Source organism: Poecile atricapillus, chromosome 1, assembly GCF_030490865.1.
Source record: "Poecile atricapillus isolate bPoeAtr1 chromosome 1, bPoeAtr1.hap1, whole genome shotgun sequence".
Lineage (NCBI taxonomy): Eukaryota > Metazoa > Chordata > Aves > Passeriformes > Paridae > Poecile > Poecile atricapillus.
In genome coordinates this window covers 147803660-147947838 of record NC_081249.1, presented here as the reverse complement: position 1 = coordinate 147947838, position 144179 = coordinate 147803660, and the positions used below count along the sequence as shown (strand labels likewise).

The window sequence follows — 144179 nt, the reverse complement described above, 5'->3', positions numbered from 1 at the left end:
CTCACTCAAAACAAACGAAAGCCCTCCTTGAAGGGGGAAGGAGCTCTTCAGGAACACACAAGGCACACAAGCAACAAAAGCCAATCCCAGGTTTAAGCCATGCTCACCAGAAAGAACTTGTCAGGAACAGAAAGCACTCCATAAGAGACAGAAGAGGTTAAAGGCCACCGAGGTAAGTCACATCAGGTATTTGCTGCCACGGATCTGCTCCCAAGCACTTGCAGGGCTGACCCACTGCCTCGGTGAGGAACGATGGAGGGATGCCTGGGCACACCGTGGGCATGTCAAGGGTCAAGAGAAGGGAAGCATCTGCATTTGCTGGGTTGTCTAAAGCCAGCCCCTCAATTTTTGCAAGTAAAACCAGCTCCACTGTCAGTTTCTTGAAAAAACTTGGGGTTTATTGATTTAAACTGCAAACAGTCATTACAAAAGAGATTCTCTTTTAAATAAACTCACACAAAGAGGAAGAAAAAGCAGTGTAGCAAACAGTAACAGGGGGAAAAAAAATTACATTCATTATTCTCTTTGTGCCAGTCCCATTCACCTTGGCAAGGAAAACTCCAAACTTGGAATACAGAAATGCAAAGACAAACTGTATTTGGAATGTCTTCAGATAGGCACTTTGAGCCCAAGGCTTTTCTCCTTGAAGAATCTATACAATTAGAGGAAGAAAAAGGTCTTCCTTCCACGTTGTCTCGCAACAGAGCTCAGGTATGTACATTCTAAAGCCCAGGTAGGCAAGACCTGGGTGAGGGGAAGAGAAGGAGAAGAGAAAAGGCAAAGATGCACAACAACTCCATTTGCAGTCCAACACAAAAAAAGGGGGAGGGAGTTCTAAAATAAATAATCCAAACACAGTTTTTGCATTTTTTTAAATTAATTTTTCATTTTTTAAAATAAAATAACCAAAAAAAGTGTAAAGTTACAAAAAATGTCATTGTAGTATAATATATTAAACTGTGGGGAAAAAAGGAAAAAAAGACACTTCACAATCTTAAGATTAATATGGAAGATCATAATTTAAACATAAAAGAATATATTCTATGGATTCATCATCCCGATAAATATGAACAAAATTAAAAAGCAAAGGTTTCGGCAATAAATACGTTTTGATAAGTTAAATAAGCTTTTTATATTGTTGTGCAGTGACAAGCAAAATTTGCTCTCCAATTTCTGAAAAGTTATACAAAATTAAAAACCCAGAAAAAAATAATAAAAAGCTTGGCGTGAGTGCTCTAAGATAGGTCTAAAGTACTCTAGAGCAAAACCATTAAAGCTATGTCTACTGGAACTTTGTTTACACGAACTTGTGTGTGTGGAATGACTTCTGTTGGCCCCACCCCTCTATTTCTTTATTTGTTTTAAGATGTCACATGTATACATGGGGAACTTTTAGCACCAAAATCAAGTCTCTCGTAGTCCATCTGTTTTTTGCTTTTCTTTTGTTTTCTTCCTCCCAGTCGAAGTCCCACTCATGTTACAATCTTTGTCCGTTCTCAGCTTTTCTTCCCACAGACCTGAGCGGATCCAGGCAAGATTTAGTCTTTAAGGGGAGGGGAGAAAGATAACTGGATGTTAACGCTTGCCCACATGCCTGCAGCCTAGCAGAAACTGGCCAGATGGGAAGGGACTGGGAGAGGGCGATGCAGTACGTGGCCAGTGGAGGGAGCCGGATTCGGACATTTCCTGCACATCTGGAAGTGCACAGAGCTGCTGGTGCCCTCTGCAGCTGGAGAGGTAATACAGTCACAGTGAAAAGTGTTAAAAGGCACTAATTTTGTAAACGTTATTGCTTCTCATCGTAATTTTGGCACTTAAGGTTTAAGCCAGTGGGTATCAGGCAGGCAGGTGGACATGTTAACATCCAGCTCAGACTACTGGGGACAAGGTGGGGGGAGTTCAGCTTAACATTGTAATAGAGGTGGGGAGGGGCAAGAAGAAACCCCAGATTAGTCGTCGGAGATGGAGAGTCTGCTGAAGATGGGAAGACGTCTTGAGGTGTCCAGGATAGGCGAATCTGAGCCGCTGTGGCTGCTGCTGGAGCTGCTCAGATAGCCCTCCTGGTCAGAGAGGGAGTCCTGAGGACTGGGTGGCGAGTCAAACATGTTGGGGGACTCGGACATGGGCCTGAACAAGAAGGTGGTGGGGGAGCTCCCGCTGGGCACCTGCACCCCCATGCTGGGGGCAAAGAGACTGACCAGCTCCTGGCTGGAGAAGGTGAAAGGGTTGCTGGCGCAGTCAGGCAAGGTGGGGGAGCCCAGCAGGTCGTCGGCACTCAGCATGGGCGGCGGTGTGATGGAAGTGGGGCTGTCCAGCAGCCCGCTGGCAGCAGTGCTGGGGAAGCCGGCGAAGCTGAAGCTGTGCTGCAGGCGGGGTCTGTCGGTGACGGCGGGCTCCCGGCTCCCCGCCACGGCGCGGCGCTCCTCCGCGTTGTGGATGAAGTGGCAGCGCGGCCCATAGGGGCAGAAGCCGATGGTGTGGAAAGTGCGGCACAGCTCCGTCTTGTACTTGGGGTGGCGGGTGAGGCTCCGCAGCTCGTGGATGCCGTGGGCGAACTGGCACTTGTCACCGTACTTGCAGGCGCCGTTCTCCTCGAAGGGGCGGCACAGCTCCGTCTTGTAGCGGCTGGAGTTGACCTGTCCCCCGGGCTGCTTTTGCTGCAGTAGGCGCTCGCCACCCTCGGAGAAGGAGCGGTCCCGGAAGCGGCTTTCCCGGGGGCCCAGCATGGGAGCCGGCTCCCCTTTCAGGCTGCTGAGGAGCTGGTTCTGGTGAAACTTGGAGTTGGGCAGGGTGACAGAGTGCCTCCTAGGGAAACCCCCGCCAGCCGGGGTGCCCACCGCCTTCCTGTCCAGCAGGCACCCGCTGACACCCGAGGGGCTGTAATTCAACATCTTGTTGCTCTGCGGGGACAAAGCAAGGGCCGGTCACGTCACTGCTACTGCCACCACCTCCTCCGACATCCCCGCGCAGCCCCGAGAGCGCGGCGCTCCCCCGCCTCTCACTGCCGCGGCCCGCGGAGCGGATCGGCCTGCCCCGACAGCCCCCCCCCAGCTCCGTCCCTCCGTAGCCACATCTGCCGCAGCCCCCCTCCGCCGCCCCCGGCGCGGGCCCCCTGCCGCGCCCCTCCCCGTCCTTGGAGCGGAGCGGTCCCGGAGCGAGCCGAGCGCCCGGCGCGGGGGGGCGCCCGAAAACCCCGCGCGGCGGGAGCGCTTCCCGGGGAGCGGCCCCGGGGCCGGCGGCGCGCGGGAAGGGCAGCGCGCGGCGCGGCGCCCGCCCAACCGCTCCCGCAGCGCGACCGGCGAGGGGCGGCCGAGCCCCGCGGGGACCGAGCCCGCCCGTCCGCCCGCTCTTCCCCCCGCCCGGCCCCGCGGCAGCGCCGCCGCCCGCCGCGCCGCGCCCGGGCGTGTTGTAGCGCGGCGGCCCCGGGGGCACGGGAAGGATCCGGCCCCCCCGCTCGGCGCCGCGGCTGAGCCCGCCGGGAGCGCGGGCGGCTCCCCCACCCTTCATCCTCCGGAGCGGCTGAGGCGGGAAACGCGGGCGGGAGAGACCCCGGCGTCCCGAAACGGGGTGGCCGAGCTCGGTCCCCGCCCTGCGCCCTACGGCCCCAGCACCCAACTTGCTCACGACCAGAAAACGAAGCGGGGGAGGGGGAAGTACCCGAACACGAACCCTAAGGAAACCGAAAAGCCCCGAAGTTGGCGGCGGAACCCCCGCCGGCGCCCTTACCTTGCATAAAACTTCGCTCAAGTCGAAGATGGTGGGCGACACCAGGGCTGTGGACATCTTCGGCGAGCGAGGGGGGAAGCGAGTGGGGCAGCGGCACTCGGACACGAGGAGTCACGGCGTGGGTAAGGCACAGCCTCCAGCGCCCCTGCTCGCAGCCTCCCCCCGCCGCCGATGCCGCCACTAGCCCGCCCGGCCGCCGCGCCCGCTCGCCGCTTCCAGGGGGCTCGGGGAAAGCTCAACTTATAAAGTTTGTGACTTACCCCGGGAGGAGGAGCCGGCGGCGGGAAAGGGGAGGAGGAGGAGGGCAGGGTGATTGACACCGCGACTGAATCACCCGGGCGGGCAGGCCCAAAAAAACTTTCGGGAGGAAGGAGGTGGGGAGGGACAAGGGGAAAGGGGGGAGGGGGAAAGGAACGCGAAGCGGCCGGCGGGCGGGTGGGAGGCTGTGCCGGGCCCGCCCTGCCCCGCGCCGCGCTGCGCCGGAGGGGCCGGTTGTGCGGCCGCACCGAGTGACTCCGCGCGCCTGTGCGCGCGTGGCCGTTTGCGCTCTCCGCGCGCGCGTGCCCGCTTGTCCGCGTGCGTCCACGTTGTGCGCGTGTGTCCGCGTGCGCGCGCGCGCGCGTTTAACTCGGCACGCGCCCGCGCGTGAACTCCCCTCCGCCGGTGCGCGCGGCCGTCCCGCTGCTCTCCGCGCGGGGGGGCGCGGCGGCCGCGCGCCCAACGGCCGCGCTGGGCGGCGGCTCCGCGGCTCGCGGACTTTTTCCCGCGGAAACCCAGCGGGGTCTGCCCGCTTGGATTTGAACTGATCGCAGCCGTGCTCGGCCGCGGCTGTGCGCCCTGCAGCGCTTTGTGCCGATCGCCCCCGCCGCCCCCCTCCCCTCCCTCGGAGCCTCACTCCTTTCAAACTTTTACTGAAACCTGGCAGGCTCTGCAAGGGGAAATAGCTCACATCCCCAGTAATTTCAGTTGTTAAAATGCGTGTCTGCCCTTTTAAAAGGGTGTTTGATAAATCCTGCCTTTTTTCCCAGTCCCCAGGAGTCAACACTGTAAAACTGAAAATAATAATAATAATAATAATAATAAAAAGGTCTCTAAGCAAGTAATCTGTTCCAGATTTTAGTAAGCAAAGTATGATTCAATGATTCATACTGATACCGCTATGGCTGAGACGAGGGGGGACGATGGTGGCAGTTTCTGTATAAAATTAAAAATTAGCCCAACTGTTGAAGGCTTATGAATACCAGGGCGCCTCAGCGCTCAGTCCCTGCCCAGTTATCCCCCTTAGCCCCAGCAGAGCCGACGCTCTCTCCTGCTGTAACTTCAGCGGGTGTTTCAGCCGAGGCTGAGCAATGGCATCTGGGCCCTCTTCCCCGCGCAGGCGGCCGAGGGGGGCCCTGCCCCGGCACTGCAGGCTGTTCCTCCTACCCTGCACTCCGGCTTGGCTGGGAGAACAGAAACCCCTGCCTTGTTGGGCTGCAGAGCGCTGACCCGAGCGGCCATCGCACCGACAACTTCAAACAAATCATCCACTTCCTCCTCTGTTTGCTTTGGAGTCGCGGCATCTGGACTTTGCGCTGGCGGCTGATCTTTTTCCCCTCCTTTGGTCTTCAAGAACAACCAAAATAACCAACCGAGAGAAATGCCCACAGGCTTGGGCTATTCCAGATTTTTTTTTTTTTATGATCATTATTATTATTATTTACTTAAGGAGAGCAATCAGGTTCCTCGAATTTCCTTCTCTTTATAGTTTCTTTTTTTCTTTCCCCCCTCGCCTTGGCCAGAAGTGAGGAGTAGACAGGGGAGCGAACAGCCTATTATTTTCTGCAGTTGTTTACTCGTTCTGTAGATGGTGCTTGTTCCCAGGGCTCTGAGCCTCTCTATAATTAAACCCATTTTAATTGTTAGTTAGAAACGTCATTTCGGGGACTTTCCAAGAGTTACCGAGAAAGCCAGCCGAGATAACTATTTCACTACCGAGTCGCTCCCCGCCTGATTTTTGCCCGGTTCCTCCTGTCGTCCAGCCACGGCATGGGGCTGATCTGCGAGTGGGACTGCAGCAAGCCCAGGGCCGGCAGCCCCTCTGCCAGCACAGCCCTCTGCCCCTGCTGCTTCTGTGTTATTCACTTGCACCGTGTGCATTTGTTTTGGAAACTTAGGGTTTAAGGCTGCACATTTCCGCGGATCAAGTGGCAAAGGCTGAAGCTGAGAAGGAATTTTTTTCCAGTGATTTAGCTTGGCAAACCCTGACTCCATGGTGGTCCGCCTTGCATTGCCTGCGCACATGCTCAGCTCAGGAATTTAGCTGCTCACCCCACCTCGTGGCTAAAAGTCAGAGCCCTCCGGGCCAGAGTGGGAATTTGTGTGGGCATGAATTCACACCAAGCAGAGGAATGAAAAAATTGGAGGCTTACACCACCCGCCAGAGCCGTGCCAGAACTTTGATAGATGCAAATGAACAAAGATAGGTAAATGAATAAATGAAAGTCAATTATTAAAGAAGATTACTGAAAAAGTGAATGAATGCAATGCCATGCTCACTAGCCTTCTTGTGTGAGTCAGTCCATCCAGGCCCAGCACATTCCAGTTGGGATACTACAGCTGGGCCTTGGAAGCAGGAATCAATGTCCAGAACCTCCCAAGACCTTCTCAAACTTGTCCTCAGCGCAGGAGCTGCTTTTGGAGCCCTCTCCTTCCCTGGTTCAAATGCAAGCAGATGCTAAAGTTGTCACAAAATACAGAGAGATAAGATTCTGCATTAGACCAGTGCACACATTTAGCAGAGGAATTAAGAACTGTTTTCCTGCATGAGAGCTGAAACAGGCCAGAGTGGCCAGACAGTGGGAAAGAAGAAGGGGGCAGTGAATGAAATGATAAAGACAAGGAGGTTTTTAAAGGATTACTTTTTCCAATTACGTGTGTGTATAAAACTGTGGGCTCGTTGGCACATGATGCTGTAGAGGTCAAAAGTATAAACTGGGTCAAAAAAGCAATTTGACAAATTTATGGAGGAAAAGTCCCTGGAGGTTTACTAAAGGCAAAGGCAGACCTCTGCAACATGTTGCTGGACAATGCACAGCGAAAGTATCACTCTCTCATTTGCATTTTCTCCCAAAAGTATTGACTGCTCTTGGAGGTAAGAGGAAAGCCACAACAGACCTTTGGTCTCATCCAGTTTGGCACTGGGATGTTCAAATCAGCACTATCTTGTCCCCAAGCCACTGAGCATGGGTCCACATGCTGGCCTCTGCTAAAGGCTGGAGAACAGTCTCATGGGGTGGCTGCACTCTTTGCCCAGTTTAACTCCCCTCCAGGGTAATAAGAGGTTACTGTGAGCACTGAGTATAAACTGAATCCAAGTGCCAGCTTTGCCACAAATATATTTGATGATGGTGCAGCTCCCGTGGTAAAAGAGCAAGGTTGCTGTCTTAAGACACCTGCACTTCCCCTCACCTGGAGCCATTTGGCAGTAGGAAGCCTGCAGATCTGCTTGCGTCAGAGTTACTGAGCAAGAACTTGAGTATGAAAAAGCCTTAATTGTTGAAAACGAGGTGGGGGCGAGGTGTTTTGGTTTATTCTCCCTCCTACCACTCAAAGTTTCAAGGTAGAAAAGGGAAGTGCATTCGTCACAAGCAACGATTTCCCCTGTGAGTTTCAGATGAGTTGGGCATTTCACTCCCCTGCTCCCATGGGAATCCTCAGGTAAAACAGACATGTCCTGTCTGCAGTAGTGCTCCAATGTACAGAGGCTGGGAACAGAAGAAGGACAAATCTCCTGACTTTATTTTTGCTGGGGGTGTAAAATGAGCCAAGGCTTTCTGCAGTCACTATTCTATACACATCTTTTGGGTCTGATGCTATTTTTGTTGGCTGTGACCCTAGAGGTGTAGGTGTGGAAGTGCCTTTCTGCTGGTCTCTGCAAGCGGGTGTAGATGTTTCCTCTGTTCCAGGCGCCTCCTCAGACTCTGTGGCCTTTCAGGGGGAGTAGGCGGATGTCAGCGTGGCCTTTCCCCACCTGTCTGTAACTTTTTAATACTTCCTTTTATTTTGGCCTTGCGCTTCTTCCATGGAACATCTCTGGGTAGCCACTGGGAGGTGTAAATGGCTTGAGATGGAAACCACAGCTTGTAGGTGCGCCCTCTGCCAGGCTTTTCTGGCACCCGAGGAAGTTGGGTCTCCGCCTGCTCCCAAGCAAAAGGGATATTACCAGCTGCTCAGTGAGAAAACAAATTCAGAGATACAGAAAAGTGTGTTAAGGTGGTGGGAAGCAACGGGAGTGAGATTCCTGGCAGCCCGGGTATGTAAACATTCATAAAATAGAGAGTGTGTGCATGTGTGTACTTTGTGGTGGCAGGAAACCCAAGAAGCTAGCTCCATTATTTTTGCTGGAATTGGTAGCAGCCATACCAGACAAACATTAAAAGCCCTTAATCCTCCCGACTTTACACCCGTGAATGATCTAAAGACCATCCAAGGTGATCTAAATTACAGCACATCTTTACTAATTAGTAATGGGGTTTGGGATCTGATTTAGTTGTTCATAAAATGGGCTTTCTGTTTTTCAGTAGCTCAGATGCTGGGCTACCTCTGGGGGAAGTGAGGGGAAGACAGGAGGTGGAGGTAATGTGTGGCCTCTTCTGAAGTGTCACATGGATGTGACTAGCCTGCCACAAATTTAGCATCGGCGGCACAGACAAGACACTGCAGTGGAACAAACAGAGATGATGTCCTTTTAAGCAGATGCAGGGTAAGGAAATTGGCTGAAGTTAATGGATCTAAGTTATAATTTCCAGTGGAAATACTAATGCAATTAATGTATTTCCACACAACAGGACAGCAAGCCCATGCAAGTGTTTAGCTGTTTGTCATGACTACTCAGGAGGCTGGCCTAGCCACATCCTGGGGTCTGTCCAGCTGCATCCAGACACATGCAGCCTGTGCTGTGGGTGGGAGCAGGGCTGAGACACGCACCAAGTGTGGGAATAGGTTTGAGGGGCTGGAGGAAAAGACCATCACCAGGACCAGCTGCTGCATGGCTGTGGAAAGTGAAGCTGCCCGACAAGGAACATCTGCCTCTCTGCCTGTGACCTTGGTGTGGGGCTGTTACTTTACGTCAGCTCCATGGCAGTGCAGTCCCCAGCTGGGGTCTGCACATCTTGTCTGGACACAGGGACAAGGAGGAAAGCCTGGCAGCCCCCTCACACAGCACCACAGATCTCCCTGCTGCCCATGTACTGCTGGCACCCACCACCTCCTGCAGAGAAATCTGCCTCTTCTCAGGGGTGTGCCTGTTCTCAGCAAAGTTACAAACCCTCTAAGGCAAGGCGCAAGACTCATCTGATCTCCTCCCTGAACACGCTGCAAGTGCATGAAACTAGAGAAGGGATTTCCATCCTGCTAGTGTGGAAATGGGAGCTGAGGAAGTGCCCAGCCTGGCTGCAGCAAGGCAAGGTATGGAGCAAGATGTATTTCTCATCAGTGGTGGAGCAGAGCCACAAAACACCTGTTGGGGAGACTGGTGTTCCACCCTGCTGCAGGTCCCCAGAGCAGCACCCCATCCCCTCTCTGTGGAAAGTCCACATCTGTAGGACAGCCTGTGCAGCCAGGTGCCAGCATCCTCTTTCTTCCAGGTCTCAGCTGGGCACATGGTGGTCCTGGGGTCCCCAGCATCCCTGCAGGGCCCAACCTCAGGGGTAGATTACTGAGTGCAGCTAGGGCACAGCTTCAAATAGGTGTCCTTAACCTGACCTAATCTGCACAGGGCTCTGTGTCTGCCAGGACAGAGGGAAATCAAATATATCTCACCTCAATAAATTGTTGTTCAGGTTAAGGGAAGTGCCAGAAGCTTTAAAGAGGCTGTTGGCAGATTCCAGAAAAAAAGAAGCAAGTGACACTTGCTGTACATCAAAACAGCAATTGCCCTTGTAGCAGTAAGATGGTTAATGCATGTAACAAGTGCTTGTGGACATGGAAAGGCATAGATCTCAAAATCTGGGACAAAATCAGTTTTTTCAAATCCTGCATCCATGATCCTGAGCTGATACACAGCAAGATGATAACGCAGCAGAGTGGTTTCTGTTGGCCTCTGCCTCTTTCCAGCCACAGCAGCCCTGGCTGCTGATTATTTAGCAGACATTAACCAGTGGAATGTTTCCACGATTTTTTTCTGGGGAAAAAAAAAAAAAAAGTGCTGGGATGAAATGCTTTCATCTTTTTATTTTCTTTTTTGAGAAAGTCTAAGACAACTCCAGAGTCGGATCATGACATTTATGTGACATGCAGTACTGGTGTCAGAAGGTGCTGCTTGCTGTGCTGGTGGCCACTTCCCTCCAACAGGCTCAGCTGTAACCCCCTGAAAAATACCATTTTGTCCTTTCACGGTGGAGCTTGTCATAACCTTATTTCCAAACACATGGGTTGCACTCCACACATCTTACAGCTCCATGAGGTATTTGCATTAGGGAGGCAGCTTGCTTTCCCGCCTATCCCGTTCCATCAAAACACACTTTTAGCACCAGGCAGGAAGCCAAGGTCAAATCTCCTTTTTTTTTTTTTTTGTTCCTCCTGCCTGCTCTGAATACATTATAATACAGGCTTCAGCTCCATTATTATATCTTTTCCCACAAGACCGTTGCCTCATTCAGACCTCAGCAGGGAACATGCTTTCATCTCTGCCAGCTGGGCATGGCTGGAGAACCCTATGCCCATAGGAGCTCCAAGGGGGAGGACACGGAGGTGAGGCTTTGCAGATTCCTGTGCACAGAGGATAGAGGCATTTGGTTAGGTCCAAATCTGGTAGGGAAGTTCCACGGAGCCTCTCCCACTGCCTCCTTTGTCAGGCCAGTAATGAAGAATGTCAATGACGATGGGATTCCTCTCATCTGTTTTTAAGTGCCTAAAAGTTAGGTGTCTAAACCTAATTAGCTGGACAGGCTTCCTGCATAGTCAATGGAGATAAATAGGCACCTCTAGTGTATGATTCATTTCACATATCTTGAAGTTTATCTTGAGAAGGGCTGACTCACCTGACAGCCAAGCACCCGCTTCTCCTCTGTGACTGTAAAGGCAGATCGGCAGCTTGCTGAGGATTTGACTGCTACATTTTGGGTGTCCCAAGTTGGGAAGGGTGAGTCTACTCCCAGCTGTGGCAGTGGCTGTGGAAAGCATCATCACTTGGCTGCTCTGGCTTGCCCCCCTCCCACCCTGTTTCCCACAAAAGGTCCATTTCCAACCCTGCCCAGGCAGGGCTGGGTTTTAGTCTGTCCAAATCACATTATCAGCCCATATCACATTATCAGACCAAGTTAAATATTTATAAAGCACCTGGGGGCAGGGTCCACATCTTTCTTCGGTTTGTATATTCCCTCGAGGAGCAAAGCCCCTGTGCTGGTTTGCAGCCTTTGCAGGCTGGTGCAATACAGCACCGTGAATCCCTGTGCCAATCTGCAGGTCTTGACAAAATGCAGCTGGGAATGCAGAAAGACCTCACGGACATTGGGAAATAGGCAGGAGTGAATCATAAGAGTCAGGAGAAGCAACTAATGTGTGGGAAAAAGGCAAATGTGCTACCTCGGCACAAACATACAATAAGGAAGTATGTAATAATAATTATTGTTATTGTAATACGGCCTGGGTGAGCATTTGGGAAAAAGATATCTAATAACTGACAAGCGACGTGGCTCGGTTTGTTTTGATCTGAAATTCAAACAATGGTTGTGTTTATAAGGCAATAATACGCAGGGCACTGGCACCACACCAACTATGCACTCCCCAAGTCGGGTTTATATAGGTCATGCCAAACAAATAATAGTGTTCTTCAATATAATTACTGATTCATTACAGAAAGAGAATGTAATTGAGTCTGTTTGGATTTCAGGGAGGCGTTAGATATGGTAAATTCATACATTTGAACTCAGATTGGGAAAGCTATGTGTGTTCGCCTCGTTCTGCTCATCCAGGAGTCAGTGATAAAATTCCCACTGCAGCCTGCCCCGGCAGCAGAGGCCTTCTCTCAGGCTTCAGCAGTTGCTCATGCTGCTGCTGCCCTTTGCAGACTGTTTCAGCACTTTTGAAGCACTTCACAGGTAAATTGGGAAACTAAACTAATGCTAGAGCAAGACCCAGATCCAAATATCCTGGACATGGCTCTTACCTCAGGCAATTGCACCCACCCCTTGATCCTAGGGGCAGGCTGGCCTCTCCACTTCTGAACCTCCTGGTCCACGGCCCACTTCTGCATAAGTCTCTTGACACACATCATCTCAGTGTTACTGCAGGGGAAAGCAGCAAAAGGCAGAGGATGGGATGGGCTGGCAGTGCCCACCAGCTCCCTGGACAAGGACACCTCAGCTTAACTGGCACATTTGGCCACAGGAGAGCTAAACTGTGTTGTTCTCATCCTGGGATGCCTGCCACCCAGCATGGCAAGCAGGTACTACCAGCACTTACTGTTAAAGGACAAGAGCTGGGCTCCGAAGGTGAGGAAGGACTAGGGCTGCTGCTCCGGTGGCTTTTGAATGGCTTTGCCATTCCCTGCAGTGTGGTGGACTGGCATTTCAGCTGCAGTACTCTGCTTTCTCCAGGGAAACCTGGGCAGTCCTGCAGCAGTCTGAGGTGTTTCCTGCTGGCCTCTACCCTGTATGGACCCTACATAACACACAGGGATGGACGATGGTGCCCAGAGTAGCATCCTCAACACCCGGCACAGCTGCCAATACCAGTGACAGGGCATTGCTCTGTGTGACACTTGGGCTCAAGGAGTTTACCCAGGAGAACACAAGGCATTGTGGCACAGCCTCAAAGTCAGCACCCCTCATGTCCATCTCTGGCTCTGCTGCTGCTCACCACAGTACAAAGGGCAGAACCCCAGTCTCCTTCCTCCCTCCTACCCTGCCTCAGGGAGCAGCTGCCTTTTAAAGGAAGGCCAGACAGGGCATAATATGAGGCTTCCAGAAAAATGGGGACCGTGCCGGTCACACTGGCGGTCCAGCACTCAGCGGAAGGAGCACGGATAGAGCACTAAACCCACTAGTCAGACCTCTCTGAGCTTCTGAAGTTCATCAGGAACAAGTAGGGACCAAAGTAATTTATGCTTTCTAAAGGTCTTTTGATACAGCCCTTTCCAAGAATGAAACAAACTTGGCAGCCATGGTATGAAAAGTCCCATCATGGATTAAAAATTGAGTCATAACTTTCAGAATGGGGGAAAAATCCATTAAAAGTAAAAGGCCAGCATTCCAGTTGGGGAAGAAAAGTTTACTGGGTGGAAGGGGGTGGTGGGACCATGCCTGGCAGAGATGAAAGCAGCTCTCTGAATACTATTACAAAAATCAGTGAAGGGGGAAGAAGGATAAAAAGGCAAAAGCATTTGCTGCCAACAGAGAACCATGCATTATAAATGAAAGCAAGTCTTGGCAGGACTGGGAGGGACTCCAGAAAATTCTAACTAAACTTGGAAACCAAACCACCATGACGGAGAAAGTTCATCGCACACAAATACCAAAGCAAGCTGTTTTAGAAAAAATTGGGCAAGCCTCTGAGTTAGAAGTTGTGTTGTGGGGGTCAGCAGCAGACAGGGGCAATGACTATTCAAACATCACACATAAGAGACCTGCATCGTGGGTCAGCATGAAAAACATGTCATCATATAACATGGGTACCCATCACAGTCCATGCCCACTTGCCTGCTGTGAAGCAGGACCTAAAGAAACATTGTAAGATGGACCATGCTGAGTCAAGATCAAAAGTCCACCGAAGGCAGCATGGAAGAATAGAAACAGGATCAAACGCAGAGCTGGATGGGGGACTTTTTCTGTGAAGGGAGGTTGAGGAGTATATTATTTCATTTGCAACAGGGATGAAGAAGGCTACAAAACAATAGCTCCCTTTAGCAACAACCGGCTGATGCTTTCGGTTTATTTGTGCTCTGCAAGTTGAAAAGAGAGATGTAAAGGTGCTTTTAAAAATAGTTGCAAGGAAGTTTGTGCTTTGCCACTGGGCTGCCTCTCAGTACTGTTCCCGGCTGGATGTGATCTGCTGATAAGCTTGTACCTGGCCTGAACTCAGCCGCCTCTGCGTGCCAGGCCACCCGGAGCAGTGTACTGCTCAGGATAGGTTGCCGACGCCCACTTTTGCAGAGGCTGGATGCAATTGCCTTGTGGGCAACCTGCAGTCCTGGGCAGCAGCTGGTGAAGCCCTGCCTGTGCACTGAAAGCCTGCTCACATCAGTGCCCTGCTGTCAGAGAAGGGGGACTACACTGCGGGGACCCTGGCAGGGCGTGGTGACACCAAGACCCATGGAGTAAGAAATGAAAGGGGGGTCTGTGTGTAAATAATTTACTAGTGTGACCTGAATGCTATCAGGCCCTTGTTTATTTTTATGAAGTTACTAAAGAACCATGCTGATTCTGAAACAAGTTTGGGGGACCAGAGAAGTGACATAGAACAAAGGCATCTGTCCCCGGTATGTGGCAAGGCAGCTGGGCTGGGAGGGGACAGATGCCTTCTGAATTTCCAACTTTTCCTGCATACAGAAACCTTTGTGGAGAAACCAGAGAGAGAGAGAAATGCCACACATTCTACAGATGGCTGCATCAGAAAGGTGGGAGCTTTGCCACATGCTCTGTGGATAACCAGGGAGGGGAAATAATTTTCTGGATGATGTTTGTCACTATTTCAGTCAGGGTCTCTGTGCTGTGCTGGGGCCATGGATCCATAGAGAGGTAGGCTTTTCGCTGAGAAACAAAAGCAAAGCGTGGACTTACTGTCATCAAAGAGGAGTTAATCATGCCCCTGACAAGAGCAGAGACATTGGGCCTGGTGTCTGGGCTATCATGAAGTGCAAGGTAGTGAGCACTGAGGGGATGACATGATGCTCTGCTCCACAGCACAGTTTCCTCAGTGTTGTGAAGCCCAGGCAGCCTTGAAGATCCACAGCAGGATGCTTCCTCCTTACCTCCTTATCTCCTTACCAATCCTTTGCTTTCTGTAAGGGGATAAAAGGTGTTGCAGACACATGAGACATTGATTGCTGGCTACTGAGGCTGAAAAAAGAGAAAGGCTAATCCTCCTACTTTCCTACTTTTTTTTTTTTTCTATAAGTCTCTGTTCCATATATCATGTGGGCATAAGAGAATTTATTTTTTCAGCTAAGAAAAGCATGCTGTTCATGTCAGCTAGCACAGAGGAAAACATGAGCAGTCTGAAGTGTGAGTCAAAGATTAGATTCAAAAGCAAACGTACAGAATTCAACATTACTGGTTTTACTTTTTCTTAGTTATGTTCCTTAGGTGACTGACAGTATTTTGGAACTTGTATGTCAAGCATTTGGGATTAGTTCTCTTGGAAGGGCAAGGATGTGGGCCCTCTAGTGCCACTTGGGAAATGCCAAGATACCAGCCCACAGCTCTGCAGGGGGAGGTGTTACTTGGCGAGTACCAAGAGCTTAATCAGAAACTTGGGAGCATCTCAGATGGTCAAGGAGAAAAACAGATCACTTTTTCTCTTTACGTCTCCTGCATGTGGCTGGTCCAACTGGATAATAGGTCCAACAGTAACCCATAGCAGCAGGAAACTCTTCCCATTCAATGATTGCCTGCTGTCCTGTGTGAAATGAGAGTTCAGCCAGTGCTGCTTTGTTTATCTGTGGATGGACACTTGCTATCTCCAGGCCTGCAGAGTGAGCATTGTTAGACATTGTTAAAATAATTTTTAAGAAGTCTTCTGACTCTAAAGTTCAGTGCCTTTCAGTCTGTGTACACTGATCTGAGAAATCATGCCCACTAATTGTTACAGAAGTCAGCAGCTGGTTGGCCCACCAGTACAATGCCAGGATGCTCGGCAAACTTGTGCCCCTCCTCCCAAGTTCACATGTGTTTGAGACATGCAGCTCAAAGATGACCAGTCTGTTACCTCTGATACTGTCAATGGATAAAAATCATACAGGTTCAAGATGTGGTGGATGTGACTGTGTCTGTTGCAAATGGAGCTGCTCCAAAATGCAAACTAGAATTTCAAAGTGTCTAAATGTCACTAAAATGCTGAAGACCTATTGAGGAACAGGTGTGGGGGTGGTGGATGGTAAAGGCTTTCTTAGTGAAACTATTCGTTAAGAAGAAGTCTGCTGATGAAGGGAGGATCCTACAGTCACCTCCAACAGTATAAACAGAATGAAAAGCAGCAGCAGCAAAAGCCAGTAATGCACCAAAAGATAAGTGTTCAGCCTAAATCAGACCAATAAAATAGCTGGTGAATTAATATGCTAACTAATCCACATCTCCTGAAGCAGTCAAACCCTCACTAGAAAACTCATCCCAGGAAGAAGGTTGTTGCAATGATGATGCTGTGGAGAGGCCTGGATCTCTGTCTCATAGCTGAGTTGTGTATGTGTATGACCAGTTTGCATTTGTAAAGTGCATACATTACACAGAATCATAGAATCATTAAGGTTGGAAAAGATCTCTGAGATTATTGAGTCCAACCTTTGACCAAACACTACCATGACAACTAAGCCACAGCACTAGGTTCCAGATCCAATAATTTCTTGAATGCTTCCAAGGATGGTGACTCCACAACCTCCCTGGGCAGTTCATTCCAATGCTTGACAACCCTTTCAGTGAAGAAATTCTTACTGATGTCCAACCTGAACCTCCTGTGTTGCAGCTTGAGTCTATTTCCTCTTGTCCTGTCACTTGTTGCCTGGGAGAAGAGACCAACCCCCACCTGGCTACAGCCTCCTTCCAGGTGGTTGTAGAGAGTGATAAGGTCTCCCTTGAGCTTCCTTTCCAAGCTCCCTCAGCTGCTCCTCATAGGACTTACTCTCCAGACCCTTCACCAGCTCCACTGCCCCTCTCTGGATCTGCTCCAGCCCCTCAGTGTCTTTCTTGTACTGATGGGCCCAGAACAGAGCACAGGGTTGAGGTGTGGCCTCATCAGTGCCAAGTACAGGGGGACAATCACTGCCCTGGTCCTGCTGGCCACACTGTTCCTGATACAAACCAGGGTGCCATTGGCCTTCTTGGCCACCTGGGCACAGCTGGCTCATATTCAGCCATCTGTTCACCAGCACCCCCTAGTCCTGTTCTGCTGAGCAGCTTTCCAGCCACTCTTCCCCCAGCTCCATGGGGTTGTTGTGGCCCAAGTGCAGGACCCAGCACTTTGCCTTAATGAACCTCATACCACTGGCCTCAGCCAATGATCCGGCCTGTCCAGATCCCTCTGCAGATCCTCTCTTTTGTACCAGAAAAAGTAAACAATAAGTGGTTCTGTGCACATATTAAACTAAGAAGAGTGTGCATATTTGTGTGTGTTTTTTCTGGCTTAAGGAACTGAGTATGTGCATAAGAACAAGTGCTAGTGAACATGTAGCAGGACACCAAATGGCCATCACACATCTGCATGCGAGCACTCGAAACTGTGGTAGAAACAGCGTGTGCTACGACAAGGAGGAAGGGTGGGCAGGGCTATGTGAGTGTTCATTCACTGTGAGAGCTCGCTGAGTGGTTTTAGCAGCTGTGGGGAGTGTGGGTCTGTGCTGACAGCAGGGCAGAGGAGCAGTGCTGTGTGCACAGGCACCCATGCGCATGGGAAGGGAGCAGGACAGGGCGCGTGGCACTGCAGTGCTGGAGGGGAGATGCAGGAAGGCTTTTTCCCAACTGTTTATACAACATGGTTTGACTCAGCAAAGAATTAACATGGTAAAGAAAAATCTAGAAGTGCTCTTGCCAGCTACAAGCAGAGTGATCAGCATACACAGGATGTGGTAAGAGCTAAAGGCGTCCCGTTATTAACTTCACTTTTATTTCAAGGGGATTCACTTCTCTGTTCTGGTTCCCATTTGGGAAGTGAAACCTAAGGTCATGGTACCATCACAAAAGAAATACTGGTCACAGCTCATTTGTTTTTCTGCTTTATTATTATCTCTTAAAAGGTTACTTTGCTTTTCCTTGAATGGAATTTGTTGAAGTTGCTGGTAACTCATGAAGTCCTCGCTCTCTGTTTCTCTCCTGAGGAATTATCTCATTTGCTCTCATTTGAAACTGTTGACTCTGAGGGGAGTGTTTACACCTCACAGTATGGTGCAACCCAGAGCAGAAGGAAAAATGCAGGTTCCTCCTAAGCACATCCAGAGCCTGTGCACTGCTCACAAGGTGCTTTGTAAACATTTATTCATTCTTGTACACACGCTCCCTTCCCTCCCCCATCAGGTGGGGAAATATTATTGTCACCATTTCACAGATGGAAGAAGTGAATGCAGATAGGTCTGGTGACTCACCCGCAAGCGCTGAGGCTGATTTAGAGCTGAGGCGTTAAGCTCCCCGCCACCTAATTTAACCCAGCAGGTCACGTTCCCACCCAGGCCTGACAATATAGGTAGTGCCAGCTCCATCTACCTGCCACCCACTTGTGCTGCGAAGCAGTAACACTCATCTCCACGTCTGCAGAATGAGATCAGATTGCTGTGGCTTACTCCATGCGGTGTTGTCATCAGAGCGTGATATATCATTATGATATCATGATGTTATTAGGCCTGAAACTAACGCAAGGCCACGCACAGAACAGAGGTAGGCAGTTGAAAATCAGCGACAGTGTGCTCCTCCACCACATCACAGGCACACACCCTGTACCAGGGTGTTGGTTGATTCCACCACACTGCAAGGATCTCCATGCAATCTGCGTGCTGGGCAGGGTCTCCCCACCTTCTCTTTTGGGACCTGGGTTAATTTCTGCCCATACAATCCTGGTGCAAATGTCTGAGGGAGGAAAGAGTGTTCTGTGAGGAGATGGAAAGAAAATGTTTGCCTCTCAAGTGGAAATGGCTCTCAAAGCATATGGTCAGGAGATAAAGATCATGGCCCCAGTTCTTTGTGAGGGTAGTTGTTTTTAAGTGCTGAGCACTTACTGGAAACTAAACCTCCTAAAAGTCGTTCACTACAAGCACTGGGAAACAGAGCCTTCAGTGTCTCATCACAGCTGAACATCCAGGGCCACATGTTTCCACTGCTGTTTGCTTTTGCTTTGCTATTTAAAATCCTCACCTATGTTGTTACCCTCTCCCACACAGAATCAAGAACAACAACAATAATAAAAAAAACCCAGCTCCTTATCATCTTCCTTTGCGTTTCACACTGTTTACACAGGGCATGATTTCACTCATGCCCAGCTCACTGCAGACGACTCAGATTAGTCAGTTCCACTTTCTGAGACTGGCTGGTCTGGCTGGCTGGGACTTGGGCTGCTGCACCCAGCTTCACACTACTGAAGGGGAGGTCAGCTTTCCCTGCATGAATTTTAACTTCTGTTTTAAAATAAAACACTTGGTATTTTCATCTTTGGAATATAACCTTTGCAATAGGTCATTTCAGTGCATCTGGTGTTGCTTTTTGCCTTGTCACGTGCAAAACCTGTTTCCATTGCCATGACAAAGTTTGCAGAAAGATCCATCTTGATTTCTGTGGGCTTGGGACCTGTCTTTCAAGGGCTGGTACTGTACCTGTTGAGAGCAATGGCAAAACGTCCACAAATTGCAAGGTGTGAGAGATAAAGGGTCTCAAAATTTCAGAGTGGGAAGGGAATGCATCTGAGTGCCAGGACTGTTCAGAGGTCTCTCTACATGTCTTTCAACCATCATGTGTGGGCTTGAGGTGCACTGGGACTTTGTAAGGAAATGGGTGAGTCTTGAGCATCTAGAAGGCAGATGGGTAGTTCTTCCTCTGGCCCTCCTTTAGGAATGAATTGCCACTCACACTGTGCCACACTGTGTCTGTCACACCTTTCCGGGCTGTTGTCTCTGGTGTTGAGGTTTCTTTTCCTGTCTGAGGGTTAAATGTGAGTTCTCCTCTGAGGACAGAGCAACCAGTGGCAGGAGAGCTTGGCATGTGAAAGAGCCTCAAGTGAGCACTGTTCATCCACTGAAATAGAAGATCCATTGTTGTTGAACTGGCAGAAAGTTAATCTCTTAGTTAAAATATTACTGGGCCCTACTTGCTCTTATCCTTCCACAGTGCAAGGGGCAAGGGGCTCAGTAGGTCAGCTGGATAGTACCTGACAGCAGCTGCAGGGACCCAGTCAAGGCCCAGAATGTGACCTGTGCCTCCTTGGTTAGATCCTTTTCCACAGTTCATGTAGTTCTTTCATAGCTCCTGTTCACGCTTCAGTGTGTTTTGTGCTAAACAGAACAAAGTAAGAACCCTGCAGAGAAGAAAGCCCAGGCCAAAGCTAGGTATGGTCAACATATCAGCTGTCCTGCACTAACAGAGTGCGCAGCGTGCTTGGAAGGGCGGTCTCAGCACTACTGCTGAGAAAGGAAACTCCAGTCCTTAGAACAGTGCAAAACACAGTGCCTAAAATTCAGGGGTCCCCAGTAGGGAAGGCAGCTGTGTCAGCTGTGAGAGACAAATAAAATGACTGGAAGAGGAGTCACAAATTCAGAGCAAACACCCAGGTAATACCCCACCTTCTTCTAAGTGGCGTAAGTCAACACCCAGTGGCACAGGCAATCAGAGCCCTGAGCAGCACGGGGCTTGTTTGCTGCTGGTGTAGCTGCTGTGCCTACCCCAGCCACAGACCCCTGCTCCCAGACCTAACCCACCAAGACAGCAAATTACAGTTTTGCTGGCCAAAAATTTTCTAAATGAGAACAGGGAGCAGTCCTCACTATCTCTTGCAGGTTCCAGCTCAGCAATGTGTGCTACACCCATTCATCTAAATGCAGAATTAGTTCTGAAACTAATGATAAGGCTTTAAATGCCATCACACAGCTAATTTATTTCCCCACTGTCCCAAAGTGCTTCCCAGGTGCTGAAAAGCTTAGCTGCCAAAATCTCCATAGCCTTTGTTGTCAATCTCAGCAAGACAGCTCTGCATTGCACCATCTTTCCTATTCATGTTGGGTTTTAATGTGCCAAGCCTCAGAGCCCCCAGCAGTGGGGGGGGAGGCAGGGGGGGGCTGTTCTTCTCTCCACACAGCTGAGGAGAAGCAACTTCTCCCTGTTCACAGAAGGAGTGAGTGCTGGAGCACCACCATCAGCTATTGTCTCCTGTCTTTCATGTGTGTCTTCCCTGCTCAGAGCAATGTGCAGTACCTTTATGTCAGTGGAGTTGCACAAAAGTGAGCTAGGTGTGATATCACACTACGACACACTGCCTGTGCTGAAGGCACAAGGTCATCCCACCCTTGGGAAGGGGAGGGAGGACACGGGTGTATTTACACACACGAGCACACCTCGGTGGCTTTGTGTAAACACGTGTACCCACGGAGTTTCCATTTGGAGACGTGCTCCATGTGGCACGTATCTGTTCGGGCAGAAAAACATCACTGCCCCAGTTCCTGCTGCAGAATCTTTTTTTGTTTTTTCTCTCTTGGGTTTTGGAGTTACTTCTGGTTTACAAAAATATCACCACAGGGCAGCTTTCCTGATAGGTGGAATAGCTTCCCCTTGAGAAGAAGCTGGTGGAAATCCCCTCTCTTGAGACATTTTTAACTTTGCCAGAAAACGTAGTGGGAGTGACTGCTTCAACTAGTGAGCTGACTGGGATGAGCTAATGGGTTTTTCCATATCTGGTGTCTAGTTCCAGGGATTTCCATGAATTACTGTCAGGACAGAAGAAGGCAACAGATTGCAACTGTGGGATCTGCTGTTTCAGCTCCACTGACACGTCATTCCCCCAGGACACCCAGTGACCTGGTTAATCTAGTTCTTTGCTTCTGACTTCTCGTCAATGATTTATCAACTGGCGTGGATCCCTGTTTGCTTAAGGAGGCGTGTGACGACCTCTAGCAGACCGGCTGCACTGAGCTACAGCCCACATTTGGCACCCAGCTGCTGGTCCCAGCTCGTGACCCTTGGCACAGGGAGCAGGAGGACAGGGCTCTGGCAGAGCCCAATGGCAAGGACTCCTGCAGGGAACTGTGGGTGGTGTTTACAGGGTTTTGTGGAGAGCCCTGGTGACTAAGCCGTCAGCTCCTCAGGGAAGGCGCTTGCAGACCTGCCTCGGCCTGCCCTGACCCCCACGGTGTGTAGGTCCTGGCTGGGAGGCTAGCCGTGTTTGCTGTGTACAGACTGCAGGGTGCAAATCCTGGGAAGCATCAGCTGCTGCACTAGCACCAGCCTTTGAGACCACGTACTCTAGAGAAAAAATAACATGAATGTCTGCCACCTTGTCCATCCTCAGTGATGACACCAGTGTCCGAACCACTTGCAGCTCTGGGGTTCCTTGTCATGCATATGCATAGGTCAATACCCACACACAAAACAGAAGATTGTACAGATCTAAACTCAAGTGCTCAAGCCAGGCAGATGAGGGATGATCCTGCAAGCTTTACATCCTGCCTTTGTAGGTGAGGCTAGAGTGTGGAAAGAGATCAGATAGCACAAGTCAGGCACCCCCCTAAATACTGTCTATGGGCAACTCCCTCCCTGCCTTTCCTCCAGGCCAGTTATTGCTGCTTCCTGCTCTGATTGTTTCAAATCTGGTTATCTTGAGTTATGCCTGTTCTGGCAAATATGGTGCAGCAGAAGGGAGGTCCTGTTCTCATCAATGCTGTATGCATGCCACAGATCACAGAGATTAGCATGGGAGGAACAGCTTAGATGAGCTGCTTGAGGCAGGCATTGGGAGGCTTGCAACAGAGCTGCGTAATGCTTAGAATATAAAACTGCTTAACAAAATCTTCGTTGTGGAAGATACAGGGCCATCCTGAATTTTCAGATGGCTGGAGGCTGTTTCACAGGGGCAGCACCCCGCAGAAGGGGAAGCTGGGGAAGCCTACCCCAGCACCAGGCTGTACAGCCCCGCTCCCAAGAGGCACTGTGTCACACCACCGTAGGGCCACACATCATCAGGGAGGGCTGGCTCAGGCTGCGGTGAGGAACCTGCAGCCACATGTTGGCAAAAGCATGGGGTGTGTTTTCTTCTCACACAAGGGTGGATCAGGAGCAGCTTTCAGCTTCCTGGGACCTGAGAAGTGGGGCTTTTTTGTTATAGCCCAAGAGGATGGAGAGTGAAGCTCCTACTTTTTCCCTATTTTTGGTGGCACGCCACCAGCTTCCTTGTCTTGTGCCTCAACGGAGCCTCTGCGTTCACGCATGACAGGCTCCCAGTCTACACCTTGTAAAGCACCCCTGCATGACAGAAAGACAGACAGCTGGTGGGATGTGTGAGGGCTGTTCCACCTCACCAGGAGCAGTCATAGCTACCCTGTGACTCAAAATACAAAACCACGCCCCCAAAAACATATTCAGTCTAGGCTGAGCTTACATGCCCTACGATAATCGCAGTCAAAGAACAGAGAGACAGGACAGGCAAAGAAAGGAAGGCTAACAAATTATCCCAAATTATATTTCCAACCTTTAAATATGGGTAGAGGTACTGTAGGTATAACCTTCAATGTGAATTTCCAAGTCTTGATAGATATTTATGTGGGCAACTGAGGGTTCAGTCTTAGTTTCAAGCCCAAACTCACTGTTCATACCACTTCTTCCATACACAGACTTACTCTCCAAAGAGCAGAAAAATCCTGATCCATGTGGAAATAATGTCCTTACCAGCAACATCAGTACTCCAGGCTCAAACCTCTTGTCTTTGAAAACTCAAACAAGTTTGCTGAGGACAGCACAGATGTAGAGTGATGCAAGTGCAAAACTGCCCAAAAGCATTCTTCCGTCTGCAGGGCAATGAAATGAGAGCTGAGTTTTCTCATTGAACTCTTTTGTAGCAGTGGCACATTAAAAAGAGCACCCAGTCCTTGGCAGAGCTGGGATTGGAACCTGCTTCCTCCCAAATCCAGTCTTCCAGACCAGGGGAAAGAATGCTTCCAGGTGCCTGGCCTTGTTCTAGTCCTAGCAACAGAAGGCTGCTTTCTGGTCCATTCTCTGTGTATTCCAAAGGGGTCTTATTTTGCACTTTTTGACCACAACCAAACCATTTTATCGAGCTGTTCTGGTTTTGCTGTGCTAAAATCACCCACCTGGCAGAGCAGTTCAGTGCAAGACAGAGAGGTCACATACCTCTCAGTTGGGTCTTACCATAAGAGATCCTATCAGGATGCTCTGGCCAAGGTTATAGCTACCTGCCATGTAGTCAAAGCATCCTCCTTTACCACCACTGTCCTGGGAAGACTAGCTCATAGTTAAGAGGCAGCTGATCCCAGTGTCTTATCCAGGTCCACTGCTGATGAGGCTCACATTAAATCTACTGGCAAGATTTACCAAAACTGCATGCAGAAGGGAACAGTTATGGATGAATAGAACTTAAGGGAATAATAACCTGCTTTTCTTGGACCTGGTCCATTATTCACTAAAGGGATTTCCATGAGCATTAGTAGGATTCAAATCAGACCGTAAATTTCCTGCAAATTTTCTTTTGCTTTATTAAAGCAGAAGAAAACCCCAAACGACCCAGCTAAAAAACTATCTTAAAAGTTGTTTCCCCTTTTTCCTACACACTTATTCTCCTTTACACTTCTTGGCACTGGGCAAAATATATCCATTCTGACGAGTCCATGTTCTGAGAACTTCCCATAACATGAGAAATGCATTCCTGAGCCACCCAGCTTTGTTGGCCCTGCAGGACAACTGTCTTAGCCCTGCTCCACTTCCAGGCCCTTCATTTGTACCAGGCACCGGCACAAAAGAATTACACACCAAGAGGACAATCTTCCTATCTTATTATCACCTTCCCAAACCATCAATTAAAAAATACCACATTTCTGTACCCTGTGGATGTCGTCGGCCTTGTCTGCACACTTTGTTCTTGCAGAGTTTTGACACACATTCCCCATGAATCGTCTGAGAAATAGTGCTGCAGGTATCAAGGCACTTGAAGATGCTGTCATAGAGCTTAATTGGATCTCAAAAGGACATTGCTCCTGCTGCCTTCTGATGTCAGTGCAGGTTGGGCAACTATACCCCAGTCCCCATCTCTAGGTAGTGAACACCTTTCAAGTCTGGATAACAGTCTCACTCACCTCTTAGAATACAGCACATAGCTCTCAGGATGTTGTGAGGATGCAAGAAGTGATGATTATGAGTTTTCAGGAAATACAGAAATGGGGTACTTCCAAGTAAGTTAACTAAGTAACTTTTAATTAGAAAGACAATTTATTAACATTTTCTGCTAACAGACAGCTCTGTAGATTCCCATGATTCCCACTGCCAACGTTTCTAATATGGAAACATTTATGACCCTTCTCCTTCAAAAGGCTGGGTTTTATCTCATCTATAGTAGAGAGACCATGAAATACATCTGTCAGTGTTAGTGACGTTAACTCTCCCTTTTTGTCCCCATACTTCAAAAAGAATAGAAGCATTCAAACCTTAAAATGGAATCACAGAGAGTTGCAGCAGCTGTGAGCCATTAAATGCTTGGCTGTAGTTTTTTATTGAAACAATTAAAGCAATTTACTGTACAGGTAGCTTTGGCAAAGTGGGGTTTAGATTCTTGTTAGGTTCACAGCTGTATATCCCCGAGGTCAAGCACAATGTGCTAAGGACACTCTGGCTCTTCCCCCAGGAGAGCTGCCAGTGTATCAGGCAGAGCACAAAAAAGCGTGCGCAAGTGTAAGGCCTAATGCAGCTGCTATTGCTCTGACTTCCAGAGAGTAAAAAGCCAAAAGAGTTTGTTTGAATACAGTCTTGACTGCCCATACGTTTGGGTCTGAAGTACAGAGTGTGAGGCCTGTGTATATGCCCCATTTTTGAAAGGAAGGCGTTTCTGTGTCTCGGCATGTTGGCAGGAAGCAATAGGGTTGCCATCTAGAGGCCAAAGTGACCTTCCAGCACATTCCCTTGGACAGCAGTGCATTGGCCGTCACCTGCTCTCCTCACTACCCACCTACAAAGGATTCCCCATTTCTAAATAAAATTGCCACACTACAAAGCATTTCTCCATCCACATCTCTCATTCAAGGATTGCATATACTGCTGTAATCAATCCACTTAATATTCTATATAGATAATTGATGTATCTGCCATGGGGATGAAAGACAGTATGACATATGAGATACAAAGCAGACTCTTGCAGAAATACTTGAGAGCTGAGGAACATTAGGTTTATGGGAATGGTGTTAAATGTGTGATATTGAAAGATTATTAGCAGGAAGACTCAAGCATGGGAGAGGGTTTGTGTTGCCTGTTAGGCACATCAAGCCCTATAGCCAGAGTAAGAGTGATTTTCATCTGCCTTCACTATTACCAGGCTTTGGAAGAGTTTACTCTGAAAATGCCCCAGAACTGTATCTGGTTTGTGCTTTTCTCCTATCCCTATAGTGATCTCATTCCTCTCTGACAGTAAGGTGGGGGGCCATATCTACTGTGACCAGGAGCAAGCTCTGGGTGCCCAGTCCTGGACACTGTCCTTCCCAACCTGTTCCTAACCTGAACACTGCAAGTCAAACTCATCTGAACCCCTGGTAACTGGAGCCAGTCTGTAACATGTTTTGGTGCTTACAGCCTGTTCAGAAAAGTCATATCTTAGCTGTTGCTTCTTTACCATAGCTGCTCCTCTGCTGCCTCATCTTCTCTCTCATCTGGCTTAGGAATGGTCTCTCCCCCATGCATTTCACTACATCAGGCGTAGGAGTCATTTAGTACTGACAAATGTTAAAGGGAAACGGGCAGAGAACTCTCATGGCAGCCTACTGCTCTCCAGAGTGCCTCATGCTGGTTTGAGGTGTGTTAAACCCTGCCACCTCCACACACCTTGAGCACAGGAGGAGGTTGGAGTAGGAAGATGAGGGTTGCAGGACAATGATACCCTGGTCTTGCAGCTGGAGAAGTTCAACCAAAGGCCCTCACAAAGCACTTCAGTTTTGTTTGCACACTGCCTGCCCTGCACCCTCCACATTGCAAAATCCCCTGCAGATGTGACTAAGAGTCACGTTCCACAGCCTCAGCATCAGTTTCCACCTCTCACAGCCCTGAAATGGAGACAGGGATGTGTGATTTGCTTTCTCTTCTCCTTACCTAAGACTCTCTAACCATGGATGATTTGTGTCCAAGGGGCTGGAGGGACCTTTCTGTCAATACTGTTGTGTGAGTGGCTAAATAAAAACAGATCTGAACCTCACCAGTGCTGCTTACATAAAGGAAAGAGGAAGCAGCCACTGACTCCAGCAAGCTCTAGCAAAGTTCTGCAAGAAGCTGCTAAAAATAGGGCTACCCCTACATTTCCATCCTGCCTTTGACACAGTCACAGCTTTCACATCCCATTGGCCTCGCCATTTCCTTGTGGCGGGCTTGCCTCATGCGCCTGCGTCACCGACAGCCCTTCCTGCCTGCGGACAGCCTCAGGAGCTTTGAAGTGCAAGCAGCTCCTTCCCACCCTGCTGCAACCAAACACTTCCCCTGCCCTCTTTACATGTACCTCAAAGGAGAAGTGGGGCAAGCCCCAGTGACAATCTGGCCCTAAGAGGATGCTAAAAGCCCCAGAGATACTGAAGACTGGAAAAGCTTTCCACAGTGGAGCATTTTCTCAGTAAATGAAATGGTGGAAAGTGTTTGTTTGAATACCCTGGGTTAATATTCCCAAACCACTACCTTCTAACTGGAGGACTTGGAGCTGAAAATGACCTGAACCTGCTTCTTGGAGTAAAAAGGAAAACAAGTGAACCCAGGGTAGAGAGAACGGGATGTGCAGAGGAGCTCTTCTCCATGATCTGACGCTCAGATAGGAAGAGCAAGAGTGCTGCCAGTTCTGCCAGTGCTGTTCCTGAGAACTGAACTAAGAGTGGATGGCATCACTGTTCAGCTGAGGAGAAAGCAACAAAGTCCAGATGAAATGGAGACTTGAAAATTACCCGTGTTGTTTGCCCATTTACAGATCTTGGGGAAATAATGCCCATGGGAATTTGGGCCAACAGCAAAATCATTAGCATTTCTGTTTTCCCTGCTTTTAAATCCAGCAGGTACTAGAAGGGGCAAAGCAGCACATGCTGGACTCCTGAGAGACAAGTGGGATCAGGGGAATCCAAGGCCAGAGCTCTGCCTTCCTCTCTGCACCACAAGATGATTAAGCATCTAAGACCTTGTTGCCATGTTGCTGGAGCAAGGGTCCAGAAAGTTTGGGAGTTGATTCACTCTTCCATGAGTTTGGAGTCTGGCTGTTCTGGCCTCAAGCTCTCAAGCAGAGGGATCAGGTCTTGAAACTTCACAGACCCTGATTCTACTTCCAAGTGTCAAGGGTGAACCAAGAAATCCAGCTGAGTCCCCTTGAAGTAAAAAGACTTGATAACGAAGAAGACCTGACCTCCTTCTCCAGGGGCAGTGGGTGTTGTCTTGGGGTAGCCCTAACTTTGGAAGTTGACTGGAATATGGGGAGGCTGCCTTAAGGAGTTGACTTGGTAAGGGCCAGAGGTCTCATGTGAAACCAGGAACAGAGCATGCAGGACAGCCTACAGCTCTGTTTGTAGGCATTGGGTGGTAAAACATAGCAGAAAACCATTCTGCCCAAATGTCACACCTAGACAACAAGAAATTTTCTCCAGACCAAGCCAGAAGTTATTTCCTGAAGCCTCTTTGCCGCCGGACTCCTTTGGAGGAGTGGCAATACTCAGTGTATGGCTAACACAGTCTAGAAGCAGGCCATGGCCCCAGTTCTGGGCAGCTCCTGTGGGCACACGTGCAGGGGGAGGAGGAGGAGGATGCAGGTGGGGTTGGCGGCTTCCTCAGTTTTGTTTCTCAGTCTAGTGCAGAAGAGAGGCATATGTTAGCTCTCGCTATTTCTAAGCCTTTGTAATCACCCTCCTCTCAAGGTTAGCCTGTGTAGGTTCCCTGGGTGGCTGCACTTTACTACCTGGATCTTACTTCAACCTCTCTCCCTCCCTCGCTTCCCCTGCCAGAGCTCAGAGAAGCGGGCAGCTCGGGCCCATGGCGAAGCTGTCAGTCTGTGTTGCTCAGATGATGTTGTGGGGATCGGGGTGCGACCCTGGGATCACCACAGGGCTGGAGAAACAGGTCCACAGCCCTTCAGAGCAATTCTCAGGGTGGCCGTCATAACAAAGAGACTTCCAAGGGCTCGAGGAAGTGCCGGGCAGTCAAAATGCTGGGACCCAGATTATCTGCACACACAGACGTGGCTTCCAACAAACAGGTCCTTCAGGAGACCTGCACACAGCTCACCTCCATGGCCGACTCAGTCCCCCCGCGCCGCTCCTCCACCTTTTCCTCCCGCTCCCTGGCAGGTGAACGTGCTGAAAACTGCATGGGGGGCGAGGACAGTGCCTCTGTGTGTGTGTGTGTGTGTGTGTGTGTGTGTGTCTGTGTGTGTGCCTCTGTGTGTGTGTGTGTGTGTGTATGTCTGTGTGTGTGTGTGTTCGTGTGTCTGTGTCTGTGTGTGTGTGTCTTTGTGTGTGTGTGTCTGTGTGTGTCTGTGTGTGTCTGTGTGTGTGTGTCTGTGTGTCTGTGTGTGTCTGTGTCTGTGTGTGCAAGGCAAAGCTCCGGCTGACCAGCGCGATCCTGAGGCGATTCTGAGGCGATTCTGAGGCGATTTTGCGCGCTCCTACCAGAGCGGTTTCCGTGAGGCGGTGCCACAGCGCCACCTGGCGGGCCGGGCGACTGGGGCTCGCTCGGCTCCCGTGCTCCGCCCCACGGGAAGCAGGGATGGCGCTTCCCGCTGGGATCGCCGCGCCGGGCAAACCTCGCTGGCACCTCAACAGCTCGGTCACGGTGAAGAAACGCGTGGGCAGCCCTCGAGCCCAGCCCAAGGCAGCCCTGACTGCTGCGTCACACCACAGCTTCACTGTAAGCGCACGCATTACCCGCTCTCAGCGCACTCCTCTTCAATGTACTGCTGGTGCTGTTGTTCAGGTAGCAGAGACGCTTTGTAGGAGGGTAGGAAAGTGCACAGCACGGGGTTGTGAGGTCTTAGGAGAGTTAAGTAAATTCACTCACAGGTTTTGAGGTGTTTGCGGTGAGATTTGGGGTCCCAAAATATACTGAGTGTCGTCGATTGTCACTGGGAATATAACACAGAGCAATAGTTTTGGTGCTCACACGAGAGTGACAAGCTACTGGACTAAAGGAAATTCAAGACAATGTATACAATAAGCAGATGTGGATTTTAGACCATCCAAGTGGCAGAAATGGGGAAAGATAAACTGAAACAAACAGAGGGCAAATGTGGACAGAAATCCTGCAGCAAGCATTTTGGGAAGACCCGGAAGACCAGTCCACATGATCACTAATGGTTCTTGCACAGTGCTACAAACAGACTGTGACAATTTGAACAAAAAGAACAGGGGAAGTTTTTAAACGTGTAAGAAAAGTTGGGGGTTTTTGCGCACATCACTTTTCAGTTAAGGCAATCACAGGAACTGGCAGTGATGCAGGGAACACTGCAATGGCCGTATGTGTAAGAGACAGCAGTGCTGCTTGCCTATACTTTTTGTTAAACAGACAGTGTGACCCAAAGCTTTACTGGAAAAAAAACATAGAGGAGGGACAAAGCCAAGTGCAACCAATACCAGCACTTCAGACTGAAGCACTAGATGTGGTGTTTATATCCAGCTCTGATAAATTCTATTTTGGCCAGAGGCATGAAAGGGATAGGCTATCTAGAGAGGCCAGATACCGATTGTCTGACCGTCAGTACCAGCAGGAGAGACTGCCCATGGCCTAAGCTGCTCTGGAGAGAGAGCTCTGTCTGGCAGCTGGAATGCTGCTGGCCTGGACCTGTGATAGCCTGAAGCACTTGGAAAATCGCAACCAGAAGTCACCATGGGGCTTACATCCATATTCCCATTCACCGAGTTTGAGGACTAATTCCTTCAGTTGTAGATGTGAATGCAGACTTCATCCAGTTACTTTCTTTTACTCTATATATTTCCCTAACCTCTCCTTGTCACTGCTGTATCAGCATATGCTGCACCACTGCTACTCTGTCCCCTACTAAAATCTGGCTCAAGTTTTAACAACAGTTTAGGGTACCTCTTTTCAAGGCTCTAGACCGAGAGCCTTTTCAGATTTTAACTTCAGCTGTATAGCTGGTATCAGTGGGTGCTCACTTCTTTTCAAAGAGTATCCTGCAGCATCCTACATCTATGAGCCACAAAGTAATATCCATGGGACTCTGATTGAGGGGATATCAGTTGCCTTAGAACATCAGAGAACTGGCTGTTGGGTAAAATAAATCCAGCGTGTGTGTAGGACCCTGCTGAACCTCATCTCAGGGTCCCCAGTGATGTATCACACCTACATACACACATACAGCAATTCCAGGTCTGAACTGAAAAATCTGCTCTGGATCTGATCTTTCCAGATCCACACAGCACAGGAGATTTCTAGAGTGGAAAAGGAGAGAACAGGGGAAGACCACATTCATCCCTGATTACAGGAAAAACCTATCACACTACACACAAAAGTGTCATTCATTACCAGTGAAACTGTCTTATTTTAAGTCCTTTGTTAATCTTGAAAAAAAAAGGTTTTCCATATATTCTTCCCTCCCTCATGGTCTTAGGCACAGCAAATTAATAATAGTGAATGTCCTTTGAACATCTTGAGACTACCCAGACAGAGTTGCCATTAGCTAGTATTTCACTATAGCATATAACTTGGCCTTGTTCCTAACCCCAGCCTGTTAAGCCTTGCATTTACTCCTGGTGCCGAGTCCAAGGCCTGAATGGCTCCCTTCCATTTCTGCTGTATCCCCTCCTTTAAGGTGGCATTGCACCCTCTGCCAGGTGTAACTGTTGGCTAATCAGCGTTATTGTCCTAGTAAATCACCCGGGGTGAAAGGCTAACAACGCTCCAGCAGGTTTGCAGAGAGGAGGTGGAGGGGGCTGGGCTGGGATTGCAGGGCTGGTAAAATGGTAAACGTGCCCTCAGGTACTGGATGCACAAAGTATTTAGTCTGCCAGCAAACAATGGCTATGGAGTGGGAATGAAGGAAACAGACGGGAAATTACATGCTTCCAAGACTTCTGTAAGAAGACTAATTCCACTTAGGAACTGTACAAGAGTTAGCTCTCAGATCAGGGTGCGGCAGGCGGAGCTGGCAGTGGAGAAATTCCACGCGCAGCACTCACCGCCCTCGGCCCTTTGCTGGAGCAGGGGCAGAGCGCTGCGGGTACAGATCCTGGGGCACTTCTTCCTACTGGGAATCACTCGCTCCTTCGCCGAGGTTTTGAAAGAGAAACGTTCTGTCTCCCAACACAACCCACAGGCTTCTCAGCCCGTTCAGCTCCAGGAGCAGTGGCACAAGGACAGCCAATAGATGGAATGAGCTAGAGCCAAACCTGCTCGGCGGTGAGGAATCTGGCCTTCCTGGTGGGAATATTCCTTCCTACTCCTCACCCCTTGGTTTGGCAACGACAGGTGACCACGCACAACGCTCACATTCCTTTTCTCATCAATAAAGCAGAGATGTGATGTGGCCAAGTACAATAAAGTTTATCTTCACAAACCACTGGGATATCCTTGGATGAAAAGCCATGTGTTAAACTGACAAAAATGCAAATAATAATAAAGATGCACCATAAACATCACAGGAAATACACTCTTGGTTTTGGGGGGTGATGCAGCCAGCAGCTGAAATGCAACTAATTGCAGTGATCAACTTCCAGGTGTGCCCCGTGCTGCAAGCAGCTGCATGCTGTAGGATAAGGCTTCCTTCCCCTAGGAGGAAAATGCCCCGTGGTAAGAGAACTGCTAGCATATTGAGATCACATCATGCCAAACATGCAAAGAATGAAAGAATAGTTTGGGTGGGAAGGGACCCTAAAATTCATCTAGTTCCAAACTCCTGCCATGGGCAGGGTCACCAGTAACTTGGCTTATAAAGGGTGTCAGCCTTGAAGCCTTGTATGTACACAAGTTGCATGTGCAATGTAAGAATCTCTAGTACAGTATTTCAAAAGTGAATTTGCCTACAGGAAGATTCCAACACCCGTGGCCATTTGGTTGTTGGTTCCTCTGTTGAACTGTCAAGAGCAGCAGGCATCACACAAACCCGTTGGCAAGGACTTGCAGAAAGAATCCTTTTGCCATTTATTCAAACAGCCACTGCTAGTAAAATCCTATCCTATCGTCCAGTTAATCAGCATCTGGTCACTTACATATCACAGCTGGTTTCTAGTTTACATTTTCTTGCTTCTATACAGGTATACCTACAAATAAATTTCTTCATGATCATGTCAGAAAGATTGTGTGAAGTGAACAATAACAAAACTGCAAAGTAAGCCAGAAAAAGGTTTGATTTTATTAGGAATGGTACATTTAAATACATGTAAGACTTTGGGATTAATTTACATATTTTTTCCAAAAATGTTTCCCTTCTTTGACAATACAGAAGTTTTTAAAAAAAAAAATCTAATTCCAAATTTTAAGAACAACAGTATTTGCAGTGGAAATTTCTATTAATCAAAACAAATGTGCATTACGGAGATTTTGACTACACTTTTCCTGGGAATATTTTTTTTGCTGCTCTCATTACTAAAATAACCTTCCTTTCCATCAAGACTATTGCTAGTCATACACATGTTATTCAGTATCACACTTTTGGGTATGAAAGCTATGTCACTTTTATAAACATCAAAAACATGGACATGCATATTGACATTTCTGTGCAGTTTTATGAAGTCACCTGTCAAATAAGGCCTATACATACAATACCACATACTAGTGAATTACTGTAAAATTATTATAATGGATTCCCAATAATCCTGACATCTGGATGGTATGTCTCATTTTAAAAGAAAATTCCAGCTTTCATTACTGCTTAACATTGTATTAATTCATTATCCAAGTGAGCAATATTCAACTAACCAATGTGTATTCCTGAAAGTCTTTTGCAAATTAAGCATATTGTCAATGTAAAGCTGGAACTTAAAACAGCCTGTTAAGCCAAGCAACGGGGAAAAAGGGGAACTCTAAACTAATTTAATCTGGTCCATTCATTCTCGCACAGAAAAGTAGCCACAGAACCTTAAAGGAATTAAATCTATACTTCCTGTTCTCGGACTTAATACCAAGGACAAAAGCTAACATAGTATTTTGGAAGTCAAAGGCCTTGGAGATGGAGGGGAAAATAGGGGAAAGAGAGGGAGAAAGCAGCGTATTGTCTCATCCCATTACCTCAGCATTATGTGTACATAATATATCTATGATAGAAATGTTTACTAATAGCAGGGAAAAAAATAAAAAAGACTTCCCACTCCAGACTTCACTGAAAGAAGAAAGCTGACAGCCAGCCCCTCCTCACAGAGATGGCCTATTTGATGACAGGCACTTTGGCAATGTAAGAGGAGGTCACCCTTTCATCATGTTAACTCTTCCCCTCCCAGTTCTCATATACAACTTGTCACAAGTCTTCAAGAAACTTGAATCAAATTAATTAATACATCTCTCAGAGCAGGTTAACTACGGCTATGAGCAGAGCTCGACCTAGAACGAGATTTTCTTTTAGAAGAAGAGGGAGAGGGGGAAGAAGCTATCAAGCTGGAGCGGTGGCTTTTGTGGGAGTAACTCTTTTTAGGAGTACGACTGCGAGAACGAGAGCGGGATCGAGAGCGAGATCGGGATCGAGAGCGAGACCTGGACCTGGACCTGGACCGGGACCTTGACCTGGACCGGCTGTCCGACCTGGAAGATCCTGTAGACCTGGACCTGCTGCGAGATCTTGAGTAACTCCTTGATCGGGATCTGCTTCTAGAGAAACGTAATTAGAAGCTGTAGTCTGATCTCTTACCAAATTTAAAACAATCATGTAAAATTCTTTGCTACTTTGTATGCATAGCACATGCATCTGAACATCTGAAAGTGCTATTCACAGCATTCAGTCATTTCACAGTGCTGCTAGATTTCTGCTATGCTCCATCATGACAATATCTTCTTAGGTCAAGGCTGTCAGGAACTGCTGGCCTTGCCATTCTCTGCTAGCATGGTAAAATATAAACTGCCTAACAAAAGATGTCTCTCCCCAGCTCCTGCCAGGAAGAGAGAAACTGATTTTTAGGCAGGGGAGTCTCTATCAAAGAAGAACTCTTTGTCTGCATACACCCTGCCTTGAAATAGCATTTAATTTATCAAGAAAAATACAGAAATGAAACTTTATACCCGTGGTGTTTATCCTCTCTAAAAATGCCATGCAAATTATTAAGAGTTTCTTTCAAGAGGCTAAGAAAGTCTCTAAAGGTGTGGATCATTAGCACAGTTTAAGACCTTAAGAGTTTTAACACCTTCACTAGTAATGCGTTCGTTTTTTCATGGAAAGAAACGGATTTATTTGTAAGAGAGACAATGAAAGAGCTGCAGCCAACATGTTTTTTTAATGACTGAACAGCAGAACTGCTTAGGAATAATGCAAGCAAGCCAACTGATTTTCTTTTATTCTCATGAACAAGTTGGCTCTCACAACTATTAGAGAAATATTTCACAAGACTGTGAAACAGCCTTCCTTTAAATTAAACGTTTTTCATACCAAAATTCATGTTTTTATGAAGTTCTTTCTTTATAATACCACATTTTGTCTTTAAAAAAAAAACTTTACTCTCATTCAAAAGTGTTCTATTTACCCTGCTTCAGCAAGTTATTTCTTATCTTAATCTGTTTACATTGCTAAAAAGTCGTTCTGTGCAGTGACATTTAGCTTGGGGCCAAAAAACTAGATAATCAAACTTTGGCATCAATACTACCCAAATCCCTGCTCTCAGCAGAATTTTATCATGTCAGGTGATATACCTATGCCTTCTGTGGTCTTCAGTCAGTTTAATTCTGCGTCCATTCAGCTCAGTGCCATCCAGTTTTTCCAGTGCACTCTTCATGTCACTGTAAGATGCAAACTCCACAACCCTGTGTACCATGATGAAATAAAGGAAATGTTTCAGAGAAGCAAAAAAAGTAAGGAAATCAAGTCTTTTTAATCCACTGAGTCAGAGCTTTCTGTTTTATCTTCTTAAAGATAGTTTTTAACATGGTTAACAGGAAAATATGACACCAACAGTCCAAGCCATCCATACCTCTCACATCTTCCTAAACAATACCAGAACTGCCTTCTGCAAGGAGACGGAGAAAATGCAGGAATCTACACAAACCTACATTAGCTGAGGAAATATCTTTCAGTCCTCCACTAAACTGCATTCCAAAGCTGTCCATGAAACAAAGTAAGTTTGTACACTCTTCTGCCCTATTTAAGAATTTTAACAGTGAATAGAAAAATCCAGTCTTTGTGGTTTTTTTTTAATTGGAACTCAAAACCAGTGTAAGCTGCATTGGTTTGCAGCAGCCCTAGAGCCGTTTTGCCAGCACACTTTATTCACACTTTCTTCTCTCCTGCTTTTTGTGCAGGACCTTCGTAGTCTGCAGAAGTGAGAAGGGAGTGGGCAGGTTGGTATTCCCCACCAAAGTTGGTTATGTTCATTTCTCATGACTTTGACTGCTGAACCAGTGTAAAGCAGCCACGGACAGGTGTTTTAGCCTCAGGACTCAGATCATAAATGATTACATAAAAGTAAGACAGCAGGACTTAACATTTGAAAGGAATTCTCCCTTCCTTTTCTGCTTTCACACATTGTTGTCATGATAGAGAATAGAGACTGAGTTCAATACTGAACTCCTATTTACCGACAGTTTGTGCTTTGAATTGTTTTGGTTTCTCCACTTCTCTTTAACTGGAGAAATTTCAACAACTAAGCCACACCATAGATTTATATTTCACTTCTTCTGTATTACAAGAAAAATCACGCCCTTAATAGTTTCAGCTATCATATCACACAAAAACACAAAATTAACTTACCCTTCATTCCTGTTGTTTCTGTGTGCATCCACATAGGTGACCTCCCCTGCCTTTCTCATGACATCTTTCAAGTCCTACAGCAAAAGTTAATATTTCAGTTTGAACAGGACACCAATCAGTCAGGTAGCAGAATACTCCCCTAAAACTTTCTCTGCTAAAACTGCTTCATGCTTTTTAATTTCTGTATATAAAAATACACGTATCATTTAGAAAAAAGTTTCTGAAACAGCTTATGTAATAGCAGCTGCATAGAAGGGATCAGTCATTTTACAGCTACAGTGAATAAAACACTGCTCTCAAGATAATCCTACATCCCAAAACCAGCTGTTATGAAAACACAGTGCAATACATAAAATACCAATATGTCTCCTGAAATCAGAACTATTGAAGATGAGAAGTGCAGTAGTACTAAATGCAGATTTTCGTAACTAATGCCCCGGGTTAAATGACATTCCAATAAATGTAGACAAATTCAACCTTCTTGCTCACCTCCCCCAGCTTCAAAGCAAAATTAAAAGCAAAAAGGTGTAATTACAATGTAATGAAAAATTTTACAAAGGAAATTTTTTCTCAAGCTTCATTTGAGTCTCTGTCACGCTACAGTGTCACATCAATAAGACATCCTTGTCTTAAACTTAACAGAGGCTAAACGTGGACAAGTAAAATTACTTGCTTAGCAATAGGAGAAAGCACAAACAAACAGTGCAAAACGTCACTAAAAAGCTAAACATTTGTTTAAGTTAAGGCAGCACTTTTACCCAACAGTATCTGGTATTTTATAATCCCAGACTACTTACCGCAGCACACCACAAGTGGCAGGTGATATAAGAAGGTACCTTAAGCAAAGAGTTGCTTGTCCAATACCTAGCTGGCCAAGAGGAACTCTCTTACATGAGAAAGGCAGTGATGGCTCATAGCAATATGCTTCACGGAGGTACCAGAGGCCCTGAAAGCACTGGACATAGTCTCCAGTCTCCAGAAGTGGCTAAAGAACCCGAGGATGATCTGTGCTAGCCAATCGAGATCAAACCCAGGCAAACCAAGATCTAGACTGCCAAAAAACAGGAGTGTCATAGGAACCAAAAGGAAAATTCAGAACAGGCCAAACCCTAGAATTTCAGCCACTAGAAAACCCCCAAATCTTTGGTTCTTTTTCCTCCACACAAGAAAAATGAAGGTTAACCAAATCAAGGTTGTTAGAAGAGGCTCAAAATGCACTTGGTTAGAAATACACTTAAGGAACAAAAGACTACAAAACAAAAAGCCAAGAAAAAACTTTAGAACATTTGCCACAGAATATAAAAAAGCTTAGTTTCATCTAGTATTTTAATTCAATAGTTTATGTTAAAAACTGGCATATGCAAAGTAGCAGATATTTTCCTTGTTTCACAGGTCTTAATATAAAGAAACCCTATCAGCAAATGAAAATTGGTCCACATTAGTACCATTAAAAACAATACTTTAAATTATGTCAATTTAGAGATGATGGACAAAATTTTGGCTCTGATCAAGTCAATGAGAATTTAACCAGACCAGGGCTGGTAAGTCGAAAGGAAGTTAGAAAATGTTAATCTACATAATTATTGCCCAAATCAGTAGCTTTAGGCTTTAGGATTGAGTCTCCTACAATTTTCCCACACTATATGCTAAATCCTACGAAACATTAACATGAAATACAGTTTGTAATCGCAATGTCAACATGATTAAGATGCCAACATTATTGCTTAAAAGAGAGGAAGTGTGCATGTGTTATAAAAGCTCGATACTCTGTTATTAGGGAAATATTTTAAAGTTACCTGGTATTACCTAAGCAGTGGAACAATCAAATTTTATCTTAAGTTTACTGTTCTGTGTCACCTTAAATAGCACAAGAAAACCCTGCTGTCATTAGCAGCAAAGAGAAACAAGGTGTAGGACAACCATAAAAATGAAGAACATGTATTAATACGTCTTAATGTAACACAGACCTACGTTTCTCAACTGCTTGAAAATTTGATACTGAAAAACTGGTAAAGGTGGTTGGAAAGCTCTGAACATGCAGAAAAATATGTTTGCTAAAAAAAAAAAAAGGAGAATTCTAACAGTTTGTCTACTACTTAGAGATGGGATTATCTATTAACAATATAGTCAACAATCTGAGGAAACTGATCAGAATAGAAATTTTTCTGGCTTTTTCTATGTTTAAATATTCCAACACAAACTCTTCTAAGGGAGATAGATGTTCTCAATGTACGGGAATCTGGACACAACAAAGATTAAATTCTGTGCATAAGTTTAAAAGCAGGTTCCATGAGTGTGCTTCCTAGCAGGGATGAGAAACGAAGAATAATAGCACTACTGTTAATAGATTAGCCATTTTAATGTGTTATAAGTAGCACAGTTAGAAGTTAAAACATTACAGTCAGTACCAAAGCAGTATAACTTCAAAAGTAAATGCAGCTTGCAAATGGTTGTTACCTTCAAATGATGTCTACTTAGGCAGGTATCGAAAAGTCTCTTATGCTAACTTATCATATACTTAAGAGACATTAAAACATTTAATTAGAATACTAGAAGATTCACTGGTATGAAATCTGAATTGGGTGGGCTTCAGATTAAATGTAAGTACACATAAAGCCATTATAAATATTCACAAGTAAAAGAAAGTTACAAAAATGTTAATTTTTTTTTCAAGTTATGCATTTAACACTAAACAGCATTATAGGATTTATTTTCCTTAACACTCCATTACAGCTTACTTCTCCGGTCCCTACTGTCGTTTCCAAGTGTCAATCTCTTCATATATGTAACTGTGTAGCATACCCAGAAGATATTTAGATTAAATCCAGTTGATCATCACATCAACTCAGCTGGTTTTTTTTTTAGTTATTCAATAATGAACAAATCTGTACTGTTACGAACCCTTTGAACCTGTCATGCAGAAGATAAACAAACTGAGTTCAACCGTTTATCTGCATGGATTACACCCAACTCTTATGAAACATAATAGCAGAGCTCCAGGCAAGCCAAGAAGCCTCCTTGTGGGGAAGTAGCTGAGGCTTTGAACATTAAACATGTTCTACTGCATCTTCCAGGACATTGATAAAAGTCTCTTTACTCCAAGAATATAATGGTTAACAAACAAGACTGAACTCCACTATTCACTCACCTTTTGTAAATAGCATCTGTTGCTATGTCCTTAAAAAGTGAACTTTCTATACACTGTATACTACACAGAACACAACTAAAAGAATTGATTATATGGCTATTTTGTTAAAAGCCAGCTAAGTATTAGCAAAAAATTAGCAAGAGGTGAAAAAACAACAAAAAAGAAAGGTGGTAAGAAAACTTCCAATGACTAGTACTGAAAGTTTGGGTTTTTGAAAAAAGTATCTACAGTAAGCATACTCAACACACTAGCTCTCTTAAAATTCCCTCTATTAATGATGCATTACCAGAATTCTTAATCATTAACTGGGTCACAAAAATACTTTGCAAAACATAAGAACAGACTATAAATTTCAATCAAAACAAAGGCATGCATTTCCAGGTGTAACAATACAAAAGAATGACATTGTTGAATGAATGCAATGTTTCAATATTTTAGAAACAATCTAGAATCTTCAAAAGTTTTATCAGTTGGCAAACAGAAGAACAAACTGGTGCCCAACTACAATATCTAGTTACAGAACTATCTGCACAGCTTTGAAACAAAAGACTTCTGTAAGTGCTTGAATGCTAATTTTTAGCAATCCTTGAAGCTTTTCTTATTTTTTTGTTCACATTAAATATTTATGATGGCTTTATTAAGAAATTAGGCTGAAAGCAGTCTACTTACGGAGTAGTAAAATAAGGTATAAGAAAGAGAAGATGCTAACTCACCTGCCAGCTGATACGGGATGAAAGGTTTTCAACAATGATCCTGTGTTCAGTACGAACAGGAGGCCCATACCGGCTAGAGGAATTCAAAGGAAAAAAAAGGAAAAAAGTTCTCCAGCATAAGGAATTTGAAACTTAAGAAATCTGACATTTTCTACAGTTTGCTGAAAGATTTAAGTAAATTCCTTATTGCTGGACTGCAGACTTGCTTCTTCTTTCAAGAGTATATTTAAGACTCCACTAGAAAACTGTCCCAATTTTTTTCAAACATCCAGATCTTTCAAGTATTTAAACAAGAGGACCCAGAGTCACAAAACTAGCAGGATTAGTCTCATTTTTCCATTATTGCAAACCAGTCTCTTCCTGCCTAGCACTGGCAGTCTGACAACATGAAGATGACTATGTCAGATGCCCATGACCTTCAATCAAGCAAACTTGCTACTTTGAAAGTCCACTTTTAGCCTGGACCTTGGACCAATTGTATCACACCAAGGTTACTTCCACTAAAGTGAAAAAAAACCTAATTAGAATGCTTGCATGCTTGCATATGCTAATTAGATGTTCCAGACATTAGCTGGTAACTGTCAGCAATTCTGCCCTTGTAACAAAAGTGAAGGTTTATGTCCCTTGTATCTTGGTCTTTCTTCCAAACTCTATACTCTTCATAGGCCACAGCTATCAATGTTTCTACAGAGTAAATTCCACATGTATTTCCTTCACACAAGTAGATATAAAGTACAAAGACATAATGTGTAGCTGTCTGGCAGAATATAGGCAGATCTGCAGAACTTTCACTGCAAGTTGGACAAGGTTCACCAGTGTCTCCAATCACTGAATGTGAACAACTTCACAAATACTGTGTGTCCTCTAGAGGTATTCTAGGTATGAGCTGTGTCCTGGTTTTCACATTCCGTTGCTGGAGAGACTCTCCTGCTTGGTCAGCAAACTTAGTTGAACTGGTATTTACTAACATGTGCAGAAGTGTTCATCTTGTGCCCTAGCACTGCTCCTTTCCTAGGCTGTGCTGAAATAAGCATTTTGATAACCATACAACTGGAAACGTGAAAACTTGGTTAGACAGTTAAGTACCTTGAATTATTGCTCTACAATAATTCTACTTATCATGTAAGCTCAGTTTGGTGACAAAAGCAACAAAATAAAGCAGCTCTGCATTTTTCTTGATTTAGTGTTAAAATCAGCCAATCCAACTGCAGCAATACTCCTTCACGTCATTTACATGCCAGCAGGAAGCAAGACCAGCGTAGTGCCCTACAGCATGGCAAAGGAGGCATGGCAAAAAACACATTTCATAATAGGTTTGTAAACCTCTCCAAGACACTCAAACTGTTTTAGAATCCCCACTCCCCTCAGCCTGAGAAGGCAAATAACAGCAATGAACCCGCAAGGTTTGAGAACAATAAAACTTCTTTTGTGACACTATACAAGGAAACAGAGCTGGATCCCTAAATCATAAAAATAAAAGTCCAGTTCTTTCATTACTGGAAGAGGAAAAGGACAGAGCCCACACCACCTACCTAGATCCACTCTGCGACTGGTAGTAACTGAACCGTTGTGAGAATCTTCCCCTTCCTCTTCGGGCTCGAGCATGTTCAATTGTGACCCTTATGACAGGAACAAAACAAAACAAGCACATAAAAAATTAAAACAACAAACTTCAAGTATTTGACACTGACTTAAATCTTTCACAATGAGAAGCAAATGTGCACAAACAAGAATTATCTCGCCCTTGCAAGCAATGATTTATAACACAACCACTCACATTTCTTAAGAGTCAGACCAGTGTTTTTTCTCACTTGCTGCCATTGGATTTTCATGAAAATTGTCACAAGTCTGTAATTCAGACTGAAACACTTGAATTTCCTCAACCCAAGTGCAGGAGTAATCACAGAAAGAAAAGAGTACTAAAATAACTCTTATTGTTATAATAATAAAATCAACCCAATGACTTAAAATACAGCTTCCATAATCACAATAGAAATTACTGCAACATACAATGACTACAGTCCACATTGCTGCAAATTGAAGGGCAACAATTCAAATGATAACAGGCTATCATCAGCTTATTTTCTGGTCAATAGACAGGTAAATACTAAATAAGTTCAATTCACTCTTACTAATATTACTAATGACAAGACCCTGAGTTACCTTTGAAAGAGAACTAAGTGCAAGTTGAGAAAATGGTGAGCCCTGCTTCAAGCCCCTCCTCCTCCAATCCCAAACTAATCTCTGCCTTAAACAAGACTGGATCCCAATGAATGCCTTTAAAGTTATGGAAGGTATATCCCACCACAGGAAATGCTGTCAGAGCATAAGATAATGTGCTGCATTTTGATGCAAAGCACTTTTTCTATTTTTAAGGGAAATTATGGTATCACACTTACCTTTCATCACACAGCTCTTTACCATTTAGTTCATAAATTGCATCATCAGCATCCCTGTGGTCTTCAAATTCCTAAAAAGAAAATACGAATAAAAACATATTTTCCCTCACAGTATATGCAAACACTAATAAACATGCTTTCTTTATAAATTTTATGTTTCTACAGCAAGTATCACCAAGAACTTTGAATAAGGAAGCCAATTCCAAGTACATTTATGACTGAAAAGCCAAGATGTTCCTATTCATGGTAATTTCTTCTCCCTACATCCCACTTTTTCTCCTTTTGCCTCCCAAATTGTTTCAGTATAACTATTAGCAAGACCTATACTAAATAAATTAATTAAATTACCTGGTTTGCCACAGAAACATCTAAAATACTTTTGGGGAGAGGTGGGGGAAATTACTTCAAGGCATACAATTTAAAACACAGCTCCACATACTGGAATATTTGTTCACATTAAATATTTACAATGAACAGCTCCACATAACAGCATGAGCTGATCAAACACAGTGTGCTCCCAAAACTCTCCTTAAATTCTTACTGAACCGGCAAAGAAAGAGTAAACCAGAAAAAAAAGCCCTCCTAATTTTTTTCTGAGTGAATTCAGTTCACTAGCTGGACAAAAAGGTGCCAGTGTAAGAAGAGTATGAAACATAAGCCCTTCATCAGCACTGGCCACCTGCGGGTCCAGATCAGCTATAACAAGCATAATTCCATTTACTGTTGCGGTGGAATCTGTCACTTTGCTTTTGGCAGAAATGCTGCTTTAGTCAGCCCAAGTAGCCTCTGCCCACTATCCAGCCCACTGGTTCTTGGCAAAGCTGCTTGTGCAGCTCGGCAGGAAACTAGGTCAAGAAACCTACCCAGATGAAAAACAGCACACTTTGTGCAGGAGGTGGGGTGAAAAAGTGTTATTTTTCAACCAGATCAGCTTCCCAGGTAGGTTCATTATGTGTGGCTGGACAACTGCAGCAACACCATGACAGGCAAGCGGACAAAGGAAAGAAATAAAGCAGAGAGAACAAGCAGCTGGGTAGGGATGCTGGCAGCAACAGTGCAGATGGAGAGAAAAAATTGCAGCTTGCAAGGAATTAACAACAGAGAAGAAGCTTCTCAAGCTGAAGAAAGTGTTTGCATAACTATAAACTGCTTTTTAGAAGCAATACTCACTTAAGCAATCTTCCCCTTCTACACTGAAATTTGTTTCACTGCAAGCGAAACATCACACATCCTTTCATGATGATGCAAAGATTATCTTAACACACTTAATTCAGGTCCAGAATTTAAGAGCATCAATAGCTGGCAACTACTAGTGCAATTACGTCAGCTACTTTCTAACAAACAGAACATCTGCAAGTCTATCTAGCTTTATGGTCTGAAGTTTGAAAACACTATGCCCTGAAATCTAGAAAATTTAAGTAAATATAATTAGTTTCAAAGATTAAGCAATTATTTCAATCAAGCACAACAAAACACGCTTTTAAACACTACAACAATATTAATTTGGTTTTGTAATATGTTTTATAAATACATGCCTTAAATAACAGAAACAGCACATGGCCAGTGAAGTGCCATGAAGGACAATGCCACTCTATGTGTCTATAAATGACATGGATGACAGGGTGAAGAGCAGCCTCACCAATTTTGTGTCCGACACCAAAGTGGGAGGAGAAATAGATATACCAGAATGAAAAAACATCCCACATAAAGACCCTAACAGACTGAAAGATTAAGCAAACAAGAACCACAAGTCTTAACGAAAGATAAAACAAAGTGCTGCATGTGGCACAAGACAATCCTAACCAGCAGAATGTGCCGGGGGCTGAGTGGCTGGAGTGTAGTGTAGCTCTGCTGAAAAGGACATGGAAATCCTTGTGGAGAGTCAGCTAAGCATGAGTCAGCAGCGTGGCCTTGCCGCAATGAACACAAATCGCATCCTGGGCTGCATCGGTAGGAGCACTATCAGCAGACCAAGGGGTGCTATTATTCCACCCTACTTGGCGTTCATTAGGCTACACCTGGCACACTGTGTCTAGCTTTGGTCCCTTCAGCTCATAAAAGACATTGAAAACTTGGACTGAGACTAGCAGAGGGCCACCAAAACTCATCAGAAGGTTTGATAACAAAGAAACATTAAGAAAGCTGTGTTTGTTCAGCAGGAAGAAAAGGCAGCTCCAAGGGAATCCAGTCAGAGTCTTCCAAGATCTAGAACACAGTTACACAAACAATGGAAGTGATTTCTGATATGAGTGTACAATGATGGGATGACAAGTATGGGAGCTAAAGCTGTTCAGCTGCAAAGAAAAAAAAAATTATCCTGAGGACAATTAAATTTTTAAGATAAATTTATGAGACAATTATTCATGCTTAGTGATCTTTGAAAACAAAATGGTTTCAAACTAGGAACTAGAGAGGAACTAGAGAGGAGGGAGGATTGACTGACTTGCTTACGAGAGTTGAACAGAAGTTGTTCCTGAATGAGTCAACAGCCCTGCCCAGGAAGAGAGGAGGAACACTCAAGGAAAGGGGACTGAGAAATAGCAGCAATTGGAAAGAGCACTCCAAATGAACTCAGGCTAGTGTGTAGATTTTAGACTGCTGAGATGGGTATTTATCTACTGGCAGTCAATAAGAAGCAGCTCATAATGCACGGCAACCAGGAGCCACCACGTGTAGGAGTTAAGGAGCAATATTCACATGAAACTAAAGCAGGCAAAGCCTCTCCTTTTGTTCTTTCCCAATAACTTCACTCAAGGGATTGATCCTGGCAGAAAGAGTGGCATGTAAGCATGCCATGGTGTGAGGGCAGTATCAGCCTTTCAAGTCTGAACTGAGCGCTGCACAACAGCTAATTCTCAGTTCTCCTGAGATAATAGTTAAAACACAGGCTGATCCTGACTCAATCTGTGAACCTGTAAAGCTCCAAAATCTGTACATTTAGGAACACAGAGGTCAAGAAAGCAGTGGTATGTAACAGAGATACAATGAACTATTTCATTTAATAGTCTGCCAGACATATATGCCCTATGAATATGTTGAACTTTTGCTGCACAAGATTTCAAAGCTGTGCTGCTTGAATCCATCAACCAGTATCTATTATGCCTGTTGTGTTAGCCAACTACTCTGCTTTTATGTCAGGCCATTATTTAAGACATATGATCAAGCAGACTACAAGGTGTGTGTGAGAGAAGCTTAAGTGATTCTGTATTAAATTTTCTTGCTGGTCAAAACTGCAATATTTTGTACTGCTGTAACAGGGTATTTATACAGTCTTCAGAAATGAGGAGTAAATTTAAAATCCATGGAAGACTATGATAAAACAATGTGTTTAATGTAGCTGGAATATAACCAAGATTTTGAGCAAAACCTAGCCTAAACTGTAATCCAAAATTATGAAAAGCATCCTGAAATGTGTATTAATATTTTCCATTTCCCACTGCAACTCCTATTATTTTAAACATCCTTCCTTCCCTTGAAGTCATCCTAGCAAGGTTAGTACCTGCAAGCAAGAGCAAGGAAAACAAAGCTGTTACTTACCACAAACCCAAATCCATTTTTTAGATGGATTTCTCGTATGCGACCATATCCTTTGAAGAATTTCTCTACATCCCGTTCACGAGCACGTGAGCTCAAGTGTCCAACAAAGACACGGCAGCCACTCATCTTAAGGTTGATGCTAAAAAAGAAAACAGCACCGTTTATCAGATTAACAAACTTAAAATAGGGTGATTAAGATCACTTTTACATCTCAGAAATCTTGATTAAGTAGGATTTGATTTTACTGGGTCCAAGTAGACACGTTAAAAGCATGATTCTCTACAGCCAGAAAAGTGATAACATCTTGTATTGCTGACTTCTAGCAGAACCTACGAAGAACTTCCAGTTTTGTACTTTTAAATCGTGAAACTTAAAATCCCAAATCTGTAACTTCAAAGATTTTACTGGGTTAGGAGCTGCTAGAAAAAAAAAAAACAAAAAAACACAATTCATATGCTAATCATTAAAATAACAACAAACAACATAAAACATTCTTAGAACTTTTGCTTTCACCTAGAAAAATCTCTGCAATAAAATTTTATTATCACACAAAAGATCAATTTTAGTAAAAAAATTATTTCAATTTCCAGTAACCATAAATATAACTTATTTTAACAGTCTATCTGGTTTTGAAGAATAATTTTGGATTATGAAATTTCAACAATGGCAAAAATAAAAAAGGTTATTTGGGGCATTCAAATTTTTAAAGCTATCCACTGATTCAGGATATATAATTTGAGATATTCTGTGTAAACTCCATCTTTTACCTTAAGGTGTCACTTTTCCAATTTATGTAGTCTAAAAATTTTTAAGATCTTGTAACTGAAAAATATTAATTATCTGGCTCACTCAATGAGCTTACTGTCATAATAAAAAAACAAAGAATTCGAGCCCAAAGGAACGGAAATATGATGTGATCTTGCACTACAATACTGGGCTCTAAAGCAGGCAGAATAAACAGACATGTCACATTAGCTGTGAAAATAATTCCAGTCAGCTTGGATACAGTATTTTGGATCAATGTTATTTAACTTCTCTGTTAACTTACACCCATTAGGTTTCTATTGAATACCTTCTTTACTCAGACTTACCATGCCATCAGAGAAGTGCCAAGTTTTGGAAGTCTGGGTACCGGCCTTTTTATGGGCCGAAAGATTAAACTGCGACAGGACTTACTTGGATTGGCCTCAGCCATCCCCGAACCTCGGAAGAGCCTACGCTGCCCTTTGTAGCCATTCTCTCCTTTGTGCTCACACGTGCATTTTGATGCCCACACGGAAATCCAGTTCAGGGGGCTGGTTTAGCTCCCTCGCGGAGTGCCCAGTCTTCCAACACACGGTTTCCCTGGCGCACCCTTACCACACAAACACCGACCAGGCCAGCAGTGGGTATTAAGGGAAAGGCAGGCCCTTGTAGAGGAAGGACAGCCTTACGTAACTGTACGCTTTAAAACACGGCAAAAACAGCCACTTTGGCAACAGCGCTCATTTTGGGAACAACAGAGATTTGAAAGCTTAAAATGACTGCGTAACCGCTGTTCGATATTTTTAGTTCTAGGAAAATAAAGTGGGGAGAAGAATCACAAAAGGAAATTAACACGGTCGGTGGAACTGACCACCACTAAACTGTCAAATACACTCCAAAAAAACGTACGAACAACCCATCCGCGCACTATTTACTCATAATCAGGGAGCACAATGGGTGCAAGATCTGTATTGACAACGACGAGGCGCGGAGCTTCACACGTTGCTCCTAAAACAATGAAATCGAGTTCGACCGCTGACGACTCAGTAGATGCGAAAAAGCCCTCCGGAAGCACGGACCCGCAGCAAGCGGCCATCTGCTCCTCCCTTCTTTCGAGAAGCCGAGAGAATCCGGGACTGCGCCAGGCCTGCGGCCTGCCCAAGGCAGCCGGGCCCTCTTCACGGGCCCGCCGCCATCGCGGCGCCGGCCCACGCAGCGGCGCCGGCCCCTTCGGCTCCCCGAAGCTTTGCGCTCGCCTCCAATCCGCGACGGCTCCTCCCGGCCATCCTGCCGGGATCAACCCTCCCCGCTCGGGGCAGCGATGGATCGCGGCCCCTCCCCTCCTCCCCCCGGCCGCGGCCGCGCCGAGCGCCCGGGCCTGCGGCGCCGCGCGGCGCCAGCGCGGCCTCCGCCCGCGGCTCTCCGGCATCGGCCCGTTCCCGCCCCGCCGCAGGGTACCGCCGCCAAAACCCCACCCGTGGCTCCCCGCGCCCCTCTCGGCCCCCCCGCGGAGGAGGGGCGGTCACGCACCGTCACGGAGCGGCGAGTCCTGCGGGCCGTGAGGGAACCGCTCTGCGGCCGCGGCGACAATGGCTGCCGGCTGCTCCACCGACCGACCGCCGCGCGACCGCCGCGCCTGCGCGCAACCGCCCGCGCCGCCCCGCCCACAGCGCGCCGCGCGGCACGACGGGACATGTAGGCGCGGGGAGCAATGGCGGCGGCCTTAGGGAGCACCGCAGGGACACCGCCCGCCACACCGGGGTGCTCAGAGCGCCGTCCAGCCTGGCCTTGAACACTGCCAGGGTGCGGCATCCACAGCTTCCCTGGGCAGCCTGATCGCCCTGAACCGTCTGTGACTTTTTGAGTGAGACATGGCAAAAAAGATGGGTAACAATTCTGCTTAAATTGGAGGAGAAAAGTCACACGTCCAGAGAATTCAGCTGAAGCGTTGCGCTCGGCAGCTCAGTTCTGCCAACAGAAGTGTGCTGAGGCCAGCTCCTTATTACCATCTTCTCTTCGGAACACAGAATTACACCGCTTTGGATCAAACGCCGCAATATTGTTAAGCGCTGACACCAGGGGGAAACCTTGGCTGGGAAAAAGCGTCTAGAAAAGCTCCAGGCCTCTATGGCAGAAAGCAGTTTTTCCGTGAATAAACAGCACACTACTTTCCTGCTTTATCGGTGTCAGATATACTCACTTTATGAACTTCTTACAGTGGAATTAATGATAATGACCAAGATAGAAATTATCTGTTATGTAGCATACCTTGTTAAGTCTTCACTGTCCCAATGCTTAAAATATAACTACAGTTTGGTTTCCCTGTTTTTCCCCCTTGTCTGACAGCATCATGTCTGGATTTCCTGTTTTAACTTGGGAGTAAATATCTAAATTGCATTTATGATATTGTATGTTAGATTCAGGTGTCATTCAAATTTTTTGCCCTCTCTAGGAGGGAGATAACCTGTGCATTAAATATCCATATAAATAAACAGAATCTTTCAGGTTGGAAGTGATCCTTTGACTGGTCTAATTCCCCAAGGTTGCCCAGGACCATATCCAGCCAGCTTTTTAGTATCTCTCCAGATGGAGGCTCCACAACCTCTCTGGACAACCTACTGTCTGACCATCCTTATAGTAGAAAGAAAAAGTATTTTCTTGTGTTCACATGAAGTGTCATGGGTTTCAGTTGTCAGTGGATGCTGCTTAGAAGAGCCTGGCACCCTCCTCTTATTCCCTCCCATTCAGGTATTGATACACATTCAGCCTTCTCCAGGCTGAACAATCCCAGCTCTCTTGGCCTCTCCTTACATGAGGGTGCTCCAGTCTCACAGTCATCTTTGTGGTGATGTGCTGGATTTGTTTCAGTAAGTCCATGTCCCTTTAGTGGTCATAACACTCCCAGATGTGGCCTCACCATTGCTGTGTAGAGGGGCAGGATCACCTCTCTTGGCCCTCCAGGGACACCCTGGCTAATGCAGCCCAGGATGGTGTTGACTTTTACCACAAGGCAGCTGATGTGAGCTGTTGGTAAGAAAATGGAGAAATGTGACAACAGAACACAGCTAGCTGTGGTTTAAAAAGAAAATACGGGCAGCTGTAGCTGGTGCAAACATGTCTGACAACTCTGAATGCAATGTTTAGTTGTAAGGCTGCTTTACCTCTTTATTTGATGAGACAGTCCAGGACACTCAAAATAGCAATGCTGTGACTTTTTGTTCTTTTTGTTTTGCAATTCTGTGTAGGTGGCAGAGCTGGACTATTACAGGAGCAGCAGTAGAGTCTCTGTGTGAGCTAAGAAGCTCAGAAGCAGAAAAAAGCTCCTTAGGTGGCAGTCCTGGAATGGTATGGATGTAATAGGGATTGGAGTTACTGGCAATAATGAAGATAAGTCATGCTAGAAGCCCAATTAAAGCTTTTTCAGTTTTATCCTGCTTCTCTTCAGCCTCTGGGATCCTGTCAGCAGGGAAGAATGCGGCTGTGCAGCTGGAACGCAGCTCTGGCTGCCTGGTAGTGCCTGAGCCAGGCTGGAATCCTGCTTTCCCTTTCTTGGTTGTGGACACTGCATGGGTGGTAAAAGGCATGAAATCTATCAGTAGGAGAATCTGCAGCATTGCCTCTTGTGTGTGGGTAGTGTTTCTGGAAGCTATCACGTGCAAAATCAATTTTAGTAATAATGCTGTGTTTTAGTTCCCTCATTATTTTGCTTGCACAAAAGGATTGGTCTCTCAGAAGCACATCTGAAAGCCCACTGATAACTATTACTGACTGCACATCTACAAATGTAAACAAACACTTACCTAGAATCAGAATACTTAAAAACCACAATCTGTTTATTGCTGGGATAAATTAACTGCTTTCTCACTTCCCTGAAGAAGAAATTTTATTTTCTCTGTCCCAGAAAGCAGGATGCTGTGGGTCAGCGCCTCAGATTAAATATTATGTCCTGTTCATTAAGGAGAGAAGGTCTTCATTAAAGTGATGGTGATGATGATGATGATGTTTGAATGTGCTTAATAATAAAGGTATAAAATGCTTTCTTAACTCTGCAGATTAAAGTAGTCCTTATTTTTAGGCAAATCTGTACAATGAAAGCCACAGGGTCATACAAAAAAGCCACAACAGCAATTAAGAATCTAGGGGATGGTCTGGGAAAAGGTTTTAACTAGCTGTAGGATGACTGCAGCACTCAGACTGGAAGGTGACAGAGCTGGGCCGGTTCATTGGTCCACCATGAACCTTCCTGACCACCACAAACAAGTCACCTGTAGCTGGAGACAATAACCACTCAGCTGCATTCCCCCCAGCACCTAATAGGTGCCAGCCATCCAGAAAGAATCTGTACAGGAAAGGTCTTGTACAGGACATTTGGAGACCAAAAACACCAGCAAATGAGCGAGGTGCTGCTAGGAAGCACTGGTGAGAGGTCTAGGTCTGAACATCCTGCCCCTGCTCAACATAAATGCACCTGCCTGCAGCTGGGATGCCAGAGCCTTCTTCCATCTGGGATCCAAAGGATGGTCATGTCTCTGAGAAGAGTGCCAACTTCTGTTTGTAACAAAGACTAACTAGGGCTTGTTCTTTTCTTTGGCTGCCAAAAGATATGTTCAGACCAACACCATCATTTTGTAAAATGGCTTATCATTTAAAATACTCATTACTCTGGAAGCTCCGGTCTGCTGTCTTCCTCAGATTGAAGATTCAGGCTCCCACCCACCAGTGTCCTAACCACAGTGTGAGCCTGTGGTGGTGGAGGAGGGAGGCTCCTCTCACTCAGATTCTGTCACTATGGAGCAGACAGCTGAGGGAGAGCGAGTGTAAGGAGAGGCCTAGTGCTTGGGGTGCTGAGAGAGGCATGCTAGGGCCTGTTTCCCATCCTAAGGATCTTTATCCTGTGCCTGTTTAATAGAAAATACCTAAAAAATACCTCTGTCAGGGACAGTAATGCAGCATTCTTTCTGCAAACCCATTGCCTAAATCATGAGCTCATGCTTTCTCTCCTATTGCTTGAGTGTTTAATTATTTCACAGAGAGACAGAGTGAGGGCTGAGGACTCTGGACCCTGGCCCAGAGTATTATTGTTTCCTGCTGGTTAGGGTGTAGGGCTAAAAGATGTGCCTCCTGAGGAAGGATGAAGTGTTGAACCCACATTACTCTCCTAAGGTGAATATATTTTAGGCAATTTAGGCTTTTATGGAGAAAATGGGTGACAAACCCACCGTGAAACTTTGCAAAGGAAGCAGCCCGTCTTGCTGGTTTGTGCTGCTTTTTACACGCGGTGAGATTTGTAGCCCCTGGTGATATGGGCTGTTTGCAAGAGGGGTTCTTGGGCTCTGAAGGAGACTGTCCCATGACACCACCTGTCCAATGGTTTCAGTCTCCCACTCCAGAGATGCCCTGAAGTAGAAACAGAGGTGTGCAGAGAAGATTTAGGTGCAACAGGGAAAACCCTAGTGAGCAATACTTCCAGACTTGAGCACCAGATGGACACTGTTTGGATTGCAATTGTAAATAAAAGCTTCATATTTCTCCTTCTTTTACCTTCTAGTGACATCTAACCCTTTTTCCCCCTGTGCCTTCTTTATCTGCACAGTGGGAGCAACACTAGGTGTTTCCCACAGAAGCAGTGAGATCCTGCTTTTGCACAGTCTGAGGGTCGGGGTCACTGAGGCATGATGATAACTAGAGGACCTCAAAAGTTTGCTTGAATGCTGGCTAGGCCATCGAACTACTGACCAATAGAAAGTGGGTGTAAAGAGACTTGCTGAGAAGAGGTAAGATGGTGATGGGAGGTAGGGCAGTTTCTGCCAACATATTTTCATGCACATATGTCCCAGAAGTCAAAGCAGACAACAAAACAGAGGCCCTATTTTCCTGGCTGTTGCATGGTATTCAAAGATGGGAAGAATCTATTTAGTATCTTATTGGTGAGATCTATAGTAGCTCTGAGCCCTCAGAATATAGAAAATATTACTTTTCTCCTTTCATTTTCAGTGGGTTTAAATTGCTGAGATTTAAATCTATCTGAAATAGTCTTAGAGCATCCCTCCCTGTACAAGATGCAATCATCCATCCTTCCCAATGGCTGACTTCTCTACTGACTGCAGCACTCAGCACATTTTCTCAGTGTCTGCTGGGAAATGTTCTTATAATAAATCATTACCTGTTTGCATCAGGATATGCCCTAGACTTTGCTAATCCGTGTTTACTATGCTAAGACTTTCCCAGCAGCTTAGTGCTAATACAGTGGATTTTAAGGGTTTTCACAGTAGCAACTCTTTCAGTAGCCAGTCACCTCAAGGGTTTAATTAATCCAACAGGATTAAGTTTTTTGTACTTGGCTACCACAGGGGTGGAAAAAGCCTGTCTTACCTCAGCATCTGTAGTGCAAGTAATGTTGTACAAATAATCTTCTTGTTATGGTATGAAAATTATATTTGCATTCCGTTTTCTTAACATTTTAGTTCAAGCTGTTCCTTTCCACAGCCATTACAACCCCCCACCCTCTCCTTTATTTCCCTGATAAAACCAGACAGATTATCTGGATGGAATCTCCATGGATATATGAATACTTCTTTGAAACCAAGTTCATTCAGGGCTGCAGACTAGTTTCCTTTCATTGTCTTCTGAGACTCCTGGCTCTGCTCCTGCACTCTGCTCCAAACCAGATGCTGGCATCATGGGAGACATGCAACAGTCACGAGATAGATTTGAGAGGCTTTGGGAAACGTGGCTGACATTCTGGCAGGCAAGACAAGACCCATGTTGTTTGAGCACTGAAGTGTTTTCTGCCCCTGTACTATCAGACAGTCAGGCTGAATAAGGCAGGTCATTGAGATCTCACCAGCCAAAGGTATCAACAGTCATTAAATTTTGATTTTAGTCAGTCTTGGGTAATTTCTTCAAAAAGTATTATTTCAATTTCCACACCTCAAATAGTGAGTATGGGAGACTGACAGAAATGGTTTACCCCTGAATGGAAGGAATGAGCTTGAAGTGGATTGTCCACCTTTTCTGTTCCTGGCAGGCAAAGGGGCAGTTGCTGAGCTGCAAACAGCTGCTTCCAGAGATGAATTTCATCAAGGCTGATGCCAGGCCTTCGTTAAAGAATGGCATGTTAGCGGCAAAACCATGAGCCTAATACCAAAAGCTGTTTTCACATTTCAGCGTAACTGCAATAGACTGTTATGCCACACAATTGCAAGATAAATCTTGTGCTGCAAATGAGGAAGGTGAATGTCTTGCAGCAGGTCACGCAAGCTCCAGCCAGTTTGTCGGAGGCCGCGCCACCTTAGAAGAAACATGCCAGTGTATTTCAGGCACACCTATTGCCAGTATTTTTAACCCTGTTCAAGTACTGAGAAGCATAGGCCAGAGCTTTCTGTTGCTGTTGACATCTCAGTTTCACCAAAGCAGTGCTGGGCTGCCAACTTTCACAAGGCTGGAGCCCACACATTGCCACAATCTGTGGTGTCAGCAGGGATGAGCCACCTGTTTTCTGTCATAAAACTAGGAATACTCACACCTAGCTGGTGTTTTGTGTAAAACCTGGTCACACATTGCAACACTGCCACAGCTCAGAAAAAGATTTTTATGAAGACTTCTGGAATCTCCAGGCATGGACATGCAGAGTGCTGTCGTCAGAATTATTCAATGTGATTTGGCCTCATTCTCAGAGTGGCAGCCGACCTGGGCCCAAAGTGATGGCCCAAGGGACAGCTATGCTCTTTTCCAGCCCTTTTTCAAAATAATATGGATCTTTTTTCCAGATAGACATTTAATCGCCCAACAGGTATTTCCCTTCTCCCCCACCCCAGTTCTATTGTTTAAGTAAATAAAAACTTATTAAAATATCATTGCATCTTCTGCGAGCAGGTACAACCTACAGATTTTTTAAATCCAATTTTTTGACAGTGCAAGTGTCTTTTTTCAGGTGCAGCAAACCAAGGACAGGGCAGCTACTGTGGAAGAGGAAAGAGGGTTACCAAAGCAAGGACAATGGATATTCAGAGGTAAACTTCAATATAAATTATCTGTTCAGGCCTCTAGTCATCCTCTGCTGTTTCAGCTTTCAAACAGATAACCCATGCTATGTACTTTAAAACATGGCAATGTAAATCAGCATACCATACCTTTGAAGAGTATAGTCCCATTTGCAGCAACGTAGTAGTGACACAGCTGAAAATCAGTTTGCAAGTGAATTAAATACTGCTGTGGCTCCAAGTCCTACATTACTGACAATTCATATCAACCCCTCCAGGCTCCTCAGTATCACAGGTTTCAACACAGGAGGCTTCAGCTCAATTCCAGCCCTCATTAACAACACAATCATAGCTAAGTTACACATACTGTAACTTAACACCTTCGAAGATAAGCTGTGGTGAATGCAGCCTGGCCTAGTCTATGTATAAAGCTAAATGGCATTTATTTGCATGCCCCCTGTAAATTCATTATCCAGCTTACAAGAGCATGCAGATCTTGGTGTACACTGGAAAGAAGTGTGGTAGCAGACATTAGCATGTCCTCTCCAGATACAGTAGGCAGATATTGTCATGTTGGGATACATCACAACATGCTGCTGGTTTTTACTGCGTCCTACTGAAGGTCAGGAATAGACCAGAAAGCTGTGCTGAATCCCAACCCACCGTGTACAATACCTTCCTCAGGACTCAGCTCTGCTCTGGGGAACAGAGGACGATGTTACCAAGGTGCTCTTTGTAAATTTGCCCATGAATCCACCATTCCTGCAGTCATTACTTCAAAATAAAATCTGCCTTTGGGACTAGAGACAGAGGTATGTGCTTATACCTATAAAACACTAACTTGAAACGTGTCATGAAGCAGTAATGTTATTTTGCTCCTAACCATGTGTTTCCTAAAAAAGTTGTGGGAGGGCAGGAAATGCACCTGTAATATGAGATGGCTGGAAGGGATTAGCTGCTTCCCTTTGCCAATTTCTGGACACAGGTGTGTGCGTGTTACTTTATGACTAAATAAAAATACCACAGGAGTTGTCCTGAAGGCTGGTTTCTTTTGTATGTCCAATAGAAAGATGACCCCTGGAGGAATCTGTGATGTCAGAAGATGTAGTAGCAAAATCAGTCAGATGTTCAGTACTGAGCATGGAACAGTAAATGGATTTTTCATGGATGGTTTAAGATAGGGTAGTTGTTTGTACATTTCTAGTAACTAATTCTGTGCTGGTTTTTAAGAAGCAACAAGAATATTGCTTCTAAAGATAGGGGTGTATTGGGGATTTAAAGTGGTCATTCAGCTGTGAAAACTTCAACATTATTCAGCAAGAATGAAAAGGCTGTGGGGCTGAGAATATACCTTTAAATGTAGTGTAATTTCAATTAAAACCATTAATTTTGTGTTCTCCTTATAATGTTTAACTAGATAGGGTTAAATTATTTTACTATACAAATGAATAAAGTCTAGAGTTGTTATCACAAGAAGTTTTTAATATGGTTTGTGACAAGCAATATCAAAGTTATCAACTCTCAAGCTTCATGTTCTGAAACCAGACAACTCTCAGCAACAAAAAAAGTTGTGCACTGATAAACATAGGAGGCGTATTGTATTTTTTAATTAAATATGAAAACATGAGCTGTGTACATTATTTTTCCCTAGAAAACACAGCCATTTCAAAAGTTTATCATAAAATATTTTCATGAAATGAGTGAACCAGCAAACACATGCACTTGTGTGCCTTCCCCCCTCCCAAGATAAACGTGATAAGAGAGACATACGCGAATGTAATAGTTAACAGAACAAGTGGAATTTTGTCATAGTTTGGTTCTTTTTGGAAAGGATGGAATGTAACATTGTGCTTGACTTTCTGTGTCACAACAAAAAATATTTGGTGCAATATTTTAACATTTTCTTTTTAAGTTTCAATCTGATGGAGAAAAATACCTTTTTCTATAATAAAATATGTCTGTTCTTTTTAAAACGTAACTTTTTTGCACAAAATAATTTTGTAAACTGTTATTTCAAGGGCAAGGTAGGCGGTCCCGTGTCAATGTCCTCCCCCCCACTTAAAAATGTGATCTGTTATCTGAAGCAAAACAGGAAAACACAAAAAAGAGCGGAGCAGAGGTTGCTTTGCAAAGAGAAAATAGGGCGTGTTGGACGGGGGAGAGGGGAGGGAGCGTGTGGTGGGACAGAAAAAAGTTAAAGGTCACTTTCGCCGTAGAGCGCTGTGGAGAAGGACATGTAGTCCAGGGCACCAGGTACAGCATCACGGCCATTGTAGGGTGCCATCCTAGCAATGCAATATTCAGCCTGGTCAGGAGGCAGCTCCCGCCGCAATTCATCCACAGTGATGTAGTTCTGCAATGAGGACAAATGATAAGGCAGTTGTTACTTTCTGGAAACTGACTGTCCTCTGAGGGACAACCATGCCCTGTCCCACCAGGGCAGCAGGCAACACTCGGGGACAGGATCCCAACAACTACACCTGTGCTGTGCACCCACACAGGGAGCTCTCTGCACTTACACCCTGGGAGGACATGCACTCCTTCCCTGCTGTTTGGACAAGCACATGGTTTTTACAACAAAGATTGGTTTTGCAAAAGAAACACTGGTGCAGCTAAAGAAAGACCTGGAGGTAAGTCAGGCAAGTTGTTAGTGTTAGGACTGTGCCTTCCTGTTGACAAAGGAGGTTCTGCTTAAAGTAAATGGGAGGAAGCAGAAATTTCATTTGGATGCTGCTGCTCACCAGCAGGAGGTAACAGCTGCTCGTGCTGCTTGGGAGTTGCCATTCCCTCTCTTCAGAGAAAGGCAAGGGGCCACCCCCACTAATTCTTGCTAGTGCACCAATGCAGGCAGCAGACAAGCAAACACTTTGTATTGCTTCCACCATTCCAGCAACAACCCTTCCACTGCAGACATTTTTAATAAGCAAGCAAAACTTATGTAAGGTTGGTTTCTGGAGACTGGCTGTGGTGAGCTGAGCTAGCTTGGCTTCTCCCCATGCAGTAGGTAACAGTAGTTGCCTGTTTGCTAATCATAATCACTATGTTGTCTTCAGCTAACTGACTCACGGCCATTTGCAGTCTGCCTGAGCAATAGCTCAGGTTTCATGCCATCCCTCTCTCTCCTGTGACCTCTTATCATTTCTTTTTGCCTTTCACTTTAATGATGGGGGTATGAGGGATTTTTCTTCATAATGAAATATGAATTCATGATAATAGTCACCAGAGCATGTTAAACGCTGACAAATATATGTAATGTACTGTACAGAGTAAAAACAGTAAGTAATACTGCATCTCAAAGTACCTATTTATTCAGTGGTTAGCTGATCTGAATAACATGGAATTTTCAGGCCTCGAGAGACAATAGGACTGGCTTTGGTCAGGTATATGTTTAAAGGACAGGTATCACGGGTTTCTAGATTATGATTACAAAAAGATTCTTAGTAAAAAATGGAAACCAGTACTGGATTTAAGGGTAAGTCATTACAATCTGAGAAATGGCATCCAACATTTCATGTGAGATAACTAAAATCATTAGCAAATAAAGAGATACATTAATATTACATGTACATATTATTTTTCCAGTTACATAAAAGATTAGTGGGCATTGTTATATAAGAAAAATAAGATTACTTTTTTTATCAGCTGCTTCCCCTGATGATGTGAATTCTAAAGATTAATACTTTTCATATCAACCCGAGTTTTCCTACATTCAACCAATTTCTATGGTTAAAATATGTTTCCCCTGCAGATACAGCATATCTTCAATGAAAATCTATTGATTGTATAAAAACTCATAGTGACATGTAGATCTGAGAAAGATCATCTCAAGTTTACAGCTGTCAGTAATGAACAGTTTTCAAGACTAATCAAAACCCATCTGTTGAACTTGTTAATTTTAAAATAACAAATTGCAACCAAGCTCTTAATTAAAATATTGAAGCAAGAGTGGGCTGCAAAGTTCTGACTGACAGCTGAGCAGGACTTTTGAGTGCCTTAGCAGGCTGCTCATTAACCCACACTTTAACCTTGCACTCCTCCAGCACTACAGAATGTTCCTGTGAAAACACTCTCCCCATTGCAGAGTGCTTCCCTTGACACTTTCTCTCAGAGACAAGAGAAAAAAGAAAGCAGAAGTTAAGCAGATACAGGAAACCAAGATGTGGAGCCTGACCTTATCTCCAGCCAGGATCTTGAAGGAAGCCATAACCTGGTCAGCAGTATCTGTATCTGCCGTTTCCCGGGACATGAAGTCGATGAAGGCCTGGAAGGTCACTACACCCAGACGGTTTGGGTCGACGATGCTCATGATGCGGGCAAACTCTGCCTCTCCCTGGAGAGCAAGAGAGTCGTGTAAGCCTGGGTATTTGGGCAGCAGCACACCCAAAGTGAGGAGAAACCGTTCAGCAGCACACCTCATAGGCTAGAAAACAAAGCCAAATAGAAACCACCTCTGGGTTTTTTTTAATCAGGATGTTCTTTTTTAGCTTGCTGTTGTGTACAAATGCTTCCCACTCATTTGTCCTCTGGAATAAAACACTGCCAGCTGTGCCTGAGGGTAACATCCAGCTCCAGGACAATGTTCCTGCTGGGGAGCAATACCGACTAACTACAGAGGAAGACCCAAATTTCTCTATACATGTGCTAGATGTCTGTAGCAGTATTGGAAGATCTGCATTCCTCAAATCCTTTTACTTTCATTTACTTAAAAGAGAACTTCTACCATTTTCTTCAGCTGACAGAAGAAATGTCTCTGGGATGTTTCATAGTATTGTACTCATCTTTAACAGGCAGGTTTTGCAAAGAAGGACTTGCATATCTGGAGTGGCCCAGGGAAATAATCTCTGTAGGAAAGATCCTACAGAGAAGTTTTGCCACAGAAACCAAAACGTTGTAATGTAGTTTTCTTTTTGCACTTAAGCCAAAGGTCATCTATTCTCATCTCTGGAACTCCTTCCTCCCCAGGTAAGGAGGAGGGAAGAGCAGAGCAGTGTCTTCTGGGAACAGGCTCTCCTAACACATTTAGAACATTATACCTTAGTAATTAAAATACCTAATCAAATGTTACTGTCCTGGCACACTGCACCAAAGACTCAGCATTTATACTGGGCTAATGAGTAAAATGATTAAACATTGCTTTGCCTGATATCAGGAGCAGACACCAAGAGTGCAGATGAATATGCTTGCAGTGCACTATTCTCCTGCCCTTTGAAGAGCATCAGTCTTTGGTGAAGCTCTTCCTATGAGCTGTCATGCCTCTCAAGGTGCCACGTGTTACTGCTCTGAAAATTCAGGTATTCCGGTGAGGGAAAAGCTATGGGGAGAATGACTGGAGCTTCAACTTACATGTGCAGGAAAGGAGATGTGAAGCAAATGGCAGGAATGAGAGGAGCAGCATTCTGAGTGTATTCAGAAGTGAGGTAATGTATACTTCCAAATAATTTCAACTGAAATTCAGGGCTGGGGGAGGTTGTGTGTGCTATGCAGAGAGCAGACACCAATATGAGGAAGCTTATTATTTCTTCCACTACTACTAGTAGCTACATAGTTTGATAAATATGATTTTTATTTGAACCATACAGGAATTAGACAATTATTTCCATTTTTTTTACCTTTGGCTAGAGCCGTGAGACAAGAATTTCACATGTACAACTAAGACTAGATTTAATACTGCTGATAATTCTGGAAAATAAGGCTATATTTACCTTGATTCACTACACATTCTCCCTGCATTTTCGAAGATGCCTACAGAATCACTTTGAATAGGAGTGACAGAGGGCTCTACATTACCATATTGTAACCCATGGAGATAAGGCAGGCTCGGAAATCTTCACAATCCATCATACCAGTCTTCTTCTACAGAGAATGACGCAAAGATGGAAAAAGCCAAGAGAGAAAAGGGAGACCAGTCCAGGGAGAAATGAACCCACAGGAGACATTATAAAGAATGAGTTTCAGTGGGGAGAAGACAGAAGGAGAATTTACAGGACAATGAAAAATAACAGAGGAAAGGTAGTTTGTGAAACCATGAAGAAGCAAAGGTGGTTTTGGACATGGAATAATTTATACACAAGAAACATTGGTGATGAAAAAAAGGGCAAGAAGATATTAAGCAAGACAGATTGAGGAATGGACAAGAGAAACAGTTTTAAGGGACAGAGAAGTAAAGAGAACAGTTTGAAGACATAAAAGGAATTCTCCCAGGACAAAAAATTAAGGAATTAAAAAGGAATAGATGCCAAAGTGCATTTAGAGAGGAAGTAGTATAGAAAAGCGATGTATATATAGTCAAACACAACAACAACAGATGGATTAAGACAAACAAGAAAAGAAAGGGGAAAAACTGTTATTTTTTCACAGTTTAATATCTGTCTGTGTTCACCACTAGCTTTCAGTACCTGTGCATCGTTTCCAATATCGTAACCCAAGCTGATGAGACAGGCTTTGAATTCCTCAGGGCCAAGTGTGCCGGAGTGGTCCTGGTTATGCGGTGTGCCAGGCAGCAGGACATGCAGTGCCAGTGGGGTGACGGTGTGGGGCAGAAGGACGGGACACACAGAGGAGATCAAAGGGAGGTGAAAGGACAACAAACAGGTGCACCATGCAGTGGGTGAGAGAGAACACGAAGAATGACATGCAGATAGAAAGACAGGGAAGAAAAATAAAAAGTGCACAACATTAGATATCACAATGACATTTCAGGATGTGCTAAAAATGCTCTTGGAACAGTTCCTTCTCAGAGAGCTCATGTTGAGAGCATTTGAATGACAAAAACAGCTGATGCTCAGAAGCCTCAAGATCTCAATCTCCCAAGTGAATTACTTGCATCACTGCTTGTTATCCAGTGTCAGAAGCCCTGTGTTTCACTAGTAACCCAGAGTGCAGGTAAGCAGGCAGAGGCAGTGGGAAGCATTGCCTTAATCTTATAGTCAAAAGTTCCACTAAAGGAGTAGGTGAGGGCAGGTATGTTTGACAGCACACCTAAGGAAGCTTAGCTGTCATGGCATCCCAGGAACAGACAAAGAAAACCAGCTGAAGCTCAGGGGAGCAGCATTATGGCTGTATTTATGAGACCTGCACAGGAGGTGGAGCTTCAACTGGCAAAGCTATTTCAAGTGCACAGCTCTGCAAACAGCACGGATGTACAGTGCAGCATAACATGGCTTTGACAGCTGCTCTTCCCTTTGCTCACTGACCGCTCCCCTAGTGTTTGGATGTACCCACCAAATACACAAATACGTAAGATACTACAGGAACTAAGAATCCCCATCCATCCTACAGAATTTTAGCTCAGAACAGCCCCAAAGCACTGAAGATCCCCTGCCTGCTTGCTGCCACCACCTCTGGCCAGATCAAGGAAGCTAGAGACAGGATGATGGGGCCAATTTCAAGTGACTTTCTTCAAGAAAACCCAGTTTTCGAAGTCAATGTTAAGCCTCCATAATCAAATAGTTGAAGGTGGGAAACCCCTGTTTTGTCTGCATTAACATTCAGACTTTTGTGAAAGAAGGGACAAATGACATGAAGGTCAGAATAGAAAATTTACAGGGCTCTATGGGTCCCTCTTCTAGTAAAGAACCCATGGTTTATTTTTCTTAGCTAGAGAAAGGCTGAAATAGCCAGTGTTCAGCAATACAAAAGAATTGCCAATCTCTCAGGGCCGGCTCTCCTCAGATATAGTAGAGATGGTATAGAAGAGTAGAGAGCAGATGGTCCCAATAAGTTTATAAATCAAAATAATAATCTGCTCTCTGGAGAGGAATGGGGCATTCCATTTATGTCTAATTTTTATTAGACATAAAAGTCTAATTGCCTAAAAAAGCCTTCAAGCTTTTCCATACTCTTGCTTTACCAGGAAATTTTGCAGTTTCCTGTGAAGATGTACTTCTCCCAGGCTAATAATCAGTTGGCAGTCTTCACAGAAATGAGTGCTCCACAGGAGAGGCATTTTAAAGAATGAAACACCTTCTGTAATCCTGTTTTATCGCAGTGACCGCTTGTTTGTTATTGCACTGTGCAGTCCACATGGAAGCTCGTAGCTGCAGTCAGCACTGACTTACCCTGTCAAAGTGGTTGAAAGAAGCCCGGAACTCATTCATCTGTTCCTGGCTGATTCCTTTGGCATCACGGGTCAGAATCTGGTTTTCCACTTCATTGATGGTTCTAGCGATTGTTGTTAGTAACTGCTCCCAGCCCACGCGGATATGCTGGCAAAAGAGGTCAGGACATATGGAAATGAAGAAGTTGCTCTTCTGCTTTTGAGGCTCAGGATCAGTTCAGATTCTGTGGATCAGATGTGCTACTTATTGCAAATTAAATTATTCTAGTGTGCAAGGCAGTCCCTGGTGTCTGTTTTCTCAGAAAAGATTCCTTCTAATCTGCAGGTGTTTAAAATCTGAATTGTGACCCAAAAAAAACCCATGCTGAAGAGGCAAATTTCTGATCTTTCTTTCTCTTTCTTAAGAAAAACTTGGTCCTACCACAAAATTCCTTTGCCTGGTCAGAGCAACATACTGGATGCCTTTAACACAAATGAGAAGCAAAACCAGAGCTTCTAGGACTTATTTAAGCAGAAAACTCTCCTTACCAAGAAACTGAATAAAACACAGTGCTTCGAGGACACTGGTGCTCCCCTGCCCCTGCTGTTGCTTAATGGAAAGCTGGCCAGAAACCAAAAAACAAGTTTCAAAGGCTGTGTTCAGCTGGACTAATGCTGACCTCAGACTGCTCCCAAGAAACTTAATGTTATCAACAGAAAGCCATTCTCTGACTCCAAAAAAACTTCTGTTGGACTTTTCTCTTCTGCCAGGTAGTGGCAGCTCAAAATCATCAGCACTTCCCTTTCCAATCCCAGCTAACACAATCAGGTGGCAGGGGAAACAAGACCTGTCAATTTTTCAAGCAACACTGTGGGATCTCATTCAGGTTGTTTCTGCTGCCTGTATTTGGAAGTACATTGGAATGGGTTGGCATGAAGTACAGAAAGGCAAAAATGAAATTCAGTGACATGCTGTTGCATGCTTGGCCATATTATCAAGCTCTCCATTTTCCTGAGAACCACTGAACGTTGCCAGAGCTGTCCTGACAGCTGACACTAACTGGCCACAGCAGATGACGCTGTCTAATTGCTGCTAAAACATTTACCTCCATGGTGTAGTTGGTGTGCTTGTTGTCAAAGATAAGCGCTTCCTGGATCAGCTGGTGGTCTCCTTCCAGCTGGTCAATCTTTGGTTTGTAATTCACAATGCTCTTCTCATACTGCCTCAGGTGGTTTAGCTGGTCCTCCAGGGTCCCATGCATCTCTATTGAAATGCGGCCAATCTCCTGCATTAGCAAAGCCAAAGGAGTTAAGACTCCACTAAAAGGACAAGCCCCAACATGGCTGACATTTATTGCAGCAATTTCACTCTCACACAGGATGATGATTCAAAAAAAAAAAAAAAAAAAATCTCATGGAGCAGTTACTTCACAGGAGCTGAGACACTGTCAGCAAAAAAATTAGCACAGCCCTGAACATCTTCCAAGTGAGGTGAATCACGTAAGATGTGTCTCATACAAGGATACAAAAGAAAAGGAAACTGCCGTCCATAAGCTAGAAATCTACCAAGGCAGATCTTTTTCTGGTATACTGTCTGCCATTAAGTTAGTTCTTCATAGACACATAGTTCTGTAATTGCTGTCTTCTTTCCAGCTCCTGCCATCAGTAATAGCTTTGTATTTTTACGTTTCATTAACTCCAATGACTTTAACACAAATCTTACCTAAAGAGAGATCTCCCTTAAAAATGTCTCCTCTGCAGATGTTTGGTCTATTAATTGTATTTATTTAGTCACATGTATTGAGTTGATACATATGACTAAATATAAACATATTTATGCATATCAACATGACCGTTGCTGTGCAAGCAATTACATAAACTGTCTCTGATCTAGAATTTTTAATTTGTTGTATATAAACACAAAATATCAGTGTTCTCCACCTTAAGTAATGCTTTTCTTGGTACTAGAGTTAGAGGAAGAAAAGTACAAATGCTTCAGTAACCAATATCAATCCTGGTATTCTTCATATTTTCTATGATGCTTCTCTTGCTTGAGAAGACTTGAAGAAAACCTGAAGAAAGAATGGCTGTGACAGTGGTCAAGAGAGACCTCGATTAAGAGTATCAGTGAAGATCACAGAGGAAAACAGTGTTTCAAAATTTGAAAAGTGCTACCTCCATCTTGGTCTGGATCCAGGGTCCAATGACATTGGCCTGTGCCCCAAACTGTTTACGAAGTCGTTCATTTTGCTGCTGGCGAGCATGTTCTTCCATCAGAGCTTGATCCCTTCTGGGAACCAGCTGCCGCACCTACAGCCAAGAGTAACTCAGTGTGCAGTTAAGACACACAAAGGCACATGTACAGGAAATGCAGAAGTTGCCACAAGGGAGGGAAGAGCGGGTGTTTGCACTGAATACAAGCAGTCATATAGTTTAAGTCACAGCAGGCAAGTTCACAGAATGTGAATCCTATCTGCTGTAGGATATACACAAACACATGTCAGGCCATGGAAGACCAGAAGCAGCTTCTATTCATTATTTGGGTTTTTGGTAGCTCATGTTAATTGAGTTGCAGGATTCTGTTGAAATCTCACATTGCTGATTTTGTTTGGTAGCAAGAACCATAAGCAACTGGTATGGACAGTAGCTGCTTTTTTAGGAATACAGCAAGGAAAGGCTACTAGGCTGCAGAGATAGAACATTTGAAGGCTGAATGTGAAAAGGAAAGGATACTGATTCACATGCTATACTTACCTGCAGGTCAGCTGAAGACAAAAAAACTCAAAGCTTTCAAATTTAGCAACTTTAATTTAAAATTAGCATGTAAAAGAGGGTCTCACATGCCTTAGGCATTTATATCAAGGATTGCTTCCACTTTCCAAGTATACAGCAATTGAGCCAAAACCAAATGACAAAACCCCACTAAACTCAGCAGTAAAGCAGGAGAGAGTAACTGCACAGTAAATAATCAATTTCCTGGGCCCACAGTGGTTGAGCAGTGACATTGTCCCCCACTACCCTGCAAGGCTGGAAAGAACTCACATGTTCCCATTTGCCATTGATCTCATGTGGGGTGATCGTAGTGTAAGGATTTGTTCCTGCCATGTTGACATGATATGTCTGGACAATCTTTGAGACTTCATTGTGGATTCCCAGGATGGCTTGTCGCTCCTTGTCGGCATCTGGCAAGGTGGCTTTGAACTGCTCATGAGCTGTGGTCAATCCCTATAGAAGGAAGGCAGCAACAAAGGGGAGGGTAAGAACATTACTTACAAAACAGCCTCTTCATCAAATGTATTCCTGAAGTGACTGCAAAAGCTAACATATTCCCAGGACACAATGCAGCCTACTCTAATACACTTTTCAGGTTCTCTCAGTATCATTAAATGAGATGTTTTAAGTAGTTAAATGATGTGAAGTCTTGTTTTCCCTCTCTTTCCACATCATGTTGACCAGTGACAGAGATCACATACAAAAAAAGGTGGAATAATACAGGCTCAAAATTTAATGGCAACTATTTCTCAAATGCTGCTCAGTGACTGCTTGTCAGCCTCTTTGGAGAAGAAGATCTGACTGATAGAATTACTATTAAAAAAGAAGTCTCACTAGTTTAAATGTGCTATGTTCTCTTCTCCCATAAGGTAGGCACTATTTCTACACCCGAAGTAACTCCAGATGACTACTAAGGGCCAGATTCAATTTGGTCAGAGTCAGTTAGAACCAGGTGAAGGTCTTCCACCAGCCAGCTGAAAACTTGCACAGGCATCACATGCTCCTGCTGCTGGAAAACAGCTCCTTCTCCCTGACCACAACAGGTCCTTCCTGCTCCCCGTCTCACTGCAGTGCCCAGGCCGTGCTCCGAGGACTGATGGCTGGGGCGGCTTTGCTGGTAGTTTGTAGCCAGCTGACAAGCCAGCTGGTCCTGGCTCATCTCCCACTGCTTCTACAGGCCTTTAAGGTACTTGATCCCAGAAACCTAGAAGATCAAGTCTAGGGAAGCGAACGCAGGGAAAGAGGCAGGAAAGCGCATGGGAAACAGAGGTGTGTGCAGGGATAACCAAGGGAACAGTGTGGACAGAAGAACTAATGAAAGTAAACCACGTGATTGACTGCTCTCTCTCACAACACACACTGCTAACTACTTTCTGTAAAATTCCTTCCTTACACGGTGACTCATTGCTTTGCAGCTGCTGTAGTGGCCATAGAGATGTAATACAAGTCTGGGGGCTGGGAAAGACATTGCAAACAGTCACAAGGAGACAATGGAAATGTTTAAGTGCTGTTTAGATTATTTTGCATTATGAAAGATTTAATAAACTTATTTGTTCAGGAGGGAAGGATGGAAGAAACGAGTAGCAGCTCAGTAACTGTCACTACTCTGCCACCACCCTGGCTGCCGTGTTCCCCGTAGGTCTCCATCTGCTGCCTCAATGATGGTCAGACTCCTGTCAGCCATTCTGGCAAAGAGCTGACTTGGATTCTTTCCACAAACCCATAACGTAGGTGAAATAGAAGTCCCACTGCAATCCAGGAAAGAGTAATTCCTGCTCTCTAAGGGCTGCAAATTACCTGTAAATACCTCAACTTGCTTTCCTAACACCCTTTCAGAAGGGGAAAAACTGAGATACTGTCTTTGTTGTCTTAGAGAAGGCAAGACAACTTTGATTTCAAATGGTAATTCAGCACCAAAGTGGACAATTCTGACTTTTCTTGTGCTCACCAAAAACCAGCTATTAGCTCAACTGTCCTCATGGTACATCCTATCACATAGGACCAAACGATGTATTGTTGATGTATGTATGCTTTATACCTATTCAGATTCAGGTTTTTGGAGAAAATCAGGGAAAAACATACTCATTTTTGTTTCTCTTCATAAGGCTCACACAATAGAGCAGAAGCACAAAATATAACCTATAAATTCATACCACTCTGAATTCATACAACTCAGGAGATCCCAAACTTCTCACTGTCCCCTCCTAATTGGTGCAAAAGACAGCTCTGTACCTGGATCTCCTCAATGGTGTGAACGATAAATGTGTCCTGCAGATCCTCCATGGCCCCTTCCATCCAGTTATTGAAAGGGGCAGCTCGTTTGGCATACTCCAGGTACAACTGATCAATTGTTTCTAGTAGTTTCTCTGTCCTCTGTGCATGCACAAAAAGAAAGAAAAAGAAAGAAAATCAGGAGAGATGGTTGGAGAAGAATTATCACATAGATACATGGGTTGTCTGAACTGTCCCTTCCTTTCAGACCTCCTTGGTGCTCCCAGGATGGCATGTCACTAAAAATCTCACTGCTGTTAGAGATTACACACTGGACAGATTTTTTTCCCTGTAAGGGAAATAAAAAGAAATCCAAGGTCCTCTTGATAAAACAAAACAAGGCAGAATTTCAGGCAGAATGAGCTTATAAAATACAAAAAAAGTAAAAATAAATAAATCAATAGCCTGAGTAAACAAATGGTACCATAACTGGGCTGGAAGAAAAACACCCTAAGCATACTGAAATGTAACCCTTGTTTGCAGTCCAGCATGTTCTAGGAGTTCACAAGGGAGCTGATATTGCTTGTGCCCACTGCAGCTTGGACCCCACGAATGCACTACCCAGAAGGTCCAACTTGTAATATATATCTCACCTCCAAGGCTTCTCTACGTTTCTGGGTTAGGGCACCCAGATTATCCCACTGATCACAGATCTTCTGGCACCTGGCATTGACACTGGGTGAGTCATAATAGTCCAGCTCACTATAAAGGATGGGAAAAAAAATGACAAGTAGTCAAATAATGACCCTGTACAGAAATAAGAGAAACCCATTAGAAATCTTGATCAGTCTTGAAGACAGTCTGACAAAGAGATTGTGGTCGCTGCAAATAAAGCAAGTCAGGATGATACCAGGATCTAGTTTAGGAGACAGTGTATGTTATGCTGAATCAAACAGCACAGAACAGGACCACCCAAGGCCTCAACAAATACTGAGGGTGGCTACCTGATGGGAATAACTTGCTAAAGGGGGAAGGGAGCATAGACTTTTGCTCCAACTGGAAATAAGGAGATTATGATCAGAGCAATCTGCTCCTGTATTCTGCTAAGAACATTATGCAGTCTAACAAATTGTGTCTTATACATCAGAATGGAAACTGAAGATTTTATTAGGAACATAAGAAACTGCTTGAGATTGTCCTAAGAATTGCACAGTACAGGTGGCAAGGAATAGCTAAATTACATAACCCAGTAAATTTATTTAGGACAATCCCAGAATAACTGTGTAGGATTCTCTCCTGTATGCCTGAGAAGAAGTGCTTTGCTGACATGTCTATAGGCTGACACTCAAGGAACACAGGCTGGTAAAAGTATGACTGGGGAAAGGAGAGCACAAGGGCACACTAAAGCTTGCAGCCTTGCATTCCTTTGTGCTCAAGGTTCTGCACATGGTCAGAGAGAGAGAAATCTGCAGGCAGGAGACCAGCCAATCTGGAAAGTGTCAGCCTTGAAAGAAAAACCCCAAATAAATCACTGGGAAAAAATCACTGAGTGACCCTGAGCCATCTGATGAGCAATTCTTTAAGCAGTAATGCAAGTTACACTCTTGCCTCCCCCAGCCTAGTTTCTTCATGCCATTGTATTGACCTCCTGGGGTGTGTGGGCACAGCTGTTGGTAGAGTCCTCCAGTAAACTAGCCAGGAAACTGATTTGGGCTAAAAATAACTTCTTTCCTAGATTTTTAATCCAGATCAGTTGCTTGATCTACTTTGCTACACAGCCAGCACTGCAGATGAAAGAACTCCTTCTGAAAGCCTGACTTGTAACACACCTGTGCTGGACCACTACAGCTAGAGAGGGGAGCATGCCATGCCCCCAAACATTCCTGCCATGGGCAGCTGCAGTGGCTTCTTCCACACCCTCTGCATCTCTCTGGCAGTGTGCCTCTGGGGGAGAAAAGAGCTCTGCCATATTTTTTCAGGGCATGGCCTCTGCTGAAATGGAAGATGGCTTTTATAACAATAGCAGAGCCTGCTGTTCTCACACTTTCGAAGAAATAACCTCTCCCACAGCTTAGGCCTCAGTCTTCTCTGTTCTTAGAGCTGCAGCTGCTTTGGCTGACATGTAGTGTGTGCTTGGAAAATGGTACGTCAGGTAATGCTTGCTGACTAGACAGACTCAGTTTTAATCTTACTGACATGGAGGATTGCCTTGAACCCTCCTCCTGTTCCAAGGTCAATCCTCCAGTGGACAAGAGAGCAATTCTGTAAATCTCTGTTGTTAAAGAAGATAATGATCTTGATCCAATAATCTTAATTTTTTAGAGAAAAACAGCTCTTCAACCCAAGAGGACTGATCTTGGCCCAGACATTAACCTCAGACCAGTGTAATACATAAATCTTTTTAAAACAGGAAACAGAGTCAAAACCAAGTAGTTCAGACTGCTTTTTGCCAAGAAACATGCAGGGTTTCAAAACCTCCCTGAGCTGCAGCCACTAGCTCTTTGCCTGCCTGCTATCTCTAGCAATGCTGATGAGTCCCCCATTTTTCCTGATAGGCTGTATTACTCCAGGAAAAGGAGTGGAGGTGAAGGCTTCCAAGCTGGAGGGAAGCAGGGAAAGAGCTGTTCTGCTCTGAGGATGCCCTGCAGTAAGTGCTGAACAGAGTGCACACAGTGCAGGTACTCCTGGGGGAAAGAATGAGGCCACAATGGGCTCAAGCAGCTTTTTCCCTGCTGGAATAAGGAAGGCTTTTTTTTTTTAATAAAAGAGAGCAAACTGAGTCCCTCCTATCATCTCCTCTTTACTTCTGTTCCTGGAAAAATATGACCGTGCTACAACTCTGAAACAGAGCATGTGCCAGCAGCAGGTCAGACTCTTTAGGAAAGGGTTCATGGTAGCATAATGAACTGGAAGAGGATGGAAACTTGGCTTAGGAACATAACCCTGCCTCCTCCTCAACAGCACCCACGGCTCATCCATTTTCTGGTCTGTTTTTCTGGTGTCCGGATACTGGATAGCAGTATCCTAGATACTGTTTGGAAACACTGGGAATTCCCAGCATTTTTGTATGGGGATGGATTTTTTGCTCTGCAGAGGGCAAGGCTCACTATGTGTCCCCGGCCCCGAGGATAGGACGTGCGCTGGGGTGCCGTACTTGAGCTCTTGTGCAATAGCAGCAATCTGTTCCACGCGATCCTGGTGTGCAGCCAGGTCACTCTCAAAGGCCTCGTGTTTCTTCAGCAGGGCCTTTATCTCCGAGAGGGTCGCAGTTTCGTAATCCTTCTGCTGCAGCATTGCTTCCTTACCTGGGGAGGGAGCCAAAGGACAGAAGAATAAAGGACAGGACCCAGGGTGGCCAAAACCAGCTCTCTCCACCCAGGCACCCTCGAGGGCTGTCAAAAGGGCATCGGCCTCACTCCAGCTGCCCTGCCCAAGGCTTGTCCCCGTGCCTGCTGGCTTAAGAGAAGCACAATGCTCACTTTCAAATCACGAAGTGTGAGTTTGCCTTTAACAACACAGAAAGGCACATAATGTAGCTTAAGCCAGCACTGTCACGGTTTATACTGGACTCGTCTCAGTATGTGCAAAATGGGTTATGCTGATCCTGTAAAAGCCAATGGTAACATTTACTGTAGAGGAACTTTTCCTCTGCTCTGTAGCTGCTCTCTTCTAGCCCAAGTTCTTACTTTGCTACAGTTAGGAAACGCCAATGTTGACTGCATAACGCAGAACAGAGATCAAGCTGGTTTCCATACACTGTTTTCTAATAAAATAAGAAATAAATCTAGACTTCTCAAAAGGAAACTCTCATGGAAGGACCCATGCAGAATCCATCTCCTCCTCCCTACATAACAATCAGCGCTGTGTCAGGCAATAGGAAGCATGTAGGCTGGCATTACCATCTGTCCAGGACTCATGAATGGATGCCTTCTGCCGGAATTTCTCTGCCAGGTGATCCAGCCTCTCTAGCCTCCGGATTTCATTCAATAACCACTCCTCGTAGCCCTTCTCAGCCTGCTCTAGGCCACCCCAGGCATTGTTTATATCCTAGAGACAGAAACATGAAAAGGAAAGGCAAGTTGGAGGGAAGATGTTCACCAGCATTAGTCTCAGTGAACTACATGGCTCCAACTGATTGGAGGGAATGAGCATGGGCTTTTCATCTCACAGGGTTCTGTAGACAAGTCAGGGAGACAAAGTGTTAGACTTAAGCAGGACTTGAAGTGCCAGTATATAACTGCAGAAAAAAGTCTCTCTAAACACTTCTAGAGTTTTAAAGTTCCCCTGCATGAAACTTTAATAAAACTCAACTGTTTCTGAATCAGGAAGACCAAAAGCCACCGAGACATCTCCTCATAAAGGCAGGTGACTGGTGAAGAGCCTCAGAGTCTGATTTAGACACAGAGAAGCAAGGATCACTTGATCCTCTCCTATCATGGCCTCCCTGATTTATATTTTGCAGGGTTCTTCCCACAGAGTATCTCACTATGAAGGTGGGCATTCTCTGCCCACCCATGGGCAGAAAGGGAGTCTCATTTTTCAGGCACGTTTGGGGTATATAGAAGCAGTCACCCCCACTCACCGAGACCATTTTCCCTTCGGAGGGCATGAAGGCTGGCCTGTTGCTGAGCCGCAGCTTGGTCTGCAAGGTGTTGAAATTGATCTCGAGTTGGCACTTCTCTTGGACCTTGGGGGGCTTGTGCAGGCGGCGGTAGTCCCGGAAGTCCTCCAGCTTCTGCTGCATGGCTTGCATGGTGTTCTCTGGGGCCCGGTTCTCCAGCCAGGGGATGGTGCGACGAATCCACTCCAGCAGCTGGAAGGAGCAATGACAAGAAGCCTTGAACTGAAAACTGTGCTGAAACTGCAAGTGTTACTCTGATTTCATAAGGGGCCATTTACTTTTATGTTTGCTGTCAGAAAGATTCTGCCACCAGCAGGACTCACAAAGAAAAGTTTGGCAGCTTTTCTGGAAGTGCTTTTTTTTTCTTTAATGAGTAGCACATTCCCTACCACACTAAGTAGTCCTGCTTGTTGCAGCAGTGCCAATCCAACATGCTTAAGGGACAGCTTTTGCACAAGCAGGACCAAAATGATATCCTCAGATTATGTTAAAGCCTTAAGAATTTTGCTGGACTGTTTCATAACTAAAGGATGCTCTAAGTCATATTATCTCCAGAAGAATCTGACAGGAGAAATCAAATTCTTGCCTTCAGTTCAGCCTTACACTTTCCCACTCTAGTTTCCTCAAAGTCACTGCTGCTCTTTGAAAATACCTCCGTAACAAACCAATCTGGAGAACTGGCAAAATGCTAATGCAGTAGGCAGTCTACAGTGTGAGTGGAGTAGTGCCCTAAGCTTTTCAGATCAGGCTGTAACCAGGCTTATGGGTTAGGTTTGTCCTTCTGTTGTCCATCTTCTCCTCCCTACTTATCTACCACAAACATACCCCAGTCCACATTTGGTCTCTTGTAGTTTCCCTGTTGTCAGTCTGTCAGCCTTCTCAGTGAACAAATGCAGCCTCCAGTTTGTATCTGACACAGATGCTCTCCATTATCAGCAAAAGCATATTTCTTTCCTCAAATATCTCTAACTTTTATTCTCTGATCCAACTTCTACAGTATATTAGCATACAAGCTGTATGGAAGATGTGATGAACTTGTATAGTCCTGATGAATGCAAGTTAAACCAACTTGATTTTTCCTTCGATTTTAGCATTTCTGAGTTGTCTCCTAATAAATTGAGAAATTCAAAGCATCTCTGTGGAAGCTTTCTGTTTTAAAGTAGACTGCTCCTGTCTTTAAGGTAACTTCAGTCTTTAATTTGAAGAGGAAAAAATAATTTTCCAGGGAAAATAGCAGTGGGTAATTAGCACTCCCCAAGATTGCTTATCAGCATTAAATGCAATTCTTTTCTGCATACCACCACTCAGAAATCAACACCTACATCACTGGCCAGTTTTTCGTAGTCTTCCATGAGCTGTTCATTTTCTTGGTTGACTGCCAGCACCTTGCAGATACGATTTGCTGCTGTCTCCGCCTGACAAAGAGAAGAAAAATGGAAGAAGGGAAAAATGTGAAAAAAAAACCCCAAACCAAAACCTGCAGCTTAGCTTCCTGCTACATACCTGCAGGTAAAATCTCCTACCCTCAGCTCTAGCAACTCCTAGTCTACACTTTGGTATGTCTGTCCTGACCTCTCTGCTTTCCATGTGACCTTCTCTGATGACTTGTTTTTTCCTTTCTTCAGAGATTCTCAGCCGTACTGATTCTACCCTATATGCTGCGGGACAACCAGTGTTTCTTTCTATGCTTTTTCTGGAGCTGCTTCTGTAAGAGGGCCTTGTTTGCTTCCTACCAGACGAACCCTGTCTACCTCTTCACAAAGATAGGGGGTTTCTGCTGCCACATCCACTCCCCATACCAGCATTCTGAGCTGGAAGAGCAGTAAAAGTCATGTCAAGCTGATGAGACTCTCTATACTTTTACCCCAGGAAAGAACTACCCAGACAGAGTTAACCCAAAGACTGGACTTAATGGAAAATTCCTAATTTTGTTTGGCAGATTAAATGGTAGATACTTCTTTTAATATTAAATTCTGCCCAGCAGAACTGTCTTCCAGTTTTCCCTGTATTTCTGGCACTGACTACAGGGCCATCTCCTTGGTGGAGGCACACACCTACCATGTACTCAGAGTCTCATGATCCAGCTGAGAAGAGGATTTATCTTCCCCCCATTTTTCTGGGTAATCTTTCTGCTTACTCTTCCAAAACAAGTCTCACAATTAAAAAAAAAAATCCTACTGCTACTATTTAGGTTTGGAGCCTCTTTCTTTCTTTCCATTGTGAGACCAAACCTAGTTCTCTGCAGGGAGCTCAACATGTTAGAACATGAATTTAGAAAGTAAGGATCAGAAAAATCCCAGCTATGAACTCAGAAGCAGTCAGTCTGAGTGTATTTAGCACGGGGGACTTACAAGCAGGCTGATCCTTGCACAGAATGTATCTGTGGGTTATCAGCTCCTTTTATCATTACCATGGTGTGTGCCATGCCAGAAAGCCTGAGGATATGCCCCTGTGATGCATCAGGGGATTGCTCATACCCCTCTTACCACAGTACAGCTGTGACCCTGGTGCCTGGGGAAGGTGCTAGGGGTACCCACAGGCACCCTCAGGAGAAGTCCTCCTTACAGAGGCTAAGTGCAAATAAGGAGGAGAGTCTACATAGCAGCTCTACAACAAATCAACTGTGAATGCTGCATCCTGCCTCAAAACTACATTTAGGACTGATGCCAAAATAAGTTTTGCTGAGTTTATAGCTGGTAAGTTTCAACCTTTTTCTATTTTTAAATGACCTTTTATTATCTGTTTATTCAATCTTCAAGGACATTTGAGAAAAAAGCTTCTAATTTTTGCAGCTGATGTGAAGCAGCAAGAATGGCAATAAAGTCATAGGTTGTACAGTGATGTATGGATTGCTAAGGTCCCAGGGGACACAGCAATCTTATTAATTTGTAGAATGAAATGAAGCTGTTAAAACATCTATTCAGTCATCTGCCCTTCACTAAAGCAGACCAGCTATGAGATACACAGATTACCAGCTAATTTAAAACACATCATAGAGACCTGTACAGGAAAAGGAGCAATTTCACTTAAAAAGAAATCTACAGAAAGTGCAAACAATGGTTACATTTAAGAAAGCTTGTACTTTGACCTATTTTTAACTAAAGTTTGTACTCTAATGGAGTGTTTTTTGATATACAGAGAGAACTACAGACATGGGACCAAACAGTATGTCAAAAAGACTTTGCTAGAGCCTTGCCATGATATGCCTAGTGACTGCAGGGAACTGGCAATACCTAATGTTTATCTCAATCACTCCAGGAGAGGTGTTCATTTAACTTTCTTATTTTTACACCCCATGAGCTCACTGCAGCAGCAGCCAGCTGTGCAGGCAGGACCCCATTCCACTGAGGCATATTTACATGTATCTGATGATAGACTTTCTCCAGCTGCCCAAGTTTAAATATCTGTGTGTATATATGCATGTTGAACAACTGTCCAAACAAAAAGACCCTAAGAATGTCAGCAGTTATGACATTATTTGTATTATCCTAATGGCAGAAGTGCAGAGGCTTTCTTTCCCCCACCAGTACTTGCCTCCCAATGGTTCTTGCCTTGGAACTGCTACTGCTCTATGCAATAGCATGCTGTTGCTGCAGCCACAGGAAAAGTTCTGTGGCCACAGTCACCATTAATGTCCCAAGCAATGTGTTACACTGTGCTCTGAGCAAGGTAGGACAAAAGCATGCCAGAGCTTTCAGGCAACCTTCACAAATACTCCCCACACTACTGCTAATGAGCTGATCCATGGTGATGGCAACCTCAAAACTAAAGTGAAACACTTTAGGTAAAAGAAGAGTGGCACACCAAGATGTTTACAAGAGGCCAAGGCAGCTCCCCCTACACTGTCATTAGTTCAGTGGAAAAAGCTATTTTGGCTTCCCACACTGCTAAAGGCAGCGAAGTTCATGCTGAGTCCAAAAAAGCTGAGATACCCACAAGGCACAGGGCAGCACTGAGAAAATGTAGAATCCTGGGATCTGGAAGCTGCATACCTTTATTCTCAGAGAACCTGTGTGAGCATAGGTGCAGCATGGTGCTGACACACTGTACTGCTTGCAGAGTCCTGGAGGGGGGCAAGCCCAGGACATTCTATGTGATACCATGCTGCTGCATCTAGGCACATGCTGTCTGATGGAATCAAAATGAAAAACTGAATGGCAGCAATTTATCTGCCTTTTGTCTTTTCTGTACTTCTCAACCATAACTTGAACTGCTTAGGATAGGAGTAGAGTTTGCAGTCTCTCTAGTTCATGGATCCAAGTCTTTCTGCTGAGGATTATGAAGGAAGGCATTCCCACAGTGCGCTATGCAGGGATGCCTGCCTGCTGCTGTCCTCTGGCCTCAGAGGACCACTCTAAAATACTATACACCAAACACAGTCTCTTAATAAAACAGTAAAACATTAGTTAGAAATTGCCACAAGTTTACAAAATATTAAGCCAACCAGTAGTTGCATGCATTTAGTGTGAAAGTCAGAAGCAGTTAGAAAACAAGCAAACCAACCAAAGCAAGTATACCTACAAATATATATATAAAAAATGGCATAGAGAAAAAGCAGCCATCTACATACACATGTCAGGCTGGGGATCCTGTACCTTCAAAGGCTCAGGATAAGAGAATGAAAGAAGCAGAAAGCGGCTCATGGGACTCTCCTTTCAGGCCTGGTGGCAGTAATGAAAAATCTGGATGAAACATTGAGCAATATCACAGTAAATCACCTAACCCCGCATGAGGCGGCAACACACAAACATGTGGGCAGGGGCTTGTACTCAGCAATCACTTTGCATTTGCCTGTGGGTTTGAATCTGTGTCATTTAGCAGCTAATTTATGACTAGGGCAGCTCCAGAAAGGAGCTGTGCCCCTCCTGCCAGGGCACAGTTGAGTTGCTGACCCATCAGGACTGCTAAAGAATTAATAACATACTAAATCTTCCCTGTAAGCCAGTTGGTCTACATGGGATTGAAACTTCAATAACTGAGAAACTTCATCTCTAGTTTTTGCCCCAGCTACTTGGTTCAGGTCCTGAGGAAAGCAGAAGAATGTTTCAGTTATCCCAGGAGACTGAGCATCCACCTAAATTGCTGATCAGAGCATGGAACCTGCTGAGCAGGTTTCCAAATCATGGAATGGGTGCAGAGAGAAAAGGAAGAGATTGGTGAGTGGCACGGCTGTTTCTGCAGCAGGCTACAACTCTCCTCACATTGTGGTTTGATGTTTCCTCGTTTGGAGTTCCTCAGGTTAAGCAGACTGCATGGAGCAGTCCCTCAGGGGCACCTGGCACACAGCAGGCCTTATCATGAGGCTGGCATGATTTCTGAAACTACAGTAGTCTTCCTGGGCAAGTATCAGCTGGCTGGAGCTTGCAGACTGGTCTTGAGCGTTTTGAACAAAAAAACCACAGGATCCTAGCAGAAAAGTCATGACTACACAAATTATGCCAAATGGGCAAGTCTACTGCACTGCTGTGGGACACATTCCCAGCTCCTTGGAAACAAGACAGTACCACGTAATTTATATGAAACCGGGAAGAGAACAAAAAGCTTGAACTAAAGAGCTGCTCCCTGGAAACTACTGCTTGCATTTGCCCTCTGAAAGCCAGCATCAGCATGGAAACTGAATCAATGCTGGGACGATCAGCACTGCTTTGCACAAAAGAGATGGGAGTCTTCCTGGAGTCAGATTAGCCCTCAAGCTGGGCAACACAAGGACTGTGTCTCAAATAGAAATGGCCTGTCTGGAACATGAAGAACGTAGTCTTGGGTTTTAGATTTTACTGTTCTAAAGCCTCCTATTTCAAATTAGCAGTAATCTTGTGGAAGGGCCGAAGCTCAGGTTATGACATGGGAGAAAAGAATCGATCTTTTTCCCTTATTTAAAAGATTGCTGGGAAATGGCTTGCCCAAAGGCAGTCTGCAAGTATTTAGTTCCAAACAGCCTGATATCAGGCGAAGAGACTTTGGAGTAAATAGAAAGCAGAGGAAGAAGGAAGGCCTGAAACTAAGGAAATGGTCAAGGCAGCCGAAAGATAAATAAAACATATAGGTGGTTTGGGAAACAGAGGAGAATTACAAGGAAGAAACATTGAATGGAAAAGCATGTAAGTTTGGGAAAGCTGAAGGCCTGTTAGAAATGGCTGGAGCACAAATGTGCTATGTAACCAGCTCACGGATGATTCAGCCTAGGAAAAGACCATTGACTTCGTGGAGGCTGAGTGTGGAAGGCAGGATGGCAGCCCAAGTGGGAAAGGCTGTCATTTCCTGGAGTGGGCGGATTTGACTGTGGTACTTTTGGATGTGCACTGCCTGGCCAGGACAATGCCCACTAGTTACTGAAAGGGTACTGCCTCTGTCAGAGCAGACATCTACTCATCTTCCAATGCCAGCTTTACCAAATGCTTTCTCCTCTGCTGTGGTGTGAGACTGGAGGGAAGGAGCAGCTCAACTCTGTCCGAAGGACATTTACATCACTTCTCCAGCAAGATTACAGATGGTATATCCAAATGCATCACTGGATGCATTGGGCTTCCCTACAAGGGGTCTGGCATTCCTCACTGGAGAGGACAGGTGGGCAGGGCAGGGTGAGGGGAGGGGTTGTTAGCAGTAAAGTCTCACCTTCTGCGCCCCTGAGAAGGCGTGGTAGTAACATGAGACATAGGTCATTATGGCCTTCTCATCCGGCCTTAGCGTGCCTATAATATCTGTGCAGAGAAGGAAAAGAGGTTGAAAGGATAAAGTAAGAAGCAGCACATAGGATAAAACAAAACAATCATGGGTGGCGTGAGAGAGGGGGAGAAAACTTCCCATCATGCATTGCAGGACAGGCCAAACAGATTTCCATGCGGAGAGCTGGGAATTCGGATCAGAAGGTGGCTAGCAGTGTTGGCTTGTGGCTCAAAGCGGCACCCCTCCCTACCCCCCAATCCAGGGGGATCCTGAGAGGAGGATCTGGGCTCTGCACCTTCACAGCTGCGGTCTGGGGGCCTGGCCCAAGGATGCAAACAAGCTGTTTGGAGATCTGAACGCCCGTGCTCGAGGCCCTTCCTTCATACGCCAAGGAGCTGGAGATCAGAGCCTTCCCACGCAGTGCACTTCCTACACAGGATCTGTGCTGTGCTCTGCTGCAACGCGCACTGCCTGTTCCTAAGGCACTCAAGTACAGGAGGCTGCTTGGTTTTGGCAAGAGATGTGTACAAGATTTCACCCACAAAACGTTTTCCTTAAGTGACTCCATTACCAATAGGAAAATGGCTAAGCCAGAAGTAGCAAGGACTCAACTGCCTGATATCCAACACAGATGACAAAAGAGGGGAATAAAAGGAAACAAATGAATAAAAACAGGCATCTCTGTCACGATGAGCAATGCTCTGTTTGCAAAACCACCATGGATGTACTTGTTAGACATGCTTTGTAAGCCCCAGGTGAACTGGGACTGAATTTGTGGCAAAGCTTGAGAAGCAGCAGGTTCAGACCTTAAAGCAAGGGTGCTGGAACCTGCAGCATACATAAGGCAAAAGATAAAGCTTTGGCCATTCATTATACCCTTCATAAAACTTCAGTCAGATCTCCTTCTCCATCTTTGGAAAAGGCAAAAAACCCAAAAAGTGAATAGGTATCTGTATTATTTCCCATGGAGGGAGGCTGCAGTTTCCTGCTGCGCAGAGCATCTTTGTGGTAGTCTTTGCTTTAAGACCAAACATCCTAGCTCAGATTTACCAGGATCAAGAGGTACAGGTTCTTGGCCATCAGAACAGCAATTCATAAGGCAAATGGAGAAAGCAGAGCCCCCCACTCCCTTAAATTTGCATGTGTGCCAAGGTGTGGCATACCTAAGTGCCACTGGAAGTACTGCTGACTATAGGGGAATGGAATTCCTGGCTCCCTTGCCCCATGTATTATATCTGGGGCACCACTTTGAACCAACAGCCAACTCTACCAAGAACATAATAATAAAGATGCCCGTAGCTAGAGAGGAGAGAGAGAAAGAAAAAAAAGGTTTGGACATTAGCAACGGCACCAGGTGTGCTCTGTGGAGGGAGCTTGGGATCCTGCGATACCTTCTGGGCTCCTGAGAAGGCGTGGTAGAAGCTAGAAACATAGGTCATGATGGCTTTCTCGTCAGGACGGGCAGTTCCAACAATGTCTGTCAAAAAAAACCTCTCGTTAAAGAGCATAATCAACTGATGGGAGGAAAGCAGAGGAGGGGTAGAACCACAACTGTCCAGGAGGCCTGCTGCGGCGTGTGCGTGTGTCACAGCGATTCCACAGGGCTTCCCAGCAATCCCCAGATGTGTGTGTCTCAGAACCCAGGATCACCCTTCTGGTTCCCCTCCCTCATCATAAAATTTCCTTCAGAGTCTGGCCAGGCTAAGGCAGCCATATGTCAGCATATCTTGTGTCATAGCACTTCCCTGTCCTGAGAACATTACTGTGATTGGTGGATTGAAACAACCCAAACTGGCATCAGGCTGACATGACTTTTACAGACATATTATACTGCAATTCCTCCATGCAGTTCTGTTCTTCTGGAAAGATACTTTCTCCCTTCTTCTCCATGCCTGCCTCCTTCATTTCAACACAATGATGGCTTGAATTTCAAGAGGCCCTTTCATTAGTTTCAGGGGAAACTCAACACCTCCAGTGATCAGAATTAATGGTGTGGAGGAATGCACATTAGCTCGACTCCATGATGGAGGAGACAGATCAGTAAAGAGCAGTGAGAACTCCTGCCAGGGGCCCTCTTCATCACTGCTTCTTTTGCTGAGATCTGAAGCGAGATCTACTTATTTTGGAGGTGTCTGTATCTCCTACAGAATGGCAGGAAACATTTGAATCTACTCTGGAAACCTTACAGGTTTTTTTTTTACCTCAGCATGATGAGTGCAAGGAAAGCAAAACTTATCCCTGGGGATGGGAAATACTACCTAGGAATATGAATATTCTAGTTACTGAAATACAGGGTTTGGCTGTCGCATTCCCACCTTTCCTCTTTGGTCCTCTTACTCCTTTATTTAACAAAAATCTTTAACTGCTTCTCCTGTCCTGCCCAAGTCTGAAATACAGTTTCTACCATTGAAACCAGCTGGCTTTTGGCAAACAGCCAACAACCAGTGAACTATTTCAGGCTGTTGTTTGTATTCTAGAGTTACAGTCTTCAAAATCTGTTGCCACGCTGGTCCTGACAAGGCTGTGAAAAGTAATGCTTGCTGTCCCAGTGGCCTCAGAGATGCAGTCGTAATTGGCAGCAAAAGCATCTCTGAACAACATGGAACTCTGCCTTGGTCTCCAGTCCCAGTCAGTGAAGGATCTTCATGCCAAACACTTCTCAGTAGTCAAGAAAAAGCAGTTTATAATAATATCATGCCCTCAAAAGGAAGAACACCAGCAATGTCAAAAAGACCACAGCAAAAAAACCCTGGAGCAAAAGGAACACAGTCCTACACCATACACTAACTCAGTGACGGGCCTGATAACTGAAGGAGAACACTTCAGTCAGCAGATGACAGGTGTTACTCATCTCTGCCTTGTCTGTCAACCCCAAGCTAAGATCTCCACACTAGACTCAAAAGATTGAAGGACAGCGGAGGAAGAGGGAAGCAGAACATGTGACTCATTATTCCATTTTAAGTTTTTCCCTATACATTTCCTACACAGTCATGCAGGGAACATTCAGAGGTTACTGAAATGTTGTACAAAAGAAGTCCACCTAGAAGAAGTGGAAAATTTCTCGAGAAAAAGCAAGTTAAAAGCTGTTGGACTCTACTCTACCTTCTGCATCCAACATCTTCGGAATATCCAGGTATTTCTCAGCCACATCAAAAGCTGTGTTTAGATTAGTGAGTGGATCATCCTGGGAAAAAAAACAGAGGAAAAGCATCAGCATCAACTTTTAACAAGGTACACAGCATTTCTGTCAGAAAAAAAACTTGGTTTGGTTCAGGTAGCTGTGCTTGCCAGAAAAAAATGTGTGTGAAGCCTCATGTAGCAGGTTGAAATGCTTAACTTCCTTTTGAAAGAAGAGCCTGGGGACTCTTGGTATGATAGTTAACATATAGTCTATGCACTTGCAAAAAAAAAAAGGAATAGTGCATTTTGTCTTGAACTTAGATATAAGTAAAATTAGCTTCACATCATACTGATAGTAAATGATGAGACCACATCTCACATATATATCTCATGTTTATATTAGGTTTGTAACTTCCATTTTGAAGAACAGCAGATCTATGTATCTGTTAGAACATCTAAGCAATACTAAAATAGTAACAACATCTGCAACGGGTGCTGTCCTTAGCTAGTGTACAGTTTGCTGAACACCAGCTGAGTGGGAGGAAGAGAAATGTTTCGACAAATCTCTACAAAATAAATACATATAAAAGTACCCATTTTGCCTTGAGTATGGCTTTTCCTTCTGCACAAGTCTTGTAATTTCCTTAGTTCATTTCTATTCCTCTGTATAAATTTTCTGTAGATTTTAAAGTGCCACATAAGAAAATATGAAATACAAATGTCATTGAAAATGAAAGACTCTCTGAAAATTGTGTCCAGCATTCAAACAGTAATTAGCAACAAGACACTTGCCAACCTGTGTATGATCCTCATAACAGCTTGTTCCTATATTCCTCTGTAACCATGACATTTCATTATTCTGAAGGATCAATCCACTTCACAGGTGACAAATGACATTTACATTATCAGTTTCTACTGTTGAGACATGTGACTTCTACTGGATGAAAGGTTGTGCATAAACCCCTAATGTTTAACCATCTTGTTTTTTGGTGTCTTTTGGGAGGGAGGAAAGATGGGGTGGTACTCTCCATATTGTCATTTGTGCCACTCACACTGAGACACACATAAAAAACCAGGAAATAGGTAGTAAAATTATTTCACCTTCTTTCTAGAGTGGCGTCCATGTTCTGTTTATTTTTTTGAATCATGTGCCTTTGCTTATTGCACCAACTTGGAAGATTAAGCTGTGCCTGAACTCTAATCAACAGGCAGTTTCCTTTGAACCCACCCAGCAGGAAAGATGAAGCTAGGCAGGCTTGAGCAGTCAGGGTACAGGCATGAATAAAACTTCCTTTATGGCACTGGTCATTATGTGGCCCTCAGATTACAGCCTTCATGAACTAGGAAACTGAGCTGCTCTGAAAAGCAGCATTTCCCTAAGAATCAAGCATGTATTAGGCTGGCATCCAATATGAGCAACATATTCCTTTGGATAAATGTCTCTATCAGACAGCAGTACTTCACCTATCAAAGTAAATCACACACAGAGGCCACTAAAACAGTGATCTGTTTTAAACCCACTGGAATAAGTCAATATTAAGCAAGGCAATGTTTCACAGGCATGCTGTGATGAAGCCAGCAGCTGTTGCATACAGTTTGACATAGTGTAAAATCCCTATATTCCTATATAGTACACCTTCAATGGTGACTACATCAGATATATCTACATCTACCTCTTCAGAGTTGAGCAGTGGAGCAGACAGTGGATTTTTACTATTCTCCAGGTACAAGGAACCATCCTATGCCATGGAATTAGAGGAACCACTTCAGTTTCAACCTACTTGTCTTCTGTGTCTGATGTGGAGAAACCTCAAGGAACCCATAGCATAACCAAAAGCCTTATTTAAGGAGGTGAGACTAGTTGGTATATAACCTACTTTGTTCACTGAGTGTAGACACTGCTCTAGCTTCATTTAGGAATTAAAAACCAACAGATTTTCTTTCACTCAAGTGCAGGAGCATCCAGAAATGCCAAGTGGCAGCTCCCTTGCTAGTCTTCCCCTAGCCTATGTACCATTTTCTATTTCTTTAGAAATGTCACCACTGTGTAGCAAATTTCACCCCATGCTGACCATGACCATCATGGTTGTTTAACACCCTGCCAGAGTGTTTAGTATTAACACAAACCCCTTCCTTAGCACAGATCCATCTGAACAAGCTGCATGAAGATCTGCCAGCCTCTCCTGGAGGAAAGGGAGGAGCAAATCTCTCACTGCAGAGAGCTTTCCTATCAGTTTGCAAGTAACAACACCAGAAGCACTATTGCCAAAGGTTAAAAAGAAATTTTTGACTGAAAGCTGGGAGAGGTTTCCTGATGGGAAAACTTACTGGGCTTGGGTAGTCCCAAAGGAAGGGGTGGAAGTTTTAACATGTGGGAAACTGGAGACTCACCTAGATAAAGCCTGCAGATTTTCTACTTCAAATGCAAGAAAGATGTGTGATCACAGTATGTCTTAGGGAATGAAACTAAAGATAGCACTACTAAAAGCAAGCTACCTAAGTCCAAGACCAGCTTGGAGATGAGCAGAGAGCTACATGCGAGCAGGACTCTGTTCCCTCGCCCCCAAGAACAGTAAAACAGCTCATTCCAACAATGATGCTTCTTGGTGCATGAGTTAGGGTTTCCCCAGGGCTTTTCCAAGCCTACAACAGGGTCTTAAGCCCTATGAAAATCCTCCCAATTCCACCACTTTCAGTTCCATCCCACTGTACACCAGCTAATCATTATTTCCAATCACCTACTTCAGCTGACACCCATGAAAAGAGGCAATGTAATAAAGACTGGCCAGGCAGCTGCAAGCCTCGCACTGCAGCACCACGACTGCAGGCACACTTTAGGGACCCAAACACAGCAGATCCAACAAAAGACAAGCCACTTGTCTCCTGATTCTTTCCACAGCAGAAACACACACCCAGAAGAGCACAGACCCAGATGAGGCTGCAGAGGTGTCTTGGTTGTAATTCCATTTACATGCACATAGCAATAGCAGAGGCATGAAAATGAACAGTAACTTGCCAGACTCTGGGTGGGCTAGCCACAAGGAAATCTATAGCTTTACCATGGAGGAGGTATTTTGCTTTGTGGTGGCAGACAGCAAACCTGCCCTAGACAGATGCCAACCTGGCTCATTCTCTGCATTTGCTGACTAATGACTATCATGGCTCTTCATCTTTTGCCACAACCCTAATTCATGCAGGGACTCCATTTCCAAGTCCTTGCAGCACACAAGGTTGCCATGGCAATTATTGCAATGTAACATAAAAAACATCATCTATTAACTAGCAATGAGGAAAGGACATGGAGGGGAAGGAAAATTGAGAGAGAGCAAGCACTTACTGTATCTGTCAGAATTGATGATACTAGGAAAGAGAACCAAAATTCATGTTTTCAGAAATATCTGCATATAACACAGCAGTACACAGACCACAGTTCTATACATATTGTGGTATATGAGGGGGTGTCAGAGCCAGCAGGCAATCACTGTACTTGACAAAAGTATCTTAGATATGGCTCACAGCTACAGTCAAGGGTAAAAGGAGGAAGGGAAACCCCATATTCTGCATACCCTTCAGTTGTAGACCATGACCTAAACCCCAAGACCTTATCTACAGTGCACTGAATAATAGCAGACAGATCTGCACTAAATAGAGACTATCTAACCAAGTAGCTGGGGTGTCAAGGAATCACCAACTCCAAGCTGGACTTGTACCTGTTGTTTTGAGGCCTGGACTATACAAATAACTTTAGCTAGGCAGTGCTCGTATGTGGAAAAGAATTGTGCTTGTTCCACTAATACAGCTAGGCTAGGAAAAATAGCTAGGAATAAACTCAGTACAAAACAGTGCTGACAGAAGAACTTGCTAAATTTTGGAAAGTCATGTGGCTACTCCAGTGGCTACCTTCTGCAAGTATACACTGCCAGTACAGGTCTGTAGCCTAGCCACAGCCTCTGTGAAAGTGCAGAAAACACAAGCTGCAGAAGAATGCTGCCCAAACAAGAAGCATACTGCAGAACTCTGGGCAGCTTGGACTGATTTCACCTCTGTATCCCATAGATTTTTGTGTATGTGTAGACACAGAAACACACACAGCATTGCCAAAGACACACACAACTGAGATGCCACTAATTGCTCCCTAGGGCTGGAAGAAAACTCGAGGTGGATCTCTAATCTACTATCCACTGTAATGGCTGCTTCTCAGCAGCCTCCTCTGTGTTTATACATTCCACAAATGGTTTCAAATATCTAACATAAAAAAGGTTAACTTCCCTTCAGCGCACATCAACTGCCAGAGCTAAAGACTAGGCTCTAAATTCCTCCCAGCTATTTGCTCAAGATTTCAGCTGTTGTAGAGCTCTCTAACATACATTTAATCTCATCTCTTGAGAGTAACTGAGGCAGAACAACAATAAAAATGATACAGAGTGTAAGAAGACTTAAGGAGGATAGAGGGAACCAGATGAAGGATGGGATCAAAAGCAAGCAGAGATCAAAAGATGCTAGTTCCATTTAACCTTACTCCAAGCAGGAAAAATCCCCTCTGATGTACATTGAATTTGGCTAGAACTTTTCACCCTAAAAAACCTGTAGTCAAGATCAACAAAGAACTCATTTTCCTTCATTTTGTTTGTGCTTGGGTTTGGCTTTGGGCTTTGTTGATAACAAAGTGTGCTGTAGCATTTACCTGCCTGGGTTTGTCAGACACACATTGCTTAGCTCTGCTCTTTTCCCAAGATTTGGCATGAAAAATGTTACTCTAATAATTACTTCTCTTCTTGCTGCTGTTTATGTAAACAGGTACAGACTCCCCCTGTTGTTTGCTCATCAGGCACTGACTCCCGACACCAAAACTGATTAGAAAAACTGACTGCTCTGGAAGACAGTAAAGATCTAAAAGGTTACTGAAAAGCAGATCAGGCATTTACAGTTCATTGCCTCTGAGAGGCAGCTAATTTGGTTAGGTCATTTACATTTATCCATTTGCATGGTGATCCAAGAGCCCAGGTCTGTTGGGGATGGACTTCTACGTTTACTTCCCTAGCTAACATCAAGCACTTAAAACACCCAGTCCAGGAGACTCTGAAGGACAAGCTTTGCGTGTTAGTCCCAGCAATGACGGAAAAATTATGCTCTTGGTGACATTTCACTATGCTCTTGGTGACATGGGCACAGATACAGTGAAACTGGATCTCAGCAGACTGCAGGAATGCCAGTAGGATAAGAACCCAGTTTGATCTTCTATTGCACTGCTGGGCCAAGACATCGAGAGGAGCATAAACCACTAAGTGGTTATTGTCATCATCTATTCAGCAATCTTGTCTCCAAACCACACAGGAAGTCAACTTTGGAGCAGCTTAGTACCATGCTACGAGAACAAGCATTTAAGCAAAATGGAGTTTTCTGACAAGTGCTTCTTTGGCACCTGATAGCTACATGCTAGAAGAAGTCCAGAAGAACTGCAGAAGACTCAGTGCTAAGCTGGAAGCACGTGACAAATGTCCAGTGAGAGCACACAAACCCCTCAATGAGCTACTGCATTTTGAACACCAGATAACTGGTTTCTATCCAACTCTCCACAGAAATGTTAAGCCTGATTTGACTCACTAGTCTGTGACATTAACAGAACTATTCTCACATTTGGTGTTACTGAGTTTGCCAGTTTTTGCTCATCAGCTGGGATTGGGGCACGTGTGTCTCATACAAGGCGGTCTGAAAGCAGGGTAAGTCAAGCAGGAAGCTCATTAAGTTCACGCTTCACTAAGAAGCCTGAATGTACTCATTTATCCCTCCTTCCTTCCCTACCAGTCCCACAACTGACAGCTTGTGCTGAATCTCTCCAATTATGTTTAGCAAGCTAATTCTTTTCCCTCTTTACTTCTAAGGTGCCAAGCATCTGGTCTGATAGACAAATGGATTTGTACCTTTCGTAGCTTCCCGTAGTCGATGAGCTCTGGACGGTGTCTATGAATTAAAGCACAGAAACCAAGGCCATCCTTCCAACTACGAGACAAACACAAGAGAGAACAATGAACATTGTTCAGCCACGGAGACACACAGTAGTGAGCATGAGGGAAGGCACCAAGGAAGTGAGACAACTAATTCTGGTTTAGTTTCCAACTAACAGTGCTTTTGTAAGTGCTGGGAATGAGGGATATCTTGTACATGCATGAGACTGCTGTAAAGATTCCTTTCAAGCCCTACAAAAATCTGTTGTGATTAAGACTTGTCCATGGAGTTGGCACCTTGTTTGTGGCAGTTCTCTGTACTGAACTTTTTGTGTACGTCCTGTGCAGCATGCGAGCTCGAGGCTGAAAAAAGGTGTAGATGCAGGCCATAAAGGAGGAAGAAGTACATTCCTTAGGGAAAAGGCAGATGTCTCCAGCTAGCTAAAGTATTGGCAAGCATGGATGGCAGTTAAGCTTTGAAGTGCTTTATATTATATGGATTATACAGGGCTCCAAGACATGCTGGAAAAAACACTATTATGAAGAATCTTCACTGGAACATCTGCCAGTTTGGAAATATGAAAAGAAGAGCAAGAGAACCTCTTATTCCTTCCCAGCTTTCCCATATTACAAAAGTTAGGAGGAAGTCCTTTTTTCATGGCTCCTAAAGTGTTCTGAGTTTTCACAGAGCATAAGCTCTCTTCCTTAGCCTGTGCCACAAATGCTGCTTTTGCAGGACTTAATGCCCTGAAGAACTTTATGAAAGCAGCAATTGTAACCTGAATGAGGAACTGCGATGTAGGTACTTGGATCCTCTTAGAACCTCTGCCTTCAGTTTCCTAGGCATCTCTCTGGACCACACTGTTACTTGTGTAATGTGCACATGCATTGCCTTGGGAGGTCTGTTAGGAATATTGCTGAACATACTGAGAGACATAGGAAAACAACACAGATTGTAAAGCTAAGTTCTTGCCTGTAACTCACCTGATATGGAAGTTCTGGATGTTGACATTTTTGTAAGGGGCTGTCTTCCTCTGACACCATAACAAAAGTCCTTCTTTAGCAGATGTTTCTAGAAAAGAAAGAAGAACACATAAATTAACTAATTTTCTTAGAAAACAGGAGTCTCTGGAGCATATGCTAGAAAACCATCACCAATTCCTCTTCGGTAGAGACTGCACTAAATTGTGCTCTATTTAACTTCACTTGTTAGAGAATTTCTTCTTTCGAAAAGTCTACTACGATAAGTTTTTTGACTATTATGTTCTTAATGAGGCTCAGTAATAAGGAGATAGGTTTTTTTGACTAGAGAGTCTTGTAGGACTCCTAAGTGATAGGTTCATTTTCAGTGCAGTCCTTGAATCAAATTCCAACACTAAAGTTCCTTTCCAGGCTTAGTCATCCTTTTGAGCTACCCTTGAAATCTCTTGTAAGAGAAGTATATGAAAAACTCATCTCAGTAGTCTTGAGCCTGGCCATAAATGTTCACGAGCCATCAGGGCAACTTGGGAAGGGTAGTTCCCTAGGATCTTTCAGTGACTCACTTAAGAGCACATTTTGGGCCATTTAGCTTGCCCAGTTGTCCATCACTGAACAAAGAAAGAATTAAAATTTACCTTCAACTGAGATATCCTGAATGGCAAAACGAAGGATGATGGTCCAGATCATTCCAAGGGTCATTTTAACATTGCCATCCACAATTTCTATGGAGGAAAAAAAAAAAAGGTAAAAAGAGAAGAAATAGAAGACAAAGTTTAAATTGTAAATCCTTGTAAAACAGGAGCATCGGGGAACATTTCCTTTTGCAGTCAGGAGAAATGGAATTCCCACTAAAAACTGTTTTCCCCTGCCTTCCCAGATGCTCTGCTGATAGGTACAGTACAGTACCCAGTAATCAGACTGGTTCTTTTGCAGTACAATCCTGTGAGCAAAACAGACACAGATGATCCCAAAGATCGGGAATAAGCACTAATATACATCAGTATAATTCCCCAGTGGGGACTTCCGAAGTCTCGGGTGTAATTACTGTTACTTAGAAGTCAGATTCACCAAACTGAGAAAAAAAGAAAAGCCTTCCTTCTCTTATCTCATATCTACTCCAAGTCAACTATATAACTGCCCCAGCAGAAATGTACCAGAAGAATCAGTGACAATTCCCAGAGCAGATGAGCTCTGACAGATGGTTTTGTCCTGTGAACAAGATACCACCAAGAAAACCATATACCATAAACCCTTTCATTTCAAACAAGCCTAAATACATCAGACTGTCTGTATAGGACTTTTTTCAGTCATGTAATTGCCAAAAGACACAACGGAGCATTTCTCAAAGTCCATGCATCCTGCTGAAAGAGGAAGCAAGGACTCATGCTGACCAGTCTGTGCAGAACATAACATAAACCATGACTGTGAGCAGACTGTGCTTTACTGCTCATTAGATTCCACAATATAAATCAGCAAGGGTCAACAGACTTGCCTTGGAGGTTTTACAAGGCAACTGCTTGTGTGTGTGAGGTACGATCTGTTTAGGATGGAGGATCAAGGTCCTGGGGAGAGGCACTTGGGGCAATGCTGGCCCAGAAAGAAGCTTCCACCATGTATGGACTAGAGCCAAATAGTCCAAACAGTGAGCAGATGGTCTCAAGTACTGATCCTCAACATCTACAAAAATTCCACAGACAAATATATATATAAATATATATATATAGTTACAGAATTTACAGCCTTCACAATTCTTGATAGTGAAACCAGCAGAGCTGCTTTCTCCTACTCATTTTCTGACAAGTCCCTGTATGGCAGGATCTTTCACAAAAAAAAAAGACAAGTTACAAAAGTATTTTCAGTAAGAAAATGGTTATAATTAACCTGCTGTTTGGACATAGAATAATTCAAGTCCCAAGATGATTGTCAGAATCCATTTTTGTACTACTGTAGACACCTCCATGCCACTTCTTTTATAAAGCTGCCCAGCAGAAACACATCGTATTCTGGGGCAAGTACAATTTGCAGTATAGGCAACTGACAAAAAAGTAACAATATCTGAATTTTTTCCTTTTAAGCTGTTAAGAAATGCTTTTCTTCTTATGAAAAATTTCAAAATGTGAACCACGTTGTATTCAAAACCAACGGACCAGCAGCACACACCCCAAAACCAGATTTTCAGAAATTGTGTCCAAATTCCTGAAAACTTGTGACTTACAAATACATGTCACAACTTCCAGTGTAAATCAGAATTATAAGCTCTACCATCCTTTGACATACATCTGAATTAGTGATTTGCAGATGTGAAAGGCAGAAAACAAGACATGCTACCTTGTTCTACTGCAGTAAAACTCTGTCTCTGCTCCTTTCTAAACTTCAGAGTACACTAAGATCTCTTAGTGGGTCATCTGTTTACCCAGAATTAAACAGCCAGTAACTTTTCAGTTCAGTACAAAAAAAACTAGTTACTTTTGCTGGCATGAAAAAACTGTGTTTTTCTGTTGATGGTTTTCACACAAATTTTTTACAGACATTTTGAGGTCAGAGGGTTTTCTGCTAGGCTGATGCAAGAAAATGTCATGTGTTGGCAAGTGTATTCAGTTCTGTACTTTTTTGCATTCTTTACCCCTCCAATAAAGCACTGCCATCAACTTAAAAAAAATTATTTTTACAAATACCTGAGATGCTGCAGCTAAAATATACAAAAAAGCATATGTATTTTCAGCTTATTTTGTTAACGTGATAGGTACTTGTGGGGATTTTCAAAAGGAAAAAAACCCAGTGCTTGTAAAACCCACAGCAGTTGGCAGGACTCTTCTACGATATATTTAAGACCAGAAACTAAATTGAGCTCCTTAGTTTAATGGGCTTGATTAAAAACTGATGACAGTACTTCAGTGCTGAAAATGTTTCACGAACAGTAGTAAATCCATCAGTGAGCTGAAACAGGTAATTAATATTACTGTTCCATGGATTTTAATCGGAAATAAAGGTCCAGAAAATTACATAAAACCGATAGCGTTAAGTTGCTAACGTCGCATAAGAACTCGGCACTATGTTCTGGTCACGTTCTCAAATTCCAGTTTTATAAAGTCAGCAGGTGGAATTAAGGTTCTTTCCCAGTCCTCTTTACAGCACTACCCATTTAAAAAAGGAAGATGTTCTCCCTGTTCCCACATGAGATTATTCCTTAGTACTGCACCAAAACAAAGCTGCTCTGGAGGAAATCCAGAATATTTCTACCACTTCATCTCTGCGTGTCATTTTACTTTACACAGTAACACCATCTACCAAGCAGATGCTGATCTGTGAGATTAGTGAGTGATCCATCCCAGGATGCACATTTAACAAGCCACACAATCCTGTCCTTTTTTTTTGTTGTTGTTGTTGCTCTTTGAAAAAACAGAGTTGACAAATGGTTATTATTTGTTAGAAGTAGGCAAGAATTTTTCACTTCTAATGCTAAAAATCTTCTCCTGGAAACCTGGTTACAAAGTCAACCAGCCTGATCAAAAGACTCTGTGCTCTTTGGCCCTCACTCACTTGGTTTTCCATCCCAGCATTCCCCACTGCCAACCTCCTTTTCCTTCAGAATTCACGACCCTTCGTGATCTACTGCCAGTCTCTTTCTAGAATAGTAGAATAGGCCAAGAAACAAAAGTGAAAAACATGGTTGCAAAACAGGCTTGCATGAAGCTTTCTGCTTCCTGGTGATGAAGAAAAAGAAACTCCACAGGAATTGTTAAAAAGTTGAATGCAACACTACAAAGCTAGAACAATCTAATGCTTAATTAAACACAATATGCTTGTTCCCTCCTGATACAGGGAAGACTCAGCAATGTGAGAGCAGTTCACGAATTAAAAGGCTTGTAATCAGACAGTATTTTCTAAAAGCCCGACTCTGCTTTCCAAGCGCTCTTTCTAGGCAGGGCCTCTGCAAGCACTGTGTGCACTTCACCACCAGCAGCTGTTGAAGGAACAGCAGCAGCAAGCACATGTTATCAATGCGATTTACATTCAGCTTGAGGGTTGATCAGCTGCTGGCTAAAGCCAGTGAGGCATCTGCATCCACTAGAAGGAAATTTTTTGCACCAGAGAATGAATATGCTTCCACCCAGCTCCTATCATTGTACCAAGTAATAAGTATGCAAAAGCTACACTACTGGTTGGCCACAGAGACATGCCTTCTGAAATGCCACCACCTCTTTTAAATGCATGAACTCATTTTGAGAAATGCAAAAAATATTAAGCTTCTTTTCCTGCCATGGATAGTTAGAAGCAGAATCAACAACACAGAAATTGTTATCCCCTCCTAGATACTTCTGAGCTGCCCAAGAGAGCACAGCCTCTGGTTATTATCCCATGGAGAGAAGAAGTTGCAGGGCATGAACAACTGGCAGGATAGCATCATGATCTGGGAATTGGAGACATAGAACAACAATGGCGATGACATAAAGGCTGCTCTGCATTTTGTATGTCAAACAAAAGCCAAATACAGTAGGACAACTATCCACACCCCTATCTTCAGAAAGCATGTTGCTCCTGGTGGTCCTGTCAGATTAAGGACAGACAGATGGCATTGTTAGTGAGGGTGTAACTCTCAAGTCCTTAAAAGAATGAACAGGACATAGGGACAAAATGCTATGCTTCACTCACTGACATGGGGAGATCCGATTTTTCCCCTCTTTTCATTGTGAAATAAATAAAAGTATGCTTGCACTGCCTGGTGCTTCAGTAGGTGGTTTACTCAGATGGGACTTCTGCAATCATTGACATTTCTAAACTTTATTTTTCCTTTTATTTGTGCAGGTGAGAATACGGGTCAGTTGACCCAAAGTTATCTGTATATTGAAGTAAGCAAGATTTAAGAAAGCAGCAACTTTGTATGCAGATTTAAGGTAAAAATAAACCAGTCTTGGGGTGAAATACTTGACCTATTCAGTCTGTTAAATCCCAGGAGCATTTGACATGAATATGGAATCTATTACAGCAAAAGAAGGCTCCTGAGGTGTCAGATGACAGTGAGATTTAGAAGCAGATGAAAACCATTTGGCTAGAATCTTTCTTGATCTACATTTACACAGATCTCTCTATGCCTCAACGTACTTTGATTCTATGGACTATGGCTAACAAAATGTTTAGATTAAAACAAAACCAAACCCAAAAAAACCCCAGGACACTGATGGGTAATGTGTATGGAGAACTACAGCTGGACTGCAGACCCTTCACACAGGACTTTGCTGCCCAGTGGACACCCAGAGATGGAATAAGGCCCTGAGGTAAGGAATGTGCTCCCACATCCAGTACCACCACACTGCTGCTTCATGGTGGTTTTCTACTCTGGGAGAAAAAGTCCCCTAGAAAACTTTCTACATTAGTCCAACCTGACCAAGGCATCTATAGCTCATTTTCTTGGTGCAGAATTATGACCGACTCACTGGTTTTGACCATCTACTTTCCTGCTGCGCAGTGTCTTTTAAAAGTCTCAGAGCAAGTCCCTAAAATTAATGCTTCAGAAAGGTTTATAATCCCCTTCATGGACAGAATAACCTATTTTTATAGCTGATGTGCAGTTTACTGCCCACCAAGCAGCTCATGGGCTGGGTAGGAGTTCCTGCAGCAGGTTATGGTCCTTGGAGACAGCAGAGTGGCCTGGGCTGGGTCTGTGTGCATGGGCAGGCACTAGAGTGGGCGAGTCAATGCTGTGACCACACTTACATGGCCTGAGCTGGCCTCACAGCACAGGCCCAAGCTCTCTGTATAAAAATCAGAGCTAGCCTTAGACTATACTGCAGCGCCATGCTGCCTTTGGTAGTTTAAAGAAAGCCATATCTATTGTCCATGTAGCTGCTTAGGCACCAGGACAAAGGAAAGCCAGGAAACATTTGGCAGGGGAGTTCAAGATCACTATTCAGATTGATATGGATCATACTTTTGTCAAAAAATGGCACTTCACAGCCTATTTCTGAACAGGGTAACTGCTATGAGTCCACACTGAATAAGTGGGCCCTGGTGATCTTTGGTCACAGATCATTTGACTTGCAAATGACTTCTAAGTCCTGTGAGATGCACTCAAAGCTGACTCAGAACAGGGCTAAAAAAAAGAAATCCCTCAGAAGAAAAGGAAAAGAAATTAGTGCCAGGGAGAACAGAATCAGAAGAAACAAAAAAAGCGGGGGGGAGAATTTAGGAAGAAAGATAGACAGGATTTACACATACTACACATACTCTGGAAAACAGGAGCTATTTTAAGGTAGACCATCCCTGGGTCCAGATCCAGCTTCCACTTTCCTAGTCTGAAGAGGGTCCTATACAAATATGGAATATTGTATCAGACACTGGATGCGTCAGTCTTTTAGTAAGGGCACAAAATGACCTTAGATATGTATTTGTGCTCCATAAACAGCACTCACAGACAACAACAGCCTCAAGTTGCTACTGCTGAAAAAAGCTGAGAAATTTGAAGAAAAGTTTTGCATGCAAAATTCCAATATCATTCAGCCACTGACCTCTTGCATTTTGCTCTTCAATACCAAACACAGTGAAGAGGCATCTGCAATGTCCCTGACACTAGCTGTAAATTATTCCAAAGTCTCCATGAAGTTAAAGCAGTATAAGGTAAAGGTTTTGGTAAGGCAAACAAGCACCTGCAGTGGCTGAGGTAATCTGCCTGATCTGTCTGTCATGGAACAAATGAACCATAGGATGGGTACAGGTGTTGGAGAAGCCCCAAGAGAATGCTTGAAAATTCAGGACTGGTGACAGCATGCCAAGACTGCACTGACCTCATGAGCTGAGAACAGGCAGAGCTCAGCCCAGTAGCCCCAGGACTCTCCCAAAGAAGGAACACTCATCCAGAACTGTATCATGGGCTCATTTCCTGGCTGTGTCATGAGTTTCCCTAGAGAAACCAAGTATTTCCATCTGCAAAGTGGAGATAATAAGCCTCCCTCATTTTCCATGGTCATTGTAAAGACAAATCTAGAAATATCTCAGAAGCAGAGTGTCTCCACAGCAACAGTGACAACCTGAATCCATAGGAAGGACTTACAAACAGATCCAGAACAGAGAAAAACAAGTGTCATGAAAACCTGTAAGCCCTTCTGGGACTTGGGTGTCATATCTGTAAAACACCCACCACCTCTACTAAAACGACAAAAATCCTACACAGCTGCCTGTTTTCTGCATGACCTGCAAGTTCTTGAGAGCATCCCAAATGCTGCCTACACTGGTCTCTACAGTGATACAAGGCTTCCAGCCAGAGCATCCAGCTATGTAGGGTGCACAAACAGAAGCCTGGAAGCCCTGAAAATTGGAGACTCTGGGGTCCTTGTCCTGTACTGGGGGCTGCACTTGGCTTTGACCCATGCAATGTTCTCCAGCAACAGATCCTCTCCAGCAGCTCTGACACAAGCTAAAATACAATTAACGGCTATGCTTCAATTCAGTTTCCTTCATTTGAGAAAAATTTCTCAATTAATTTGTTTCTGCCATTGCTCAAGGTTTTCCTTAACTCATAAGAACCAGGAGAAAACAATCCAATCCAATAATTCCAAATCAGATGGAAATCAGGTTTGGCAGCCTGGTTTGAAGACAGGATTTAAATCCAGGGTAAAGGACCACTATATCCCATTTTTAACTCAATTGTTTTTTCTACAATAACAAGGTAGGGGGCTAGGGAGGTGCAAAAGGAAATGACAGGAAGCTATGAAAGAAAGGCAAGGGCTAAGCACAGCTTGGGCTCAGAAAAATCAGATGGTTCCTTTACCTTCTGCTCCAATGGATACTAGCTTGACTCCTTTGCTGGCAATGAAATCCAAGGCCTTGTTCACATTGGATATTTTGTGCACTCGCATTTTGCCTCTTTCAGGCTTAGCCAGACGTTCACCTATTAAGAGGCAAAAAAAAAAAAAAAAAAAGAAAAAAATTATTAGAAAACAATTCCAAACCTGTTCCTTCCCTGATGCATGTTTCCTGTGGAGTGGCAGTAGACCTCCCTGCAGCCTTTTAGGACAGCCACACTCACAGTTTAAGCACCCCCAGAAAGAATCAGACAGAAAAGTATCTCTTTTATGCATCACTGGTAAGTTGGTAACAGAGAACCTGTCCTTTTCAGAGTAGATCTGCATCAGAGGTGAAAAAAATCTGTTAAAAGCCCACTGAGCTAGGCAGTGGAACCAACCTCCTCTAGCCGCAGATAACAAGCCATGGGAAGAGCACAAACTCTCCTCCCTGACAAAGACAGGTGAGGAGCTCTCCTCCAGCATTTGCAACACCCAACTTACAGAGCAAAGCTCTCCTTGGAACTACTGAGTCAAATATGAGGGTGATCTTGTACTTTGACTTTTCTTTCCCCCAGTTAAGATTCAGACCTTCTACTCTCTAGTCTCTCCACTGAATGGCCCAAACTGCCTGGAGCAGGAAATAAAATGAATTCTTTGGCAAAGTGGCTTTATAACTGTAAGGATTATCACATCAACTCCTTTCCATTAAGTCCAATGTATTTCTAACTCTATACTAGATCTTCTACACAAGTGCTTTTTAAATGTTTATACTGAGGCACAAGGAAGGAAGCAGCCTAGCCCTGAGGTAAGAACAGGTAAACTTCTGATAGAAACCAGTCTTAGGATAACACCCAGCTCCTGACTGCAAAGCTGGTCGATTTGGAAAAGCACTTTCCAACCTCAGTTATTTGAAAGAGGTGCATTAAGTGCAGTCATGCTCTTCTTGATAGGCTGCTTGTAACTACACTCACAGTCTTTTCTAAGACTTTCTACTTTTACTAACATTAACTTCTTTTCTTTTAGTTTTACTAACAATAAACCAAACACTCAAGAGTAAGCAAATTAAAGCTTGGAGAGGTGCTTTTCAAAGAAACCTGAAACAGAAATATAATTAGATGGGATTTCAGGAACCACCTGTATATGACACAACATTAGAAGTGAACATCCACTTCCAGATCACAAGCTTCAGAATACAAAAACAATATAAAGAAAACCCAAGCCGATTTTGTACTTAAAATGTTATAATTAAAAGGAGATCAAATGGGCAAGTCTAGGCAAGTCTCTTGACCTATTCAGTTCCAAAAGTTTCCTGCTATATCTTGAACTGAATTTTTAAGCCAATGTAAGCTGACTCAAACCCTTTATTTGAGGCTTAAGTGTGAGAAAGAAAAGGACTTGGCTTGTTTCCTAACACAGGTGTGAGAAAAAGCTAAAACAGAGAAGAGAATATTATCTCCATAACTATGCCTTCCAAAGGAAAAAAGTCTGAAAATTGCAATCCTTTAAAAATGTTTTAGTGGTTACTGTAAACTGGTGTCATTACCTCCCACACTGAAGGATAAAACCAGATTCATTTTTAAAAGGAAACACTGATGTCTGACAATTTAAGTAAAAATAGGTATTTTATGGTACTACCTCCCTCCTAGGATAAAAAAAAACAACAAACAAACTCTTTTGCTTTAATGGAACCTCAGGTCTGTGTCACAGTACACTGCTTTATTTTTCCACTTGGATAATGTTAGTCATCCTAAAGAAAAGCTGAAGCATTTTTTGTGACAGTTATTTGTGACAATGACATTTTTATGTGTAATTTTACAATAGACTTAAGCAGTCTTATGCAGCCAAATGTCAACAAATGGGTTGAGCCAGCTAAAATCCAGCCATTTCCTTCAGTTCAAAGTGACTGTAAAGTAGGCCTTGCAAGAAGAAAAATAAAGACAAGCGATTAGGTTTCAGCTGGAATAGCAAGCTGATCCAATTCACCTTGTGGCCGCATGTGCAGTGCCAGTGCAGTGGAGAGCATCTGAACTGCTCTCCCTGGGGCTGGGGAGAGCAGGACTCTTCCCCCTGACAGCCATGAGTAATTGATGGTGATTGCAAACCTCTCTCAGATTCAAATCCTTTCTCTGCAAACTTTTTAGCTTTCAAAACCCAATGACTATTTTCTTCAGGCTTGGACTTCATTACAGATTTAGATTTCCAGAAATGGAATGGTTCCATGCTGTACATTATTAATGATGTGGACTGTTAAAAGGAAGCCTGCTAGAAATATCTTCTACTTTGAGCTATTGGCATAATTTGCTTTATTTCTCAGTACTTCTAGCTGACAAAATGAAAGCCTCCATTCTCTGATTCTCATGAAGTAGCCCAAGGCTGTGCTTTAAAAGCTAAACAACACAAGGATGTGTTGGCATACAAGTTGTTCACTGCAAATTTGTCTAGGTAAAATTTCAATTAGTGACTCTGTTTGAAAGGGAAAAAAAACATATTACACCTTTATTTTAAAAGTACTAAATATAAGTTTAGCGTTTTTTAGTCTTATAGTATTATTTTTAAAATGGCTTTGTCAGGAAAAGGAAACACGTGGTGAAAAATGAAAGTGTAGCTTTTGGGAGAGTTTCTAAAGGGGGGCTGCAGTTGTTACTTCCAACCAAAGAGGACCTGCAATGAGGAAGTCCCAGGACAGTCCACGGAACTTCCCCCTCTGTACAGTGGCTGGGGAACCAAGGGGCTCTTGTGGGGCTGAAAGGGGACCTGTCAGCAGCACAGCTCCAGAAGGTACCACGCTGAATAAAACTAAAGCACTCTCCTCTTGCAGATCATCATTGCTTCCCATATCATCATTGCTTCCCATACTTTGGGAAACTGCACTGGGTGGGAAAACTGCTTCCTATTTGCCCCAGCTGCCTGGCAGCAATGTGTTCCCAAGGACACATGTGAAGGTCACCCTCCCTGAAACAGGTTTCCCACAGTCCCAGTGGCAGTCCCTCTTGCACCGTAGGGTCTCCAGTAGCTTCCCTGATTGCAGGCTCCATCCTTCCTGCCATGGCAGCGTGGCAGCAGCCACCCTGCAGCAGGGGCAGAGGCAGACAGTGCTCCCTTGGTCCCACACATCCCAGCCACGTGGAGGAGGCACTCAGCTCCACATGGCTGTCAGCCAAGCTGACCCAGCACCCTCATGGCTGAAAGCTCTTATGGACATCATGCTCTGGGATACAGGAGATCAGCCTGCCACAGAGAAACCCTGCCCATGCCAAATTCCCATCAGCGGCTCTGCAGTCCCCCAAAATACGTGAAAAGTGTGAGCCAAGAGCTGAAAGGAAAGGCCAGAAGCTGGAGGGCTAACAGCCATCCAGAGACTCATCATTTTGGCAGATGATGAGTGGCAATCATGGCAGAAACATACAGGTGAGCCCTTGCCAAACATTAGGAGACTCCTGACCTGCACATACTGCTCCCCATATGGGCTGCTACTTCCCCAGCAATGGGCCTAAGGGGTTGCTAGAGGAGCTGGCAGCTGCTCTGTATGAGCTGTGGGGCTCACAATGGATAAGGGAACTGCAATGACAGAAGTGAAATGAGGAAAAAATATGCTATGCTTCTCCTTTTTTGCCACTGTACTTAGGAGAGCTGCATTCTAGCTTCTGCTGTCTCTAGGGAAAGGATGTTCAGCGTTAAGTGTGTGAAGGACCATGGTCTCTGGGGGGATGCAGTCCCCAGCTGCCCCCCACACCTTTGTCCACTGGTCCTGCAGCAGCAGGCACAGAGCTGCTCTGCACTGGGACAGGTACGTGCCATGCCCACACCACTGCAACTGGAAGCTGCTGGCTTTTTCCTGAACAGAGGATCTGACAGGCCCTGCCAACGGCTACCAAAGGGACAACAGCAGAGGAAGAGTAGAAGATGATGCAAGGAAATTAAACAGTGTGAGATACAAGATCCCCTGCTTTAGCAGCGAGCCTCATCTGCCTTCTCCTATACATCCTTCTCCTCTCTGTCTTCCAGTCCAGCTATTAGAAGCTAAGCCATCAAGGCCCATGTGCCCCAGTGTCCAGGCTGCAGATCTCCCTCTCTGAGGGAACATAAGTACAGGAAATACACAAACAGGACTCTGGTACCTCCTTTCTTACAGGCCCTGCAGAAACAATGTGCACACTGCAAAGTTCTGATAAGTGTTTCGAACTTTGATCCCCCCAAACCACCAGCATGGGCAAGCCCTCTAAGATTTCATTCCGTATTCATAACTTCTTAAAAAATACTGACGATAAACAGACAGAATCTTTGCATAAAATGGAAAAAGGGAAGGTAAGAAAAGGAACATAGCAAATGCAGTCTGAGTGCTATTATCACAGCAATTTTATCGGAAAACATACCAAGGTCAGGAATTCAAGTCACTGAGTTGCTGCAACTGGCTCAAAAGCCATCAAAACAAAGTCTGTCAGCTGGGGGTGAACAACTCCAGTTTGACAAACACAGTCTTGCCCTCTTTCAATCCCTCCTACAACACTTTACTGAAGTATTTATTCCATGAGCACATCAAAAGGGATTACTGCTTATATGAAATAATCCCTGGGAAATATCTGTCTAGTAGAGGGACATTTGTGACACAGAGTAAAAACAAATCTGACCTAACTTGATGAGGTCACAGCTTTCATTTCAGACTGAGTATTTTGGGATTTTGCTTTTCTTTGGGATTTTTTCCCCCCGTGAAGGTTTGGACATTGAGTTCAGATTGAAACTAGAATGGAAAAACTTCAGTCATGGCTGAAACTGAATGACACAGAAGATTTATTGGTTTGACTCTTTCTTCCAGTCATTTCTTCTATCATACTCCCACTGCCATGTGGCTTTGGTATGATTTCCCAGTGTAGCATTCCCACACTTCCCAGAGCTGCTTCATCAGCCCTGCCAAGCAGTTAAGAGCCACTGCCTGGATCTTCACAGGAGGCTGTGCATTCCTGATAGGCAGAGAAAAGCCAAGAAGCCAGAGCAGGAATGCAAAAGGCAGCCTGCACAGGCCATGAGCTTTGGAATACATTCCAAAATGGCCACTGCTGGAGACATGTATTTATTAGGGAAAAATTTGTTCTGAATCAGGAAGCAGCTGTTTTTACATTCCAGCGAAAACTGCAGCATTACAGCCCTTGCAGTCAGTATCCTGCATGGGCAGCACCACACAGAACCTCTCTCACCTGAAATGACTTCCAGAAGTAACATGAGTTTAAGACCATCCCTGAAATCTTCCTCTATGTTCTCAATCTGTGTCCCAGCCTTGCGGAGGTGAGAATTACACCATGCTGTAAATGTCTAAAACACAGGAAAGAAAAATAAAAAGCAGTCAGTAATCTCCCCACAAACCAAACGGTTTCCAACCAAATCAGTGCTGCTAAGTACCATGACAAACACTCATTAGGTTATTAAATCTCCATCCCATGTCCTTGTGGAGCACAAGCATTTGCACCTCTAAGTAACTAAAGAAGTTGCAGGATGTTTCTGTAGCAGAGGGAACCTGACAGAGTCATTCTACAGCTCCAGCCCATCTGATGTTCTGGAGAGGCTTCTCATTTTCTGTTTGGCTTAGAATACCCTGAAAACAATTTTAAAAGCATGCTAAGTGCTCAGATCACTAAGGACATACTAAGGCCCAAAATACAATACAGTCAGTACTATTCAGGCTAAATAAACTCTTTTGAAAGCACCTTCTGATCTCAAGATAGTCAAGATAAAAATATCTCTCATGTGAGAGAAATTAATTTCACCACAACAGATGACAACACTTTTTGTGGTTGCAATCTGTAAGTCCATGCTCTGAACAACGGGCATGTGGGGCACTGACAGGGAAGAGACCATCTCTTCCAAGAGATGTGACAGGAGTTATCTCAAGAGTACCATGTGAACTGGTGTGAAAGAGAAAAGTTTGATGGTGAAAACACAAGAAGCAAATATAAAACATCTCAGACACCTCTGTGTGGCATAGACTTAAATAGGTGAATCAAAGATCTGAATCTCATCTGAACATGCAGATGCTGTTTGACACAAAACTACTATTTTAAGAGTAAATGGTAGCAACCAGGAGGACAAGCTTGTTCAAGTGCTAATGAATGTGTTCCGCAGTGTTTGAATAGCAGACCAAGTAAACCTTTCCTTTGTACAGCCTGATAACCCCTCTATCACTGTCTAAATAGAAAGGTGAGGTTCCTCAAAAATGAATGTATCCAAAAGCTCAGTGCTATACCACAGGGAAATTCTTCCCTCCCCCTCCCAGATGTGGTCCTAGAGCCAATACAACTCACTGACCCAGCAAAGAAAATTGTTTACTTTCTTCAGACTGGTCTTCGCTCAGTAGCCCATGGAGGCAGTTCAGCAGAATCTAACAAGCCTCTACAAAAGAAAACTGGGCACACAAGGGCCAAGCAGGAGGGTGGACTGCACCAGCCATGCCATTTTTAAGCTGCTGGGGAACACAGAATGAAGGATTCATTTAAAACTGAAGCACAGCACTCCAAAATTTAGAAATGCTTCACTACTACATACACGATACATGAGATTTCAAAAGAAAGATTACCCCAATGGCAACAGGATTGTTCTTAGTTGTCTCAAAGCTGGGCTTTCACTGCTAACCTGCTCTCACTTGAGCTCACCAGACCACAAATATGCGGCAGAATCTTCCCTTAGAAAAAGAATTGCTCAACAGCTGCTGAGCTTTCCACTGCTGTGCTCTGGCCTTGTTCTCCACTGGGACTATGGAATGGAGCAGGATAACAACACAGCTGTAAATACTTTTATGGCAATGGCCCTTTGGACGGATGCATGTATTGTGAAAGTCTGGGATCTCTTTTTTCAAAATTGCCCAGTTTCCTTCCATATTTGGAAGCTTGCAAAAAAGAAAAGTGATTAAGCACCTTTTATTGCTTTTTATTGTTAATCCCCTGAGAAAAAAAGAGGTGGTGGGTTTTTTTTAATAAGAGTGGTTTTATTTGGAAAAGGACCCTGTATCCTGAAGTACATCCTTTTGGTGCTATTTTCTTCATTCTACTGCTTGAGTCATATTACAAGAAGAGAGGTTAATTTATCTGGCACTCTTTTGCAGCCAGGCTACTTCACCCTTCCAGAAAGGGCAAATGAGAGCAGAGATGCTTTCAAATGCTACATCATCATCACATATCAAAGTATGAGAGCAAGTTATGTCAGAAAGGTTGTGGATGCTGATGAACCTCCTTCTCATATCTGGAAAGCAGACAAAGCAAAATACCATGAGCTAGTGTCTGGCCCTGGGTGACATGACAAAATTCATGTCGATTTGAGGAGGAACCCTGAGATCTAATTCACAAGCCACAAGGCTGCCCTTTTATTTCTTGTCTGACTTCTCTGAAGTCATTTCAGTTTTGTTCTCCATCGGCCCAAAGCAGATCAGACATCTTTGATTTAAAATCACTGATAATTCCAATAGAGCTCTACAGGGCATCCCTCTGCACAGTTTGAGGGTGGTAGAGGGTCATCAGTTCTACACTTCCAAGAAACACAGATGAAATTACATGCAAACCACAAATCTTCTAAACTTTGATTTATTAGAAAACCTGGCAGGATGACTAGATAAGTGAGAGTATTTTTATTACTGCAAGAGTCACCTAGGGCTTGGTAGGAAACAAAGTCCCAGAGCCAGCACCAACTTCTCAACTAACCATCTCCATCTCATCATGGACTCAGGCTGAAGTGACACAATTCTGCAAAACACTGCCATTAGCCATGAGTGGCAGAATGGACACTTCAGCTTCTCAAGAACACAGACCACGAAGGGTGAATAGATAGAGCGCGCACAGTTTCCATGAGACAATTCCCAGATGTGCAGACATTTTCTCAAGGCATCTTCAGGTCTACATGAGCTCTAACAAGCATAATTCTATAAGCAGTACAATAGTGTATGTGAACAGCAACAGCCAGTATCCCAGCATGGATGCATTAGGCCATTTTACAAGAAAGCAGGATTATGAATGCTTTTAATAACTGCAGTGGGACTCACAAACTGTATTCACCACAGATCAACCCAGAGCAGCATCTATCAAAACAATCATCAGAAAACAGCTTTATGTTGCATTTACTGTACATACTGCAGAGGGGTAAAGTATCTTCTTACTTCAAAGCATTAAACTGGAAAGAGATCTGACAGACAGGAGAAGCCTGGAGAAATGCATCAGAAAAGTAGAGGGAAGCAAGAGAAGGGAGAGCTGAGTCCACTGAGTCTTCCAATCCTGGCAGTCTTATTTAGAGCCATTTTTACTGGCTTGGCTTCATGCATCTGCACAGGATCCTCTCAGTGATTCTAGGAAACCTACTGAAACCTCCCACTCACCCCAGCCACCTTCTGGGCAACACAGCCGCTCCTCCCCACGTCTTAAGTCACAACTACCAGTGACAATTGGCTCAGAGCAGCTGCTAAGCCCTGCTGTGCTGCCTGTCACCAGCAAACAGGTTTTCAAAAGTGGAAAGGGCTGTCAAAAGCAGCCAGCCACCTTTCTGGTGCAGGCCTGGCCCAGGGAACAGCCAGGCAAGGAAAAAAACACCCAAAAAAACACCACATCTGTATTTGTTGTGGTGAGGTGACTTACATCCCAGTTCAGAGGGCAAAAATACACTGCCAGGCGGGAAGCTGTTTGGAAACAGCAGCTGTTCTTCCTTGCTGTCTGCAGGCACAGAAGCCTGGAGATTATTCTCCTGCTTACTTCTAACTCTCTGTCCCAAAGACAAGAAAACAAACAGTCTGTTAATCTTGAGGCTTATGGAACTTTCAGAGCTGGAAAACTACTTACTGTTAAATAATAGCACAGAAACATCGCACCATAAATTTTCTGTGGCAACTGCACAAGAGGTGCAAACAGAGCTGTGTTTCTTGGCCCATGGATCTTTCCATATATTGTACTTGTAATTTTATTTTTGGACAGAACAGATTGCCAGGACACCCCTGCAAGTCTGCCTCTCATTCACTGTCCAGTATGGAAGATGTCTGATGAAGGAGCATATGTGTTTGCATGAATATGGATGCATTTCTTATCACTGCTCTCTGTACCCCCTGCTCCTATCTAGCTATGATTCATAGTATTTTTGGTTTTGCTTATATTTTATTTTTTTTTTTTTTACACCCAGCCTAATCAGCAAGATCCCTTACATCAAGATCAACTCTTACTGTTTGGCTGCTGGGTCTGGCACAAACAATAGCACATTGGTGTTCTACCACAATATAACCTGTCAGATAACAAAAAGAATAACAAATGTTATTAAAAGCAAAGCAAATATGATTAACTGTTCTACTGCCTCAGCATATTTACTGTTGGGGTATCCTCTACAAGCCTACCTGCATACCTATTTTAACTCTTTTTCTTGATACAATATGAAAAGTCCTTGCTTTTTCACTGTATTAACCCTTTCCCACTTATGAGCTACTTAAAGCAACAGCCAGGTGACAGTCCTGCAACCAAAACCCTCATGAGATACTATCTTCAGCTAGGTCCTTCCAGGTATCTCTCAGCCCTGTCAACTTCAAACCTACCCATACCACCTTGTGTATACACACATGCACTCTCTGGTATGCTTTGCACTTCCCCAATATTTGCTTTTGCTCCTGAAAGCCAATAACCTTTCCCCTCCACACTGTTATTTCCAATCCAAGTACCTTTCTGGTACAAAAGTGGCTCAGGCAGAAATCCTGAAACCTAGGGAAGCAGGACAATAAGTCAACACTCTAAAGAATGTTTCTGCCTCAAAAGCAGCAGTACCATGATACCACTCAGCAAATCTAGAGAGCTCATTGCTGAAAGAAAACAGTCATAAGGCACTTCAGCTGCTGAGCAATTTTAGCAGTGTAAATGTCGAAGCTACCACAGCCACATAAATGACAGATATTAAAAAAAAAAATTAAAAATGGTCAGTTTAATCTCTTTGTGGCTGTGACAGTGACATTGCAGCTTTATCTGACCTTTCCAGATGCTCTTTACTTCTCTCCTCGATAAATCACTCTTCCACAGAGCTCTGCTTTCCATGGGTGAACATAAACTTTCTGACACAGCCAAGAGACTGCCATATTTGTGTAACAGCCCTGGAGAAGCTGCAACTGAGCCAGAGCAGTGCTTGATGCCTCTTTTCCAACAGGAGAAAGGTCTGGCTTAAGCAAAAGAATTCTCTGGAGCACTGCCTCTCCAGACGACCACCACCCTGCTTGAAAAGCAGCAGTGTTCACAGCCACCAAGGAACCCTCATTTCTTGTGTTTATGCTGGAGGATGAATTTTAATCAAGTACTTCAACAGAGCTCTGCAGTTCAGATTTGTCCACAAAGGTTTGGCTCCTGTTAAGAAGGGGATGGAGCTGCTAGCACACGAATCTCAGTCTAGTAGCACAGTTTGATGCTTTCTACACATGTGCTCTGCAAAGGGAGGTCTTGAGTGGGCTGAAAGCTATGGGTGCTAGCCCAGGCTTTCTTCTAATATTGTAGGGGAAATGACAGCAGGACTCCCTTTCCAGTCACCAGAAAAGAAAGCAGGATGTTCAAACAATACTTCATACATGGCTGAAAAACAAAATCAATTTACCCGGCTGCAAAGTGCTGCACCTCTCCTAGTCATGTGTTTAGCAGTGCACCTGGGTTCTGACCTGCTGCATTCCCTGCTGGGTGAGAATACAAACCCTCTGTGGCTCCTGCTTACTGCAACGCCATACATTCCTTACACAACTGCTGGGACAAATCAGGTTCATTCTTGCAACAACTTTTGCAGCCGAGCCCATGCTGCAAGGAATTTTATTTAAATAAAATTATCTTAAACAAGGACTGATGCAATCATCTAGTAACAGCTAATGGTTTATTATAGTAGACAGAAAACTGCTGCACACACAGCTTTTTTTAAGCAATAGGATTACTAATAAAGCAGTCCAGCTGCCCCATGATGGGATCCTTTCCACCTCAGTAGTCTGGAAGCTGAACATACTGTATCAATTAAGGAGGATGCTAGCCCAGGGCCACCACAAATATCTCTCTCTTACTACTTGAACAGACAGACTAGGCCATCATTAACTTACTAACTGGAAGGATTTGGCTGGGGAGGCCCTGAAAAATAAAGCTCAACAATCCAGTTCCAGTTTCCCCTCATTCAGCAGTAACTCATTTACCAGCATTACCTCTCAGGGTCTTATGTGATTTTCCCTTTCCTAATACTACTGCTCTGAATCCTCCTTCCACATATTAAAGCACTTGGAAGAAATGCTGGGGTCTCGTGGGTGGCTGCTTAACACCCTCCCCACACTCAACACAGACTCAACTGACAGGCTTGGTTGCAGCTTCTTATTCTACACTATTCTGTGATACAAACTGACAAGGAGGTGCTCATTTAATTGGTCAGAAATTACAAAGTAATCCTAGATTCTGTCAACCCTGGCACAAGAAAGGCTATGGCTGGACACAACAGATCACACCAACAACCCTATTGAAGAAAGCTGGGCATTTAAAAGGCTGTTCATGAGATATAACTGGCCCACTGAGTATTTTCTCTGTCCACGTGCTGCAAGTGACAGAAGCTTTATACACATATATTATTGTTTTTTAACAGTGATGGAGGAAGTGCAGACCTACTATAGCCCTACTTCTGAATACTACATCTCTTGGATTACTTCTTGGTGTACTTGGATATCTGCTAGAATACCCAAAAATACTCAAAAATGGTTGTCCTCTCCCCTCAGGGGACCTCTAGGTACTGCAGATCCTCCACACAAACCTCATCACAAGTACAGGGAGCCACCCCAAGTGTCTTTTATTTGAACCTGAATTAAGAGAAAAGTTACCATTCGTCATACTCCCCAATCTCATCTTCTAACCTGAAATACCTCCACTGCATGTTGCTTTGCATTTGAAGCCACATTACAATTTTGAAAAGAAGAAAGACATTCAATAAACCCTTTTGGTATTTATGTTCCAAGTCCAGTCCCCAGGACAGGGGTAGTTCAAAGAGTTTTATTTGTGTAGACAAGTTACATTATCAGCAGCTGACCTCTAAAAAATTACAGGTATGATGCTCAATGAGATGAAGGCTGCACAATGAAGAGTTTTGGTTTCCAATAGAGTAGGTCTTTTAGAAAGGCTGAAGGAAAATTTATTGGTTATTCAGAAGGAATCATTAAAGACACTTGCAGCACAATTTCACCACCCCCACAACAGTTCAGTACCACTACCATCAGTGCACTAATGTCCTGTTCTGGCTTAACTGCTGAGTTCCAAGCTGAAAGACAAAGTATAGCCCACACTACTTCCTCAAGTGCTGTGTCCTGAAAACAGGAGGTATCATTACACTGTACTGTGCAGTACCAGCACTCGCTCAAAGAACCATCTGGTGGCTGCATAAGGACTATCTGAAGGTGAAAAGACAAATTATGAGTCTACTTGCATTTACCAACCCCAGGGCACAGCCCCTGCAATTTGGAAACACTGAACACAGTCACGACTTTTTAGCCACTTTCCAAAGCCCGTCTCTGCAGCTCAGGATGAGAACAACACTACAGCAGCAAGAGCTCCAGCCCTAAGGGTAACAGCCTAAGCCAGCTTGGATCCCACTGGCAGTGTAAAGTTCTCCACTAAAGTCTCCCTTTGTCCAGAAGATCTAGGATCTGCTGCATAGAGAAAATAAACTCTTCTGACAGCCAATTCATCCTTTTGGACACAGGCAATGAATCAGGAGCACATCACTTGCAAAAAGCACCGAGTAAATTCAGTGCCCGAGTTTTCATTTTTGCTTACTGGAATACACTTCTTGCTCAGTTCTTAATTCTCATATCCTGGAAGACAGGAGTAAAAAATAAAAAACCCAGAGTCTGTTCCACACTGGTTTCCCACTGGTGTAGCATTAACTGCTTTGGAGTCAGAAATGCCCTTTTATTAGCTAACAACAGGCTAAAGGTGAGGGCAGAAATCTCAATCCAGCACACTTCCTGTCCAACACAGAGTAAATATTTGTTCTCCTCTACATTTGTGCCTCTGGAGCCTTTAACTCCACTTCTGCTGAAGAACTGCACCATTTCACAAAGAATCTTTTTCTGGTATTTGAAAGCTACTGACCATTGAATCAATGAGCTGGCTGGTATTTCAGACCAGTAAAGTCTCTATATCCTACAGTTACCAGAGAGCACTAATATCTAGGGAAAAACAAGAAGCCCTCAAACATGCAAAAAACATGAAAAAAACCCCAAAATTATACAAGGCTATCAACTAGCTAGAAGTAAGGTCCTTTAGAGTTTATCATGAAGTTCAGACTAGCAAGACTCTTCATTATACTCCTCTCTCCTATGAAATCAGCTCATAAATGTCAACTTGCTTCCAGCTCTCTAATAACAAAAATGAAACAGAGCTTGTCTCTGCATTTTATATGCTGAATTTCCCACATGCTTTACAGCATTTCAAGATATACTGGAAGAAATCACTTTACCGCACTAGGATGCAACTACTTATAGACTGAAAAGTGGCAACAAACCACTGAAAGCCAGACTGTTCGATTCATGGAAGCTGAACTCCAACTGCTCAGCACAGGATAGGGCCAAGACACCAGGATGAAAGCCTGCACAAGCAGCCTTAGATTCCTGATGGCAGGCCTGCACTTTATACATCACCATCCAGGCTTATTCAGACCCAGTACTGATTTCATCATGAAGGTGAGGTGTCACCCTCCTGGTCCCAGAACAGGCTGGGGGGAAGACAGAGAACACCTGGCACCATAACACTAAGCAGGATATGCAGCTCTGCTCCAGTTCTGGCCTAGAGCATGGGCCAAAGGTACAAGACTTCTTTTAACATGAAGCAGGTCAGGGAAGCACCTTCCCTCTGGTGGATTCACAACAAACACAACTGCTCCAATGAAGATTTGTCTTGCTTCTGCCATGAAGGTGTAGATGTGGGACCTATCAGTTTATACTAAGTCTCAGAGCCAGCAGTGCAGGAGCTGATCTGGCTGAAAGCCCTTCTGCAGTGTAGCTTCAGAGACATCTGGGGCTGTCCAGAGCTTCCTGCAAGGATTCACAGGTGGTGCTTTTTCTGTGGCTCTTCTTTGGCTGTTTACTTTGCTGATGATGGGAAAGGGAAGAAGAGGAAGTTACAGCTTCATTTATCCAGGTTTTTTAAATATAGAGCTATGTAAACAGGTTGACTAATTGAAACAGCTGAATGTACTGCAAAACTAGCGCAAAGCATTGGCAGTTTAGGGACTCTGCAGTCCTGAAACATAAAAAAAAACTTGAAATAATCTGGTTTTCTAAGGGATGATGGAGAATGTTTTGGATAAAATAAACGATAGCTGTATTTCAAGCAAAAAAGGGCCTCCAAAACTGTTTGGCATGAAGCCTTAGGGCTCCCTGTCAAAGAGCAAGGAATCAGAAAGGATAGGCTACATGCACAGATGTACTATGCATTTGGGCTTCACTTCCATCAGCAGTAACACCAACTCTTGAATAAAACATACAGGAAAAAAACTAAGATTTTTGGATACATTTATCTCCTTGGTCATCATCACTGTCCCTGACACACTGTGCTGTCAACATTCAGAGCTCTCACAGTCATTTGCAACTGTGAAATGCATAATTCCCAGCTCCAGAGGAGTCATTCCCAGCTCCAGAAGAGTCGCCTTTTGAACAAGGTCTGCAGTTGTTAAGGTCATTCACTTGAAATAGGATTTTCCAAAATTAAGAAAATTGCTCCTGGGACAAGATGACTGTGAGTCACATGTGCTACCAAAGAAGTAAGGGCCCTGAAGATGCATGGGGATCTTACTGTGCTAGGAGCTACCATACATACATAAGGTGAAAAGCCGCTCTGTGTTCCAAAGCACTTCAATGTCAGACTCGAGATGAGGGTGGAAGCAGGTAGCGTTAGTCAGGGTGCTTGGCAGTGGTCTCAGCACACCCACAGCCTACCTCTTGTCGTTTTCTAGATTAAGATCATAGTAAACTAGAGACTTGATCCACTAAGACTGATCTTATCTGAAAAAAGAACAAACAGTTCTCAACCCCTACAAGCTACACCAATGTGTTTGAACTGCAGCAAGACCACAGGCCTGAATCCCTTCCACTCCCCAATGTCTGAAGCCATCACCTTGTTCTCAACAGCTACATCCTGCTGCCACAGTTCATTCTGCTCTAGTTTGAGCCATGCTGTTGGTGCTGCCAGCCTAATGTCAGGGAAACAAAATAACTGCCAGTCTATAGCAGATCACACCTAAGCAAGTGAGGCAGCACAAACAAGAGCAAGAAAGCAACTGAAAATGCAATGAGCAGACAGCTGGCATCAGGGGCTGATACAAGTGCAGGCTGACATCTCACAGCAGAAAGAATGGGAGAGGTTGAAATAGGGCCTCAAAACAATGATAGGTACCTCATATTTAATAAGGTGAAGAAAGGGATGATATTGAAGAGATATGAACTGAAGGGCGTGTTTAAAAGTAATGGATGACAAAAATTACTGCTGCAGCTGTTAGGGTGAGTGTGATTGGATTGCTTCATGAAGGTCAGGAAAAAAAAAAGAATTGCCATTACTCAGACATAAGATAACTGAAAGTCTGTGTGAGAGCTGCATGGAGATTCATCAGCCATTCTGGAATAAATAAAATGTCAGGTCAGAGCAGGGAATGTCACATTTATTGTTGGATAAAAGGATTTAACTGATCTGGGGGAAGGCAAGATACTGAATGTTTACATAAAGGCACTGTAAAAAAGTCTCACTGCTAACCCATGTGAGCAGTAAATGTCTTCTAAAAGGCAAAACACAGAACCGAGCCTTGGGAACCCTGAAAAGGGACCACCTGAGCACCCCTTCTTCCTCCCATCTCCACCCCCACAACACAAAACAACAGAGAGACTGAGAAGGTGGAACTGCTCCTCCATATAACCCCCCAAGCAGATGTGCTCCTTTCATTCACACAAACAGAGCAGCAGGACTTGTCACCTTTTACTGCTGTTACCTCTGTAAAGCCAGCAGAGACAATTAGGATGGGAGTGAGACCTACACCTTCTCACACATGAAGAGAAGGCAAGTCTTTAGTGTGGCACAAGCTTTCCAGTGTGTCCACTCCATGTCTAATTGAACCTGCAAGCCTTCCACAGTGAACAGACAAGCAGTGTCAGGATGATCAGATCCTCAGTGAATTACTGGGAGTTGACCACAGGAATTTCACCTCCCAGGCTTTAACTCTTAGGGGGCCTCTGCAGGTTCAACACTTTTTTCACTTATAGTTTAAATGAAACCAGTAATAACAACAAAAAATTACATAGATCAGTGTCTCTGTATCCTGTGGTTGTGGGGACAAGTATTTATTAAGGTAATGGCCATATTTAAAATTGAATTGCATCATCACTTCTAATTGGATACTCAAAGTACAAAAGCTACTATGGGTGGTGAGATTATGAAGATGGTCTTTTCTGGAATCTTAAGACATTCTGTGCTTAGGCATGGATATGTCATCTAAGAGTAGAATACAACAGAATTTAAACTCTCTGCAATAGCACTGAATTGCAAGCTATTTCTCAGTGAACACTACAGCCCGAGGAGGGGTCTAATTAGAGAGCATCTTCATGAGCCTTAAGGCATCTGCATGCCACTGCAAGCTTCTAGCACTAACTTACTACCACATGCACTGCAAGTGATGGAATCTCCTATCTTCACGCAGTAAATATAGTCCTGACTGGTACTGAGGTGTGCTTTGAGTGATCTGTGCCAAGTCTGTGGGTACACCTGGACAGCACAGTGAAAAACAGTGTAGAGCATCTAAGCCAAGGTACCAGAAACACTGGTGGCAGTAGAGCACAGCTTTGCAATGGCTATCTGACACAGGCGCTCTAACAGGCATCTAGGGCACAGGCCCCTGCAGAGATTAGGAGCCAGCAAACATGGGAACTCAGGCTCAGTTCAGAAGGGGAATTCATGTCTTCCCAGCATGTTGTGTTCAGACCAGGATGCAGATCTTAACACAAAGTAAGAAAAAAAGGACAGCTGAAGATTAAAAATTATGATAGAGCATAATTACAGCAGGAGTTTTGTTCCACACTGCTGTGGTTCAATGTTTCAGACATCCCAGGAGACCAGCAATTCCATTAAGAGAGATGGAAGCAATGTTGGCTCACCCAACATAACATCTGGCTGAGGATAGCACAGCACTCTCCCGTGTGTCCTTCGATTTGCTGTCTTTGCTCCAAACTCATGCTCCTTGGCCTTGCCCACAGCCACCAAAAATTCAGGCTGGGAATCTAAGTCAATATAGTTAACTTTAAGAGGATGCAATCTTTAAAGGTTTTCTTGATCTCATGAGCAAAACCTCATATTTTTATCTTAATTATATTGTCTTGAGACTGTTTATGTAGTTTTTCAAAGCAAGAAACACTATCTATATGAAGTCAGATGTGGAACTGATACCAAGGATTAAAAGCAAAAGAGAAACATTCCAGTTTGCTGGGTATTTTTGTTTTCCTCTTTCTTTGATCTTTTATTCAACCTCAACCATTAGCAAAAGCAGTTCCAGTTGTTAGTAGCACAGTAGCTCGAAGCTAATATCTATTGGTATTGTTTGCTATTTTAAAAGGTTGTGATATGGGTTTATAGTCTAATATTCCAAAACCTTTATGAAAAGGGTAAAAGGAAGAGAGACTTAAAGACACATGCACCAGGGATCTGCAATACTTTGGGAGGGTGTTGAGCTTGTTAGAATAGCTGCCTGAGGTAAAGCCTGGGAAAGGCAGCAAACTTTGGACTTAACCCAAAGGCTACCGAGGAGAATGTTTCCACTGACTGCTGGGAGTTGGGTTCAGGCCCTGCACTGTAGGGGAGAGTGGCAGAATGACAGAAGAAGTCTGATGACTCTAACCACGTCCAAAGGAGCCGTAAGGAGCTGCTGCATTATTTAAAAGCAGTCACACAGAACACACTTTACCAGATACTATTGGGAAAAATTGATCTCTTTTTAAACCTAGCAGCAAGATTTTCACCATCCTGATGACAGGAAAGCCTAAGGGAACATAGCAGGAAACACACTGCAGAAGGAACTGGGAGGAAAACTGCTAACCAGCCAGTTCAGCCCATCAGGAAATGTTTACTCTTTTTTATTTTTCCATGTTAGAATGCTGGAGGCTTCAAACTATGTTCTCTGAGAGACAGAGAACAAAGGGACATAGGGGACACAAGTCCCAGCATCGATGCCCTGGGCAAACAAACAGACATTGCCATTGACTGGTGAGGACTTGGGGACCAGCCCAGGACTGCCTTCTGTTAAAGTCATGCTCTGCTCCTCAGTCACCCTCTGAAAAGATGTGACAAGCCCATATGTAACCTATATTACTAACACCACTCTACCGTGTCTGGCTTGGGAAACTGGCACACAGGGCAGTCAGGAAAGCACATGAAATATTTGAATGCAGGAGCTGAATCTGTAGCAACTCAAATTTCTGAGGACAGACGGTGATTTAAGCACTAGCCACAGACACATCCAAATTCTCATTTTCTCATTTCTAGGAGATGAGGTCAAAGAGCTCACCACAAGAGAGGATATATGATGTAAACTGGATGCTGAGTGCCAGAACTATGCTGGGTTTTTTTTCTTACTGTGCTCCACACATATCCAAGGCCTTTCCATTTATAGGAAAGGCCATTGGTATAAGAGGTGCATTTTTCATTAGACCAGAGGAGGCATCATTCTGGGTATGAAAATGTTAGCTCAGTTAAGTAATAGGAGAAAAATCTCAAATATTGTCCCACACTAAGAGGAGCCTTCAGATGGACAGAAGACTGAAAGAGAGAAGAAAAATTGTTTATTTATTTTCATCAAGGAAAATGAATATACCTCTGAGTTTATGGTGTATTAGCAATTTCTAATAAAATGCACTAGTCTTTTTTTTTTTTTTTTTTTTTCCTTCCTTCCCTTAAACCAGCTTTAGGCTGGAAAAAAGAGGATTGGAATAACTCTTATTTGCCATGACAAATGTCCCAAGTTACTGTGCATTAACGGAAACATGTTAGAAAAGAGCAAAGATAGAAGAGTAAAATCCCAGCAGAACTCAAGTAATTTTTTACAGGCAACTTTAACATTATTTGTTAGTATTTTCCCTTCCTTACTGTAGCTTCATTTCAACCTTAACCATGCTCCCATATATTTTCTTCTTAAATTGTGAGTGCTCCCAATTGATGGTTGCAAATTCCCCATTTTCAGAAGAGTGAGTTTCAGGATAGCTCTGGCAATTTGGGCTTTGTTCTGCTCTACAGAAAAGGGTCTCTTTACAGCAAGGGTGCATATAATGAAAATATTTTGTGCTGCCAGCCTTGCCATCAATCATGCAGTTCCTCAGTGTAGTGACAGCAGGCTGTCCCTAGGAGGACAGTCACTGGGAAGTGAACACGGCAGCTCACAAGATGGTGGCTTGCTGAAAGAGGAGGGCAAAGAGGTGACAGTAGGGTTTAAATTTCAATTCACCTGTAGGGAGAAGGGTGGTGAATAGTTGAGGTGACCAATTTGAATAGGGTCAGGCAAAGATTAATTATTATTATTTGCCTCTGCTACTGCTTAAAGAGAAGAGGTGATGAAAATTGCACGATGGTAACTGCCACTGACTCATTCTGGAACAGGAGGAGGAAAAAGGGGAGATGGGCTCCAGTTTAGTGCTTTCTTGCATGAGAGAAATTACAAAAAAGACTGAGTGAAGAGTGTTGTGTTACAAGTGTTAATCTCAATCTGGCAGTGGTGGCAACAGGCTTTGGTCCAGCAGCAGCTGGAGAGAATGACCCTATGAAAAATCTTTACTATACATGAACATAAATATAGAATTTTCCATTTCTCTTCCTTCTGCCTGGAAGCATATGGCATCTATTCCCTAAAGTTTCAAATAGCAGACACTGAAATGATCACTAGCTCTGTGGGCAAGGAATTATTTTTCCACCTAAAAGAATTTGTATTTTGGCCTTGAACATAATGAAATCCTGCAATACGAGATATGTTATCAGGTGATATGTAAATCAAATTAATTTTTAACCTCCTTGTCTGACAAACAGAGCACAGGAGCCCCCTGTGAGTCCAGCTGTACATTTACAGCATTCATGACCACAGGTGCAGTCAGTCCTTAGGGAGATATACTACAGGATGTACCAGCTACTGGTGGAGGTGAGCATTAGCACAGGTTGTATCCACATGTCCCTGTAAAGCACTTCCTATACAAAGCTGGGCTATGTTCTGATGAGCAGCTCACGCCACTACTGCTACCAGTTCAGGTTTCCTTTTAGCACTGGGCTCTGCTGAAACTGCTCAGAGACCACAAACCACACTTTAATAAACAAAACACATACACACAAAATAGAAATTCCACCACAACTAAAACAGCCATCCTTCTGCGCCCTCCATCTCCCACAGTGAGCTTCAAACTTGCATTTAGAAAAATCCAAAATGACCAGCTCTGTTCAAAGCATTACAACAGCTGGAACACAGACACATCAGCAGTTTTAGTCTTTGTACATAGCCACTGGTAATATGTCTGCATAAACTCGTTATAAGGGGTTTTATACTTGCTTCCATTTCTAGGCTGAGCAAAATGGGAAGAAGCCACAGTAAGAAGCAATATTAGAGAACCCTAAAAGCTGGAGTGCTGTGCTCAGACACCTTAGCCCCAACAGGGCACCCCTCCGCTCTGCTCAACAGCTGAGATGGGATCAAAGAGGCCAAAGGGAGGACACGGAGATGGCTGCAAGGCATACCCTCAGATCACAGTTCCCCAGAAACAAACAGTTTGAGCACCCCCCTCATTATGCACTGGAGAGCTTCACTGTAAACACACCCTTCCACTGAGGCAGAGAGCAGTAATATAAACCAGATGCTGCAGGGAATTTTTTCCCTCTTCGTCTGCACTAAATTTAAATATTGAGCTCTTCTTTTGCCAATTTATTCTTAAAGGGCCTGTATGCTACTCTTAATCTCTATCCATTTGCTTGAACTTCACAGAGCACTCAGTAACCCTCCACTTCAACCGCCCCGAGAAACACACGTTCTTCATGAAGTCTTGAAGGCTGAGACCTGGCTTTCCAACTACTGGGCCAGGAGCCATCACAGCTTCTTTCACCTGAGAACAAATGGAATCTTGCAGATTAAATCACGGCCCTAGAAAAGCTCCCTCCTCCTTGAGATAAATCGTACTTCAGGTCTTTATCTTCTGAGGAGTGATGTGCCACAATTAACATAGGAGCTTAATTCCCACTTAGCCAAAGTGTTTTGTGCTTGATTGCAAAAGCAGCACCAGACCCAATGAACACAAAGAAAGCCCCACCAAGAAGCTAGTTTAACTACAGTGCCAAGGGCAATCCACCAGCCTCTTTGCCAGGTGACCAAAATGAGTTATCCAACCACAGGCCTCCCAAGCAAAGGAATGGAAATCCATTGCTTGAGAACATACTGTCTCACGGCAAAAGGCAGGAGAGGACAACACCTAAAGAGCAGTGGCCCTCCAGACAATGGGCTCCATCTGCACTGCCATCATGGCACTCCAATGCACCAGCTACCGCAGCACGGCTTCAGTGACTGAACCTGCCACAGGCATGAAGTCAACACCACCTTCCTAAGTGATCATGGCTATTCAGTAAGATGGAATCAAGTTGAAGCATCATGGAAGCTGTAGCCCTGGCTCCTCTTCCCTTTGCTGGGATATCAAAACCCACAGCTGCTTTGGTTATCAGTAGGGCTATTTTTTCCAGGAAACTGCCTTAGCCAGTGACCACCTCCAAACAAAAAAGCTGTCCTTGGCAACTCAAAAAAATCACTAGTAACGAAACAAACAACGTGTGCCGTTCTTGAAAGATGCAAAATAACGCTAGTGCACATTTTCCTACATACTGTTGTACTCAATTCCTGATTGGTTTCAGCTCTCCTTGAAAAGCAATGCCTATCCTCAAAGTCAAATATTAACCTATTTATTCTTTGATAACAAGCAAAGAAGCAGCAATGTTAATGAATTCTGGCTCCCTACACTGCCCCAGTGTGCTGATGTCTAGGTAAGGAACAAACCTATCTGGCTCATCACATCCTGCCACACCTCTAGAAACAAGATGCAGTTTGCACCTTTCCTCTTTGTCAACCAACTTTTGACTTATTTTCCCCATTGACATAATTGACTTTTCACAGGGAAACAGCTCTTCTGGAATATAAACTAGCCAGAGGATGGAAAATAAAAGCATGAAGTGGCCAGTCTTCATTGTGGAGAGGACTAAGTAAGAGGTTACACAAAATCTCATACAAGCACAAATATCACCTGATGTAATTACCAATGATGGAGAAAAAGATGATGATCAGTAAGGTGTAAACATATTTTGGTTTATAAAGCCTAGCTGTGAGGAATTAGATTTAATTGAAAACAGGTGAGTAACAAGGACGACAAAAGTCATGGTGATAATTCTCCATGGATTCAGCTGTATTGGAACTCCACAAACATCTTAATGGATCCTAAATTAACTCAAAATAAACTGGGACAAAAAAGGGAAAAGCCACAAACTCATCCCCTTAACAAACAGCAATACCCAACACGTGAGATTGCCAGTACAGGTGAGGAAATAACAGTATGAGTAAGAATTATGGATATCACAGTAAGAGCACTCTGCTCATGCTGAGCCTGCATGCAGAGTGCCCTGAGATCCTGAACCTGCCCAATGAGACAGCAGGAACGAAACATTAATATAAGCAACCTCCTTAAATCATCTGATGTTCAATGTAGTTCTGTTTTACAGATCAGTAGGAAAGAGCGGGATAGAATTATGCAGCAATTGTTCCATATATTTACAGCAGATTTTATGTAGAGTTTGACTTAAGTGAAGGTCAGATCAATATTCTGTGGCTTACAGTTAAGTTTGCTTAGCCCTTTTAAGGCGATACAAAGGAAATCTCTCCTTTCCTGCCCCTCCCTTGCCACTCTTAGAAAAGACATTGTCAAGGTACAGAAATAATTGTGGAAACCTAGACTTTCTGTGGACATTATGGTTGCATATTAACTACCAGTTACAATAGCAGCTCTGTGGGCAGCGTGGGGAGGTGCCCTTCTCTTATACACAAAAGTGAAACCATTCAAAGGATGAGGTACTTTTTTACCTTGTGTATTTCAAGTTCTGAAACAGTCTTACAAAGATACTATTTTTGGGTGGATATCAGAACTGGGCGGCTTCAAAAAGTAGTGCTTCAGCATCCCCCACAAAAGAGGGCATCAAAACCAGTGTGAACCATCACAATACATAATTTGCCTAGACTGAGTATGCATGCAGTCATATTTCTAACTCATACCCTTCCTAAGATTTTTTTTTTTTTCATTCTAGTAAGCTCTGATCTCATCTGAAATGCATGCTCTTTTAGCTGCAAGGTCCCCAGCTGGCATATGCTGCCTTTGAAACTCTCAGATGTGGCTCCTGACCACAGGAAGCCATTTGCAGTCTGGCTTGTCAGGAAGAACAAAGTACAAGGATGCCCACTGCTTTATACTTGCAAATGAGTAGCTGGAACCACTACTTTTACCTAGGACAACAGGCACACCTTGTTTTCTGTGATGCACAGAGTCATAGAATAGTTTGGGTTGGAATAGACCTTTAATTTAGTCCACCCTCCCTGCAAGGAGTAGGGACATACTCAACTACATCAGGCTGCTCAGAGCCCCATTCAATCTCATTTTAAATGTTTTCATCCAACACCTCTCTGATCAACCTGTTCCAGTGTTTTATCACCTTCATTGTAAAAAACCTCTCTTGTATCTAATTTAAACCAACCCTCTTGCCTGCACTGCTAAAGCCCTGGAAGCTATGCAGGGTGCCTGCTTACACACCCCCACCATTCACTTGTTAGACACCATTTGCTTTCCACCAGCTGCGCAGCCTTTGGAAAAGCAGGTGCATCCAAGTAGCACTTCTTATTCTTAGAACAGTCTTTTTTATTAATTGCAAGGAAAAGAGTCAGCAACAACAGCACAGGCTTCTTCAGTGTCTGCCAGCAGCACCTGCCTCCTCCAGTAGCTTTGGAGAATCCCCAGGGCCTGTTTCACACTATGCATGGTGATAAAGGAGACACAGGAGGGATCAACTACAGCACTACTGTAACAGAGCAACACACACCCCTTTCTACAATGACTGAAACCCCCCAGGTACAGCAGGAAATGAGGCTGGAGATGCTCCCACTTCTAAGGTGAAGGATAAGCATGAGGTCTCTGCTCAGGGACAGGCAAATTATTCACACAAGACATTTCATTTGAGAATAGGATGAGGCAGCAGGGATTCTGCCTTTATTGGTAAGCTTGCAACAAAGAGTATTCCTGGTAAGAGGACAAAATGACATGGGGCAGATAGAATGACATAACTGCAAGTCCAAAGCACAGCAAGTGGCACATCAGTGCTCATAACAGATCTGCTGAGACCCACCACAGTGATGGGTCTGCCCTCCACATCATTTCTGGTATCCTTCCATGAGAAGGGACAGGACTTGCATTAATATCCTGGCCTCGAATAGGAAGCAAATTTCAGAAAAAGATAACACCTTGCTGAGAACAGTTTCCTGCATGGCCTGTTTCAAACATGGAAGCTCTCGTATTGGACAGCTCCTGCTTGAGCTGTGCTGCTACCCAAGAAAAACAGCAATTCCCCCTGACACATGATACACATTTGAGACAGGCAAGGAAGAAAAGGCAGGTACTGAGAAGAGCAGGCCCTGGTTCCAACTGAGCCCTAGTCTGAAAGGGCAATGGAAGCACTGTAAAAGTTCACTGCGACAGCAGGATACTGGGAAAAACAACACCTCTACTTCAAGACTGAGCAAGCAGGTTGGGCAGACTACTAGTAAGCTGTATCTTGACTCTTTACATAACTTTTTAATTTTATTTTTTTTTTACAGAATTTAATAATCAAGTAAAAACTAGTCTGTAGGACATATGCCAAGCACCCTCTCACATATAACCCAGTAGAAAGGCTCCCAGTGCCAGTTCAAGGCAGGCTTTTTTTTGCCTTTAATCATTGCTCCCATGAATAAGTAACACCTAATGAAAGTGCTCTTACCATGACAGTATTTGTATTCTGATACCCAACTGCTACTCATATGCCTCTCCTAAGACAGCCTCTTGTTAAGATTACAGCAGTAAGGGCAGGAGGCATGTGAACACAGACACTGCTTAACATAAATGCTTAAAGCAGTTGTTTAGCTTAGTACCGATTCCTTATTTCAGACTTTATGCCCAAGGACTGCTGGATTAGCCCCCTTCATGGAGGCTAATCTACACTTTAAACACAGTGTTCTCTATAATATGTGCACACCTATACATGACAAAATTAAAGCCTACTTCAGTGTAGATTCACCCTCTGGCTCCAGTACTACTGAACAAGGACTTCTGCAGGGACCATATGGGGTCATTCATCATTTTGCCCTGTCTTTAAGAGTGGTTTAAATTCATTTAGACTCATGCTTACATCACCATTAACCTTGGCGTAATCCCACAGAAGGGAAATCTCAAATACAGTATTGGTCATGATTCTCTCAGGTACATCATGTATTTTAGGGGAAAAGGTATGGTTTCATGATAACTAACTAAGCCAACCAGCTTTCTTCAGTTACCATGGTTGGATGGCCACTTGAATTCTTCACTGCTGCCCAAGGATTGGTAGCAGAAGTCACCACCACATCAAGCTTTCCAACCCTGCTGCCCTTTATTGGTAAACTGTCTCCAAATATCTACTACACACAGAAAGGCAGGCTAGCAAGAGCACTGGCAGACCTACTGGATTAGATTGAACTTGCTTTGATGCCTGTTCATAAACGCTCATATTCTTACATGTTTGTGTAAGAAAATGCCAAATCACTTAGTCACAGATTACACGTCGGAGTACAGCTCATCTCTCACAAAGAGTGCCTTCCATACTCACCATTCCTAATTTTGGTGTTGCCTGACAATTTTCCTTTGCAACAGTTGCTAAGCAAAACATTTTCAGTTCAGCTTAGTATCACAACTGACACTTGATCACTGTCCTAATGGTTACACATAAAAAAAATGCATGGCTGTTCAGTCTGGTTCAAACCACTGACAAGAAATAGATCACTTCAATGGAGGGCATGCAGTTCATGTGCAGTCCTGATTGCTGCCATTATGTTTACTGTTTTCTCAAATAAAGAATCTTCTGAGAAAGGCAAGGTACATGCAGATAACAGACAGTAGTGTTAAGTTACCCTGTAGAAGTCAAATTACATTGGTACAAACAGTCAAGAAACATTTATTGTCACTTGTTTCAGAAGACCTAAAAACCTTATTCCAGAAATGTCTTATACCAGGTCTGTCAAGATCTACTGAAAATAGGTATCTTGCTAGCACTCTAAGACATCTACCACAAGTCTTCTAATTAGAGGAATTTGACAGTATTTCTGCCAGTTCAAGTAGCTTTCTCTTTCTTTTACAATGGTGCAGTTCAGTGTACTATTAATACAAAATAAAAAAGATAATTCAAGATAGAATCAATGTGCTATATTTCTAATATGTGGCTAAGAAACTGTACCATACATTAGCAGCCACAGGCAGCACTCAACAGAATAGAAAGCAGGTTTTTCCTCTTGAAGGACAAAGGAGTAAAAAGTCACTGAGACTGACAAAAGAAAAGGAGGGTCCTTCTGATACTGCTAGCAGACATATGGACAGGTTTATTTCAAACTCATGCTTAGATCAGAAAACCTCTCCTAATTCTCTTCAGCCCCAGAGTTTCCTAAGCAGGTAGACTCCAATAACAAACAGAATGGTCAAAAGAAATTCTTTTTTCATTAGCATTGGATTCATCACAGGGAAGGGAGAAAGCGTACACCTCTTCATCCTTCCTCTCCCACATTTAATTTGTGTAAACTTTATCCACAGATGATGATGTGACTTTTCAGATAAGACAGAAAGGAGGAGGATGGAAAAAGACCTTTAGAAGCATGGGGAAAAACAGACTTTTGCAATCTGTCTTCAGAAATGGTTGCAATGCAGGCTGCTGCCAAGTGTTGAAGCTCTAAAGAAGACAAAGCAGGTCTTTACAAATGAACTGCTACTACACCAGGGAAGGGAAAAGCCATGTGTTGTGTATGTGTATGGGCAGAAATAAGTTTGTCAGGAGAGACAAAGAGACAGAGAGAACTGCCTTGTGCAGAAGAAGTAGTAGAAAGGTAAATCACAACTTGCCTTGGGCCCCATGGAAGTTTGCTACAAGAATGCCCATGCTGATAGCAAGAATAGGGTATAGACTGTGATGTGAAATTATACCTTTCCTCTTATCCAAAACCACACCTCAAAAACTAACATGAATTTTATACTTAGTTCATGTACTTAGTGCTTGTACTCAGCACTGAATAATATCCATCCAAACCCTTAAGCCAAGGTGCACAGTCTTATTTCCCAGACTGTCACTGTCGAGCTGGTGCTCTGGTCTCAGACTAGGGTAAGGAAAGAACATCCTTTGGTAGAGATCAAGTTATTATGGTGTAAGACAATTCCTGGCAAATTCCCCTGGCTTCAAACTTACACTAAGATGAATGTAGTTCAGTCCAATTTTTGGCTCTCCCCATAGCTCCCTTTGAAGGCTGCAGGGAGAATCATGTCTCTGCAAGAGAAATGATGGCAGACTGCATAGCTTCAGAGGAATACAAACATGATATACATTGTTTCAGGGTCTTTGGTTAAGTGTTAATCATCTTGATTTGGATGCCAGTCCCGATTATGAGAAATATGTAGTAAACAGAATTGTGCCATGTGATATGCTTAACCCTCTTCCTGCTGGCAGCTGCATGTCAGCACAAAGCTGCAGTGGCAACAGCAAACCAGCCTCCACAAACCCACTGGCCTTTGTCTTCAGCTTGGTACTTGCTGCTGTCTCCTCTGAAGAGCTACATCCACAAACAGAAGGTTGCAGAAGGACGTATGCAATTTCTACCATAATCAGTCCCCTGGACGTCTGATGTTGTGATCTCCCCTGCTCTGACCCAAGCATATAGCTAGGCAATACTACGTGCAGCTTCACAGGGAAAACGGTATGGGTAATTAAGATGCCACAGTGAGAGGCTCAAGCTGATCCTGTCTGTGGCCCATGAAGAAATAATCCCACTTCCAACATGCTGAATAAGCAGTGGGTGGGCTTGAAGGGCAAGGGTATAGTTGTTCCAACCCTTTCCTCAGCAAGCAATCAGGCAATTGTTACACACTACAGTAGGTACCAGCCATCTCCCAGGGACACCACGGCTGCTGCACAAGCATTCGATACAGAGCACCGCTTGCTGTGCCCCCGCTCCAGCTACACTCACACAGTTATGGCCACACAACCCTACACCAGCACCCACCACACACTGGGAAAAGAAAGCAACCTGAACCAGCAGGCTAGAAGACAGTAAGTAAAGAATTTCAGTCCTCTGCTCCCACAGGATTCTCTTCCCTTCCATGGGATCACATATGCTATTATCAAGGCACACAGGACCTAACCTTTGCAAGACTCTTACTTCCTCTTATGCAGTCAGATGGCCACACAGCATTGTGCTTGTAAGGGAAATATTTTCTTCCTGCAGAAATCAGACAATCCAACTCAGAAAGAATTTTCACAGATTAAATTTAACTTGATACATAAATAAGCCTAGCTACACTTATTAGTGGCCCAGGACCTCCTCACATCCTACCTCCTACATCCTATGCAGCACACTGGTACTGCCAGAGGAAGTTAGTCATTTCCACATTAGAAAGCCTCCCATGCCATGAGCAGCCAGCTCATTTCTGCATACAGGTAAGGTATTGTTAAGTGAATTAGAATTTATTTCTTCCCTTCTCAGCTGCCAAAACTGCTACGCCACTTGCACTGCTTAGCAGGCTACTCCAGCACTTTTTTCCCCGATTTCCTGATGCTTAAGAACCCAACCCTGATAATTTAGAGTCTGTCCCCAGCTTTTTGTGTGGTTTGTCTGTATTTAGGACTGCTGTAGGCTGAGGTCTACCAAGAAAAACTCAGAACAGAGCCCTGACACGTTCATGCTACTGACTTTGAACTACATTTGAAGCAACAGTTAGCAGAACAATAGATGTCCCTATGAACAGTGACAGGGCAGTAAAAGCAGATCAGATCAGAGCACTATGCATTACATAAGGGATGAAGAGCCAGGCACCCATCAGTGGAGCCACTACAGCAAAGCATCTCCTGGCTGACAGGGAACTCCCACTGCAGCAGCAACCAGCCCTGTGGTGTTAACCCAAAAGGGAAGCACCAGCTCCCAGGCATGAGGGGCCAAGCCATAGCACAACAATAGCACAACCCTGTTCCCCAAGCTCCCTACAGCAGCCTGACCCCTCTTTAAATCAGACTACTGGTACCTGTTCATGGAAGAAGTCTGGTACTCTGTAAAGCAGCATGGCAGAATCTTCAGGTTTTGAGCTTTCAGACTTGGAGGGCTGAAGACTGCACTTGCTGAGCAGCTTTGTTGCCTCAAAGCTTCAGCAACTGGGTTCATGAGAGTTGTACTGAGCTCTGGCAATCTCTGCAGGGTCTAACACGAGGCAGTTAATGTTCCTGCACAGGCAACAGCAGCAGCTTCTCTCCCAGCTCAGCAGCTGCTGTGCAGTTCTTTGAGCCATCAAGTCAAGACGGGGAAAGAGCTGGAGAGAGTCTAAGAAAAAATATTCTCTTGATGCTCCTCACTGTGGAGAGCTGTCTAGGTTTAACTCTTCTTCCTCTTATTGTTTTGATAAATTAATTTTAACACCAATTAAGATTTTTCATCTGGCTCACAGTTCATGCCCACAAGTAGTAAATGTGGGAGCAATGTAGAGGCTGTGCCTTGCAAAGGAGGGAACAAACAGCTGTTTCTCAGGTAGCTATGGCTAGTTCAGCCCACTTACTCTGTCAAGCAGCAAGCACAGTCTCACTGCTTCCAACATGACTTCCTTGTGTCCGGCAGATTTCCATTCCCTGCCTCAAAACCCCTCCACAATCTCACACATCTTGCATTGCTAGAGGCAGGCAGGTTTTAAGCTGCATTCCTACCTATGGAGAGCTGGCTGACACTTCATTCTTTTCACATGCAAACTAGAACTATTACCTGGACCAAGCTGCAAAAATTCAAGGAATTTGGGCAAGGTTTAAATAAAGTGGGAAAGCATTGGTTTGCTTTCCAACATAGCAAAAGGTACTCAGAAGCCTGGAATAAAGTACAAACCTCCAGCTCCTTCAGCTGCCAGGAGCCAGGTCCCCACTCCATTCGCTGCAGCTCCAAAGGGATTGATTTCATGACTAACACTGACCACTCCATTGACAAGTCACCACTTAAAGTGGGCAGTCCCACTCTGAACTTACCCTTCACTTCCCCCACCCTGCTACCTCCTTCTCTCTACCTTAGGCTCAGCAGCGATCAGCTCTGATCTGGCTGAAAACTCACTTTTCCATAGCACATTCAGGTACTGATCATGAGTGCATCCAACTGAGAAAAAGTGTCAGACAAGCACAGTCAGACTGGACTAAAGACTGTGAAACGGCATCTGGAGTGAGTCTTGTCCCAAGTAAATGGATGAAGGGAGAACATTCAGCACTCGTGTATGCCAAAGTTAAATAAACTAGGTGTGAAACAAGATTTTGGCGGGTATTTGGAATCATCAGGGACTGTAAATTTGAATATACTTTATGTCACCCTCTGGCAAATTCTCTAGAATTCTCTTTACAGACAACAATTACACAATACATTTATTCACCCCTTTTGTAAGGCTGCAGAAGTAGCAAAGTTTACAAGCCAAAAAGCAGATAAGCACTATATAAACTACATTAAGAGCTCTGGAGTGCATTATCCTGAATATACATATGTGAAATATTCTGCCCACTAATATCTTCTTGGGGAAGCAAAGCAAGCAGCAAATGGGGGGTAAATTAGATCCCGGTTAGCTTCATAGAAACAAGCATGTCTAGTTAATATTTTTATTCTATTATCTTCTATTAAGATCAGAAGGGTGGTAGTTGTTCTGGGCACTGCAGCTTCATGACAAATAAGTACCCTTAAAAAAATATGTTAGGAGTTCACGAGAACGTGACCCACCAATCCACCACACAGGAAGGTCAGAGTGGAACAGAAACCTGAGTGAGCTTTGCAGATGCCTCACTGTCCATGACAGCATGAGGACAGTACTCATTCCCAGAGGCATGCTTACCCAAAGGACACCTCTTACTGTGCACTTGTGTGCTGTGTACAGCACTGATGAGGAACTGTGCTCTTTGCCTAGAGAGCTGCTCCTTTGGGTGGGCTGTGCACCCTGAATACACACCTTCAATTCCACAGCCTGACTGTGCCCAGTACAAACACTCCTCTGCCTCAAGCCTCCTATCTGCTGCCCCAATCAGAAGCAGAGCAATGCTTGCTCAGGGGCCGCTGGAGCCCACTCCCAGTGGGGGGGCTTCCAAAGGAAGGCTTCCAAAGCCCCTTCCAAAGGGGGCTTCCACTGAAAGGACAGTGACACCACCAAAACAGTCTCTAAATGAAAGAGATAAAGGTAATTATTAAAATCTTACTAACAAAAAGTTTCAAAAGCTCTCTCCAGCAGCACATCATTTTGTTAATGTATCAAACCATGAAAGCCAGCAACTCACCTAAGCAGAACAGCAATCTTCAATCCAAAGCACATGAGATCACTGAACACAATGGCAGAATAAGATGGGAACACATTTCCCTTCCCAGCGCCTGTTAACGAAGGTGAGGCAAGAAAAGAAAGGAAGAAGAGGAGGAGGTAGAATTTGGGATAGGGATATATAGGTAGAAAAAGATATCAAGGAGTACTATAAGACTGTTTTAAACTCAAAGCAAAATTTAACAAAAAATAGTATGCTGTGATTTTATTCTCTGGTTACACCCACATCAGAAACACACTACCAAATATTGCTGTACTATCCTGGAAGAGTCGAGAGCGTGAGGAAAGTGATATATAATAGAAAATTTGTAGCGACATAATGAAAGCAAACACCTAAAGCTAAACATCACTGAAATACAGAAGAACCCCGTTGAGGTGGCCCACCGCTAGACTCGGTCCTGAAGAGACACTTGGGAGCACTTAATCAGGCTGTGCTGACAGTGGCTGTGCCAGCACCTAAAACCAATACGAAGTCAAACACATGGTGGTAGTGTAGAAGAACATGGAATCGAAAATAATTTCTTTGAATCAAGTGCATTACATGCAAGTATCACAAACAGGATGTACTGAAATCAGCACAAGTGGTTTTAAGGTAACATGTAAAAGCAACAAAAATTAAGGTAAATTTAAAATCACTTCTTTTCAGTGCTTGTCATCTTGCATCATCTGGTAACCTTGCTCACACATCAGAGTTCTGTGGTGCAAGCAGGTTTATAAACAGCAGAAACAAGGTCCCTTTCCCCAGTTACCCTGCAGGATACAAGCCCAGCAAAAGGGCACAGGAATATGCAGGCAGCTGCACAGGCAGAGTGCAAAGAAATAGGCAGACTCTGCTCAGGCCAGCAGGCAGAGATCTTGGCACATCACAGTGCCACCACACAGATCTCTGGCCACTGGCACTCTAGGACTTCCTCCCCACCTTACTGACCACTCTGACCTGTATGGCAACAAGTACATTTTCAACCTTTCACACAGCTCTAGGACAAGTTAAGTATACAGACAGCAGTGATAAAGGCTGAAAACATGAACAGGGTCCAAAGGGCTAAGAACAACTCTTCCCTCCTAAGCTAAATCCAGAGCACATGGAAGAAATTCTCATCAGAAGTTATTTTTCTCCATTTCACATGCCAGTGGCCATGGTGCAGACCTGCCTCTACTGCCCAGCACCACACAGGAATAAAGCTTGGAGACTGTACAGCAGTTGCTCAGGAGCAAAATAAAAGCCCTGCATGGGGAATGGGTTTTGAGTGGATGCGTTCTGTGTTATTTTGGAGGGGGAGGGGGGGTTTGAGGGTGAAGGTAGTAGTTGTGTTTGTTTGGTTTGGGTTTTGCTGTTGGCTTTTTTTTTTAAATCCTCCTCCTTAGGCCAAGAAAGACTTTTCATTTTTCTGACCCCACCACAGGCCAAACATTTCCAATGAATAGCTGCCTCAGCTCTGAGTACAGCATGCCTGCCAGCTGGGCAAGGAGGTATTTTACCACTGCACAGCCTTTGCTTGCTGTACTTGCATGTAGTCACCCATCCTCACTCCTCCTCATCCAGCAGGGCCCTCCATTTCAAAAGCTGCCCACACTTGATCCTCACCATGGCCCTCCTCCTTCCCAAGAAGGAAGAGCTCAAGTTACAAGAGGCTTCATCCCAGGAGGTAAACATGAGGAACAAAGGCCAGAGACATGCTGACACTCCCCTTCTTTTCTGTCAGGGAATAAAGGGGAGAGCCGGTGAAGCCCTCAGGAAAGCTGTCTCATTGCTCCCAAGAGAAGAAGTGGCTGAAGAATACAGCGAGGGATGCATCTGCCTGGAAACCCTGCAGGAAGAAGCGCCTTGGCATTGCCTGTGAAGTTAGTGCTTTGGCAGGTGGAGAGAGAGCATAGGCACCGACCATTGGGACAACAGCGTACGCTGACAGCAGGGAGACATGGAGCCTGCTGCGACAATGATTTTAAATTTGTATAAACCAAACAAACGTTAAAGTACTACAACATCACACCTCCAATGCCACCAACGCCACCATCTTCTGCTGCAGCTTGCAAAAAGAAGGCTCCTTTTTGACAGCAGATCACCACCCTAAGCTAGCACACCAGCTCACATCCATGGGGCTCCGACGCATTCCCCTGCGCTGGAAAGGCCACATGGTGCCTGCTGGGACTTGGCACAAGAGGCAGTGTGGCAGCTGTGCCAGGCTTGCCCTGTGTACCCTGCACCCACCTCTGGGCCATCAGCAGTAACTAGCTCTCAGAGAACTGCAGGCAGAAGTTGTTCCAAGCTCTGCAATCAGAGGATATTCTGCTTCAAGTGCTTTAATTACTGTAAGCAGTTCACTAATTACAGTAGTAATGATTGGATTATGGCCAGTTAACAGCTTTAAAGAAACAAGCCATTATAGGAAGGGGAGGGAAATATTCCTTTCGGTTTAGGATAGAAACAGATTTCAGCAGTCCACCCTGTATGAGGCTGTTAGTAGCTGGCTGGGTCAGACTATTTGCAACACGCTGCAACAGCAAGGAGCTGTGTAAAGTCTCACTAAATGATATGTTGGCACATGAAAATTATCAGTGTTGGAGGAGGTGTGTTTGCAGGAACAGAAGGTCTTCTGCTAATGCGCTGATCCCACGTCCTCCAACACCTCTCCATGACTGGACCCAAAAGACATGATGCAGGCAGGTGTGTGCATGCTAAATTACTGACACGGTATCATGCCTGAGATGCTTTGTTTCAGCATGCAAGTCATGAATACAGGCCTTTCAGAAAGCCTTAGGAGAGACCTGCTAGCTTGAACCAAACAGCTAAATGCAACCACTCACACTACCAAAAGCCAAAGGCACTCACCAAAAAGAACAGAAATTTATTTTCATTAGCAATTGTTGCCAGCATTGGGAGGACCAGCAAACCATACAGGAGATGGGCAGGGAGGCTCCCTCCACACCTGACACCTCCTCACTCCTTCACAGTCTAACTACAGACCAGTCTGCAGAAAAAGCAATTGGACCAATGGATCTCTGCAAGAAGTCCTATCCCAATGGAGACTGCAACAAGGACTGCCAGCTCTGGAAGATGAAGTTTTTTGTAGCCATGCCTTTTCTGAGGAAGGCAAGAAGACTCCCAGATATGAGTACGGCAAGATTTACAGATACACAGCCTCCCCACCTTGAAGGGCACCTTCTACAAAAGAGGAAAGCAATATCCTACTTTACAGAAAAAAATCCCCAGTGTGTTGAAACTACAATAAAGGCAACAATCCTCATTCACGGGTGACTACCCTGATGGTAGCCAGCAGGATGCCATGGTCCTGTGGGTCAGTAGCTCTTCCTAACCAAGAAAAGCCAATCCCTTGCACCACAACCGGACACTTTACATCTCTACTTGCCCTAGGAAAAGCAAGTCTCTGTACCTCTTGCCAGCCCTCGGTGGTAACACACCAACCCTTACACAAGCTCTTCAGTTGCTCCCCTTGCCCCCACCTCAGCAGTCTTGCTCTGCTTGGCCTTCTTGTCCTCTTTTCCCTTCAGAGGTCTTCAGCTGAGGACTGGCAGAAACTGAGCTTGGTATCACTGGCTGGAGGGTGAGGATTTCTGGCAAGAGAAAACCAGTGGATCTGGGCATCTTGCCCAGAGTGAGTTCACACTTGGCTCACCACAGCTGGAAATAGTCTCATCTCTGGCCAGAGTTCCCCAGCGGCCCAACAAAACCCTGGGGAAACAGCAAGTTTGCACATGCTGACCATTTTGAAACAGACTGAAACACTGGTGCTCATGACTGTACTACAGCGCTGCACCCAGCCAGCCTTGTCTGCACAGCACAGCTGCCTGCAAGTGCCACTCCCAAGGGGTGCCTGATGAGCAAGCACTGACGAAGCACAGGGTCTCTCCCTTTGTGTGCAGAACCAGGTGGGGCCAAGACCAACGCTTCCTTTGGAGATGCTCCCCTTGGACAGCAATAATGCAAGCAGGGCTACAGGGGCAAGCAGAGGCTTGAACAAACATACCCCCACGCTCCTCTTACCACCAAATGCTTGCACCTGGGCTACTGCTCTCCCCTATTTCATATGAGGGAGATGTCCACATCTCCCAAACGAGCTAACACACATGGGAAACTTACCCAGAAGCATAAATATGCTTAAAATTTTGGAATCAATTTTGGCTGCAGTCAAAGTTTTCCTTAGGAAATTAAGTATTCTCCATTGCAATAAAGCCTGGGATAGATATGGTCTAAACAGCTTTAAAGAGCCTCCTTTTTTTGGCACTGTTTAGCAGGTTAGAAATTAGCTTGCTTTTTTTTCAACCATGGAGTCACTTTTTACAGTTTTCTTGGGGACAACACATTTAAGTAACAGAACTTACTATGTAGGTACTTGTGTAATCATGTTACTACTGAAGGGTAGATTTAAATAAAGTGTGTGAGGGGGATTACAGGTAAGTAAGTACTTGAGTAGCAAGAGAAACTTGGTTGCTGTAGAGCCAAGGAATCTGGCCAGGAAACAGGGCTCTAGGACGTACACATCATTTTCCATGATGAAGAAAAGAGCACTCAGCTGGGATGCAGAGACCATACATGGTTCTCTCACATCTCTCAGAGGCCTAAAGGGCTAGCTCTTGCAGGGAAGATTTAACAGTACAACTTCCATTTACAGCAGCAGTGAAGTTCAAATGCTTAGCATCATAATATGCTGCAGTGAGAAGTAGCAAGTGCCCTGGCTGCCTGATCCAAAGGACATGGAAAGCAGAAGTCCCTCCTCTACTGCCAACTGGCCTTGGTTCAGCACCTCTGTAGGACATGAGAGTCATCCTCAGCATTATAAAAGGAAACATCAGTATTCTGTGTGAAATTTCTCCAGCCACCCACTGTGTTCATGGAAGGAACAGAGCAAACCAGCTGCCCATTCACGCTATGCTGTGTGACACATACCAGATTTCACAAGGGTCCATCTGAAAAATGAGGGCCATGCATAGGACACATGAGCAGAGCCCACCCGTGCTATCCTGAAGGGCAGGGCCTACCCTGCAGCAGTGCACAGTCACTGCCAAATCAAGTAGACTGACAAAGAAGCAATCAGCTGATCCACCAAGTCATTCCTTCCTTCCCACTGACCACATAAGCAATCTAGGAGGTTGTGGGAAAAGTTGCTGCTTAAGAAGCCTGCCCTGCAGCCTCACCTGTCTGTGAACTATCCATACTGGTGCTCCCAGTAGCCCTGGATTGCTGGTTATCAGAGACCTGCCTGAAACCACTCCAATCTGACTGACAGACAGGTGATACAGAGACACGTGTTAGTGGTGTTCACAGTAGTGACTGTAGCCAAGACACAGTCTTTTCACTTGCCAACACTTCCCATCGTAGCTCTGATACAATAGAAAAATGACAGGTTTGCTGTCATTTCTCACACCACAGAGTTGAACACATTTCCAGTCTACATAGTTAGAATAACAAATCAAAGGCTCATCTGGATGAAAGACCAAAATCTCCTCTGTTTACGCATGCATACCCCAGCCCTGCCAATGGGAGCTGTTTCAGAACACTGGGGGTTGAGAATGTCTCATTCATATTGTAGTGCTTCAAATCAGCCACAGATTTGGAAGCAAAGAGAGGGCAGTGGCAGGTAAAAGCACGAAGACAGCAAGCTGCAGTACATAAGAGAGTTGGCTCTTAAAGGCCTGACCCAGCCCTTACCAGTAAGGTACACTCACTGCCAGCTGAACGGCAAAGACACAATGACAGGAAACCAGCATGGGGAAAAAATGGTTCTGCTTTAGTGCCTAATAGGGAGCCAAGAGGTTAAACTGGCACCAGGCCACACCACATCCTATGACCAAGTTCTGCTCTCATACAGTAGGGGAATGAGAGCAGGGAAGGCAATGGCAGGAAGGGAACTGGAAGTAATTTAATTATTCATATTATTAATTTTAATTAATCATATTAATGCCTTTGTCCACCTAAGCATTTTTTTGGATTGACCCAAGAAGTCCCCCGTTCTGTCTCAGGGATCTGAGTGACTATTGGGAACCTGTACGTCAGTCTCATGTGCCGAGGTCAAAAAGAAGTGGTGGGTGGTTCTACAGACTTCAATAGAAGGCTTTTCTGGCACGAAATACCAGACAGACAGTACTGCTGCTGCTGACAAGTCTATCTCACCACTCTTCACCAACTCATGCCCACAGATTCAATCTCCTGAGTAACAATGCTTCAGCCCCAAAACCTCAGAGTAAGAGCAAATTGTATGCCTCTGTGAAGAAAAGGTGACTGCCTTTCTTGCTGAGGTTGTTTTTCCCACCCTGGCTGCTGTCAGACACAGTTCATATATTGCCTTGATGGGTAACAGGGTTTTACATTGCTATAGAAGATTTGTAGAAGTCATGCTAAGCACATTCCTTATGATAACCATCATGATTCCAACAGTCTCACATGGCAAGAAATCAGTTTTATATTCTCACACAGAAGAAGAGCAAACTGTTACATTGTTTTTGGTCCTCCGCAAACACCACTTCTTAGACTGTACAAAACACCTCTAAAAATCACAGCAGCACATCCCAGCAAGCCCCTGGGGCTGACACAACATATTAAAGTGAGACCAGTCCATTTTACGTCATATTTCTGCAGCTTCCCAATGTTTCCCCAGACAGCTTTCCAGTCTCTTTTCTACACTGACTGCTTTCCGCACCTCATCGTCAGAAAAAGCACAGCCATTCTCCAATAGCGTAAGCGCACCCCAGAGAACAGCCTAAGTGTCAGGCACAACAGTGATAATCCACAGCCAGACAGAAAATACTCTCAGTCCTTCCTCAGCACAGCCGTGCAAGTTTTCACCATTTCTGTCACTGCTGTTTGTGCCAACCTTAAGAACTCCAGGTCAATGTTTTTAGTGGACTCCAGTGAGTCGGCACAGATAAGCACACAGGCTGTTCTGGCTGGGGAGGCCACCTGAACCCTGCTCCTCCTCCACTTGACAGTGCATGAGAGCTGCACCTCTCACAGAGCACCCATGACAAGAGCAAAGTGCCTACAGCAGCAGCAGCTGGCACCTCAGGGCTAGGAAGAAAGGGGACCATTCACTGGGTTGCCACTGTAACATACACGGTTTCTAAAAGTGTGATTCCAGTGTTCATGAACACTTTTACTGAACACATTTACTGTCCCACATTCTGAGTTACCACCCAGTTACACTTGAATTATACACAGACAGAACCATCTCATACAAAAGCATGTGCTTCCAAGGGGACAGGAGGGGACAAGTTCTCTCCTGATACACAATAAAACTGGTTTCCAAGCAGCTTCTACTTAAGGATGCCCTAAGTAGCATGCCACATGCCCCAAGCTTTGAGCACTGCAAGTGGTCAGGACAGAAAACAATGTTATCCTCTCTAGCCCTTGCACTCAATGCACTGAAAAAATGTCACTACTAAATCACATGCACAAGAATTTAAACTGGTTGCCTGAAGCAGTCAGCAAGAAATTCCCCAGACAGACATACTTTACATCACTGGGCTGGTAGCTGGATGCCTTTGAGGTGTTTCACGCTTCCCTAGACGACTGGAAGGATAAGTTCAGTACAGATTGGTGAGTACCATGTTCTCATAAATTGATCCTTGGGATCTGTTACAGACTCCCCCTGAAAGAATCTGCAGTCTCCTTTTTAACCTATGCCTGCTTTCTCCTTAGACTTGCCCCTTACAAAGGATTCTGAATAGGAGGGTAAGTCACAGCAAAACACACATGCCTCATTCATCATCCACCATGACGCTACAATGAATAATAATGTTCTTGTTAAAAAAACCAAACACGCACATCCTGATGAAACCTGCTCAGTATGAGGCAGCTCCCACACTCAAGGACAAATAACTGATCTACAAAGCCAGATATTTCCAGAGTTCCCTACAGCAACTTTTGAGTTTAATGTTTTGAAAAACAAGTATCTGGCAACAAGTTACCTATGTTAAACAACAAAAGGTTGATCTGGAAGATAGGAGATATCTGGTGACCTATATTGCCTGCCTGCAAAAGAGCAGCTGAGCAAGCATCCTTACAAATTCCACCATTCTGCTGCTGTATCAATACTGGTCAATGTGAAATAAAGCACAGGATACTCAGATGCATCAGGGCCACCGTCTTGCAGCACACCCACACTGTGAAGAGTACTGTGCAGTGTCACAGAAGGAGCAAAGCAACCGAGTGCAGTGCATTCATCAACAATGCACATTTATTTACCTTATGGCTGAATCTAAGATGGCACTGAAAAATTTTAGCAAACTTCCGTTTAGGAATGGTATCTGACCTTTTTGTGGGTCCACAGCAGCTACCACAACAGTAACTTTCTGGAAGTCTAGATACCTTTCTCAAAATAGACCCTATCTGAACAAGAGAACAGTCAATCCAAGTGCAAAGGAATCTATGATTGTGGCTTTTGCATTTTGTCAGAGATAACAGTCACACTCATACCACCTGACCAGAACATGCTTACCAGCAGGCTTGGAGGTGGGGTGTTTCCATGATGGCCCTATTTAATGGGTGATTTCTATCATTAACAACCCCACCTCAGAGAAGTGATTAGAACAGCAAAATTCAAATCCTAAGAGCAGTAAGGCCTGCGGGATGCAGACACAGTAAGGCCATGAGACCTGCGGCTTTTCTTCTTGCCCTTGTATTTATGTGTATCTTCACATGCAGTACATGGCACAGAGTACTGAGAGAGGTTTAAGGAGAACTGGGTTTCTAACATGAAAATTTCTGTAAGTTCATGAACAACTGTACTTAGTAAGCACTTCCTTGCAGAAAAGGTGCTACTGAAGTCTGTGCTATCACTGCTTCTGCAGCACCATATATCTGACCAGTCCAGTTCTCTAAGCCAGAGATATCATTTACTGTCACATTGTCAGAGATGCCAACATGGCAAGGAAGAACAGCAGTGGATAAAGCACAAGATACATTAATTTAATCAATCTGATTTTTTTTCACATTTTTTATATTTTTTATTTTTTTAAATAAAGACAAACAATATTATCACTCCTTAGAGCATTAAAGTTGCATATGGCTATATTCTACACAGTGCAAATGAACACTGCCTCCTACTCCTAAGAAAGCAGTTGTTAGGTCAAAAAACAATTTGGTATTTAAAGTTTCCCTACCAGCTCTACAGCTGAAAGTTGCTTCAGGCCAGATTTTAAAATAAACCTGAATGAGCTGTACCTTGAGCAACGAGCTCATTAAATGAGAATGGCCCATATGAGAGCCTGCTGTATGCAAGACCTGAAGGCTGACCCCTACCAGCACCCCCCAAATAAACCCAACTTCACCCCAGTGTTATTCCTGACGCTAAGGAGACAGGGGCCAGAGACTGTCCTCCTCACCATCACCCTTCACCTCATCTTTGAAGATAAGCCAGGCATGCTGAACACCAACTGCCTCACCTAGTCCCTCACACCCAACCCAGCTGCTTCACCAGCCCACCAGGAATAGTCTGAATGCTGCAGCTGGTAATTTGTCATCAGGAGGTAGAAATGTCCTTGTGGGCACAAGTGACAATCTCTCGGCCACTAAACACCCACGTATGTACTACTTTTTACTAGGCAAGCTTGTCTATCTTGACAGCTAGGTGAGTCCATTGCAATGGCTTTCAGCAGGTTTTGCTCTGTAAATCTGGGAAACTGCAGGATCAATCTTGTTATGCCTTGGCTAGTACTACTTTGAGGCTTGACTCCAGACAGGAAAGAAGAGAAGGCAGAGGGGACAAAAAAGGTTGTTAGAAGAAACTGCTGAGATGAGTTCAACAGTTCAAACTACCAAGATGCAGTTCAAAGGAGAAAGTATTTTAATCCCCAGAATAGACACCCTGCTCCTGCACAAAACATTGTGCAGAGGCTTCTATCAGGTGAAAAGTAGCTGAATTTGTTCTGCACGGGTTTTTTTTTGCTACTTAAGAATAGCAATGCTGTGACGAGCGCTTTTAAACCTCTTAGAGAGTCACTTCTGATAGATATGAAAAATTTGCTTCACATGGAAAGCTGCTTTCCTCCCAGGAACTGTCACTTTATCCCTACACTGTAAAACAGCAGCTCCACAGGAAGGGGCAGGCAGGAAGAGGTGTGAAACCAGTGCTTCTGCTCTGTATCATATACAAAAGGCCAACTTTCACCCTCCAAATATGAAATTAATTCTGCAATTTGCTTATTTACCCATTTCAAAGCACCATTCCAGACAGCAAAGATGTAACATCTGCCTCAACACAGGTAGGAAACCTGCAAACCAGCACCCAGAAGCTCAGCAAACTTGTCTTTATAATGTTCCTGCAGAAGACATTACTAAAAGTCAGTAGATCTTCCCACTTCTGGTGTCTGCTGTAAGTTCTGCTGAGCCCATGCAGCCAGGAGAAGGGGAGCTGGACTTAATTCATATTTGAGTAACATTACTAGATTGCTTGCTTCCCAAGTCTCAATTAGTCCCAGCTGCACAAAGCCTGGCAGGACAGCAATGTGGCACAGCTATCCACAGCCTACAGAGCCTTACTGAGCCAGGACATGAGGGGCTGGGGTGGAAACAGCTGGCAAGACACAGACACTTCTTACACAGACATTTGCTCGCTGCATTTCTGGCCGTGCCACCGCTTTAGACATGCTATCCTTGCTCCCAGAGAGAGCCCAAGATACGAAGTTTCAAGTCTGCCTCACCAGCTGGCCTCAGTGTTATAAATAATAATAATGACAATAATTCAGTAGTACTTAAATCAGACTTAGGTGAAGAAAAACCTAAACATATGACTCAGCAAGAAAAGACTGAGCCTGAAAAGAATCTACAGGAATATTTGGTTGGTATGAATCTCTCCTGTTCATCTCAGTAAGCTATTAACTAACATGTACTGTACTGAACATTTAATTACTGCAGTGATTTCATTTCACAGGTAAGAAGGACTGACAGTTTTACCTCACCACACTTCGCAGGTTTCTGACTGGTAGATATTGTTACCTCCTTACATCTGAAGGAAGCAAGTCCCAAGACCCCAGCAGGGCTTTTGGTCACATTCAGACCCCCAGCAGAAGAGAAAGACTGTCAATATATGCACAGCCTGCCCGGGCTGGGGTCCAATCACCAATCCCTTGGAGGGGAGGGATACAGGCTGCAACTGGAAAGAGCCATCACTCCCAGACCTGATCCTCCTAACTACAGACACCAGAGGGGTGGATCACCATAAAACTTGGAGCTTGCACCCAACCCACTGCAGAAGGGAACAGCTTCAGCTTCCCATCAGCACAAAGAGAAACAACGAAGTGGTCCCACCACCAGTGACAGACATTTAACTACATAGAGTCCTCCAGTCCAGCAAGCTGGACAGTAACTCTCACCACATCAAATTTAACTGGTAGGTGTCGACCAGCACAAGAAGTTGGCTTTCATTCCTTAAAACTCCCTCTTGGCTTCTTCCCTCTGGACAACTAACCCACGTTAACAGAACAGCTCTCTGTCACCCTCTTGTGATAGGACCAAGAGAACTTAAAATCTCCTGGAAGGAGGCAATACTTCCTTTACAAGTACAAAAGAGCATGACATTTACAGCATGTACAACAATCTTCGGCTTAAGACTTCAGTGCAGTCCAAATGTTCCACTCCTGCTTCTGACAACCAAATCAGTGTCCCCCTACATATAAAATATTTTACCTCTGCACCATAAAAGGCAAAAAACCCTACAGCATGATAATCATTTCCCTTCACAGCCTGTCAGCAAGGCTGGCGATCTCGCTCTGGGCCCCAAGAGCTGTTTCTAGATATATTGGCCAGATACAGGCATAGGACTGGAAATAGAGATTGCAGCCAGGCAGATCTTTTGAAAAGGAAGAAACTTCCCTCCTCAAAGGAATAGAGCTCTGACTTCCGATAAGCCATCCAGCACTCACAGCCCAGACCAAGACGGCATTCTTCGCTTTTCCTTTGCTGAAATATAGCCTCACACGCTATCAACTCTTCCTCCAGTAAATGCCCTTGTTTGTATACTTCAGTTCTCATGCTGTCTACTCTCAGCACTCAAGTCCCTGAACAAGGAAATCACCGACAGCAGCTCTATAGCTATCACCTTCAATTAACTCATCAGACCAGGGGAAAAACTTCTCAGTGGCACCATTTCAGACAGCTCTGAACAGGAAAACCTGAAAACCTTTGATCTGAAAGTGGAGGAGGGGAAGAGGAGAAGGGTTAAAGAGGAATAATCATCTTCTCTCTATTGTGCTCTCCCAACTGCTCCCAGCTTTCTACAGAAAGCCCCACACCTCAGGCTACATTACATATGTTAATATATCATTTGTGCATAAAAAAGCAGTATCATCCCCCCTCTCATGGAAGGTCTGGGATTCTTCTGCCCGCTCACAGGAAGGGGAGAGCAAGGCACGATCCAAAACACGAGCCCTAAGAGAATGAGTGACTGTCTGTGAAGTCGGTGGGAGCCTGCTGCACCCCGAAGTGCCCCTGCCATGCCAGCATGAGTGGTGTTCCAAATTCTGCTTTACTGTTGTCTGATGGAGTGACTAAAACGGAAATGTTTCGGGGATTAGGATTCCTGAGTGATCTAATACAGGATGCTTTTGGTTTAAAGGAGGAGGGGAAAAAAAATATAACTAGCGAGCGGCGAGGCTGAAGCTCCTCCTGAGCTCCCCTCCCCACCGCCACCCTTTCGGTTTAAAAAAGGGCCGAATGTTACCATTTTTGGACATGAGCTCCGCGCAAGCCCTGCCCTAAACCACACCATTCAAACCAGAAACCAGTTACTGTCCCGCCGCCGGGGCCGGAGCACGGGAGGCGGCGGGGGTGCGGGGGGGGGGGATGCAGAGGGGCCCCGCCACCGCCCGCCGGCGTCCTCGCTCCGCCCGGCCGCACCTGCGGGCACGGAGCCGGTGACCCGGCCGACATCTGTTGCTGCGGGGGGACCCGCCGCGGCACCTCCCTCGCTCCCTCCCCGCCCCGCCATCACCTGCCCGCCCCGCCCGCCCCCGCGTCCCCGCCGCCTCGCCCCGCCACGCCGCGCAGCGCCAGCCCCCGGCCGGGCGAGCACCAGCCCCGCCGCAGCGGAGGGGGCGGCGGGGCCGGGTCCCGGCAGCCCCACGGGATGTATGTCAGGGGAGAGGACGGGGGTGCGCCCACCTTCCTCTGCTGCTTCTCCCAGGCTGGGTCGAGGAGCAGGTCCCGGTCCCAGTCCTCCTCCGGCTGCATGTAGTCATTGGTCTGCTGCGGGTCGTAGTGATCCATGGCTGCGGCCGCTGCTGCCCGTCCCGTTGCGTCGCGTCGCGTCCCGCCGGTGCCGCTGCCCGCTGTGCCCGTCCCGGCCCCGCGGCCGCTCAGCCCGAGCGCGCGGCGGCGGCGCCCGCTCCCACCTCTCCGCCTCGGCCGCGCGCAACGCCGCGGGGGCGGGACGCTCCGCCCACCGCCCGCCTCCGCGCCCCTCATTGGCCGCGATCCGCGCGGCCGCGCCCCGGCCCCCTAGCGAGAGCCCTTCTCTCATTGGTTCTCATGCGCGTCCGTCACAGGGTCCGTGTGCCGTGATAGGCGGCTTGGCCTACTCGCGGTCCCGCCCGACACCTCCCCGGCGCGGGGCGGAGGCCGCGGGCGGGTGCGCTGGGCCCGTGCCGGGCCGTGCCATTCTAGTCCATTGATGTGGGCAAGCCCCGCGCCGCAGTGGGGGCATTTGTCATTCGAGGGCTCCGCGGCTGGATGGGACGCGGGAGCCCAGGAGCCTGTAGTGGGCGCGTTCTCAAGAGCGATTTTGTCACAGAATCACAGAATACTCTTGAGTTGTAAGAGACTCAAAAGGATCATCGAGTCCAGCTCCTGGCCCTCCACGGCACACCCCAAGAGCAACACCCTGTGCCTGAGAGCATTGCCCAAACGCTGCTTGGACTTTACCTCATTCAGTGCTGTGAGCACTTCCCTGGGGAGCCTGTTCCTGTGCCCAGCCACCGTCTGGGTGAAGAACCTTTTCCTGACATCCAACCTACACCTTCCCTGACACAGCTTCAGGCGCATCAAATCCTGTCACTGTGAGGACGCTTTCGTGTGGTACAGCTGGCGCCCATCCCGCCGGCCCCGACGTGAGGGTGCTCAGTAACAGCCCCTCAGTCTCGCTGCCCGACTCAAAACACAGCTTGTGGGGTTGTGCAGGTGTGCCCATACCTAGATCCAAGATAAAGGGCTGTGTTATCCTGTTCCTGAGCGGTAGCCGCTGGTCAAGGTTGGGATTGTCAGCACTGGCAGCCAGAGCCCCTCACACCCGTAGTCATTAGATGCAGCCTGGGAGGCTGCGCCAGGTATGCTGCTGCTGTCTGCCCACAAATACCCAGTTTGACAGGAAAACGCTAAACTAAAGTGTGTTTGGCTCATCTAGTAGCTTCCTAGAGGGGAAACACAACGCATTAAGGAGTGTACCAAAACACAAATGCTTGACATGGGCTTCCATCAGTTAAACAAGTAGGGGGGAAAAGGACAGCAGCTCTGTTTGTTCCCCCCTCCTAGTCTCGCTAAGCACTATGGCATCTCTCACAGAATCTAGAGGAAGCTCAAGGAAACACAGCTTTGAAACATCAGCATGCCGGGCAGAGTGAGCTTGTGTCCCAATTTGTCCAATACAAAAGAAGCAGAGAGTTTGTGGGAGAGGGGGCAGCTGAGAATAGACTGGAAAGATGCTGCAAAGCACAAGGTTGAATTGAGCTGCAAAACATCAAGCTGGATTTAGCCCTAAATTACACCAAGGAGCTCCACTTGCAAAAAAGGGGAGATTTTTTTTTTTTTCCTGCTTCTTAACAAGCATTGGAGGTGAAATTTGATTATGTTCCTTACTTCTTGGCATAAATGTGCAGACTATAATGGACAGATGCATGGTATAATGGTACTCTGTACTGTCCTCTGTATTCATGTGTTATATGATGCTCCTTTATGCACACTTGCAGATATTAAAAACACAAATATGATTATCAGAATAATGGTTCTGCACCATTCAGAGACTTGTATTCACTCTACCATGCAGCACTCAAGATGAAGAAAGATTATTTAAATATGTAAGTACAGAAACAGTGACTTATAGAGCAGTCTTCATATATTTTTGCTAATATTGTTTGATGTGTGTCATTTTGTGAAAATCATTTTTTTTTCCCTGTAAAAAAACTGATTTTACTTTTCTAGCAGAGTATCCCCTAGATTGTTCTTCCCTTTGCTTTCATGGTGTCACTTAAACAACAATAGAATCGGGAAATACACTTCTAGTCCTATATTACTCTTATCACATACCCCTATCTACTTTCATCCTTCAAGGAGTACTTGGCCAACATTGCCCATATAATGCCCCCTTTGTTCCCTCACTTCATCTCTGAAGGGAAAGGTGTTTGCTGCTCAGAAGTGCACAGGAGCATCAGGCAACCAAAGCAACTTGGGCAGCTGCTGAGCTGGTTCTACAG

At 44.6% G+C, this 144179-nt stretch overlaps 3 protein-coding genes across 10 annotated transcripts; all 3 read right to left on the bottom strand.

The window, feature by feature from the left end:
• Positions 1–376: 376 nt before the first annotated feature.
• Positions 377–4013, bottom strand: ZFP36L1 (ZFP36 ring finger protein like 1). The gene is made up of 2 exons (XM_058857824.1): positions 3727–4013; positions 377–2900 (listed from the first exon to the last, which is right to left on the bottom strand). Exons 1-2 carry the CDS (start codon positions 3781–3783, stop codon positions 1950–1952), a joined length of 1008 nt encoding a protein of 335 aa, XP_058713807.1. The 5' UTR covers positions 3784–4013; the 3' UTR covers positions 377–1949.
• A 28880-nt stretch (positions 4014–32893) lies between these two features.
• LOC131575594 (serine/arginine-rich splicing factor 5-like) lies at positions 32894–49368 on the bottom strand. 4 transcript variants are annotated; one of them, XM_058831228.1, is made up of 9 exons: positions 48522–48735; positions 47339–47656; positions 46248–46386; positions 42711–42781; positions 41844–41930; positions 40312–40384; positions 36451–36524; positions 35397–35507; positions 32894–34364 (listed from the first exon to the last, which is right to left on the bottom strand). In XM_058831228.1, the coding sequence occupies exons 2-9, from the start codon at positions 47440–47442 to the stop codon at positions 34073–34075; spliced, it is 951 nt and encodes a 316-aa protein (XP_058687211.1). In that variant the 5' UTR covers positions 47443–47656; positions 48522–48735; the 3' UTR covers positions 32894–34072. The 4 variants fall into 4 exon arrangements, 3 of the variants coding, with proteins under 3 accessions (XP_058687211.1, XP_058687228.1, XP_058687220.1); XM_058831245.1 differs by having other exon boundaries at positions 47424–47656; positions 48522–48723; XR_009276813.1 differs by lacking the exon at positions 32894–34364 and adding an exon at positions 37248–37501 and having other exon boundaries at positions 35443–35507; positions 48522–49368.
• Positions 49369–56434: 7066 nt separating this feature from the next.
• On the bottom strand, positions 56435–142133 carry ACTN1 (actinin alpha 1). Of its 5 annotated transcripts, XM_058842207.1 has the most exons (22): positions 141877–142133; positions 102295–102409; positions 97087–97206; positions 89957–90043; positions 89325–89412; positions 88317–88395; positions 82378–82459; positions 80667–80752; positions 73935–74027; positions 72574–72804; positions 71891–72038; positions 71146–71296; positions 68645–68753; positions 68013–68153; positions 66051–66233; positions 65184–65318; positions 64115–64294; positions 63031–63177; positions 61369–61449; positions 60761–60826; positions 59145–59303; positions 56435–57326 (listed from the first exon to the last, which is right to left on the bottom strand). In XM_058842207.1, exons 1-22 carry the CDS (start codon positions 141979–141981, stop codon positions 57168–57170), a joined length of 2745 nt encoding a protein of 914 aa, XP_058698190.1. In that variant the 5' UTR covers positions 141982–142133; the 3' UTR covers positions 56435–57167. The 5 variants fall into 5 exon arrangements, with proteins under 5 accessions (XP_058698190.1, XP_058698170.1, XP_058698161.1 ...); XM_058842187.1 differs by lacking the exon at positions 61369–61449; XM_058842178.1 differs by lacking the exons at positions 60761–60826; positions 80667–80752 and adding an exon at positions 79225–79310.
• Positions 142134–144179: the final 2046 nt, after the last annotated feature.

Bases quoted from the DNA above. Each gene is read 5' to 3' on its own strand.
- ZFP36L1 (XM_058857824.1), bottom strand. From the start codon at position 3,783: ATGTCCACAGCCCTGGTGTCGCCCACCATCTTCGACTTGAGCGAAGTT. The intron at 2,901-3,726 runs GTAAGGGCGCCG...TTGTCCCCGCAG, and splicing joins TGAGCGAAGTTTTATGCAAG to AGCAACAAGATGTTGAATTA.
- LOC131575594 (XM_058831228.1), bottom strand. From the start codon at position 47,442: ATGGCTGAGGCCAATCCAAGTAAGTCCTGTCGCAGTTTAATCTTTCGG. The intron at 35,508-36,450 runs GTAAGTTAATTT...CATGGTACACAG, and splicing joins AGAAACAACAGGAATGAAGG to GGTTGTGGAGTTTGCATCTT. The intron at 34,365-35,396 runs GTATATCACCTG...ACGTTTCTCTAG, and splicing joins GAAGACCACAGAAGGCATAG to AAGCAGATCCCGATCAAGGA.
- ACTN1 (XM_058842207.1), bottom strand. From the start codon at position 141,981: ATGGATCACTACGACCCGCAGCAGACCAATGACTACATGCAGCCGGAG. The intron at 102,410-141,876 runs GTGGGCGCACCC...CCTGTGTTTTAG, and splicing joins GGGAGAAGCAGCAGAGGAAG to ACATTTACAGCATGGTGTAA. The intron at 63,178-64,114 runs GTAAATGTTTTA...CTCTTTTGCCAG, and splicing joins ACACCAACTACACCATGGAG to CATATCCGCGTGGGCTGGGA.